The sequence below is a fragment of the Nelusetta ayraudi genome, unplaced genomic scaffold, assembly GCF_046127955.1.
Source record: "Nelusetta ayraudi isolate G7.1 ecotype Tasmania unplaced genomic scaffold, CSIRO-AGI_Nayr_v1 ptg000084l, whole genome shotgun sequence".
In the NCBI taxonomy this organism is placed as follows: Eukaryota; Metazoa; Chordata; class Actinopteri; order Tetraodontiformes; family Monacanthidae; genus Nelusetta; species Nelusetta ayraudi.
Window position 1 is genome coordinate 5,215,001 of NW_027466134.1, and position 127,500 is coordinate 5,342,500.

General features: G+C 45.8%; 5 protein-coding genes and 1 long non-coding RNA gene across 8 annotated transcripts in view; 4 read left to right on the forward strand and 2 right to left on the reverse strand.

Moving 5' to 3' along the window:
* Window positions 1-12,883, forward strand: part of adcyap1r1b (adenylate cyclase activating polypeptide 1b (pituitary) receptor type I) — a 14,401-nt gene extending 1,518 nt beyond the window's left edge. The window contains exons 2-14 of one of the 2 annotated variants that reach the window (XM_076045581.1): window positions 4,634-4,768; window positions 7,144-7,246; window positions 7,878-7,991; window positions 8,789-8,892; window positions 9,000-9,097; window positions 9,552-9,684; window positions 9,843-9,996; window positions 10,219-10,279; window positions 10,371-10,440; window positions 10,562-10,653; window positions 10,922-11,051; window positions 11,927-11,968; window positions 12,506-12,883. In XM_076045581.1, the coding sequence (XP_075901696.1) occupies window positions 4,724-4,768; window positions 7,144-7,246; window positions 7,878-7,991; window positions 8,789-8,892; window positions 9,000-9,097; window positions 9,552-9,684; window positions 9,843-9,996; window positions 10,219-10,279; window positions 10,371-10,440; window positions 10,562-10,653; window positions 10,922-11,051; window positions 11,927-11,968; window positions 12,506-12,883 (1,524 nt within the window). In that variant the 5' untranslated portion in view covers window positions 4,634-4,723. The remainder of the gene's footprint in view (window positions 1-4,633; window positions 4,769-7,143; window positions 7,247-7,877; window positions 7,992-8,788; window positions 8,893-8,999; window positions 9,098-9,551; window positions 9,685-9,842; window positions 9,997-10,218; window positions 10,280-10,370; window positions 10,441-10,561; window positions 10,654-10,921; window positions 11,052-11,926; window positions 11,969-12,505) is intronic. The other variant, XM_076045582.1, reaches the window with a different exon arrangement.
* A 6,342-nt stretch (window positions 12,884-19,225) lies between these two features.
* Window positions 19,226-38,911, reverse strand: ghrhrb (growth hormone releasing hormone receptor b). The gene is made up of 13 exons (XM_076045646.1): window positions 38,811-38,911; window positions 34,162-34,270; window positions 27,524-27,631; window positions 23,791-23,891; window positions 23,111-23,208; window positions 22,805-22,937; window positions 22,366-22,519; window positions 22,177-22,237; window positions 20,990-21,059; window positions 20,564-20,655; window positions 20,296-20,425; window positions 20,147-20,188; window positions 19,226-19,432 (listed from the first exon to the last, which is right to left on the reverse strand). Exons 1-13 carry the CDS (start codon window positions 38,898-38,900, stop codon window positions 19,226-19,228), a joined length of 1,395 nt encoding a protein of 464 aa, XP_075901761.1. The 5' UTR covers window positions 38,901-38,911.
* An 8,475-nt stretch (window positions 38,912-47,386) lies between these two features.
* Window positions 47,387-58,090, reverse strand: cyldl (cylindromatosis (turban tumor syndrome), like). 2 transcript variants are annotated; one of them, XM_076045694.1, is made up of 15 exons: window positions 57,811-58,090; window positions 56,687-57,153; window positions 55,168-55,446; window positions 54,965-55,043; window positions 54,700-54,872; window positions 53,661-53,796; window positions 53,131-53,275; window positions 52,112-52,222; window positions 51,856-51,947; window positions 50,584-50,647; window positions 50,366-50,498; window positions 49,206-49,314; window positions 49,015-49,133; window positions 48,467-48,680; window positions 47,387-48,272 (listed from the first exon to the last, which is right to left on the reverse strand). In XM_076045694.1, exons 2-15 carry the CDS (start codon window positions 57,119-57,121, stop codon window positions 48,088-48,090), a joined length of 2,274 nt encoding a protein of 757 aa, XP_075901809.1. In that variant the 5' UTR covers window positions 57,122-57,153; window positions 57,811-58,090; the 3' UTR covers window positions 47,387-48,087. The 2 variants fall into 2 exon arrangements, with proteins under 2 accessions (XP_075901809.1, XP_075901810.1); XM_076045695.1 differs by lacking the exon at window positions 57,811-58,090 and adding an exon at window positions 57,629-57,783.
* Window positions 58,091-58,855: 765 nt separating this feature from the next.
* zc3h3 (zinc finger CCCH-type containing 3) lies at window positions 58,856-107,690 on the forward strand. The gene is made up of 12 exons (XM_076045693.1): window positions 58,856-59,000; window positions 59,631-60,933; window positions 62,063-62,202; window positions 86,330-86,444; window positions 91,971-92,140; window positions 95,030-95,108; window positions 95,408-95,563; window positions 95,817-95,886; window positions 98,287-98,418; window positions 103,787-103,950; window positions 104,063-104,223; window positions 107,396-107,690. The coding sequence occupies exons 1-12, from the start codon at window positions 58,955-58,957 to the stop codon at window positions 107,425-107,427; spliced, it is 2,568 nt and encodes an 855-aa protein (XP_075901808.1). The 5' UTR covers window positions 58,856-58,954; the 3' UTR covers window positions 107,428-107,690.
* On the forward strand, window positions 98,904-103,377 carry LOC142901030 (uncharacterized). The gene is made up of 2 exons (XR_012928961.1): window positions 98,904-99,696; window positions 99,741-103,377. It is a non-coding gene; the product is annotated as an uncharacterized LOC142901030 (long non-coding RNA).
* Window positions 107,691-116,298: 8,608 nt separating the features above from the next.
* On the forward strand, window positions 116,299-117,426 carry mafaa (MAF bZIP transcription factor Aa). Its single transcript, XM_076045597.1, has one exon. The coding sequence runs from the start codon at window positions 116,348-116,350 to the stop codon at window positions 117,401-117,403; it is 1,056 nt and encodes a 351-aa protein (XP_075901712.1). The 5' UTR covers window positions 116,299-116,347; the 3' UTR covers window positions 117,404-117,426.
* Window positions 117,427-127,500: the final 10,074 nt, after the last annotated feature.

Here is a 127,500-nt window from a genome sequence, read left to right on the forward strand (position 1 = left end):
CAGAACCCACCGCAGGGAGGAGTTCTTGAGGGTGGTGGGAGGCTGAACATCTGTGAACAAAAGAGATTTAAAAAGTAATGAGATTACACAAGGTATGTGTCATAACCTTGCATTAACATTATAGTAACCAAGTCAGTCCGCCTTGGAGGGTTTTCAATATGTGAGCAACTCGATCTAGCGAGACAATGATGTGAAATCTGGGTCCACACCAACCACAGTCGTGTTTGCATTGACTCAGTTCACTGTAGAAAAACATCAGAGCCAAGTTGAAATCGTTGGCAGTCTTTGCCTCTTCAGCTGCAGATTGCTGGTTTGAAGCCTTGCAGTGCAGCGTTCCGCCTCTGAGCTTTGCAAAACGTTTTGTGCAAAACGTCTTCTCTCTGATTCATCTTTCGTGTGAAAACACCGAAGGTTGAACTTGCAAGGCTAGCGCGGTCACAGCGCCGCACCATCACCTGCGTTGACGCGTTTGTGTACAGAAAATCCTTTAATTAGAAATGCAAGCACGACCTGCAGCGTTGACAGAAGCCCAGGCTGTCCACTGCATTGCACTGCACTGCACTGCACTGCACTGTCTGACTGAAACAACACACTGCCTTGTTTACTGCTGGACGTCAAATTGAATTCATCAGATCTGAAACATGGTCACGATGGCCCCCCCGATAAGGTGTTGCAAAGACGTAGACGTAGCTGTCGGAGCCAAAGGCGGAGATGTGCAGCCCATCAGATATCCGTCACGCTGACATTCTAATGGCCCAATTAGCCCGGTGGCATTTTCTGTGTGGAGTGGCAGCGGCGGAGGAAAGTGAGGGAGGAGAGACAGAGGAGGCTCGCCGTGGAGGCGGAGTCTCAGCACTGTGACAGACACCCTAGCAGCTGTCTCCACTGGTCTGGAGCAAAAAGCCCGGGTCGGTCCGGTCCCAGACCCAGTCTAGACTGTACCTTCAGAGTCCGTGTGGTCAAAAATAGAATTTTTTTTTTTTCCTTAGTTTTGTTAATTTTGTTGCGATAAATGCGACCATTTAGATTGCAGTTCTTTTTGCTTCACTGCCTTTTTTTTTACCGCTTTCCTGTGATTTTCTTCATCCTAATTGAATTTTTAGAGGCGTAAACGAGACAAAAGCGACAGGAAGCAGGAAAGCAGGACACTGGAAGTGTAATCAGTGCACCTCCCTCTTCCCTCTTCCTCCCCAAAATAATGATGATGGTTAAGTAACGTCTGAGTATAACAACCCCCCCCCCCCCCCGCCGCCCCCACCCCGCCCCCCCAACATCCCGACTGCTTCATAATTCTTTGAGCTAAATTTAGAGCCTCAGACTTGAGTGACTTACTGTGATATGTGGCGGGAATTAGACGGTCTAGCGCTGGATTAACATGCTGCATGATGATTTTTGAAGTCGAGCTGAGAATATCTCCGCTATTCATCATTAGCTTTTTTTTTTTTTTCCCTCCCCTCCCCTCTGGATAAAAACAGCGTTGCATTAGGAGGAGATTAGAGGCGAGGAGTGGAAGGCAGGAGGTGTGTGTGTGTGTGTGTGTGTGTGTGTGGGGGGGGGGGGGGGTGAGAAGCCTTCAGCCTGCAGCTGTCAGCACCTGACCACCAGATATCCCAGAGGGGTCCCAGCAAAAACACCAAGCACAGGCCTTGTTGTCCACAACCATGCAACCTCACAATGCAGCTGCACCGTCCCAACCTTTGTCTGATGCAACCACTGCAACCACTGCAACCACTGCAACCACTGGCATTAGAAGAGACATCACGAGCATGGACGGACGTAATGAGCATCAAATTAATGTCAGAGAGGTCTCTCTCTCTCTGTCTCTCTGTCTCTCTGTCTCTCTCTCTATCTGTCTGTCTGTCTGTCTCTCTCTGTCTCTCTCTCTCTCACTCTCTCTGTCTCTCTCTCTCTCACTCTCTCTGTCTGTCTCTCTGTCTCTCTCTCTCTCACTCTGTCTGTCTCTCTGTCTCTCTCTATCTGTCTGTCTGTCTGTCTGTCTCTCTCTGTCTCTCTGTCTCTCTCACTCTGTCTGTCTGTCTCTCTCTGTCTCTCTCTCTCTGTCTCTCTCTCTGTCTGTCTGTCTCTCGCTCTGTCTCTCTCTCTCTCTCTCGCTCTGTCTGTCTCTCTCTCACTGTGTCTGTCTCTCTGTCTCTCTCACTCTGTCTGTCTGTCTCTCTCTATCTGTCTGTCTGTCTGTCTGTCTCTCTCTCGCTCTCTGTCGCTCTCTCTCTCTCACTCTCTCTCTCCCTCTCTCTCTGTCTCTCTCTCTCTCTCCCTCTATTCATTTCCTCTTCCCTCTACAGTCACTCTGGAGAAACATAGATTCGGATCCACAAAGCGGCTGTTTTGCGTTTGTGGCAGAAAAGTCGTTGAGATGGTACCAAAAAGGCTCGTTCAGGTGAAAAGCGCTGGAAATTACAATGAGTCGTGAGTAGCAACAGGGCGGCGCCAGACTCATTTCAATATATTTCAGTTGATCGTTTTGCACAAAACGACTTCGCCTTCCATGCAAATATGCCCCATTAGAACCAACGCATGATTCACAAAGACTTTGCGCTGCAGAAAAACAGCCGCTGCTTCTGGCGTCGTCTCCTCAGAGCTCATTGGTTGGGCCTCATATTTCTGACTCAATGGTTTTTCTTTCATTTTCATGACTGAACGACGTCGTTTCCCGCTGTGCTCCACTCTGTGAGGATCTGGCCCAGTTTGTCTTGCTTTCTAAACTTGTGTGCGAGTTGATTTTATTTTGTGTGCGAGTATCCGTCAACAGTTTGTGTCGCACACTAAGAGACGTGCGAAGCTGACACCACTCCAGCTGCTGAGACTGGCTGGTGTGCTGATTGCAGCTCAGGAGACATTCCTGGGCAGACACGAAGCTCTGACATGCTGTGAGTTGAAACGTCTTGTCCACAAAAAGCCAAAGCTGAGGTTTGGAAAAGAAAACATCTGAATGCTGAATGATGAAAAAAAAAAAAGGGGGAAACAACAACAAATGAAACGTTTTGCAGAGGATTGGGTTAGGACAGGTGATATAGTTGGTGCTAGAATATTTAATTTGTATAAGTACTTCAATGCATATATGATGAAATTACGATAACACTGTGTACAGTTGTACAGTGTTTTCCCAACAGATGGCGCTACCCTCAGAAATGTAGCATCACCAGTGTGACTACTGCAAAGCTGCGATGATAGCGTCGCCATCTGATACCTGATTGGACGGAATGCCACTGCCGTCCTATCAGATGCAGGTGCAGTGCTGGCCTCCAGACGACCACACTGCCTCTGATGTGTTTGCACTGGAGCGATCTAAGAGTGCTCTTCACCGCCCGCCTCTTTGTCGGAGCTCACAGTGTGACGCCACCTGCTGCGGCTGTATGAGATACCATCAGAGATTCCAAGGTTGGGGGAGATATGCTTGTTGCAGAATTGAATCACCGGCAGCCTGTGCTGGCTGGAGCATGAAGCATGAAAACTCTCTCTAAGGCCCAGGATCAGCAAGCTGACGTTGCTGTGGTCCAAACAAAGCTGGCCTGACACATTCACCATCTACTGTTGCTTTGTGATGTTTCTGGCAGGTTTACGAGTCCCTCGATTCAAGTCAACTCAAACCCCTGCATTGCTGAGTTCTTGCGCTGAGCTTCTCGTTGGCGTGCGTGGATATTTGTGCTTCGATTTCCCGGTTGGAGTTTTGAAGCAATGGAATACAAAGAGCAGCGAGACCTGAGAAATTCTATTTCCAGTGAAGCAGGAGGTTTGAGGTCCATGTGGTGAGCGTCAGATCCAAACTCAGCAGCTCTCAGCTGTTGCTCTTGACAACGGCAGTAGGTTGAGGCAGTGTGTGTTGCTGGCAGCATTCCGATGGAGCGGGAGCGCCAAGCGCTTCCTGGGGGACGAGGCCGAGCGCTCACTTCTGCCACTTGGCTTCGCTCGTGCCAACGCTTCGGGCCTGCCGGGTCGGTCCGCATCCATGTGGACCCACAGATCCAGCGAGGCAGGCGTGCCGCCGACACCTGGTTTGATATTTGGATTCCGTTGGTGTGTGCCCCGGTATTCAGTGCGCTCGGTCCTGGGGGAGGAAGTCAGTCCATTCCTTCCCCAAACTGCCCCACTTTCAACGCTTGATATTTGCCATTTCCAGCTGCCACTGTGGCCAGACTGGCCGAGGCTGCTGAAGACTCCAAGTCTTTCACATTACATTCAGTTGCAAACCAATTTATTTGCATCTGAGTTATACAGTCGATGTCAATCGCTGTTACCAAGAATCACAATGAAGTCTTCACTGCCGCCTCATTGACATTTAAAGCATTGAATTTCACATCCACCGTTTTGATTTCTTTGATATTGCACTGGAGCTGGTTGCTGTTGCGTCATACAAGCCTCCATGTGGTTTACTGTAGGAGGATGCAAAGAGCAATGCAATTCACTTCCATACAAAAAGGCAGACAGGCAGTTGCACTGATGTTTGACCGACGTTCCTCCAGACTGCAGGAAGTTCAACACAACGTGCCAAACATTTGGATTCCTTGATGTTCTCGACAATGAGGATTTCTTGACAGAGGTTTCTGGAGACACTTGGAGAGAGTTTATATTGGGGTGAAGGTCCAGACTGAGTTGATGTCTTTCCTCCCGTCAGGTCCCGAGGTGAGCTACTGCCCTGCTGCCCTGCTGCTCTGCTGCCTGGATGCTGTGAACGGTTGTGTTGGTAAAAACAGAGACGACCACCATGTCTGTTCCCAACGTCCTCGCCCTCCTCTTCCTCCTGCCCTCGGTAAGATGACTCAAACCGTTGTGTTTTTACATCTAAGCTGTTTCTGAATGTACAACACAATCAAACTCAATCAGCAACAGGCCAAATAAATCAATGAAATCAAACGCTTTCCCAGTGCGTTGCTTAACACCTGTTTGCGGTCACATTGAAAAGCTCATTGTGTGTCTGCGTCAGTTTCAAACGATGAGTGGGTGAAGTGCACAGCAGACTCTTCCTGGGCTCAGGCACCCAGCGCAGCCCCACTGGGAGCAGAAGAAGAAGCCTTGACCTCCGGAGCAGCCGCGGCCGTGGCCTCTGAGACGTGCACAGATGTGAAGTACAGATGTTTGGCCGTCAAAGCCCTCAAGTGCAGTGAGAAAAGCCTGACTCATACATTGATTCAGGCCTATTATGACCCACATAAATGGATCATCTTCAACTGCAACTCTGCAAAATGCTGCCCGAGGGCCGCGGCCAGCAGGTCGCCCTCACTGTGCACTGCTTCCTCACAGTGCTCACTGTTGCTCTGGTCATTATCCAAAGACAAAAAGGAAAGATCGAATCAACCATAAAAGTCATGAGAAATGGAAAATATTGTGTGGCAGAAAAACTGTGAATGGAACTACTGCGTTATCGTAACGGAAAACTCAGTTATTTCAGCAGTGATATCGAAACTAAGGTCACTGGAATTGTTAGTAAGTGGGTTCACGAGTGGCAGCGGCCCTGGACTCAGTGATGCGAAGCCAATCATGTAGAACAAGCTCTGCTTGACCCCATTAGACACGGTGGACGGACTCGCAGCAGATATAATTGACCACAAGATGTCGCCGAGCAGTGGAATAAACAGAGACTACTGTATTCATTAACTTCACCAACACTCAGCTGAAATATAATATAATATATAATATTAGGGAGGTACCGACACCAATATCAGTATTGGGTATCGGGTTGAGTACTTTACCACGACACCAATACCAGGTGTATACGTATGTATGTAAAAAAAAAAAAACAAAACTCTCCAATTTGTGTTTGTACAGCAGCTCCTCATCTCACACTGGCAGTGAGGGAGTCTGGAGCCACAGTCTGCCACAGCGATGTGTTACTCATCGCTCGTTCTGGGAGGTCCCTGGTGTTTGATCGATCACACCCTCCGCCCACGCTAGTTTTCCTGGGAACAGACAGCATGATGTTTTCTTGCAATCACCCAAAACCTCCTGCAATGACTTCCTGTTGTCGAGTCGGAGCTGAAAATGGTTTCGAACAGTGAGAGCGAGATTTTTTTTTGTTTTGTTCTCGATATAGTTCCACATGGACAGAAACATAGAACATAAAAATGTAGACAGATTACATCGCAGTTATTTGTGATGTACTCTCATAGATTTGAACTGTACTGTTATTGGAAAATACAGCATTATATTTGATTAGAGCAAAGCAAAATTCCTGTCAATCGACAAAACATAGGCGTTAGCATTTTAATTGCTTTAATCTATAATGGGGGTATAAAACAATTCATTATTATTACGGTGAGAGTAGAGACAAAGAAGAAAATGTAAAAAACAAATAAAACTGGTTGAAATAGGGGGGAAAAAAATCCTTTAATACTGAAGATATGAATGATATGTCACATGGTACCCATGTTCCCAGCTGAGAAAATCAAATGATTGACGGGCACGTGTCCCCCTCCCCAACACCAGGGGGCGGTATCAGTCTTTCCAGCGTCTTCATTTCCGGTGAACCTCCTTTGTTGCACTGGAGTGCGATATAACACCGGTGTAATGTGCGCACTGGTCTTTCATTTAACGAGTTCCCTCGCCCGACGGCTGCAGATGTGCGTCGCCACCGCTGGGAACACACGTGAGTCACTTGTGCGTCGGCTTGTGTGTCGACAATTACTGCACTAAATCGTCCGTGCGACTCCCAAGTGGGGCGGGGCTGACGTCAGCCGCTCATTTGCTACACCTTGCAAAACTGGGACGCTGCGTCTTAGCCGCTGACCCCCAGAGATGCAAAACCATCCTCCCACCACCATGAATAAGCCCCTCCCCCACCCAGCCACCCAGCCAGCCGCCGGACGCCTTGTTGTTCTCCGGCTCTTTGGCCTCTGTCTGCTGTCAACATCTGTATTAAGAAACATCTGCTCGGTCTGGTGGGACAACCCACCCCAACCCCCCACCCCCCTGGCCTTGTGTTCCAGGGACTGATGGTGGTCGTCTGGGTGAATTCATTGGTCGAGTGTTTAAACAGATCCCTGAAAGCTCTTCCACACTGTGATATGAAGCGCATGCTGAGGCTCATCAGGCAGCCACTTCCTGTCTACTTCTGGGTCATTCCTCTGATCTGTGTGTGTGTGTGTGTGTGTGTGTGTGTGTGTCCAACACTCATGCTCCATTTCCCAGGTGTTGAGTCAACAAGTCCCTTCCAACTGTGTGATCAAGAGGGAGCAGGAGAAATGCATGGAGATGATGGCCTCAGATGATCCTGGAAATGATCCTGAGTTTGGTAGGAGTTCAGTTTGAGCGTCTGTTTGTTCGCCCTCCATGTCTGTTCCTCCAAATAACAATAATAATAATAATAATAATAATAATACATCGATACAAACAAAAATATCTCTACAGCCTGGATATTGCCGATGGCTTCCTGATTCTTTGATACGGCTCTGACTGCGAGCACTTGGTCTGAGGAATGAAGGGCTGTTGAGGTCTTTAGTGACGATGGCACTTGAATGGCTCTGACTCACAAGTGCCTCTTCTGGCTGAGGAGGAAATGACCAGGAGAGAACAGTTTGGCCTCGTTCTCCTCACTCACCTTCTTCTCCTAACCAGTTTGTCAGGACAGCAGAGCAGAAAGGCTCAGAAAGTACTGTCTTCTACTCGTTATGGAACATCTGGAGAAGTTGGTCCCTGAAAGCATTGGCGCTGTCTTTGGCGTATTGTTCAGTAAAAACCACTCAATTGTTTTTAACGTGCTTCTTCATTTTTCTTGAAAATGCACAGAGATGAGTAAGAGGTCATAAAACTGGGTTTTACAAATAATGAAGTAGTGGGGGAAAAAGTGTCAAATGTGTTAATGTTCTAATTTGATCATGCATGAATTTGATATTGGAATGAGATTTGCCATTGTGTGTCCGCAGGCTGTCCATGGATGTGGGACAACCTGACCTGCTGGCAGCCTGCCAGGATTGGAGACGTGGTTGCAGTCAACTGTCCTGAGCTCTTCTCTCAGTTCATGAGTGAAGAAGACTTTGGTCAGTTCATCCTGTTGCTTCACATGTGTCTGATTGTGCCCCGCTGACAGGAGACCAAATTCAAAGTTTTAGCTTTGCATTATTTTATTTTATTTTATTTATGTTGCCAAAATGAGACTCATTCACATACTCCAAATTAGACATTAAGGCAACATGTTCTCGACACACTATGGTACCCATTGTGGTTTTGCCCACAACTGTTCTAGGCGGTTAAGGGGTGGTTTTGGGGTGGTTCTAGGTATACCTGTGGTGGTTCTGAGTTGGTTCTGGGTGGTTCTAGGTATGCCATGGGTGGTGCTGGGTTGGTTCTGGGTGATTCTAGGTATGTCTGGGGTGGTTCTAGGTTGGTTCCAGGTGGTTCTAGGTGTGCCATCTGTGGTTCTGGGTGGTTCTAGGTATGCCAGGGGTGGTTCTGGGTGGTTCTAGGTATGTCTGGTGGTTCTGGGGTAGTTCTAGGTTGGTTCCAGGTGGTTCTAGGTATGCCATGGGTGGTTCTGGGTGGTTCTAGGTATGCCAGGGGTGGTTCTTGGTGGTTCTAGGTGGTGGTTCTAGGCCAGATATGAGCAAACTACAAAACTGCAAGCTATATTTTCTCCTCCTATGAGGTGGCTCACCAAAACACTTCATCCATCTGCTGCTGCTCCGGTGCCTCTGGCACATTTTGCAACCAAGTGTGGATGTGCAGTATATTGTCCCACATATATGCTGTATATCTTGTCACTATTTCCAGGTTTTCATGTCGACCGGCTGTCTCGAACTACTGAACTGACGTGAGGCTCGTGTGTTTTTGTCAACAGAACTGGGCAAAGTGAGCCGCAACTGCACAGAGTTCGGCTGGTCCGAAACCTTCCCGCACTACATCGAAGCCTGTCTGTACGAGGAGGGGAACGGCAGCACTGTGGTGAGAAGACTCTGATGCTGTCAGATGGTTCAGGATTCAGAAGAAGAAAAAACAAACCCTTCTTTCTATGATCTATAAGTATTTGTGCTTTCGGGCTTGTGTTCCAGGACATGTACTACGTGTCGGTCAAGGCTCTCTACACGGTTGGCTACAGCACCTCTCTGGTCTCCCTCACCATGGCCATGGTCATCCTCTGCAGGTTCAGGTGAGACCTCCGAGTCTGACGGTGGACACTGGCAGTGTGGGTCCCAGTGGCTCAGTGCTGCTGTGTGTGATGGAGTCAACGGTTGTCTCAGTCAGTCACTCTGGAGACATCTCTGCCGCTCTGATGCTTTTCCTTGATAGTAGAACATCCTGTCACTGTCCTTTAAGTGTCACTTCAAGTCCTCCACTGTACAACATCTGTCCAGTCATCTGAGAACCGAACACATTGCACAAACTAGATGCTTCAATAAAAGCATACTTGTTCAAAAGTACACTGAGATAAAATCTCAGACTCTTGAGGTCTTGTAAGTCCATGATGTCAGTGGACAGATTTGATTGGTCCATTCAGTGTGGCCTTGACCATACATTATAGTATAGTTATACACTTTAGTGTATCACACGTTCACTTTTTACGTCATTCACACTCTGAGCTGTGTGCTTGTGTTTCTGCGCAGGAAGCTGCACTGCACCAGGAACTTCATCCACATGAATCTCTTTGTCTCCTTCATCCTGAGAGCTATTTCAGTCTTCATCAAAGATGGCGTCCTGTACGCCCAGGAGGACAGCGAGCACTGCTTCATTCACACTGTGAGTGCCGTCAGACGCTGCTGCCTACGCTGCCTTTCCTCCTCCAGCGCTTCTCCCGGCAGCAGCTCACTGCGTCTCCCGGGCCGCTCTCTCTCTGCCTCTCTGTCTCTCTCTCTCTCTCTCTCCCTGCCCCCCCCCCCCCCCTCCCTCTCTCCCAGCTGGAGTGTCGAGCCGTCATGATCTTCTTCCACTACTGTGTCCTCTCCAACTACTTCTGGCTCTTCATCGAGGGACTGTACCTCTTCACCCTGCTGGTGGAGACCTTCTTCCCCGAGAAGAGATACTTCTACTGGTACATCATCATCGGCTGGGGTGAGAGTCCTTAGCGTTGGCGCCCTCTAGTGGTGAATCACTACTGATTCTATCCTCAATCCTGCATAAAAAACAAGTCGTTCTTGTGTTGTTTTTTTAATATCACTTCTTATCACATTTCTTTTATTTTATTAAAACTGCATTTGCCTTCAGTCGCTCAACCCCCATCCTCAATAAAATTATGTTGAAATTGAAATGGACGTTGAATGTGTGCCTCTTCAGGAGCCCCCACCCTGTGTGTGACCGTGTGGGCGGTGCTGAGGCTTCACTTTGATGATATCGGGTAGGTCCGCCACCACCAACCCCCACCTACAGGGTGCTGATGTCATTGAGGTGATTTCTACGCAGGCACTGAGAGCTTCTCGTTGATCCAGGTGTTGGGACATGAATGACAATGCTGCCATCTGGTGGGTTATCAAGGGACCAGTTCTGGCCTCTATTATGGTATGACGTCATTTAAAAAAAAAACAAAAAAAAAAACAAAGTTTGTCTCTGTGATAGTGTGATCTTTTTTCTTTTTTCTTTTTTTGAATACAATTTTGTAATGCAATTTGGTTTTCCATAGGTCAACTTTGTCCTCTTCATCGGCATCATCGTCATACTGGTGCAGAAGTTGCAGTCTCCAGACATCGGAGGAAATGAATCCAGCATTTACCTGTGAGTTCATCGTGTTTGTTCCTTCAACTGGAATATTTGACGTCCGGAATCTTTCAGGTCAATTACATTTTTTTTTTTTTTTTCAAGTCGGGGAGAACAGAAAGCTAAAGAGAGAACTTTAGAGAAAATCTTTCAGACCCTGGGTGTCCAGCGTATAATATTTGGCTTTGATTTATCATTTTTATACTATATTGCTAAAAGTTTCAAAGTTTAACATACACTGCCCATAAATACATGTGATATGTTTGAATGTGTGTGTGTGTTCCAGGAGGCTGGCCCGCTCCACTCTGCTGCTGATCCCCCTGTTTGGGATCCACTACACCGTCTTTGCCTTCTCCCCTGAGAACGTGAGCAAGCGAGAGCGCCTGGTATTTGAGCTGGGCCTGGGATCCTTCCAGGTGACTCCCACCTCCCACTGGCTGCATGATGAGTGGCCCGTTGCCCCTCACCCACCGTTCCTTCACCGCCCACAATATACAGAATTCCGCTGATTGAGACTCCACACTGAAGCCGCTGGTCCATTTTGAGTTTTAATTTAAAATTTGGTGAATAAAGTCGATGTAAACAGGAAACTGGCGACAACGGAAGTACTCCTCTGGGGTTGTGTGCAGAGCCTTTCCACTTTATTCTCAACATTTCGACGTTAATCTTGGAAATTAAATTTTTTTTTACTTTGACTTTAATCAGTAAAATTTTGACTTAATTCTTGAATTTTCCACTTCCACATTATCCTCGAAATTTCAACCTCGGAATTTTCACTTTAATCATTACATTTCTACTTTAATCCCCCCCCAAAAAAAAATTGACTATTTTTTTTGTGAAATTTCGATTCTAATCACAAAATTTCAGCTTTAATCTCAAAATTTCAGCTTTATTCTCGATATTTTGATTTCAATCACAAAATTTCTAATTTATTCGCGAAATGGAAACTTGAAAAAAAATATTTCTTCATATTTTTTTTTCTCTTCTTGTGGCCCTAATTCTCTTTTCTTCTTTTCACATTTTCATTTGTAAATGTGCTTTTCTTTTTTACTCTTCTAATGTTGTGTGGATCTCTAAAAGGAGACAGCAACATTCTATTCTGTTCTGTTACACCAAATATCTTTTTGAGGTGAATCCCTCGAAATCTTCATCTCTCACTAGCTTTTCTCAGTGGATACAAAACAACCACAATATAACACAATACAATACAATATCATGACATTACACACAGGTGCATGTGTGCACAGTGAAGTCATCAGCAGCTCCGTCTAATGACTCTGTGTTCCTGCAGGGCTTCGTGGTGGCCGTCCTCTACTGCTTCCTGAATGGAGAGGTAAGCCTCAAAGCAGCCACTCACACAGCAAACTGCCTCCACTCACACACAACCACACTGACAGTGCTGTCAAATAGAAAGTGGGCCAAAGTCGATGGCTCTTTGTGTCTAAAACTGACAGATTAGCTGAAAATCCAAAAATGCTAAAAACCAGCCAGCGTCAAGAACCTGCCCACAACCCGGTCCAGAACCTCTCAGAACAAAATGTGCTTTGTTGAACTTCGAATACTTGCCTAACAACTTCAAAACACGACCTGCAAAATTGCAATTAATGCAACACTTTTGTGATCTCCCTCTCTATGGAGACGCCTGGAAAACCTCCTGATGGGAGCGTCCAAACCTTTCCGCCATATTTGAGAGGTTCTTCCAGGTTTCGCTGGTTTCCATCACCGGCTCTCAGGGCCACATTGATGTTTCATGCAGCTCTCGGGGTGATGGAAACGGCAGCTCGTGTTGGGCAACAACATCTAGTCAACCTTGCAGCTGAGTGAAGCTTGTCTCTTTTCAGCGAGGTCCATTAATAATGACCTTGTGAAGTATATCCCTAAAGGTGCAATCGGAGATCAAGAGGAAATGGCGCAGCTGGACGGTGAACAGGTATTTTGCTGTGGACCTGAAGCACCGGCATCCTTCGCTGGCGAGCAGTGGGGTGAACGGGGGCACGCAGCTGTCCATCCTCAGCAAGAGCAGCTCGCAGATCCGCATGTCCAGCCTGCAGGCGGAGACCCCGGCGACCTGAACCCGGCGCTGGCCGACCACCACCACGACAAGAACCCACCGGCCGGCGCCCCCGTCCTCGTCCCCATGACCAGCCTCAGCAACCCCTTCAACAACCCCTACCCCAACCCCTACCCTGAGGAGAGCACCCTGGAGACGCAGCTCAGCTCCAGCGACCCGCAGCAGCCTCTCGTCTGAAACCACACTTTGATCGCGGGTCGTCCACCCGACTGGCCCGGCCCGGTTCCTCTCGCCTGTCGCTGGCGTCTGGAGGGACCGGGCGGCAGTGAATCCTTTCAGTCCGTTCAAAGGACCTTTGTCTACAAGGTCTTGTTGTACATAAGCTCTCCACTCTGTTAGATGTTGATCACAGATCCTACAGCTTGTAGCTGAGGGAGCTGCTGGTGCTGCTGCTGGTGCTGCTGCTGGTGCTGCTGCTGGTGCTGCTGCTGGTGGGTGTCTAGTGGTGTAAAATGCACAGTTCTGCCAAATCATCACAGCAAAAATCTTTCCAGAGAATTTTTTGGAATCCCGTCTGTATTTAAAAAAAAAAAAGAAGAGGGCGGTGTTTGTAGTTTTTAAATAGCCGCTAGTACAGAATATGTCAATGAAAATGAGCGTGCGTTGCATCGCGCGTCTCACTTGTTGCATGGAGTTGTATCGCTAGATGTTCTGAGCAGCACATTTTATAGGTTTTTTTTGTGTGTTTTGTTCAGGGGGTGGGAGAGGGAGGGGGGGTTGGGCTCAGGGTGCCAGCAGCAAAATGCTTCATGTGTTCAGCGGCGTTTTAAAGTGGCCGAGGTGAAGGTTCAGGTACCAGTGACACTTCTGGATAACAACTGGCAAATCTTTTTCTGTTTTCAATGCTTTGTAATCAATCCCACAGCTGCCGTCATTTCTTCACATCATCTGTGGAAAAGTTGTCACTTTTTCAACGCTTCAATTTAAAAAAAAAAAAGTCCTCTGGCCATCCCAGAGAGACGCTAAATCTCTTCACTCAACATGTTTCTCACATGTGTGTATTTTGCTTTGCACTGCAATCTGCTTTCAAACTGAAATCCCCCCCCCCCTCTCTGTGGTCATTCTGGACTCTTCTCAATCCAAACATTCAACTCTTTCTTTAATTGTGTCTCCAAAAGTGCCTTGAAGCACAAAACCAGTGAATTCACTTTTGTGAGAATTTGTCTTTTTCATTTGCAAACCAAACTGCAAAGTGCTTCAGCAAAGTGCTTTCAATCCTCCTTCAGACTGAAGCAGTGCTGCAAACTGGCAAACCTTCTAGGCGACGCTAACTCGTCTCTGCTAGACGGTGAGCAGCAAATATGACTATGATGATGAATCCCGCTGTTTTTCCAGTGCAAAACTACAAAAACGCAGCCAAACTGTATTTGAATGCAAACAGCTGCCTCACCCAGGAGTCAACGAGAAAAAAAAAACATCAAGTGTTTTTTTTTACATTTCTATTTCTGACCTCAAGTCAGGAGGTTCTATCTGCTGACAGGCCGTCTACAAGCAACATGTGAATTGTGGGATATTTCCAGATGTGTATTTATTTTGATTTTCTTTTCATTGCTGCAGAGGTCTGTAATCAGCCCAACACCGCCCCCTGGTGGTGGTGGTGGTGGTAGTGCTGGCTCAGTCCCTGCGTGAGGCCTCCTGCAGGCTGTTGTCACTTATTGCTGGTGAGCTCGGTAGGAGAGGTTTCACCTCGCGTCGTGACGTCATCATGAGCAGACTGCTGCTGTGGAATTGAGACTACACACTGAAGTTATTGTAATGAGGGCAGCGCTGAGCGTTCCACTGCACCTGGTTGTAGTTTGGAGTTGCCGACTCTCCCGGACGCCTGCGTTGACGCCCTGCAGCTCATTTCTCTATCAGTGTCGTGTTTATCTTTTCCTTAAAAAAAAACAAAAAACAAAACCCACTGACATTCATTTGATGGTGCGGATGGAATCAGTTGGTTGTTTTTGTTTGAAATGGTGCCGATCACTGGACGTCCATCGTAGTTTGCGTTGGATAAATTGGGAATTCTCTTTTCTCTAAGTGACGTCCCTAGTTTTGCTCATCGTGCATTTTGACCAGCAAATGACCAAAATGATTGGAGACCGACGAAGAAGACCTGACTGGAAACTGCACTGCGGGGTGGTTAATAATCACTGTACAGATCCGCCAGCAGCCACCAGAGGGCGCTGCTGGCGAACGAGGTGCTGGACAATCAGCGTCGCTGCTTTGCTTCAGTTGAATGTTGAGTTTTAGACAAACATGGAGACAATCTCACCACCAGGTCACTTTCTTTTCCTTCTTCCTTGGGGTTTTACTGGGAGTCACTTCCTGTCGTGTTGATGTGGCAGTCGCAGCCTTATATTGCCGGTACTACATTGATGTCAAAACAAAAACAATATGGGAAAAAAATAAATAAATACGTTAATATATAGATAAAAATAAAAATGATGAAAACAAAAATGATTCTTTGAACTCTTGTTGCCATCGCGTCATACAGTAGTTAGCTGCAGTGTTTTAAACGAGCCGACATTGTGACTACATTGAAATGTGTACCTTTGTAAAGTTCTCTGTGGTTCAATTTCGATCGCTGTCGTTTGGGGAAGAAGAAAGACAGAAAAAAAAAATAGACAAAAAAAAATTGTGATTGCTTTCATATGTTTTATTATTCCTGTTTGTTTTTGTTTTTCTGAAATGGTGATCGTGTTTGCAACAAAAGAGAAAAGCTCTAGCGCCTCCTAGGATTGCCTCTGTACTCTCCGTGGGCTGCTTGCATGCGTGTTGAAAACCTTTTTTTTTTTTTTATGTCATTTGAGTAGAAGATGTAACGACCTCAGCGCAGGGCTGCGGGTTTTGGCTTTCAGGAGGGAACCGTCTTTCTCCGGTCTGATGAACGGATGAGGCCGTTTGTCGTTCCCCCCACAAAGTGAATACTGGCTTTCATTTGATCGGCCGAATTTGTAGTTCCAAACATTTTCCTTTGAATGTTACAAACAAACATGAGGAAAAGTGAATGACAGTCAAACAAAACAACAACAAAAAATCCCCTGGTTTCATCTTTTCTTCCCCTCGACTTGACGTCAAAGCATGACATGAACCTCCTGTTACTTTGTGATGCTCTTCGTGGACTCGCGTCATTGTTTGACTCGCAGAGGTGATGGCACTCAGCTGCTTTAGTGCCAATTGATGAATGTAACTCAAAGTGCTTGAGCTCATCTCTTCTCCCTCATCAGACATTTTTCTTCTGGTCGGACCAGGACATTTTGTACATTCCAAAAGTATCCCCAATAAATGTTTTTAACTGGTTGGCTCAGCTGGTTGTCTGTCATGAATCCGGGTGACGAGCCGCCTCCAGCAGGAGTGGGCGGCTCCACAAAAACTTTCCAACACGGCGAAGCCACAAAAGGAAAATCATTTATTTATTCATCATAATAGCAGAAACAGACGCTTGCCCACGATATGATGCATCTCACAACCATTTCCAGTTCCACACGGTGAAGCAGAACATTCAAAAGAAGCACAGCACAATGCTAAATTAACACCAGATTACGATAAATTACAAGAGAACGTGACCAAGTCGACAGTAGAGGATGAGAGGGTGTGACCTGCTGGACCAGACGATGTCAGAAGGCCTCGTCCAGAACACAGCGCTGCTATAGAAGATACGTTATAAGTATTTAGCTTTGGTAAGGATTACGTCCTCCATAGAACATGGAAAACCTTTATGACACACAGCATATTGAGGTCTGGATGGAAAACGTGTGGCTATGCAATTTCCTGTCGCTCACGTTGGCCGGTGTAACGCCAGAGTTCCTAAGCCGAGTTTTCTTTTCTTTTGTATTTATCGTTACTGAAGTAGTAGTGGCTTTTTGTAGTCATCTTACTATTGAAAATCAATGAACACTTTGCTTTCAAAAAAAGAAAAAACCCATAGAGAATAAAGATGGAGAACTTGGATGGAAGCAGGACATTCAGATCAATCTCACGTGCTGCGTGATGCTGCTTAACTCCAAGCTACCACAAAATGATTCACAGACAGCACAAAAAAAAAAAAAAGAGCCAGTGAGTCGTTCAGCTCCAGCAACACACTGTTTATGTTCAGACAACAGTTTGAACAGAAATGGACTGCAGTGGATTCCAGCTGAACTGCAGACAGAGGAGGACAGCCGGGCCAAAGGCACTGTAGTGGTCAGCAGCTGAGCTCCACACGTCCACTGGGAGAAGACACACAGTGCAGTTGCAGCTACGCTAGCGGTCAAGAGTTCTGGATACAGCCTATAGGAATATAATATCTGTTCTTTCATTCTCATGACTGTTGGCGTCAAAGCTACGCATGAACACACAAGGAATTATGGAGGAAACAATCACAAGTGTCAAATGACTCAAAGGCCTTTTATATTGAAATTCTTCCAAATAGCCGCCTCTCATAAAAAGCAGATTACGTCACGTGTTTTTCTTTGCTGCGTAATTACAGACTGCGTAAGCATGACTTTAGAATGTACATGAAAGTATAAGCACAAAAAATACCAAATTTAAGCACAAATACAATGAAAAAAAAATCTCATGTAGGTTTTAGAGATGTGAGGATTTCAGTTCAATATCACCTGAAGGCAGCGCTAGCAAGCAGATCTGCAGCATGATTCAATTTTACACCTTGTGGTTTCCCAGAATGAATCTCAAATATCTCACACAGAGCACTGCAATATACATACCAAACCCAAGCTGTTCCTCCACCTGCGGTTTGTTTTCTTCTTCGAGAGTTGCAATACGATACACATTAACTCTCTTCACGTCTCCACAAGCAACAACAATAATCTGACCAATGGAAAAACAGATGTTTACAGTCGAGTGCTCCAGATGTGCCGACGCAGAGCTGCTGGCACTGACACACTGCATCAAGAAAAACAAAAAAACAAAGACAGAGACAGAAGTCCAAACCAACACACACACACACACACACACACACACACACACACACACACACACACGCACACACACACACTCATGGGCCAAGTGACAAAAAAACCCCCACCTTCCTACAAATATCAAATCAATAACTGTAATCACCTTCTTGAATATATAAATCTCTCCGTCCCCCCACCCCCTCTCTCTGCATATACATATATACACTGCTGGAAAATGAAGTAAGGCATCAGATCTAAATGGGGGAAATAACCTCAGAGGTCTTTGCTGATGATGATGAGCAGGTGTTGTAGTCCTGGAGGTTGGTCCTGGTCTCCAGGCCTCAGAGGCATTTGTACTGGTTCTGGTCTCAGTCTGGGACTGGATGGACTGGACGGACTGGGTTTTTTTTTTAATCAAGACCAGTGGAGACTCATTGTTGCCACTCAAAATGATGCAGTTGTCATTCTAAGATATGCCGATGACACCTTTCAATGAGGAGGACTGACAAACAGGAGCGGCTGGGATTGAGTTGGTTGGTGCTGGTCAAGAACTGTCGTACACTCAACTTGGATTTAAGGAAGAAGACGCCCCCTGCTGGTCAAAGAAGAACCCCTATAGCTGCTATATAGGAGGAACAACACACCAGGTCAGGTCAGGGGAGGGGTTTGTAGAATCATCAACAATGCTAATGCTAATGCTAATGCTGTATTTAGGAGAAGCTCACGCGACACAAGCAGAAAGTACCTGCGAAACATTGTTGTAGCAGCAGTCAGACCGTCAGCTAACACACACACACTGCACAACTACAACACTTTTCTGTACAACTTGAATGTTTCTACCTTTTATTCAGTGTGATTTGGATGGCTGTTATATTTGTGTGTACAGCTGATGTTGACTGATGTCTCTTTCTAACAGAAATAATCCTAAATAAATTACAAATAAATATGACAGCTAAAGATTGACAAGATTTATGTGGTAGACGTGATCAATATCTGCTCTATTCTTCTCGGCGTGTGACAGTGACTGCGAACTTATCACGAACAAAGTGATTTGTGCATGAAATGTGTGGAAATATAGAGTCTGCACTCCACCAGCAGTCACGTGGATCTCGTGTATGAGCTTTTGGAGTTTGGATTGTGGACGAGAGTGCGTAAGCAAGGCAGAACGGTGACAATAATAAAACCTGCTGAAGTTCTCCCATCTGACGCGGCTGCTCTGAAGATTGAAGAAAATCACAGTTTTGTTTAATTTCCGCGACGCAGAAAAAAAATTCCGTCTGGTACTCAGGAGCTCAATCAGACCTGCCGGGGCTCATTTCTGAAAAGAAATCACATCGCCTGTCATCAGCCGAAGCGACGCAAGGAAGTTAACGACGTTGAATTGGAGGGAAAGAGTGCAGCTGTTGACGTGCTCCTGCCTAACAGAGGGAATTAGGGCGGCTGTGAGTCAGATGTGGAGGAGGAGGAGGAGGAGCAGAAACTACGAGGAGCACACCGAGCGGACGTGACCTCTGCTCCTGGCGGTGAGAGAGAGTGACTAACAACACCGCAAGAGGCGGGAACATCGTAAATGCGGTCGAGTTCGGGCCGAGTGGGACTCGTCAGGCGGCCGTGACGCGGTTGGGTTGAATCACGCTCACACGGGAGAGACGCTGCTGCCGGTGCCGGTGCCGGTGCCGGCAGGAGCCTCGCTGGCGGGCAGATCTTTGGGGCTGGACTTGTCCAGGACGGAGATCTGAGTGATGGTGCTGCTCTCCGTGAACAGCGTGCGGCGCCGTTTGTTGTAGCTCAGGTAGCTCTGGGTCTGCCACTTCCAGAAGCGCTTCTTCAGTTCTGCCTGGACCTGAGGGCGAGTGCACACACACACGCACACACACACACGAGAGAGAGAGAGAGAGAGAGAGAGTCAAATTGTCGAATAGTCTTAGATTTAAAAGGTTTGGCGAGGAAGAAGTGCAGCTTGTGAATCAAACACGATATGAAAATTCAATTCAATTCATTCAGACAGATTTTAGAATTTTATTCTTTTTATATTGATGAAAAATTTCACTTCCTGGTGGTTTACATTTCATTTAGCATTGGTCTGTCAGTGCTTGGAAACAAAATGATTCAATGAAACCAGAGATACCTGATAGCAGTATTGGGTATCAGTATTGATGCTTGAACTTAAAAGGTGAATGTGACATATTATATAAAGGAATAATATGCAAATCAATATATTTCAAGTTTTTATTTCTTTGCATTTTGCTGATCAGGTCTTGCAGCTTAAAAAAAAACCCCTCAAATTTTATAATAATTTTCTGAGTTTGTGGCTTTGTGGTTTTAATAAGCTGAAAATCTTAATCAGCAAAGTTACAACAAGGAACTGCTTGAGATGTCAATTTGCGTTGAATGGCTCAATAAAATGTGTTGCTTTCATCTTTTATGTTAAATTGCCAAAATAAAACCACTTTGACTTGATGTATGTAGCCTTTCAAATACTACATATCAGAAGCGGTGAGTATTGGTACTCTGTGGTGTATGAAAGCAGTGTGACGATGCAGTCAGTGTCACACACCTCACCATTCAGGAAGCAGTAGAGCAGAGCCACGACAAAACCCTTGAAAAACAGACACTGCTTAGTCACACTTGACTTCTCTTCCAGGACAGCAACAGGAGAAGCTGACGGCGCACACTGTGTCACACACTGTGTCTGCTGCATCTTACCTGGAAGGAGCCCAGGCCCAGCTCAATGAAGATGCGGACCTCAGCGCCGGTGTGTTCTGGCAGGAAAGCGAACACCATGTAGTGCATCCCAAAGAGCGGGATGAGCAGCAGAGTGGACTTGGCCAGCCGCCTGCACACAAGCACAGCCGTGAGGGACGATGGAGGCGGTGCCCCTGTGTGTGTGTGTGTGTGTGTGTGTGTGTGTGTGTGTGTGTGTGTGAGAGAGAGAGAGAGAGAGAGACGGTGCGGCTCGAACGGCGGCTCTTACTTGAAGTGACTGGTGTCGTTCCCACCGACGCCCGGAGATCTCAACTTCTGGACCAGGATGCGAATGACGTTGATGAAGATGATGAAGTTGACCTGCACGCAGACGAGCAGCAGAGCAGCCGAGCAGCAGAGCCAGCAGGTGTTTCCAGTTGGAGTGAGAGGAGGAAAAATCAGATACATAATTCAAAAGAATTAATGCCCACAAATGCTGATTTTCTTCACCAGTCTGGTTTTATTTTCCAGTTTCAATTTCATACTGAAATCCAAAACAAAGAGTTGCAATCAAAAAGGGTTTATCTACAGTACATCATAGCAAACAAGAGGTTTTCCACTGAGGAACCAGCCGGTGTGTGATGAGAACAGAGGTTTGACTTTTGGAGTGGAGGAAAGAAAAGAAAAACTCCAGTTCTGACTGCTGCCCACTTACCAGCAGTGACACTGTTATTGGAGCTTTTATGATCCACCAGATGAAGGCCATGTCTGTATCATCCCAGCACCTGGGACACACAGCACACAGTAATGAGATAAACAAAAGCTGCCGCAGAAGGATGACAACGCTCGGCTCGTTGAGAAACAAACGACTCCTCGGAGCAGCCGGGGAAAAACAAGAGGAGAGGAGCGAACTGCAGATCCTTCCTTCCATTGACCGCCACGACGGTGGACGTGTTGACTGCATACTGTGTGTCTGCTCCCAATCAGCAGACTGGCCCAGATTATGCAGCCGTCGGAACAAAGGGTGCCGGCCAGTTTCTTATCGACTTCAAACAGGGCGGTTCTATGGAGGCGACTATAGGTTCTGGCTGAGGACACTCTGACCTTGAGCTCGGCAGCAGTCACCGTTTCACTGAGTTCACCAGCTGCATTTCCACTGCAGTTTCAACAAAGCACAACTGTGATTTCCGGGTGTTTCCACTGTATGGTGTGGAGTAGGGCTGGGCGATTCTGGTCAAAAATAAAATCCAGATTTTTTTTCTCTGAAAACTCAATTTTCGATTTTGATTTTTTCTTTTTTTTTGGGGGGGGGGGGTGCGGAGGCGGAAAACTCATTAAATATGCTACAAAAACGGGACAGGTGCGTGTTGTATGCGACTTCAGAAAAATAACTGACCAGGTAGTGGTGAGGGCAGCAAACAGAATCACTTCCTGGTTTGAACAGCTGCTGTGGCTAGCTAGCTAGTGCAGATGCCAGTCAACAGAGCTAGCCAGTTAACAGCATCTCCAGGGTGTGGGGGGAGGAGGACTACAGTACCCAACAGGCGCCAACCTGGAAGCATGAAAGAGGAAAATCCATTTTCCTCTATTTCACATCGTTATGACTAAAAAAATCTGATTTGGATTTAAAATCCCTTAATCGCACAGCCCTAGAAGGAGGTATTAAACACTTTGCCATAAATCTGCATTTCCATGTTGTTTGCTGTCAAGAATGATTGTTGTATTTTTCTCTTTGATTACTTCCCTCGTCTTCATCAGTGTGCTCACGCAAGGAGTGGGGGGGGGTGGGCCAATGACAGCAGTGTGGTTTGCACAGCAGGTGCAGTGGTGGGTGGGCGTACAAATTGGTGCTGGTTGCAATAGAATCATTCAGCAGCAGCAGCAGCAGCAGCAGCAGCTTACCCTCTATTATCAACAAAGTTACGAGTCAGGATCCAAGCGGTGATGATTGTTGTTGGGAGACCTGGGAGTCGCAAAAGAGAGAAAGCGAGTCATCGAGCTGAGTCAACAACAAATTGCCAACAAGAGACTTGGATGAGAAGACGAGAGGAAAACAGAGAGCAGCAGCAGCAACAGCAGCAGAAAACTCACCCCAGCCGATCACTATGTACCACCAGAAGTACTTCTTCTGGAAGGAGAAGGTGAGGGCCAGCAGTGTCTGCAGGTACATCCCCTCCACCAGCAGCCAGAAGTAGTTTGCCAGGATGCTGAACTGGAAGAAGGCCACGGCCGACTTACAGGAGGCCTGCAGGGGAGGAGGAGCAGAGGAGCGAGTGCTTGAGTGACACACCTGGAAAACTGTACCTCAACAAAAACAAAGGTTTCAAGGTATTATTACTGTGTCATGAGTACAACCTGAGGGTAGTAGTATTTCAATAATGATGTTTTTCACCATTGTCCTGCCATACATTGGCAATTATTTTCTTTTCGTCAGTTTCAAGTACAGTCTGTTTTTGTACTTTTGGGATTGCCGGACATGCAAGACTCGGCTTGTTTTATGATCTGAACATCTGCCCTGACTCAAACTCACCGTCGACATGAGGCAGTGGTCCTGATCCTCATCAGAAAACAAGACAGCGTCTTTAATGAAGACTGCACTGGCTCTCAGGATGAAGGAGAAGAAAAGGTTGATGTGGATGTAGTTCCTGGTGCAATGAAACTTCCTGCAGAGCCATGCAAAGAACGACAGCATCGTCACTGAACGGGGGTGTTGGCTCTTTTAAAAGTTTCCAAAGTTGTGACCAGGCAAATTTTTCACTTTATTATCATATTTTTCAAATGCTTCAATATTGGTTTGCTCTTTGGAAGAAGGCAGGAGATCTGTTTCTTTCTTTACCTGAACACAGTGAAGACAAAGATAGCTGATATCAGAGAGATGAGGGAAGTGGCGTAGCCGGCAGTGTACACTTGTTTGAAGTTGGAAAAGTACGTGGGCTGAAATGCAATAAAAGACAGCAAGGCGAGAGTCGTTACCAGCTTTACCCTCTGAGTGGAGTCACAACAGCAAGCAGGAAGTCATGTCAACCAACGGCCACCGTCCAATCGTTTGCAACAGCATGGTATCATCCACATAACAACAGAACCTCATACCACAACCTTGCATTTAATCAGTCTCTCGTATAAAATACGAGGATGGATAGATAGATGGATGGATGGATGGATGGATGGATGGATAGATAGATAGACAGATGGATAGATGGCTGGATAGATGGATGGATGGATGGATGGATGGATGGATGGATAGATAAAGAGATAGATAGATATATAGATGGATAGATGGCTGGATAGATGGATGGAAACAATTTTCTTTTGTAGTTCTTTTTTCCCTCTACTGCGGCGATTAATTAACGTCTACCGGGGGTTTGGGGAGAGCAGACACCAAGTCCAACATATTTGGTCCAGTGATTTCTTCAGGGGTCCATGTTGAAAATGCTTTTGCTCTCCTTACAAGATATAAGACATCTAAAGGAAGGCGTACGTTTGTTTAAAATACGACATCTCCCACAGCTGATTTACCTCCAGTTCAGTCTTCTCGTACTCGATGAACTCGCAGGCGTCTTCGTAGGGGGGGTAGGGCTCGGACCAGCCATCCTTGGAGCAGTTCCTGTAGATGAAACCTGACAAAGACGCACATCTCAACAGAGTCGGTGAAAGCAGCTTAAACACGGGTGAGTACGAGACGCAGAGATGAAATACTGTCCAAGAAAAGAAATGTGAAATTGGGGGGGGGGTGGAGACTTCCTTCTCCTCTTTTCACATTTAAAAATCCTTTTCTTCCCCTTCAGTAGGGGTTTCCTCTCCTGGATTACCGACGGTTTACCATCAGATCAAGCTACTGCACAGGTACAATGTAATGAAGTTGATCCAGTGATGGACTTTGTCAGGCTGTTGACGTCCTCTATATGCTGTGGTCTACAAGGCAGGAACAGTCCCCTGAGCCTTTCACTCTAATCCTCTACGTTGATGATATTGTGGTGAGTGAGTGGAGACATGATGGTCTGTATGTCTCCTCGGCTTTGGCAAGAGCATTGTCTGGTGTTTTTTTATGTTCTTGGTGTGAACACGAGCTGTATTACCCCTAGAATTGACTGGCCAGTGAAAATGCTCCAAAACACGAAATGTTTTGTACCTCCATCCTCCTCCCAGTGGGGTCTCGCGGGACGAGATTGGACCAGAGTTACGGCTTATGTGCTTCACACCATTCAGTGGAAACACCTGCTAATCGCAATTTAACTTTGTCAAAATTTTGGAAATATTACTTTTATTTTGTGCCATGGAAATGCAGCGACAGAAACCACAATAATTCACCATCCACAGTTCAGAAATACTGCGCAATGGCCTGAAAGTATATATATATATATATATATGTATATATATATATATACATATATATGTATATATATATGTATATATATATATATATATATATATATATATATATATATATATATATATATATATATATATACATATATATATATATATATATATATATACATATATATATATATATTTTGTAATTGTGGAAATGAAATTATTCTGCACAGTCTGTTCTATTCATGTCACCTGACATCCTCTTGGTTGTGCTGCTTCCATTGTTGTGTATCACGGGAGAGTTTTTTTTTTTTTATGTAATCCTATTTCAGCTAGCTTGTGTTGTCGGGTTTTATGAAATCTGCCTGAGGCCTTCGGAATCAACACTGCAGCCTCCCGCGCGCTGGCTGTAAGTAACTGGACCCCAGTCTGTTGCGATAGCAAATCAGATCTCGAGTCTGCCAAAACGAGACCAGCAAGCTCGAAGGTCTTACACCAAACCCGACGTGTATGCGCCGTGTGATTGGATAAACACAGAGAGCCTGAAAGACTTGACTAAACTCCACGAAATCCTCGACGATTGACGCCGTTGCGTTTCCTCTCGGATTCACAGCCCTGTTCTCGCTCTCTCTGTACGGAAGCAGACACCATGTTTTCAATTTGTTTACATGAACCCCATTTATATATTTTACGTTTCTAATTGCGTTTGCCTAATCACGTTCGAATGACCAAATTATCATGCATTAAAATTATCAGAACTAAATATATACATGGGCGACACGGTGGCCCAGTGGTTAGCGCTGCCACCTCACAGCAAGAAGGTCGTGGGTTCGATTCCGGGGACCTTTCTGTGTGGAGTTTGCATGTTCTCCCTGTGTCTGCTTGGGTTCTCTCCGGGTTCCAGGGTGTCACCCTGCCTTCACCCTAAGACAGCTGGGAGAGGCTCCAGCAGAGCCCCCTGACCCTGAGCTCGGGACTAAGCGGGTATGGAAAATGAATGAATGAATGACATATATACATATTTTATCAGCAACATGGTATCAACCCATCAACGTTTAATGGTAAAGCGCTGCATCGCAACCAAAGGCGTCTCAAAGTGCTTTTGCACAACTGAGAGAAAACCAAGTGAAACCCTGCAGAGACAGTGTGTGTATAATGTGATCCCTCATTATACAAACTGTCAGAGCACGAGGGACACGCAGATATGAAATGAGGATTAGTTTTCACACAAGGTAACCCTGCAGCAGTCCTGCCAGGTGAATGCATTAGAGATCCATCTAACGATGTTCTTTCTTCCTCACTGGCCTGGAGGTGCAATGATGGACGTGACCTCTCCTCAGCATGACGTGACACTCGCCGTGTACAAAAGGTCACCCGGACTTTTTTTGTGCGAGCTGGTGAAGCAAAGTGTCGACGGAGAGACAACAGATCTGCGTCCGTCTCCTCGCCGCTGCTGGGAGTCTGTGGGTGGTTCGTTCGTGGGTGGTTCTTGCGATGAGCCGCATTAGCCTCAGTGCTCGGCGCTGAGTGGAGACCGGCGGCCTGCGGCAAGCGGCGGCTGGATGGGTGGATGTGAACGACGGAGGGCAGAGTCCAGAGCTTTTCCAGACTTCCCACTACATTTTGTTCTCTGCATGCAGCCTCCTGCTGGGGAGCCGCTTGACTTCAGACAACAGCGTGCGTGTGGAGGAGGAAACCCATGAGCTTCTGTAATCTCTCCGAGCCATGAGGTCAACAAACAGCCCGCGGCGGAGAGAGAACGTCCAAACCACGTCTCTCGTTGCATTTTCGGATCTAATTTTGGTCCAACGTGAGACTGTAAGCAACTTTTCATGGACTCCAGTTTGGACATACATAGACTTCCTAATGAGACCTGATTGAAGTCCATGTCTACACTAGCAGTCAACAGTTTGGACACATACTTCTTTCATTGTCATGACTGTTGACATTGTAGGTTGTCATCAAAACTATGAATGAACACATATGGAATATGTATTCAAAGTAGTCAAGATAAAGAAAGTGTGTCCAAACTGGCAGTGTAGTCCAGTCGTTCACACGTTTTTTCCTGCTTTTTCATTCTTTTCTTTTTCTTTTTTTTTTGTAATATTTACTGCAGTTTAAAGTATTTCACCTTTGGGAATCTGTTTTGCTAATCAGTTTTGATTGAGTGTTGCATTTAGTTGCTTTGGGATTGGACCGTCCCTGTGTTACATTACGCATATTAACAGCGTGTACTTCATATAATGTGTATTTTCTATCCTCTTTTCAATCAAATCTGCACTTCTCCTTTCCTTAACAATGCTCATCCAACAGGATTCAGGATCAGTTTCTGTGTGCCGGTGTAGGTACAGAATTAGTCCGGGTGCAGAATCGTTCCGGGGCGTAATATATGGATAGATCACGGTCAAAAATGTACTTCGCGGGTGATATTTAGATAGATAGATACTGTGTGTTGAATACATACATTCGTAACTGTATTTTGATTTACCTTGTATGTATATCTATACATAGAGAGAGGGAGAGAGAGAGAGAGAGAGAGAGAGAGAGAGAGAGAGAGAGAGAGAATTTCGTGTATACAACATTAATACAAACAAAGTACCGTAAATACACCAGGGATTGACAGAAAAAAAAAGCTTAATCAACCGATGTAGTTTGTCCTAATAGAATTGCGGTATGTGACGTCGTTGGCAGTTGCCCACCGGCTGTCGATGAACAATGAAAAGCAAACGTTTGAGAGCAGCGATGCCACTGCATACTATTTCTTATGAGTGACTGCCCGCTGAGTTTGGATTTACATATTTAAAACAGATAAATGCAGGAGAACACATGACAAAAAGAAAAGAAGATAAAACACAGATTGTGGTTGTGAGCAAACAAACAAACAAACAAACAAACAAACAGCGGGCTATGGTCATCAGTGGGTGGAGTCATTTACCTTGGGTATTGGCAAACAGCTGCGAGACATTTGCGCAGGAGACACTGACGACCTGGCCCACCTCCGCACGGGACCAGCAACAAATGTCGTCCCACGCCGTTGGACAACCTGAGGGCGGCGGCACAAAACATCCCTTCAGCAGGCTGATCAGCCGAGGAGGGCGCGGCGAGCGGTGCACACCCTGTTGAAGAAACATGTCTTCCACATACATGGATGCATTTTGTTTTGTTTATGACCGCAAAAAATGCAAAATTCAGTTTAAACCTTCAACCTTTTCCACAGCTAGAATACACAAGCCCCTCTCAGAATGTATCCATTAATAGGACATGTGTACTCACACTGTATATAAAAAACAAGACTAAGGTTTAAACCAACTATTTTAAATCTGAGGAGACAAAAATATCGCAACAGTGTCATGGAAGAACTTTTTTGGCATTTGCACGTCAGTGGACGTGATGTGCGGGGTCACGTGACCAGTTTCTCTGACCAGTAAAATTGCCGTGTTGTGATTGGACGGTGGAGATAGATGCAATATTTTTTTTTTTTACAAGCAATCACAGAGAAAAATGAGAAGAACCATTCTGGACGGCAAACTCCGTGGAAATGCAGAGCGACACAAGACGTTGTGTGCCTCCTTCCTCCTCACAGGGGCTCCAGCTAATGATCTTCACACCTTTCAATGGAAACTCCTGCAAATCGCCATTGTACTCTGTCCAGACTATAGAGGTACGGCTTTTATTTTTGCCAAACACTGCCATGGAAACGCAGCTTGAGGTGTCGCCGAAGTCACAGGTCACAAGAACAGTTCTAAATTGCGTTGACATTTCGTTTCTCTAACCCGGCAATTTACTGCAACATCTTTTGTTATTTGGGGGTTTCATAAGACTGTGGCATTAATATCTAATCAGACACCTGATTTAAAAAAATAAATAAAAAAAGATAAAAAATGTTCAAAGTTTTAACAAAATGAAGTCACGCTTCTTCTTCACCAAGAAGAAAGTTTTCATTTTTTTAAATCAATTTTTAGACAGGCGACACGGCGACACGGTGGCGCAGTGGTTAGCGCTGCCGCCTCACAGCAAGAAGGTTGTGGGTTCGATTCCGGGCCTGGGACCTTGCTGTGTGGAATTTGCATGTTCTCCCTGTGTCTGCTTGGGTTCTCCCTGTGTCTGCTTGGGTTCTCTCCGGGTTCTCCCTGTGTCTGCGTGGGTTCTCTCCGGGTTCTCCGGCTTCCTCCCACACTCCAAAAAACAGTGTGAATGGTTGTTTGTCTCTATGTGGCCCTGCCTGCGATGAACTGGCGACTTGTCCAGGGTGTCCCCTGCCTTCGCCCTAAGACAGCTGGGAGAGCTCAGGACTAAGCAGGTATGGAAAATGAATTAATTAATTTTGAGACAATAATTCTGTTCAAACTCATCTGCAAAAAAACCTGGGATGACTTGTCATCTTGTCATCTGACTTAACATTAATTAGCTTTGTCTCACATCTTACACACACACACACACCCACATGGGTGTGTGTGGGTGTGTATGTGTGGGACAAGCTGTGGCTGCAGCCTGCCTCTAATGAGGGAGGTGTGAGCAGAGGTGGCAGTGTCAGTCGTAATGAGGACGCAGTCTCTCCAACATCAAAGTTGTTTGGCCTGATATGAATTAAAGCGGCAGTGCCCGGAGACGCTCATTCAAAATAAAAGAGTTTTGGCGACTGCCAAAAGATCCTCCTGCCAGAAGCCGTGACGAGACCAGCGTCTCACTGGAGGAGTGTCACTTCTAGCACGTCGTTCCTCTGCACGTCAGCGGCTTCCTTGTTGTTGGGTTTGCTCAGTCGCTCGTGAACATTTGATGCATCAGTTTGGAACAGCAGGCGCTTGAGGTCCGTTTTGAACATGAAATACTGGCAAATGCTTTCCCGTATCAACAAAGAAAGAAGACATTCCTTCCTTCCTTTCTTCCTTCTTTCCTTCCTTCCTTCCTTCCTTCCTTCCTTCCTTCCTCCCTCCCTCCCTTCTTTCCTTCCTTCCTTCCTTCCTCCCTTCCTTCCTTCCTTCCTTCCTTCCTTCCTCCCTTCCTTCCTTCTTTCCTTCCTTCCTTCCTTCCTTCCTCTTGAAGGAGGATCTCTTGTATTGTATGGACGGCAGGTACTTGATTAGGTGGTAATTGGAGCACAGCACACTGCAGTCACTGCAGCAGTGGACTGCTGCTGCTTCTCATTAGGGAATGAATCTCTTCCATCTCTCCTCAGCGGTGAATATCTGAGTTTGATAGAGTAACAAGCCCGACCCTCTCCAGAGTCCCACTTATCTGCCTCTGTTTTCTGAGTGACAGAGTGTTCCTTAATGGGCTGCAACTGCATACCAATGCTCATTGGTGCGTGAACATTGCATTGACAGCCACATCATGGTGCCGACCCCAAGGCACGTCGCAGCCAAGAAAGCAGAGCCAAAGAAAATGAATAAATAAACTCTGGTTGGAGTTCTCTGCAAATCTGGTTCACGGTGTTTGCTTTTAAGATGCACACGGACGCAGTGTTTCTTCATAACCTGACATTCACACTCTGAAAGCAGCAGTGTTGTTCCATCAGGACCAGCTGGGCCTGCTCTGCTGGCCTCAACACACTTAGAAAAGTACATTTTCCTGTAGCCCCCACACCTCAGGAAGAGGCTGGTATTGAAAATGGATGGATGGATGGATGGATGGATGGATAGAGAGATAGATAGATAGATAGATAGATAAATAGATAGATAGATAGATGGATAGATGGATGGATAGATAGATAGATAGATAGATAGATAGATAGATAGATAGATAGATAGATAGATAGATAGATGGATGGATAGATGGATGGCCTCTCATTGTCATGACTATTTACATTGTAGACTGTCACTCGAGGCATCAAAACCATGAATGGACACATATGGAATATGTATTGAAGAAAAAGTGTGAAATAACTCCGACAAAATAGCATGAAAAAGAATCTGAGACAATACAGCAATAAATCGTGGCTGCCGACTCCAAAACACATCAGTAAGAATCACGATGAAAGGATTTCTCTGTTATTGCGTGCTAGCTGCCATGTATTCCACTTCCAGTGATTGTCTCCAAGCTGAAACCCTGGCTGGTCCAGCAGCAGCAAGACTGAGGTGCGTAAAAAGGATTTAGTACTTTGACATGTGTGCCCCACAATAAACAACAGGTAATTGGCAAATTGGATTGAAGCAAAAAATCCATCTGAAATAACGTCCTGTGTTTCCTCTTGGCCTGCTTGATCCCATCTCAGTCGAGGCTTCTCTCGCACGTCACTGTCCAACCTTTTCATGTGTCAATAAAGCATTTTTCTTGTGTTGCCAATGTGTATTGCTGCCACTGTAATATTGTTAAAAAAATATTGCTGGGGAAAAGGCTCCAGTGGGATATATGCTTTAATATCCCGCCTCCAAAATAAAACAACGCTATGTGATAAGGGAGACGCAGAGGTGTATAGTCAGTCACGGAGGGGAGGCATTCAGAGAGACACAAACCCGTCCCCAAAATTTGGTTTGTTCTTCTTGATGTTTTTGCAGCAAAGCAGAAGATCTTTACGACTGTTTAATGTTTTTTTCCCCCCCGTTTTGTTTTTATGATCAATTTTCTCCAAACACAAAAATCAGATAAACTTCGTTCCGCTGAGATGCCAAATGCTCTTGCTGAACATTAAATGCAATTATTGTCTTGATTGAACACAAATATTTGTAATTTAGTCCTGTATTAAACATTTTGCCAAAGCGTGTTTTTCTGAAATTTTAGAACCATACCACTGCACTGTAAACAACAGAACATACTGTAAAAAAACAAAACAAAACAAAAACGAAAAAGTATTTTTCAGATTAGTTTAGTTTTTGCAGATTAGGGTTGGGCTGAAATTAGGGTTAGGGTTTCGGGCTTCCTCATGGGCTAGAAGCCCCCAATTTGGCGTGGCTGTGTCTGCGGGGATCCCGATGAAGCAGCAAGTGGCCCCATGTCTCTAGGATAAAGTTGACCTTTGACCCTCATAGACCTGCATTGAATTAGGGTTAGTGATAAGGCTGAAACTAGGGTTAGGATTAGGGTTAGCTGAAATTAGGGTTAGGGTTTCGGGATTCCTCATACGCTACAAGCCTCAAATTTGACGTGGGTGTATCTTGGGGGCTCCTGATGAAAAAGCAAGTGGTCCCATTTCTCTAAGACAAAGCTGACCTTTGAGAGTATGTCTCTCTCTCTCTCTCTCCCTCTCTCTCTCTTTCTCTTTCTCTCTCTCTCTCTCTCTCTCTCTCTCTCTCACACACACACACACACAGACTTCATAGCATGATATGTACTTTAGCTGATCACAGCCTGGCATTGTGGTCTGAAGGAACACCCAGATTTAAACGTGTATTTAAAATAATAAAAATAGCAAAATGATAAGAGGCTGACAAGCTACTGCTTTTCTTTTAACTGTTTGCTGTGTACACAATACCAGACTGATTATCACGTGTCAGCAAGGCATGGCAGTAATTCATTCTTACATGACTCCTGTTTTCTCACCTCGTTCCCTTGTGTGCTTTGGTCTATTCAAACAGCAATTTGTCCCTATGTGAAAATATCTCTGTATAGGGTTCGGTGGGAAAGCGATAAGAAAAACCAACTGAACCAACATCACACCGAGCCGCTGGCTGTGTTCTCTGTCTGGCTGTGGATGTTGAGATCACCTCCAGGAACCTCCAGGGTGATTCAGGTGGATTTTGAAAGCTAGGTGGCTAACGCTATCACAAGTGCAAACTGTCATCAGCTAGTGGAGTGGAATAAAGCCAAATGTTTAATGATGATTTGAGTTTTGTTTGTTTTTTTAAGCTGCAAGACCTGATCAGCAAAATCCAAAGAAATAAGAACTTGAAATATATTGATTTGCACATTATTCCTTTATATAATATGTCACATTCACCTTTTAAGTTGAACTGCAGAAAAACAGCAACCTTGTCAGGGTGTTCTCATTTTCTGGGTAGTACCTGTATATCATGGGATATGTAGAAAACACGTTCTAATGTCACTAGAAAAGGAACCAAAGCGCTAGAACACAATATCCCCACTCCTGCCCCGACCCTACCCGACTACCCAAACACACAGTCTGGAATACGCTTTGTTTGCTCACTGCAACGTTTGATTTCTCCCAGCGCCAACAGTGCTTGGTGCCGCTGCACAAAGACAGTCAGTCAAGTGGTAAATGGACTGCACGTACATCTCGCTCTCCAGCACCTCCACGCTTCCCCAAAGCGCTGCACATTGGCCTCTCATTCACTCACACACTCACACACCAGTGGATGGCTGCTGCCTGGACAGTTGGAGCCGGGATTTGAACCGCCAACCCTTCCATCATCACTTTGCAGCCACAGCTGCCCAAAGGTATCTAACAACTTTTCAAGGATATCGTTGATGGATGAAGAGAAACAACAGAAAGGTCTCATTTCAAACCACTCGTTCACACGTCTCATATGTGACTCATCGTCAGGACGTCACGCTGCAGTTTTGTGTGAGCTGACGTCAGGGAAGGAGACAAAAGATGCAATCAATGGTGAATGACAACAGCTGGGCCTGATGGGCCAGACTTGCAGATTCCACCATCTGTGAGCCATTCAGCATCTTCAGGAGCCTTGACCTGTCGTCGAGCCAATTCACATTGTAATCAGGTTTCAGTTGCAGTGACTAACTGTCTTCTTCTGGGCACTGAGGTGGGGATGACCTGTGACCTGATGTGACCTGAGCGCAGTGGTGCAGTCTATTCAAAGTCTCTCATCATTCGTAGCGCATCCTCTTTTATTTTGATAGTTCCACCCCACCACCCCATCTGTTTCCTTTATTTTTATGTCCTGCATTTATTATTTTCCTTCCTTCGGGGACCCTGGCAACTCTGGCGTGTTTTGTCTGCGTCTTGTCATCGCTGCTGCCCCCTCGTGTATTTCAGCTGCTCCTCCTTCCCCTCTGTGCCAGATCATCCTCGTCTGAACCCGCTCAGCGTGCCAGCAACCCTCCCTTCTCTTTCCTTTGCTGACTTTTTGTGCATTGAACCTGATAATTGTCACCTGGCATTGTGATAGCTCTGTCTGTCTGTCTGTCTGTCTGTCCCATCTGCTGAGGCTCAAACAGGGATTGGATCCTATTCGAATTACAGGTACTACCCCAAAAAATGAGAATATCAAGTAAAAGTGGTTTTATTTTGGCAATTTAACATAAAAGATGAAAGCAACACATTTTATTGAGCCATTCAACGCAAATTGACATCTCAAGCAGTTCCTTGTTGTAACTTTGCTGATTAAGATTTTCAGCTTATTAAAACCACAAACCCAAAAACTCAGAAAATTATTATAATTTATTTTTGTTTTAAGCTGCAAGACCTGATCCTAAATCTCTGGGTAGTATCTGTATATGCAGGGTAAACACGTTGCATGGTTTACAATGGTGAGTGATCTCAGTGTAACTTTTCTAAATTCAGCATCTCTGCTACTTTGAAACGTGGCACCGTCGACACCGAGACTGAATCGACGAGCTTTTAAACTCTGCTGCGTGTTTTCTGGACCAGCGGTGTCGTCTACGATGAGCCGGAGACCCTTCGCCGACGCCGCTCCTGTCTCCAGTGAGTTTACACACCTGTTCTGTTGGAGCGGTGGCTCCGCTCCAGTCTCAGGATCTGGTTGCATTCCTCCTGAGCCTTCAGATGCTGGAACACCAGGGCACATTCAGGGTGCATGGCCTCCGTCTGAGAACACAGAACACAGACGACAACGTTATGCACTTACGGACGCTGCGACGGACGACACTGACAACAGACGGACGACCGCTGATGGACAATGATGGAGATGAAGGTGCAGCCGAAGGAATTCCTTCCGGCCGGAGCTGCAAGCCTGAGTTCTGCCCAGCAGCGCTGGCTGCGGTGCCAAGGGTGGACCACAGGCTGTATCATCATTCAACATTACAATAACAAGTGACACTACAACCACCAACTTCACTGCAACAGAGGAATGAAAGAATACACAGTGAGCATGAATGCAACTAAACAGTACTGGAAGAAGGAGGAGCTGCGGTGCCTTGAGGAGAATCCCAGCTCCTGTCACAGCCCTGTCGGCCAATCACAGCCGAAGGCTCATCTCAGTCCCTTCCTCCCCATGTATCAGTCAGTCGTCAATCAGACGTGCCAAATGCAGCTGGCTTCTACAGGTGCTACCCGAACAATTAGCATATCCAGTAAAAGTTGTTTTATTTTGGCTATTTAACATAAAAGATGAAAGCAACACATTTCATTGAGCCATTCCACGCAAATTGACATCTCAAGCAGTTCCTTTTGTAACTTTGCTGATTAAGATTTTCAGCTTATTAAAACCACAAAGCCACAAACTCAGAAAATTATTATAAAATTTGAGTTTTTTTTTTTTTTTTTAAGCTGCAAGACCTGATCAGCAAAATCCAAAGAATTAAAAACTTGAAATATATTGATTTGCATATTATTCCTTTATATAATATGTCACATTCACCTTTTAAGTTGAATTGCAGAAATACTGCAACCTTTTCAGGATATTCTAATGTTCTGGGCAGTGCTGTACTGGCTGACTGTGTACTGGAGAATAGCACACATACGGATGAGTTGCTTTTCCCTGTGATTGTGTAAAATGCTTTGGTACACATCTGAATGTCGTCGAGTGATTTATAAATAAAAGTTGATCAACCGATAATTAATAATAATAATTGATAATTGACTTTATTTTGAGTTTAATAAGAGAATTGAGCATTAAGAGAAAGATTGTGTGCATGTAGAGAGGAGGAAAATAACCAGCTTAACCAGTCTATTATTATTATTATTATGATGATGATGATGATGATGATGATGATGATGATGATGATGATGATGATGATGAAGAGGAAGAAGCAAAGTGCGCAGCGCAGTTGTGTTGTGGAATGTGTGAGGCCTTGCTGAACCCCTGCCAGCTGAGCAGATGGTTGCCCTGCAGGTCGCCGGGACCTCTGACAGCTCGCTGCTCTCGCCAGAGATTCAGTCGCACACATCCTGCTCTGCCACAGCACACTTCACCCGACGACTGTCAGGTTAAAGGTTAAATTAGCTGAACGAAAAGAGAGAGCGAAAGCCGTTCGAACGAATGATCAAAAGTGGTGAAGGAGCAGGAGAGTCGGGTCAGTCTGGCGTGAAGCGGCTGCAGAGCCTGACGTCGCCATCGTGTGCGTGTGCACGACCACGTGAGTGAGTGAGTGAGTGAAGAGCGTGTTGGTCCAACCTGCACTTCAGTGACAGTCACGCATACATCCCAACTAGCGAAGGTTAATGACGTGTCACTGAGATTAAATCCCAGGGTCATTATTGCAGGTCAGCCGTCGCCTGCAACAAAACCCAACCAGACTGCAATGGTTTACAGCTGAAGACTCACCAGCGTCCAGAGAGAAGGCACCAGGCCACCACGGCTCTGCTGGGGCTCCACATTGGAAATGCAGATTCTTTTCCTCGCGTTCTGATTCAAATCGTTCTAAATCCAGATGTTGTGCCAATACTTCATGTGACTTGAGCTGTTCTGATCTGGAGTTTGCCGTTGTTTCACAGCTGTTCTGCTGTTCTGCTGGGAAGACTCCATGTTTGCAAAGTGTGAGTTCCCTCTATTGTTGTCGTCACGATCACAGCAACCCAAACAAGACAGCATCAAGACTAGAGAGCAGCGAGACCAAGACCAGACCAGGGCTGTGTCCCAATTCAGGGTCTGCACCCTTCAAACCGAGTGTCCTCCGTCTGAAGGAAGCGTCCTTCGAGGACCCGGCCTAGAAGGACCGAACCAAACCCGCCTCCTGGGTAATCCCCCGGGACGGTCTAGCCTTCGGCGCATTTCCTGGTTGCGTCACCGCCGTTCCCTCCTGCTGGCCAACCCCGGAAGTGACGTTTTCATAGCATCAAGCTAACCATTGGTTCGCCATTGGATGATCAAACAAGTAAAACCCTACGTTAAAAACTGGATATTTGATGTGAAACTTAAATACTTTAATTTATATGTGGTGTCTTTGCCAGTAGATGGCGCTAATTTCAGCTGACTTCCCAGGATCCCAGGATGCTTTGCAGCAGCACGCAAAGCATCATGGGATACAGAAGGAGGTGAAGGATAGTAGCGGTGCAGCCTTGGATATCGGCTAAAACGAGTGCGCATTCCCAGTACGCATTTGGAGCGTGCTGAGGACTTTTGGGAATTGGGAGGAGCCTTCGCGCAGTGCTGTGACGCAACTTCCTTTCAAAATGCGTACTTCAAGGATGCAGAGCCTGAATTGAGACACAGCACAAGACTAAGAATAAGAATAAAAAATAACAACAAAACAGAAAAAAAAATAGTAGCATCTTTTTTTTTTATTCAAGTTTGCTTATAAATAAAACAGCAACATGTCTTTTCAGCAAGGTATATTTTAATACGTTTCTTTGCTGCCAACTATTTTTAACCATTTAAAAAAAAAAATAAAAAAAAAACTTTGACTCATAAAATTAAAAAATAGATGAACTGGGAATAAGGGGGCAGGGTGCCAAACAAATCAGCAGCTGGATTCTTCTCTGTTATTATTGTGTTATTACAGTGTTGCTCATTACAGTCCGGCCCACCCGATCCGAGACCGAGACCAGACGAGAGACGAGACCGTCATAAAGAGATGAACAGGCTGCTGGTGTGTTGGTCAGTCTCTCTGGCTGACCATCACCACCCAGAATCCATCCAGATTGACTAAAGTCCGACTAAACGGCCGACGTTAGAAAATTAAACCTCTCAGAAGAAAATAAATAGTTTCTCCTGTGCTTTTATTGCTCCAATAAGGCCAAGAGCCAAGGCTGTGCGGAGCCAGTAGGTCCGCTGATGACTTCCTCCTATATGACCTTAAAAAGTGAAACAAGACCCACAGAAATTGCAGAGTCAAAGAGGAAAGAAAAAAAAAGTGCCGGAGCGCAGAAGGAGGAAAAATCCTCGGGTCTAAATATGTAAACTCCGTCTCCCTTGTGGAGGGACTGAGCAGGTCATGGAGCATCATCACTTGTTTAGCAAGCAGGAATGGACTGATGTGTAATGAAAGCAGATTAAATGAGCGTCTTCAATCAGACACTTAGAGGCGCAGCCGTCTCCAGAGGAAGGAAGCCAATAAAGGAAGGGACAGCGAAGGATCAGCCTGCGTGTAATAACAATAAATCCTCCCCGTGGACGCTGAGCTGAGGTGGAGGCCGGGGGAGTCGGCGCTGGCTGCACGGAACACCGGCTTTTTATGCGGCGTTGAACAGATTAAGGTCTGAGATGTATCGATTGAATACCAGGCCCATTACAGCGTCACCGTGTTCTTGTTTATTTAATGACAAAACAAAACAGTCATGAAACTCTCTATACTCTATACTATACTATATATATATATATATACTATAGTGATCGTATAGAAATTCCATTCCATAACATGCACACGCAGCTAAGAATCAAACAGCAAGAAGGAAGGAAAATTATGTTCGGTTAAGTTCTCATCTGAATGGGACTGCGTATGAGGAAGAAAGCCCTTTGTTAATGTGTGTGTGTGTGTGTGTGTGTGTGTGTGTGTGTGTGTGTGTGTGTGTGTGTGTGTGTGTGTGTGTGTGTGTGATGCCAGAGTGACCTGAACACTGAACATCAAAAGCTAGGACATAATAAACAACAACAACAACAACAACAACAACAACAATAATATCTAATAATTAACAACAACAACACTTCCTCTATCACAATGCCTTCACATTAAAGCAACTCCACATTCTGCAGCAGCAGTCTGATAACTCTGCCATCCTCTGTCCTCACACTGCTCCATCTTTTGCAATGCTCATTCACAGGTACGACCCGAAAAATGAGAATATCGAGTAAAAGTTGTTTTATTTTGGCAATTTAACATAAAAGATGAACAGGAACACATTTTATTGAGCCATTCCATGCAAATTGACATCTCAAGCAGTTCCTTGTTGTAACTTTGCTGATTAAGATTTTCAGCTTATTAAAACCACAAAGCCACAAACTCAGAAAATGATTATAAAATTTGAGGGGTTTTTTTGTTGTTTTTTTTAAGCTGCAAGACCTGATCAGCGAAATGCAAAGAAATAAAAACTTGCAATATATTGATTTGCATATTATTTCTTTATATAATATGTCACATTCACCTTTTACGTTAAATTGCAGAAATACTGCAACCTTTTCAGGAGATTCTCATTCTCTGGGTAGCACCTGTACTGGGTTCTCTACCGTCCCTACAGTCTGTGGACCTACCGGTTCGAGCACCGCCTGCTGCAGTAACAGAGCCAACTGAAGTAATGTGGACGTCCGCTTAATCCACGGCGCGATGCCCAGCGTCAACATGTCGAAACCCTCCGAGAGCGACGAGCAAATCAGTCGATCGATGTAAGAAAAGAAAAGAAATGCTCAGTGTCTCCTGTTGGCTTTCAGAGGAGAACTCTCCATTGGCGTGGTGCTAGAGGGGGGGTTCGGCTCCACTCGAGAGGAAAGTCGAGGGCGGACTGAGCCCAAACTGAGCGCGCGAGGGAGGACCTCGCGAGGCAGGACCCGGCGCTGCGGGTCGCATCTGCAGTCGCGGCGCTGCCAATTTACGCGCGCTAATGTTCACAGCTTAACCGCTGAAATCAAGTCGCGAAAACACGTTATTAATTTTTCCCCGTGTCGCCCGCATGGTAGCGAACAATTAGTGATCGTTTAAGAAAAAAGCCCTGCGCTGTTCTTTCTTAATGCGATGAACTCGATTCAGGACAACTGCCTCGTTTGCATTTAAACGGTGCATTTATTTTATTTTATTTTTTCATGACGTAAGGTTTGTGTTCAGCTGCACTTGTTGGACACACGGCGGGAATTTATTTTGTTAAACAACGAAGTTCACCCTGCGTCACCCAACTGCTCTGCTGGAAACACATGAGAAGCGAGAGTGATAGTCACATATCGCAGTGTGTGTGTGTGTGTGTGTGTGTGTGTGTGTGTGTGTAACAAATGATAGCGGTTGCTCCCTACTTCACATAAACAGCTGGAATAAACATAAACAGTGAAGGTTGCGTGTGTGTGTGTGTGTGTGTGTGACAGACGGTGCCTGTGGCTTCTCCATCAGACCACCAACACTGAGCTTTACAGTGGAGACTGAGGCAGCTGTTTGAACTGCACTGGTGAGCCAGACTACATCAAAAAATAAATCAATAAATCATCAGTTCTGTGACATCATGATGCTAAAAACCACACCTGCTTATGCAAACATCTGGATTTTCAATCAACCAACCAACCAATCAATCAATCAATCAATCAATCAATCAATCAATCAATCAACCAACCAATCAATCAATCAATCAATCAACCAACCAACCAACCAACCAACCAATCAATCAATCAATCCATCCATCAGGTTAGAGTTTGTACAATTAGCAGGAAACTCAACTGAACCCCCCAAGGCAGATTTCAGATTGATTTGTAAATAAATGAGCAACAAATTGTTATTTTCTACAACATGCCGTGCTATATATAATTAAAGTAAAACTTGGGGAAATTAATAGAACAAAAAAGACATAAAGGTCAAAAAGGCAAACCTACTATTACCAGAGAGAACACTAATGATAACACTACATTAGTATCATCATTATTACTCATGTCGTTGGCATTGCTAATAATACATAATACAAATAAATGAATGAAAACTAAAATAAAATGAAACAACAGAGTTTGGTGGAGTAGGTTTTGAGTCTGGATTTAAATACAGGACCAGAGTGCTGCTGTGGAGCAGCGTGGCTGAAAGCTTTGCTCCCCACAGTGCAACACAACAACCACCAAGAAAATAGAACGATGTGAACTAAACACAGGGACAATTGTATTTCTTAGCGTTGGAATTTTTGTGCTTGTGTTATCACTTTTCACCCCCGCAGCAATCACCTGGATCTTGCCTTTGTCCGCAGGGCTAGTGGTCGTGCTGCTGCTGCTGCTGCTGCTGCTGCTGCTGCTGCTCTTTTCAAGAACATGAGCATAATGGCTTTCTGGGTTTTAGCCCCGAGGTATAAAACCGACTGTGTTTCGCCCTCGCATTTGCTGGTGAAGGGATGAGGTGTCACCACCAGGACGAACAGCAGGCCAGCACATTGCCAGGAGCTCCCAGTGCGTCGAGACCGACTGTGCTTCTCTTTCAGCCCACAGGAGTGGGGCAGGGTTGGAGGTGAAGACTCGGCTTGAAGGTCACAAGTGGACAGTGGTGGTGTCTCTGTCAGAGTGCAGCGCAGCAGCAGAGGCTCCAGCAGTCCACCAGAGTCCTGCTCCTTCATCCTTTCAGCCTGAAGCGGTTCTCCTGTGAGGAGGGTGGAGGTTGTCCACGGTCGTCTCTTCCTGTCCCACCATGAGAGAAGTTTTGATATTTAAAGGTCCAGTGTTTGTTTGTTGGTTTGTTTAAACAAGAATCAACAAAATTACTGGCCTGCGGAATGATGTCAAATGTTTTGGGACACCCTGTGTGTATGTGTGTGATGTGATGCTCTACACCAGGTGATTCAGCTCCCCTAGAACCTCACAGGAAATTAGTTTATCACCTTTACTTCTGTTGATGTCTGAAACAGCAGCACATCAACTGTGATTCATCATAGAAAATGGACATTTCTGAGCGTGGAGTTTGATCTGTGCTGCTGACCTCCTGCCTGTTGGTCCAGATCAGCCCCTTTGTTGGTTGGCGGGGCTTTAAAATAATAAAAATAATAATTAAAAGGCTCATCTCTGGACAGCTGGGGTGTGTGTGTGTTGTCATTGCTGACCACCTGCTGTTTGCAGCTGCAGTCCCCACTCAGCACCAAGGGACGCCGCCAACTAATGTATACTCAAACAAACGTGTCACAACTAAAGTCATCACATGATCACTGTTGCACTCACCCCGTCTCCAGCTGAGGACCATGGCCTCAGATGTGGAGGTGCTAATCCGATTCCCAGCTGCTTCACACTCAGTCGCAAAGCACTCCAGCGAGCTGCAGGTCTGTGTATGATGAGGCCACACAGATCATCACATCGTCTGCAAACAGCGGAGACAGGATCTTGTTTATCCGAGGTTCATCAGCTGAACAGAGCCTCCGCTCCAGCACCCTGGAGGAGACTTTACTGGGCCGACTGAGGAGTGAGACCCCTCAATAGCTGGAACACGCCCTCTGGTCTCCCTTCCTTAAGATGGGAACCACCACCCCCAGCAGAACCGCCCCCAATGTCCACGCAATGGTGCAGAGATGTGCCAACAAGGACAGTCCTCCACTCAGAGCTTTGAGGTCACTTGGATGGAATTCCTCCACCGCCCCGAGCTGTCGAACTGCCTCAGTGATTCCTCCCCCAGAGACTGGATGTCCTCCACCTCGGCACACCAGGTCTGCTTCCTGCTCTAAAATTTTAGAAATAAATGTATTATATTAAATGATTTTAAAATAATAACTATGCTGTATCAATACTCGTGTATTTTGGTCTGGAAGAGGCCTCCTGTGTATGCATTTCTAACAAACTTCATCAGTATTATATTACAAAACATTCCGCATCATTAGCACTGAATGTGGCATATTTATCCATTGTGTACCCTGCCCACGCCCCAAGGAAGCTGTGCTTGGGCCCCTCCCACCTGCTGGTATTGATCTGTTGTTTTGACTTGTTTGGGGGATTGGCTAATTAGCACCTGACCAGCTATTCTGCTCATTGTCCAGAATACAAAGTATGGAGACAGCAGCGGGGAGAAGGTCCTGCGTGTTGCATTGACTGAGTCAGAGACTATCGGGGCAAAACCAGACCTGTCATTACTAAAGGCCATGTCATGGTTGCTTGAGAACCTATCAGGAGGAGATTCTGTCTGCAATCCACAGAAGCAGGGTGACCAGAGACAAACTACACACTGCGGAGGTGCAGTCCGAACCTCAACCCAGTTTCAAACCTGTGGGCTTTGCTCGGGTGTGTTGCATGTGCTAGAGAGACCGACCCACCATGTGGGCTGACCTGGGGCAGATCTGATCAAGGTATAGGAGGACATCCCGCAGCCATCGCCATAAGCACCGTCAGTTACCGCTGCTCTCCATTCTATGTGGATTTGGCCCCAGTGTCAGATAATGACATTGTCTTTATTGTGAATATTGTTAGTTGTGTTATTCCCCTCTCTGCTGTCACAGCACAGTGCATTGTGCAGCTTCACTTTGCTCTGACTGCTCACCAGGGCCTAATGAGGATATCATGTTTGAGACAGAGACTGGTGGCCTCGTTTAAAGCCTCGACTCTGGTGTCTCTCAGAGGAGCTCATTGATCTCCCCTGTTTACACGTTGCCCAACACACACTCAGGCTGTCTTTGTGGTCACAGTTGCCACGGTGTCTAAAGGGCCTCACTTTAATCAGATGATGAGCCAAATGTGCATTTCCTCCCTTTGTGATGATGCACCATAATTGAGCCCTCGGCGCCCTGCATAAATCACCATCAGCTCCAACCACTGGCAACCTTCTCTCCACAGGGGTCTCCATCGAGATGGTTAGTCTCTGAAGATGCAGCCTCAGACTGACATTGTGTAGTATGTTGATATGTGTTGTCTAGCTTATGACAACGCTTGCCTTCCAATGGTAGAGCGGCTTAAGTACCCTTGGTTTCCCTCACTGCAGAGCAGAACCCCATTAGTATGCAGTGTAAACCAGCTTTCCTGACAACCAGAAAGAGACTAAAGTGTTTTATTGTATGCCACAGCTACAGTCAAGTAGAGGGACTGACTGGACGTGAATGAGTTCCAAAACATGACCACCAATTTCCAATGTAGGTTGTCCAGTCAGTAAGAGAGAGTGAAGGAAATAACATTGAGAATGCTGAGGTTGGAGTCTGGTGAGGTCTCACTGGTGTTGGTGGAGCAACTGCAGTTTATCCTTCAACTGTAAAAGATGGATAAAAACAGGACTGCTCAAAATATAAGACTAAGTAAGTAATAATAATAATATCATAACAAAATAATCAATAGCAAGTCAGTCCAGTCAGTTTACTCGCTGTGGAGCTCAAGCTGCCTCCTGTCTTGCTTGGAGTAGAAAGAACATGGAACATAACCTTTCACTGCAATGCAAATGACACAATCCTCTGCAGAACCATCACACACACACACACACACACACACACACACACACACTGAATACCTCTGCCAAACCGGGGGCTTCTGTGCTCATCATGTGGATGTTTGTTGGCTCCCTTAGGTGCTGATGACTTCATGTCAAACATTCACATCCACAGTGTGGTGAGTTAACATTTCGCTCATGAGACATCAAGCACATGAAGCACAATAAGGCCAGCACCACATATGCTTAATGACTCATTATGAACACTAATCCCAATACGCATATGGATATGAAAACTATAATTCTCACGGCTCGGGGACTGAAGGCTAATACAATCCCACGTTCTCCCGAGGAAAAGGACAATAAAACTCACTGAACAGATTGGATATGCAGCGTTAATACACCTGACCTTTGGGTTTACACCGTCAGACAAAACGAGAAGATGAGGACAGAAAAAAAACAAGAGCAGGAAAAAAAAAACCCTGCTTTATCCTCATTGCCACCTTCGCACTTCTCCCATTTTAAAACATAGCTTGTGTTTCTTCTAACATCCCAGTGTAATCAGCCAACTGTCTAAAGCAACACACATGGATCTTCAAAGAGTCATGAGGGCTGCACAGGAGAGCGGTCTTCACACGGGTCTGATTGTTGACAGCTGCCCTCCCCCACGCAGGTTGTACATGCAGCTAATTGGACTGATCAAAAACATGGCAGCGGCTCAATGCAGAAGCATTACAGCTAACTGGCTGCTTAGTGCACTTTCATAATGACACGGATAAAAACACCACAAACACAACCAGGACCAGACAAACCGTCTCGCTGCCTATTTGAATTGTGCCATAAATTGTACGGAAGCACGTTGCTGCCATCCTAGGAGGAGAAACAGGGCTGAGAATCACGTTGCAACGTGAAACTATCAGGTTATCTCCTGAAAATTTCACGTTATTTTGTGAAGGTTTCACATCTTACCGTGAAAATGATCACGTAAAAACGTAAAAAATATCACGTTATTTCTTCAAGCCATCAAAGAGAAAAATACAACAACCATTCTTGACCGCAAACAAACAAACAAACTAAACGAAATTACGTCATTAAAATGACGGCTTACGCGCTTCACACCATTCAATGGAAACACCTGCAAATCGCAATGGTACTTTTATCAAGATTGGAGAAATATTGCTGTTAGACACATGGAAATGCAGCTATAGTGCCTCTTCAGTTTCAATGTGCCCATTAACCTTAAGACCGGACATGGACATGGACATGGACATGGACATGACATGGACGTGGACATGGACATGGACACGGACATGGACATGGACGTGGACATGGACATGGACACGGACATGGACAGGCTATTTCTAGATGAAGACCATTTACAATCCAGTAACAGTGGCCTATCACTCTGTTATAAACACACACTGTTGATGTGACACAAAAATTACATATATGTTTATATAAACTGTCATATGTATAAACTGCATGGACTTCGAAAGGGAGCCAATGCAAAAATAGACAAAATGATTTATTTTTTGGAGTCTATGATGAGATACTGAGTGTGTATGTTTGAACAGCTGTTCAGAGTCACTCTGGTAAACGATTCTTCTCCTGAAGTCCAAGCACTGGAATCTTCTTGTCAACTGTGATGAGAAAAACGACCTGCTGCATTTTATAATGCAGGCATGATCTTCTTTCAAGCAGCCAGGCGTGGCCCAACCGCTGCTCACACCAGCCCAACTCTTCATTTTATGTAAACACAGACATGGAAGGTGTGTATTGTTTTCGTTTTTTTCTTGTTTGCATAATAAATGTGAACATGCTGAGCGTGTCAGATGATGAAGCTGGTTTATTGGGTTGCAGTGCCAGCTACTCGTCAGCTCCATAAGAGCCCTGCATGCTCCTGATGGAGAGCAGCACGGTGCAGCAGTCCTTGCTCTGCAGCGTTAGAGGTCAAGCACACAGCTGATGGCAGCAGAATGGCTGGAGCCACGGTGGACAGTCAGATCAAACACATTCACAATGAAGACAAATATTGGCCGAGACACCGTTTAAAAAAGAGATGAGACGAGAGGAGGGAGGGTCAAGGAAACGCCGGCGGTTTAAATTTTATTTATTTATTTTTTTCAAAACCAAAACCTTGTTAGGTATTCAGATCAGGTGGAATTGTGGAGTGGAACCGAATGGGAAGGGGCTGACGTGACACCGAGGCTCACTTCAAAGCTGACAAAGCAGCAATCTGTCGTACTGTTAGGAGCATTTCTGATCCCAGCGTCGGCGCTAATCTCACTGTATGCCTTTGAAGAGGACGCAGCGGCTTCCTTTCATGCTGCTTCTCCAGACACATCAACGTCAGTGATGGAATGTTTTTCCTACCGCAGCTGGAGAGAGACGATCCTGAACTGTGTTCATATCAAGCAAAAAATTATCCTTTGTAGTTGTATGCATGCGTGTGTATATGTATGCATGTACTATGAGGGCTATAACCATGCTACTACCAAAGGTCAGATGGAGGAAAGCTTGATATGAGCGTGTTGTCCAATTTCTCCATAAAGAGCAGTGCTGGCCAAGCTGGCAGTGAAGAGTCGGATCACACCAGCCTGCTGCACTCCTGGTTTACTGTAGGCCTACAATACGTATAGGTGCTACCCAGAACATTAGAATACCCTGAAAAGGTTGTAGTATTTCTGCAATTCAACTTAAAAGGTGAATGTGACATATTATATAAAGGAATAATATGCAAATCAATATATTTCAAGTTTTTATTTTTTTGCATTTTGCTGATCAGGTCTTGCAGCTTAAAAAAAACAAACTCTAATTTTATAATAATTTTCTGAGTTTGTGGCTTTGTGGTTTTAATAAGCTGAAAATCTTAATCAGCAAAGTTACAATAAGGAACTGCTTGAGATGTCAATTTGCGTTGAATGGCTCAATAAAATGTGTTGCTTTCATCTTTTATGTTAAATTGCCAAAATAAAACAACTTTTATTCGATATTCTAATGTTCCGGGTCATGCCTGTAGTTCCCTGGCTCTGTTTATCCATCTCCAAAGTGCAGGATTCTAAAAACTGCTCTAAAAGCTTCGGAGAATCATCTGTGACCAGCGTGGCAAGGTTTAACTCTTGTAACTCATAAAGTATAAAGTGGAGATTTCTGTTGCACTCGAATGCAGGACAGTTTCACTGAAGCAAGTTCACAAGTGAAAATATCACATTCTGTTGTTATCAGGAAGAATACCGCTATAATGGAGAGGTGGAGGCTGGCGGCGCAATAGATGGATGGATGTATGATAGATAGGTAGAGAGATAGATACTGTAGATAGATGGATGGATGGATGATAGATAGGTAGGTAGAGAGATAGATACTGTAGATAGAGATAGATGGATGGGTAGATAGAGATTGATGGATAGATAGATGGATGATGGATGGATAGATGGATAGATTGAGGGATGATAGATGGAGCTGGATGGATGGATGGATAGATGATAGATGGAGCTGGATGGATGGATGGATAGATGGATGATGGATGAATAGATGGATGGATGGTTTGGGATTGTGATTGCATGTATTTGGTGTTGATGTTCTGATGTTTGTTTTATTGTCCTCTGCGGCTCCACGCCCACAAATTCTCCCTCGAGGGACAAATAAAGTTCATTCTTGTCCACTGCGTGGTCGTTATCTATTTTCATATTTCCGTTACAATGTCACCTACCTGTGAACCACTTTCCGTTTTCTTTACGTCGGCTGTTTAGAAGACACAACAGGTCAAACACAAATTTCCTCGATTTATTTGTTTTGCGAAGCGTACACAAATCACCACGACATTGGATGAGAGGCGGCGGAGGAGCGCAGCTCTCCGAGTACAACTGAGGGAGGTGCACTTGAAGAAGTCACACCGACATCGTGCACATTCTGAAAGCCCCAAGATATTGACAAACTCAGAGGGTTCATCGTGAAAAGAAGAAGAAAGCTCCTCCCAGCAGTGGCAGGTGAGTGAGGACTGTCTCTACATTTCAAAAGAAACGTGACTGGATTTAGAAACATATATATATCTCATACATAATCTCAATATATTCATTAAGATATGACTGACATCATTAAAATAGAAAATGCTAAAACAGCTGCTGCTTTAGCATGTAGCTGCTCGGACAATCAGACAATGTTTATTTTAGCGACATGGTGAAGAATATCTTGCTGGAGCTCAAACTGAGCATCAGAGTTTGGGAAGAGAGAAGATTGAAGTGAGTCGTGACATTGCTGTGAGTGCAGCCAATGATTGTGTGGCACAAACACCAGTCTGGTCCATCTCCTAATAAAATGGCCAGTAAGTGCAACATCAACTGGGGAATCATTAATAATATCTATCATATCACTGCGCCAGGTCAATGATTGTCACCTTCATCCCGGTGGTCCGGCAGCACGATTGAGCGCCCTGAGCGATAGACAGCATTACATCAACCAAACCGCCGCCACTCAGCGGTACAGGCATATGTTGGTGCTCTGGTAAAGGTACATGTAGGCGTCGCAGAAGAGGCGCTTGGCCACGCCCCTCATGTCCCTGGGCACCTGAGCCGCCAGCTCAGTGGGAGACATCTCGAGGTAGGTGCTGACCTCAGGGCAGGCGTGGACCGCTGGGATGTTGTAGCCATCGCCCTCTCCTGAACACACACACACACACACACACACACACACACACACACACACACACACACACACACACACACACACACACACACACACACACACACACACACATGGTCTTCATGAGGCCCAGAGGTCCCTGCCAGAAGAACAGTGCAGAGGAGGAGAGAGACAGAGAGAGAGAGAGAGAGAGAGAGAGCTGTGGTCTCACCTGATCGGTCGGCCATGCTGTCGAAGAAGATCCAGTCTTGGCTTCTTGGTCCGTACTTGACAAAGGACACGTAGTGGCTGGTCTCGATGCAGAGCACGGCAAACAGCTCCAGCTTGTCCCTGGTCACTGGGTGGGACGTCTTGTGTCCCAGGTAGCCTTGAGGGACGCTGACAGGAGCTCTGTGATGAGCCCGGCGCTGACTGTGGTCATGGACCTGAGGAAAACCAAGGGGAGAAAAATGAAAATATAAGTTGATTGTGAAAGCATTGCGCACGTGCACGCACCCACATATGCGCGCGCGCACGCACACACACACACACACACACACAAATATGTGTATGTATGTATATATATATATCTTCACTATTATATCCATCACTATAAGAAACTACATATACAGTATATATATCTAATAGTGATGGATAAAAAGTGAAGTTGAGGTACTTGGTCCATCTGAACTCTTCATCTGAATCCCCTCAACACCAACCACTTCCAATCAATATAGCTTTGAAGGTACTAAGTGGGCAGCCACCCAAAGGGAGAAGCACCTGAGCCGAGCACGTCTTGCAGAAGAATTTGAAACCGGCGGAGCTGAAAACAGGCTCTGTGAAACAGTCGGTGCACTCTTCCTCTGCCAGCTTTCCACACAGGATGCACTCCTGAGGTCCTGGAACGCCAGACACCAACGTCACTTCACGCCTCTGCTCTTATCGTTCCCGTTGCAGGATGTGAAGCCTACCTTCAGACAGAAGGTCTGTGATGTCGAGCTCCAGAGAGGGAACGATCTTCTCAAACATCTTGAACTTCTTGCCAAAGCGGGGCATCTGGAGGATGAGGCACGACGGCACCTGCAACAAGCAGAGCACAATGTGTTGGGCAGCGGCGCCAACATCACCTGCAGGAAGATCATCTCCCAAGCTTGGTGATTTACGATTGTCACCGGTTCAGTCACAATCAATGACTGATTAATGCATTCACTGGAGATCTTCTCCTAGGAATAATAAAGTGGTTGTTGATTCAAAGCAGATATGCTCAATGTGTTCTGAACCATCTGGATGTATTGTTTTATTGACTTGGTTGACTGTTTAAGAACAATTGAATCCCTTCGCTACTGTTATGACTCTGAAGGGGGTGTGAGCGGGTACATTTCCTTTCATTATCTGTGCCTGACTTGGGGTGCCAGCTGCTCAGCGAACCCAGTGGAGGTGAACAGTGCAGGTCTGCCTCCCTCAAAAGCCAGCAAATACCCAGTGCAACAACTCCATCATGCTCCATCATACAATTTTGACTTTATTCTCGAAATTTCACTTTCATACTAGGAATTTCGACGTTAACCACAAAATTTCGACTTGGATCTCGAAATTTCGATGTTAATCACAAAATTTCAACTTGAATCTTGAAATTTCTACATTATTCTTGAAATTTCGATTTGATTCACGAAAATTTCGATCTTACAAAATTTCAACTTTATTCTCGAAATTTCAACTTCATACTTGGAATTTCGACATTAATGACAAAATTTCGACATTAATCACAAAATTTCGACTTGAATCTCGAAATTTCGACATTATTCTTGAAATTTCGATTTGATTCACGAAAATTTCGATCTTACAAAATTTCAACTTTATTCTCGAAATTTCAACTTCAATCATGATATTTTTTAAAAAAAATTTTAAATGTAAACTTTATTCTCTGAATTTCAACCTTAATCACCAAATTTCGACTTCATTCTAGAAATGAAAACTTGGAAAAAAAAAGTCAAATCATGATTAATTTTCTCTTCTCGTGGCCCTGATTCTCTTCTGTACAAGTCCAGTGCCCTCACCGCGCACACACTTGAAAGAGATTAAAGCCATTTGACGCCGTCTGCACACAGAGTGTCAGAGAAGCGACGCTCACCTCAGCCAGTTTGAGTCCCGCATGGTAAAACGAGTGCTCCAGCAGCTGCTGCACAGTCGGCAGCAGCAGGTTGTTGTTCTGCTCCAGGAAGATCTGATAGCAGTAGCTCTCCTGCACCTTCCCAGCCGCTGATCTGATCAAAACAACAAGCTTTCACTCAAGTGTTTGAAATTAGGAGTGTAATGTTTAGGACTGTGGCTGCGGTGCTCTAACTGTACAGTTTGAGGAGAGGCTCCAAAGCAAGGATGTGTTGCATGATGACAGTGAGGAACTCCTCCGGATCTGAAATGACACGTTCACATTGCCGTTAACGTGACATCAGGTGCTGTCATGAAACTTTTCTGTCATTTGAGTAAATAAGTTGTTTGCTAGAAAAAAAGGTGAATCGTGATTAAAAGAAGGGATCAAGGTATCAGAATGGTAAATGCTTGTGATAATGCAAAGAGAGATCTGGGGTGGCGGGTGGGGGGGATGAAGGCAATCTTACTTGTATTAGTGTTGATAGCTTGAACATTATTGTTTAAAGTATAATATAGTGTTGATTGGATTTATTTGATTTATTTATTTATTTTGAACATGAAGGAAAATGAGAAAATAAAAGGGATGCAAAACCAAAACATACGAAAACATTTTTTTTTAAAATAGGATAAGTAAGCAAACACTAGTGAAATATAAATTAAAATAATGTTATTCATGTCCGAAAAGGGGTAGGAGGAAGTATAAACTTATGTGTACCTACCACTAAACTCAAATAAATATACAAACTTATGAACTAAATTAAGCTTATACAACTCCAGTCATAATACAGTGCAGGAATTCAACTGTAAGAACACTGGAGAAGATTTGTAAGTCTATATATATATATATATATATATATATATATATATATATATATATATATATATATATATATACATACATATATGTATATATATATATATATATGTATATATATTAATATAGATATAGATATTCATGTATGTCATGTATGACATCATGAATAGAATGATTGTAATAATAATTATAAATAGTATAAATAATAAAACAACAACAACAAAAATAATAACAACAATAATAATAATAATAATTATAATAATAATAATAATTTATTTTTAACTTTACTTAAAGCATAAGTGTGTAATATTAGGAGATTTTTGAAGAAGAATCACAATTTAGATTGCAGCATCTTTCAGTCTCTCCCCCTCCTGAGCTTGCCGGTGAGCTACGGTGGATACCTTGTCCACCTTCTTCTTCGCTGGTTTATTTGAAGACGTGCAGTCACCCTAATTGTGAAACATGCTGTCAGGCAGCTGGATTGTCCACACTAGGCTTCCTTAGGAATCTGGCGGGAGCGAGAGCCTCGATCAACTCTGTCTTTTATTCATGTATTTACGGGCGGTATATGCAGCTTTTACACAAACAAAGATGACACACCAAGGCAAATATCACCCAGTGGACCTTTAACATGAACTGCTGCACTTCATACAGACCTTTCTCATCTGTGGTGAACGAGTTGCTGTAGCCGTTTTTCTGCAGTTGCTGTCTGAGATTCATGATGTGCTGCCCGCGGACGAAGCCCTCACTGCAAGTGCAAGTGGACAGTGGGTGTGATGTAAACATCATGAACATGATCCCTCACAAAACGCATGCCTTGTAGAGAGAGAGAGAGAGAGAGAGAGAGAGAGAGAGAGAGAGAGAGAGAGAGAGAGAGAGAGAGAGTGAGAGAGAGAGAGTGCATGCACGCACCTGCGGAGGGGGTTGACAATTTGATGGAGCAGCGTCCTCTGGATGGGGATGTCCTGAGGTTCAGTTGACTTGAAGAGCATGGAGTCCAGCACAGAGGTGCAGGAGAACAAGCTGAGTGAGAGAGAACACAGGCGAGGATCTCACTGAGTTTACTCCAAGTCAAGACCCGGGGTTTTATTTGGATTGCAGCATTCTCATGTGAATTGCAATAGAAACTATTTAGCAGAGCATGTAGCACATGTACATTCACATAACGTTTAATATGTAAATATCTCGCTTTTTTTTCTGTACATACTTACAAATATTTTATTTTTGTCTACAGGTACTACCCAGAACATTAGAATATCCTGAAAAGGTTGTTGTATTTCTGCAATTCAACGTAAAAGGTGAATGTGACATATTATATAAAGGAATAATATGCAAATCAATATATTTCAAGTTTTTATTTCTTTGCAGCTTAGAAAAAAAATCAACTCAAATTTTATAATAATTTTCTGAGTTTGTGGCTTTGTGGTTTTAATAAGCTGAAAATCTTAATCAGCAAAGTTACAACAAGTATGTTAAATTGCCAAAATAAAACAACTTTTACTTGATATTCTCATTTTTCTGGTAGTACCTGTATATCTTCAGTTAATATAATTCTTGAACTTTTGCACTGTAGCCAATTTCTTTTTTCTTTTTTGTTGTTACTGTAATTATGCAAATGTTCCCATCGTGGGATCAATAAAGCTATATACTGGTTTGCAAGCTGTTGGCTAGTAGGTATTTTTTCATCAACTCAATCAAGCTTAAGGAAAATTGACTCATGATGATGATAAATTATCATTAGTTATTTGGTTTTCAACAATTAAAACAACCTTTTTAAAAATGCACGCAGACACGCACACACACACACACACACACACACACACACACACACACACACACACACACACACACACACACACACACACACACACAAGCGGTCAACAGCTTGGTGTGTCCAGTGTTTTGACTGCTAGCGTGTGTATCTTTCCTACCTGAAAAGCGCAGCATCCATGTAGCAGGAGTTGCAGTGGCCTTGGATTCCTCGCATCCGTCCAATCAGAACCTGATCAACCTGCTCTGCGCTGACGGGAGGAACCGTTTCTAGCCTTCCTGCGGCGCTCAACTCCATTTCAAACTCTAAGACAACAAGGCATAGTCAGCGCTGTCGCTCAGTCCATCCACGCTACTACCTGGCTACAAATGTAGCACTGCCCTCTGCTGGTCACACACTTGAAACACTACAAATGAAGTGTTTCATTCCGCTTGAGTTGAAACCGCCTCATCATATGTGCCTGCTCAACATAAGCTGACCTGCTGAGGGACAAGCAACTGACTTGTCCATCCAAGTAGTGGAAATAATGACAAATGGGAAATGCATAGAAACTAAAACTCAAGTGAAAAGTCAAACACATGCAGTTAAAATGACAAACGCCTTCACAAAGAGCCAACAGGTCCAAACTGAAAAGTGCGGTGGAGAATCCGACTAGCCAATCCGAGTCCTGGCGTTTTCTCATCCTCTTACCGTGATTGGCTGGCGTGCTCCTAAACCGTGAGTCGGGACGGCAAGCACTGAGCTTGACGAACATGGCTCTCCTTGGCAAACAGTCAAAGTATTGAACTCCTTTGAAACGACCGTCAATCACTCCCTTCTCTTCTTCCTGGTGACAGTTGCAAAACATCAGTGGGGTCAATTCCAAAACGCTTCAATGAGCACAGGCTCACCTGTTTCTATTGTTGTATAAACAGCATGAGAGAAACAGCTCTTACAACCCAAATAAAACAAAGTACAAATATAAATCTGTTTACGAAAAGGTACAAAAACTATTTCTAGACAAGTATATGGTTAGTGTTGGTTGGTAGTATTGGATAGTTATGTAGTATTTATGTGTATATATTATGTATTCATATGGATATCTGCGTAGTGTATGAATATGTCATACTATATTTTGCAATATTGTGTTATATTATGTTTATATTTATAAGGATATGTATGTTTTTATAATTACATGTTTATATAGATATTTATGTAGTGTCTAGTTGCTATACATTTATATGTGTGTGTTTATATATTATGTATTTATATGGATATCTGTGTCGCAATATTTGGCCATATTTTGCCCCAAACTGAAGAATAGTTAAAAGGGGGCAGAAAATTTAAAAAATATGTTTTTTTTTGTTTTTTTTACTTCTTCCTCCTCCTTTTTCCAACTGTGTGCGTTGTTTTGTCTTTTTTTTTTTGCATGTAATGTTTGTCGTACATGTTCGAAATAAATGTATTCAGTTAGTCAGAGTTGGAACAATATTTAAACCTGCCAAGTCTTCCTACTCAGTAACATGGATTTGCATGTGATGGTTTGGTGATGTACATATACTGTATAAAGTACAGGGTGATATCAACTTTGATGTTTATTAACATCAATCGAGACCTAATTTTTGTAAATGCTGACCTTTGACCCCCAACAAACAGGAAGTGAGCTATTTTCACTTGTTGTTATTATTATCATTATTATTATTATTATTATTTCTAGTAATAAATAAATGAATAAATGAATGTATTTTACCAGCTCTAGTCCTGCCATGGTTTCCGGTATCCCCGGCAAGTTTCCAATCCAGCGGACAGTGCCGTATAACTTCTTTGCATCCCAAGTCAACTCAACCAAAGTGCCCAAACTTATATCGGTGTACAAATCCTCTTCCTGTTCCATCGGCGGGGAGTCCACCTCGCTCTCTTGCTCTGCAACGAAAGGTTTATTCGGACTCAGTCGTGTCACTCGTGGGATAAATGCTCTAAACGTAGCAACAGTGTTGGGTTAGAAGTGCTCAAACCTGAAGGCACCTCCCCTTTAGCGAGCTGGTTCAGTGGAACTTCCATCTCACCCCCCCTCATTCCGTTGTCATCCGTGTCCTGCGAACAGTCGCGACAAACAAGCGAGACGCAACGTCACGGTCGGAGCCTGGCACTGACGGCGACAGAGCTTCCATTTCCGCTTTGCTCTTTTCTTTGCATTATTACTTGGAAATGAACTCACAGTGGAGATCCGGACCATCGTCTGTCCGTCTTTCTCTTGTATGTCCATCACCATTCCATGCCGCAGTTTATTAGTCGTGAAGTAGGTAACCCTGTCCCCGACAAACAGTTCTTCGGTGTTGGGGTGTGCGTAGGCTTCGGCAGTGGGAGGAGGGGAGGAGCTCTGGGCCACTGGTATGATTTGGGAGAATGGCACAAAAATGCCACAATGTTGCTGGCAGGAAAAGAACTTTTTGTAATGGTGGCTTCCATCCGAGCTCCCCTTGCCTATGTCTTTGCCCTGTGAAATCAAGTCAACAATGAAGTCATAATGCGGTGGTTTTTCAGCCTTTCCACTTCATAAGCACTCAGTCTCACCTGGACCCTTGTTCTAATAAAACGTAAGAAAAAGAACCGCTGAAATCAAATGGTCACTTGAGCAGAAAGAAGCAGGAAGTCAAGCTTTCAATGTGGATGAAAACTCTAGCAGTCTTTTGACCAAACTCATTTGCAGAAGTCAGACGTCACTGTTGCAGTGCATCCAAAGCAACAGCAAAGGCTGAGGATTGGTTGAATGTTGAGCAGAGGTGTGGACTCCTGATGCACACAGGACAAGAAGGTGCAGGCCAGGCAGGCCCGTCCACTCCTTCACAGTGCGGCCTCAAGCCAGGGAACGACAAACACTCAATGGCTCTTTGTCCATGCTATTAGACGACTAATTAATCTAGGAGACTAATTAATCTAGAGAATCTTGAAATCTTTCAAACGAGTCATTATTATGACTGAGAAGTTGTAGTCGAGACGGCGACCGAGACCTTGTCAAGACCACAGAGCATTGAGATCCAGACCAGACCAAGACTTTATATATCAGAGAAAAATAACAATAAAACGGAAGAAAATGACCCGTATCTTTTGTAAATTCAACTTTGCTTCTGAATTGAACAGCAACATCTCTTTTCAGCAAGGAATCTTTTAACCATTTTCTGCTTTGCCAACTATTTTGAACCATTTTCAGAAAAACTTTTCTTCGTAAAATTAAACGAAATAAGGCGGCAGGGTGTCACTCTGGATGTCACCAACAGAGCATAAAACTCTTTCAACTTATCTTATTACCATTGTATATATCACATCATTCTCATCATTATCATTGCAGTGTTGGCTGAGTCTCGACTGGTCTGGATCAAAAATCCCCAGAGTCCCCAGAGTCCGAGACCCTCAACAAGTGGTCTTGAGGAGGGATCAATAAAGTTTCATTGAATTGAGACCAAGACCAATCTCCAGTACTACAACACTATGATCGACTCAGGAGCATAGCAAATTTTAAAGGATGGTATCAGCAGTAAGAAACTATTTGACTGAATATAAATCAGGTTGTAGAAAAACTGTTTAAATTGTACAATTTCACTTCTACAAACCCCAACTGAATTCACTGCTTGTGAATCACTGTAACAGAGAACTATTTTCACAGTAAATCAGGTGATAAAAAAAAGAACTTTTAAACAAAATCAAGATCTTCAGGGAGAAAAACACGTGAATCCTACCTGCAGTTCAATGCCGAAGAACCTCCCTGACAGGGGAGAGGAGAACGTTGGCTCCGTCAGACTCCCAATGAAGCGAATGATGCCTTGGACCTTCTCTCCATCACTGTACACAGTGACTGCAGTGTCCACAGCGAGCTGCTGTGCTGCCTGGAGAGCATGTCGATCTGTCAACCACTTCAGCCTCTCTGCATTACCGTCCACGGCGTTCAGCAGCTCGGCCTCGTCCACACTCAGCTCCCGCAGCAGGTCAACCTCCAGGTCATAGGACAACGCCGACAAAGCATCCGCGACGAATACAGACACTTTCTTTGGCTGCCTTCTACGTGTGGTTAGAGCTGTGTACGTGTTAGAGTAGCATATGCTGCCAGGTTTGATGTGCGCTGGGTACTGAGGTTGCTTGATGATGATGAAGTACTGGTGAGGTCTTGCTGCCATTGCTTCACTGGGTCAGAGGATGATGCACCTTCCTACACACACAAAGTGGGATAAGCACAGGCTGGTTTTTCTTTCATTTTCACGACTATTGACATTGTAGATTGTCATCACTCAAGGCATCGAAACTGAATGAACACATCCACTGGAATATGGATTCAACAAACAAAAAATTGTGAAATCACTCAAACAAGTTTTATATTTTAGATGATCAAGAATAGCCACCCTTCATATAAAATATATACAACATCACATATTTAGGATTTTTTTTTTCTTTCGTCACATTAATCCACATATCCTGCTCATATATTTCATGTGTTCAGTGTGCATCTGCAGTGTAGAAAGCAGTCAAGATAAAGAAGAAACAGATGTGTCAACACTGTTGACTGCTAGTGTATACATATAAAGTACACGGTGGCATCAACTTTGCACTTTCCTTCTCGCACACACACACACACACACACACACACACACACACACACACACACACACACACACACACACACACACACACAACGACGCTGACTGACCACAGAGAGTGAATGTGAAACTGATAATTAGCTAGCTAATAATGCGATCCCCTGATAATATTTTCTGCCTTGAATTGTTACATTCAAGGCAAATTAACGCCACACTTGTTCACCTGTTAGCTTTAGATTTCACCTAACTTGCTTCCTTTCTTTCTTACTTACTACTGTCGTCGTTCGTGTCCCCCGCTGCGTTTTACTTTCACTTCCCTTTTCTCGTCATTTCGCAGTCGGTGTCTGTGACTTTCCAAAGCTTCACAACTCCAATTAGAGACAAACACAAGCGGCGTCGGCACACGGTCGACTACCGGCCTAAATTCTGCACAGTATTAGCTTTATTTTAATCTGATCAAGCAGCAGACGCATAACAGGTTGTGTAAAGTTGATAAGCGTTGACGACCAATAACAACTACGTGGTGTTTGTTGTTGTTGTTCCACAGCGTTGTCTTGCAGGCACATCAGCGACACCGTCCGTCTGTGTGCGTCACACAGTGACTCTTCTTGAAGTTGTAAATCCAGCGGTTTCGGAGAAAAAACAAACACGATTGTTATTTGAACGATAACTTTTATTTTGAAATTAAAAATTAAATTGCATTCATTTACGTTTTGGTAATCAGTTGGTTTTGTCTCCGATTGTGCAAAGCGCGCCGATGATGTGAGCCAGCGTTTTATAAACTAAAGTTGATTGATTGATATCACCATCGATAGTGAGGACAACTTAAACACACGATACAGACATTAGTACAAATTGATTTAAATGTTTACAGGCTGCATTAACATACCCCCCCCCCCTCCCCCCCCATTGTTGATTGACGTTTAGGTCCTTCTAAACCAACATAGTCGATCTTTACGCAGTGAACATAAAGGTTTAAGTCTTTGTTGGATTTCCAGGCGTTTGATGCAACCATGAACAAAGTTGATTCACGCTTTGTCACTTTGATCTTTTGGCATCAAGGTGTAAACAGAAGAAATGATCGAATTAAGCCGGGATGCTGATCAAATATCAAAAATAATACATCTGGGTCCCGAGAAGATATACTTTAGACAACAAATAATTTTAATCAATTAAAATCTATTTATACATACATATAGTTTTAAAATTAATTAATTTATTTTAATTTATTTTATTTTTTTTTAAATAGTCTTCAAATTAAGGCAAGTTTACTTCGATGAAATGGTCGCCTGTAAGTCAATCCTCCGGAAAACACTTCTCAGTGTCCTGTGTTCTGATTGGGCTGTTTGACATACGTCAACCGTATGCGCAAATAGGTTCGTCGCAGTGTGATGACGACAGAATCGAGTCGTAAACATGGACGAGAGAGAAGCGTTGAAGAGGCAAATCGAACTTCTACAAAGTAAACCTGCCTTTGTCTTTTATGTCAAACGACCTTTTCAAACTGAAGTGTGTCGGAACAGTCTTGGCATTTGGTCGCTACTGAGTTCAGCCCTGTTTAAAATGTGTATTTGTAAAACTGTACCTCCCCAAAGTGGGAAATATCTACTATCCGGCGATATTAACGGACGATATAAACTGGTGCGCGTGTGGATTCTATATTCAACGTTAGAGCCAAATTAATTGTCCACCAACTTAATGGTAACCCGGGTAACTACCATGTTATGTCACGTTACTGTGAGTCATGATTACATGTACGAACAAGGCTCGAGTCCCAACAAGTAGCGGATATAGATAGCGGTTATAAAGGAGCGAGTCGCGCGTGTCAGAAAACATCGACGCCAAGACAGCTGCTGAGAACAGCGGATGAAATTAAAATAGCTTGTCTGCTAATGTATGTATATATTAAATCTACAAATTGTTTTGAGAAACACTATCTTGTTGTTTACAACTGTAAAACACAGCTGTAACTGTACTGCACTCCACTATGTTTTTGTTTTTATTTTACATTTGCAAGTAATATTCTAACTCATTCTCTATTGTTCCCCCTTCTTTTCTTCTTCTTCTTCTTCTTTTTTTTTTTTTTTTAAAGATCTCATTGATAATCATAAGAGCATCCATGGTGACGCTCCCACTGGAAGAGTTCAGCAGAGGATGGTTGAGGCGTCCACGTCGACGAGAGCTCACGGCTCCTCTTCAGTCCATCCAGCCTCCTCCAGGATGGGACCGGATGCTCCTCAGAGCTGCGCCAGTTGGAGGAAAACCTACTCGCTGAAAAATAAGAACCCCCAGCCCTCGGTTAGACCTCCGTCCGTCGTCTCGACCTCCGCTTGTTCGGCTGTGTCCGGGGACGTTGGGAGGAAGGAGGAGGCAAAGAGTGTTGCAAGCGTCAGGGAGGTGAACACCGGGAGACGGAACACAGACGCTTTGGCTAAATCTAAAACAGACACGGCTCTAATGGAACATGCACATCAAAAAGGAGCGATTGTTTCATCGGCCGCAAGTTCTCAACACCAAGTGCTTCTCAGAGGGACTCAAAAACGTTCCCCTGGGGAGAAAGAGAAACAGAAGAAGGTTCCTGGAGCAGCTCCTACGTCAATGAGCTCCCAGCAGCTGCAGGCCAAAGCTTTGCTCATCAGTAAAACCGCCGGCGAGACTGAAAAAGCTGTCAATCCATCAACGTCAGCCAGCGTTGCAACACCGCCCGCCGCTCCGGTGGCCAAATCATCGAAGCCGCCCCCCTGCAAACCCGCATGTCGCAGCAGCCGCGACCACGTTGGCGCAGCTTTTTTAAGGAAGTCCCAGTTCACCTGGGTGAAGAAGAGGCCGGATGTGGGAGGAGCGGGGGAGAAACAAGCGAGCCGTCTGTCGCCTTCGCCAGTCAAAGCCGCGACTGCGTCGACATCGTCAGCCCAGGCCAGCGGTGGAAGCGTCCCCGTGGCCGCGGTGGGCAAGAAAACCCCTGGCAGGAAGTCCCTCCGCAGGCGAAGCCCCGGCGCCGCCGCCCCAAAGACCTCCAAGTACAGGTGGGTCTCCTCCTCCGCCGGAGCTCAGGCCAGAAGCTCCCGCAAATGGGCGTCGCCTAAACCCGCGACTCCTCCAGCGGTCAAGGCCGAGCCCCTCAGAAAAGCCAGAGCGGCCTCCAGAACGCCACCCTCTGTCAGCAGCCGGTACCGCTGGAAGGCTGCGTGTCAGAGCGCCACGCTGGCAGCAGAGGGCGCCGCAGCGTCCCGACGGAGATCCAGCGTCTGGCTCCGAGGAGGCCTTGCTGCTTCCTCATCTTCAGCCCAGAGAACCTCACACCTGCCCTCCTCTTACTCCTCCTCCTCCTCCTCCTCCCCCGGGGCGTTCAAGCTACGCAGCAAGATGAAAATCATCCGCAGGTCCGCCAGCAGGTGAGTGCAGGAGTCTCACCAACCCACACCAGCAAGCTTTGATTCCGCTCTTCCTTTGTTTCTCATTTTTATGGGGTCGGTTATTGTCAATTCTTTGCAATCAGCTTGTAAAAACAAACAAACAAAAACCCTTACCAACAAATTTGCACAATATGTACTCTCACATATATACACACATATATATATATATATATATATACATATATATATATATATGTATATATATATATATGTATATATATATATATATATATATATATATATATATATACATATATACATATTTTTATATATATATGTATATATATATAAAAAGGTACTTCCCAGAACATTAGAATATCCTGAAAAGGTTGTTGTATTTCTGCAATTAAACTTAAAAGGTGAGTTTGACATGTTATAGGACTAAAGGAATAATATGCAAATCAGTATATTTCAAGTTTTTACTTCTTTGCATTTTGCTGATCAGGTCTTGCAGCTTAAAAAAAAACCCTCAAATGTTATAATAATTTTCTGAGTTTGTGGGTTTGTGGTTTTAATAAGCTGAAAATCTTCATCAGCAAAGTTACAACAAGGAACTGCTTGAGATGTCAATTTGTGTGGAATGGCTCAATGAAATGTGTTGCTTTCATCTTTTATGTTAAATTGCCAAAATAAAACAACTTTTACTTGATATTGTAATTTTTACGGGTAGTACCTGTGTATACACATAATATCTCTCGGAATATTTGAAATACAAGGACTATAAAAGAACTAAAAAAAAAACCCCCACAACTAAACAATATTTGCTTTAAATTATTCTTCCCAATTATCATTATTCATTAATCAACCATGTATCCCTGTAATCACGAAATATTAACGCCTTCAATATTTTTAATGTACACTTTTCCAAATCAACTGGCGACTTGTCCAGGGTGTCACCCTGCCTTCGCCCTAAGACAGCTGGGATAGGCTCTAGCAGACCCCCGTTACCCTGAATAGGAATAAGCGGGTATAGAAGAAGATGATGATGATGATGATGATGATGATGATGATGACTTTTCAAATCATCCCTGAGCCTCATTAACTTTAACTTTATGGATTTACATGGCACTTTTCAGTCAAAAAGTTGCGTCTTGTTCTCCGCCCACAGCGGCTGCAGCCCCTCAGCAGCGAAGCTTCCACAGCGAAGCCGAGCTCACACCTCGCCGCTGAGGAGGACGCCCTCCAGGGAACTGGTGGCGTTCGGTCGACACAAGCTGAGGCGGCTCAACACGGCCCTCCCAAAGACACGTGAGTCTGTAGTGGTCATCATGTGCGTCCTTTCATTTTCTACAAACACACACTGCCAGTCAAAGGTTTGGACTCATCCTTCTTCTTGAAAGGCTTTTCTTTGATTTCCTTCCTTTCTTTGGTCGTCATGGAGTGATATGCAGTGTTAACTGCATCCACACTGCATTGGACTATAACACAGTGTCACACAGACACCTGGGTAACAACACAGAGCTCAATCATAGCACTGTCAGTCTGTCAACATGGGCTGTGTCTCAGTTCAGGGTCTGCATCCTTGGAAGGAAGCGTCCTCTGTCTGAAGGAAGCGTCCTCTGTCTGAAGGATGCGTCCTTCCAAGGACCCGGCCCAGAAGGACCGACCCAACCCCGCCTCCCCGATAACCACACGGGACGGTCTAGCCTTTGGCGTATTTCCTGGTTGCATCACCGCCGTTCCCTCCTGCTGGCCAACCCCGGAAGTGCATTTTCATAGCATCAAGCAAACCATTCGTTCGCCATCTAACAATGGCGTTGAATGTTCAAATCAGTAAAAATCCTACGTTAAAAACTGAATATTTGATGTGAAATTTCAATACTTTAATATATACGTGGTGTCTTTGCCAGTAGATGGCGCTAATTTCAGCCGACTTCCCAGGATCCCAGGATGCTTTGCAGCAGCACGCAGAGCATCGTGGGATACAGAAGGAGGTGAAGGATAGTAGCGGTGCAGCCTTGGTGCTAACAGTAGGGGGCATTTGGAGCGTCCTTCTGACTTTTGGGAATTGGGAGGAGCCTTTGCGCAGTGCTATGACTCAACTTCCTTTCAAATGCAGCCTTGGAAGGATGCAGAACCTGAACTGAGACACAGCCACGGTCACTCACCCCTGTTTTACACCAGAAGCGTCTGCAGAGCGTCAGCCGAGTGACCGCGTTGATGCTCTGCTCACGCTCCAGCAGCCTCCCACACAGGACGCGTTTTACGAGCAGAGCGTCTCGCGAAGCGGCTCGATCGGTTCACGCGAGGATTGCAAGATCGCGCGACAACCCAGGTAGTTTTCGTGTGTTTTTAAAGAAAACAACAATGAAACAAAACATCGATACTTCGAGACACTGTCCCAACAGTGTCTCGAAGTATCGATGTGTGTAAAAACGAAAAATAATAATAAACCGAACTGCTGGCATCATACAAAATGCAGGTATTTAAAGTATAGATGCATTTTGTTCATCATAGTTTGAGATTCAAAGTGAAATCTGTTTTTGTTTGACGGCTGACCTGAACAGCGTTGAAGCCGATGCGTCACGTTGATGTTTCACAGTAAAGTACAGCACATATAAATACAAAATCCAGTACATTGTGTGTTATGATGAAAATCAACCGGATCCACCGTGTTTTTACACCATTGACTTCCTGTCTGAACGATCCCACCTGCTGCGATTGACGCAGGAGGGACGCGGCAAGCGTCAAAGAATAAATTCTGGCGTTCTTTTCCAGCGGCTCGCGCTTTACTGCTTCTGGGACGCTTCTGAAACGCGGCCGCTCTGCGCCTGGTGTAAACCTGCTCATTGACTTTAGTGGCCGCGTTTCACTGCGTCGACGCGGACGCTCTGCTGACGCTCTGCAGACGCTTCTGGTGTAAAACAGGGGTCAGACTCGTGGCGATGGCGCTCGACGGCGGCGCTTTGCCCACAAGCTGCCTCGGATCAAAGAGCTCTCCGGCCTCGTGACTGTGCTACCGGCGACGTGCAGCAGAGGGCAGCAGCTCACACCTCATTGTGCCGCTGCCAGGAAGACTCTCCCCGGGGGAAGCCAGGCGAGGTGGAGAGGGGAGGAGGGGGGGGAGGGGAAGGGGAAGGGGAGGGGGGGAGCTAATTGATTGCCCAATTCAGCCATGATGGCAAACAAGTGCAGATAGGCAGTAATTTGCAGGGCTGCAGGCAGCCAGTGGCGCTGCTATCAAGCCTGGGCACCCCCCCCTCCCAGTAGATAAAAAAAAGGAGCTAATGCATAATTATCCTTTTGCAAATTGGATTGTTTTAACGAACTGTAGCATATAGGCCCAACCTGATGGAAAGCAATCATTGTTTTTACTGTCTCCCCCCCACCCATCCCCCCACCCCACACCCCCCTGCAGTCATGCTGCAAGTACCCGGGCGCTACTCACGCCCATCATGGTGTAATCTGCTGCACTCAATGGAGTCAGAAGACATTAGAGAAGCCATCACTATTAACATTAGGCTTTATTCACGCCGCTGGCCCTGCCAGCATCACTCTTGCACTGATTCCAGAGAACTCCAATCAGAAAAACACCACCACCACCACCTCCTCCTCCGTTACTCACTCTTTATCAGCACCTGTCAGGTGTCACGCCAAACACAGTGTCCTGAAGGCCCCTCTGACACTGGACACCACCGGCCTCGCTCATCAAACACCGGACACCCACGACGCACAGAGGGGGAAGAAGTTGTTGGAGAGCGAGAGGGAGAGCGAGGGAGTGAGCGAGCGAGCGAGGGCCGTCTGCGTCTGCGATAAGAGGCGCTAATAAAGAGCAAATTGAATTACTAATGACGGGAAGCCGAGTCCCTATAGAGGAGCCCGTTAGAAGGCAACCTTATGACCACTTGCACACGCGTGATAATACCCCTCGCAAACACAATGCGTCTTAATTTCCTCGCCGGATGGTCAGCTACGCCCCCCCCCCCCCGACCACCCTGCAAGCCCCCCCGAGCCTGATGCTTCTCCCGCCCCCACGCACTTATCTGTGCTTTAATTTAAAGAGGGCATAAACTCCCGGAAAGACGCTTTTTTTTTTGCAGCGGCGGCGGTGGCGGCGATAAAGAATTGAGAGAACGTGCGTGCCTATGTGCACGTGTGTGTGTGTGTGTGTGTGTGTGTGTGTGTGTGTGTGTGTGTGTGTGTGTGTGTGTGTGTGTGTGTGTGTGTGTGTGTGTGTGTGTGCGTGCGTGCGTGCGTGCGTGCGTGCCAGGAGACGGCCCGTGCTGCCCAAATAATCTAATAAAGCAGATAGACGTCAGAAACGGTCCTGAAGGCAGAGAGGGAGAGAGTGCTGAGTTGCAGCACCGTGCGCCTGGGCCGCCTCCTGGAGGGTCTCCATCCCTCCGTCCTCATCCCTCCATCCCTCCGCCTCATCCCTCCATCCCTCCATCCCTCCACCTCATCCCTCCCTCCTTCCCTCCCTCTCTCCCTGCTCGCTACGGCTGCTCATCCTCCCGCCGTGACTTTTTAACGCCCGGTGAGTTGACGCTCACTTTTTCCTCTTTGGAAATCACTTTCTCTTTTGACTGAGTCACTCTCAGTAGATTTAGGTGTCAGTTATTTCCCCTCACAAAAACAAAAGAAAAAAACAAAATTTCCGCAAGATTTCGGGTTGATTTTACGAGATTTGATAAGAATTTGTCAAAATTTTAGAAATTTGACTTTATTTTGCAAAAGACTGCCATCTCTCTCTCCCTCTCTCTCGCTCGCTCTCTCTCTCTCTCTCCCTCTCTCTCTCCCTCTCTCTCTCTCTCGCTCTCGCTCTCGCTCTCTCTCTCCCTCTCTCTCCCTCTCTCTCCCTCTCTCCCTGGTGGTAGCTCGCCCGCCACCTTTGCCCTCCCGGCCCGGCGTCAGCTTACCAACACCCTCCGCCTTCCTCCCCTCCACCAGCGAGTCATTACAACAGGAGGCCCCGCCCCCCGGGCTGTTGTTACCATTGCCCGCAGTGATCCCATTTATTTCACTCATAAATCATAGCAGCTCCTCTGCTCCGGGGGGGCCGCGCCCTCGCCGACATTTCACTTTCCTCTCTACTTTTTTTCCGGGACCGTGCGGACGCATGCCGTGGGGTGGGGGTGGGGTGCTGGGTGGCGGGGGGCGCTGCGCTCGCAGGGCACCGCTGCATCATAATGCTCTGTTTTGTAAATGGAGATCAGCCGAATGAATTTTCCGCACGTTGCTTCGAGCAAATGGAATCACGAGTACGCAATCTGTTTCTGCGCAGAGGTGACGACTGCTTTGTGTTGGTGCCCGTGTGGTTTGAAGTGTTTGCTGGGGTTGCTCCATGAAATGTCATGGCCACGCAGCGACACCTACGTATGTGCTTAAATGCTAACCGCTAACTATGCTCTGAAGATGTGCGACGCGACGCCAATGCATCACCGGCTGTGTTTCCATGACAGTTTTTGGCAAAATAAAAGCCACATTTCTTAAATTTTCCATAAAGTGCAGTTGTCATCATCAGAATCAGAGCACTTTGTCTGTTCGTGCTCCATTCAAGACTCTACATAGTGCAAATAAAATAGAAGCATGCAAAAAAAAAAATTAAAATAACAAGCAAAAAAAAAAAAGGGCGTTGTGAACGGCTGTAAACATTGTGCAAATGCAGCAGTGTGAAAAATAATCTTCCTCTGTGAAGACTTCTTGCACACCGGCAGCGAATTTCACCGGAGCAAAAACGCAGCTGTTTATTTTTTCCCCTCTTTTGTGTGAAATTTTGCGGCGGTGAAAAAGGCGAAGGGCAGTCACAATGATGTTGGCGCGTCGATGACGTCACATCGCAACTTCAGCAATGTTCTCTCCCTCTGCAAACGTGGAGCCGGTTCTGTATCAGTTGCATCAATAACAACGAGCTGGGACAGAAGCAAAGGAAACAGATGTGCTCAATCTAAACAGACGCCGTCACTGAGCTAACGTGGTTTCAATGTGTGTGTGTGTGTGTGTGTGTGTGTGTGTGTGTGTGTGTGTGTGTGTGTGTGTGTGTGTGTGTGTGTGTTGCCGTTTCTCAGAACTTTTCTATCGGCCAAATGATTTTATTTAGATGGTGCGTGCGTGTGTGTGTGTGTGTGTGTGTGTGTGTGTGTGTGTGTGTGTGTGTGTGTGTGTGTGTGTGTGTGTGTGTGTGTGATTGTCCCATCAGTTGCTTTTCCTCATACCGTTCTTTGAATGCCATTCCTGAGCGCTGTCACAGTATCGTCATCACAAACACACACACACACACACACACACACACACACACACACACACACACACACACACACACTTGCCCTTACGACACAGTCACACAGGGCCGTGCTGCTCATTCCTGGCCACTTTCTCAGGCTCTCTGTGTCCAACAGGTGTCTGTCTGCCTGACTGTCTGTCTGCCTCTCTGTCTGTCTGTCCCTGCTGCCTTTCTGCTGATTTGCAGATTTTCTTTCTTTCTCGTTCTTTTTATATCCGCCACCATTTGTCTCGCGCACAAACAGATGTGTGTGGGCCAAAGCAAACAAACAATGAGTATTTTTTATTTTTTTTTTGTATTTAACAAAAAACAAATGATTGCGTTGCCACAGCTATGAAGCTTATTTACCTTCAAAAAGAGACTATATACATACATATACATGAATTTAGATTCTTTTTTCTTTTTCTAAAAAAAACCAAAAAGTGGTATTTAGATGATATGAAGTGAAACTCACTGACTAAATGGGGAACCATGGTGACGCTGATCCAGTCCGTCAAGGTCTGTTTGGAGCCCAGAACCTCTTTTTTTTTTTTTTGCAGCCTTGCAAACTTATTAAAGGTACATCTTTTGATACAATGTTACATTTTAGATTGCATTGAGGGCAGACAAGAAAGTTGGTATTAGTGGTAAATAATAAGTTTTGTTAGAAATATTTTTTAATTAGTTAACATTTTCTCTCTCTCTGTCTCTCTGCCACCCTGGGTGGGTGTGTCTTTGCCCAGTGAGTGAGTCCAATGACCATCAAGTGTTGAAATGTGTTGTGCGCCCAGACACTGTAGCCTGAGATGACAGCCACTGGCTCCCCGTTAAGGAGGCAAACGTGTTGCGGCCGGGTGTCCTGATTAGAGGCCATGTGCCATGTGGGCTGTCGGAATAAATCAGAAACCTAATAGGCGGAGCCTCCTCATTATTTGAGAACTCACTGAAGGAGAAGCTCTGATTGGTCAAAGGTGTGTCAGAGGGGATTTGAGTTGCGTTGTCCTAAATTACAGGCATGTGATTCATAAAGGTCATGTGACTTAATAATAATGGATTGGTTTTAATACGGCGCTTTACATTGAGCCCATCATCCATTCACACCACATTCACAGTGGACGGAGTGGGTTTTGAACCACCAACCTTTGGGTTACTGGACAACCCGCCACACCTCCTGAGCCACAGTCGCCTTCTCTTGGCAGATGATGGCCTGACAGGAGGCATTTGTTATCTGACAAAGGGACGAATGCATTTTGTTTCATGAAGAACGGTGATTAAAGGACCTGCTGGTTTTTGTTTTTTTTTAAATTATAAAACAAAGCAATTTTGGCCATTATATTCATTATGAAGTCGTGTTTCCAGAGTCATTTCAATAAAGAGCTAAACACCCTGGTGGTCCAGGCGTGGTTCTGGGTGGTTCTAGGAGGTTCTAAGAGCTAAACACCCTGGTGGTCCAGGCGTGGTTCTGGATGGTTCTGGGTGGTTCTAAGAGATAAACACGTGGTTTTAGATGGTTCTGGGTGGTTCTAAGAGCTAAACACCCTGGTGGTCCAGGGGTGGTTCTGGATGGTTCTAGATGGTTCTAAGAGCTAAACACCCTGGTGGGGCTTCAAAGACACTCATTTGATTGCAACTTTGCTGTGCTTCATTTTCCATTGACATTACAGCAACATGTTTTCTCCATGATATCCCAGGATAGATTGTTTCCTCACCACAACCCTGCATCCATCTGCTGCTGCTCCGCTACCCCCCCCCCCCCCGGCTCACTGTAGAAGCCACTGTAGTCCACCAGTCAAAATGTTTGCGTTTGTCCCCCCCGGCCTATAATAATAATAATAATAATAATGATGATAACAATAATAATAATAATAATAATAATAATAATAATAATAATAATCATAATAATACGTGTTTAGAACGGAGTGCAGACACGGAAATCAAGCAGCGCTCGCCAAACAGAGGCGAAGTCGACAACGTACCAAATAAGATTCACCCGTCGAAGCCGAAGTGACGTTTTCAAATGGAAGCGTTACCCTCGGCGCTGTTTGTCAGCGTGTCTCCCGTTGTTTTTGTCAAGGCGCGAGTGTAAAAGTGGAGTCTTGTGTTACTCAAAGTGTGTGCACTCCGCTCGGGTGCGGGCCGGGAGAGAAGTCACCGAGCCGTCAGGAGCCACGCCGTAAATCTGCCGCTTTTGTCAGCTGGGGAGCAGACTGGCGTAGCTGTCCATTCCTCTCAGCCGGCTCTGACCCCCCCCCCCCGACCCTCTGGCAGTAACTCTATCTCCCGCCAGCGCTCCTCCATATGTCTGCACACACTGATGTGTTGCCATAATAATCATTTAGAGTTTGCCGTTTACGTGGGAAGACGAGCGCCGCCTGAGGAGCGCCCGGCATGTTAATCATGTAGTGCAGTGACATGGGCCTGGACACATGGGGAGGCCGGAGGTGTGACTGATGGCAGGTTCAGACTGGGGGGGAGGGGGTTTGGCGCTGGTTGCTGGTTGCTGTGGCCACAGTTTGGGCCTTGGCATAGTGGGGCTGGTCAGTGCTACACCACTTTCTGAACGAGTTCTATTCTTTTCATTTGACTTTGTGGTTTGTTTCAAACATCTTAAGGGTCGTGTGGATGGAGGCCCTGGACCGAATTACAAAAAATAAATAAATTAGTCAATGAATACGTTCATTAAAAAATGTACACCAGCAGCCACAAATTTGGACACCCACTATGAGTGTAATGTCTCATGACTGTTGACGTTGCAGTTTCTCACTGAAGGCATCAAAACTACGTGTGAACACACATGGAATTATGGAGGAAACAATAAAGGTTCCAAATAACTCATTTTGTATTGAAATTCTTCAAAATAGCCGCCTTCCATAAAAAGAATATTCACAGTTATTGAAGGTGTTTTTCTTTGCTGCATAATGACGTACAGCACTAACTGAAAAATTTGAATATGAAGTAAAAGTTGTTTTATTTTGGCAATTTAACATAGAAGATGAAAGCAACACATTTTATTGAGCCATTCCACGCAAATTGACATCTCAAGCAGTTCCTTGTTGTAACTTTGCTGATTAAGATTTTCAGCTTATTAAAACCACAAACCCACAAACTCAGAAAATGAGAATACTGTGAAAAGCTTCAGTTTTGTAGCTTCAAAGAGTCCAAAGAATCCAAAACCCCTGCAAAAGGCTCCTGAGCCTTTTAACAAGTCTGTGTTGGGTTGTTGGCTCAGAAGAGTTCACACATGGGCAAATACAACAACCTTCACAGGAGATCCTAATGTTCTGGCTAGTACTGTATATCTTGCTCATATAGTTGATGTCTTCAGTATCTTTCTGCAGTGGAGAAAGTTGTAAAGATAAAAAAAAAAAGACAAATTTAATGGGAAGTTGTGTCCAAACTTTTGACTGGTGGTGTAAACAGTGATCAAAATCAAAAACTTAGATGTGTAAAATTTACCATTTTAAATATGTGCCCGTCTTCTCACCACAGATCGTCTGAGGCGAGAAGGTTGCCATTTGATTTTGAACTGCTTGTAGTGACAAATTGATCTGCGTTTCTGAGACACAAGCCTCTAATATCTCACAAACTGGCGTCACCTTCTCCTGAGGGAGGAGGAAGTGATTAGTTAGCAGGACCCATCTGGCCCTTCCATCATCCACTCCACACCTGTCCAGCAGAACCCTCCCCACATTTGCTTCGAACACCAACAACATTATTCCTAATGGTTAAATCTGGGCAGCACCTGTACTGAAACCATAATAGGTTGAAGAACACTACCCTCCTGCAAGCAGGGAGGTCAAGGATGTAAGGAGAAGTCAAGGCTCTAAGCCGGGAGGCTTTGCATGCCGGTCGTGGCTGGGGGCAGTCTTAATACCCGTGGGGGTAGCGAGAGTGACAAAAGTTAACTTTCCCCGTGGGAGGCACATGGACATGAGAGGGGAGAGGGACGGCCATGAGTGATGGCAGAGAAGAACCGGAGCTCTCAGACAGCAGCACATGTGAGCAGCAGGGTGGACGGAGATAACTCAACAAGACCAGATTAGACTCGAGCTGGCCAACTTTGCCTGCATTTTTGCATGCAATACTTTGCTTCTTTTTTTTTTTTTAATTTGAAGCCAATAAATTGAATAGACAACCACAGCACAGTATCAGCGCTTTCACAGTAGTCTGTTCTAAAATGTACTGTTGTTGGCTGTGAGCTGTAGGGCTGAACCATACATCGCATTTGTGATATCACGATAGGACAAAACCAGATTTTCTTTTCTTTTGCTTTTATCGTAACATTAGCCTAGCCTACAAAAAAAGAACGATTTGTGTATAATAAATCTGACACGTTTATTATAATACATAAAATTGTTTGTTTGTTTGTGGAAATATACCGGAGAAAAAATCCATTTAAAAAAACAAATTAAATCGCAATCGCAATATTGAGGGAAAAAAAAAAAAAAATCCCAATTAGATTATTTTCCATAATCGTTCACCCCAAGTGAGCAGTCACTGAAAGGAAATTGTGAAATTTCTTGGCTTAAAGGTGAAAGAAGCTGAAAAGTATTTGCGTTTTCATGACAGTTTTTTTTTGCAAAATAAAAGTGATATTTCAAAAAATTAAGTACAATTGCGATTTGCAGGTTTTTCCACTGAACGGTGCGAAGCGCACAAGCCGGAATCCTCGTCAAATCGCGTCCTGTGGGATTTACCAGAATTACATTTGATTTTGTTTGTTTTACGTTTGTTTTGCTGTTAAGAATGCTTGTGTGTATGTAAAAAAAATATTCTGTCTCTTCCTCCGTCCAATCATAACGCGCCATTTTCACCGGTCAGTGAACTGGTCACGTGACCCCGTACGTCACGTCGGCTGATGTGTCAATGTGAAAAGTGTTTCCATGACACTTTTGCGATATATCTCTGTGTGGATCCGTGTGAAAAACCTCCTCGTGAGAGCATACAAACCTTTCAGCCGTGTTTGAGAGGTTTTTACATGTTGAGCTTGTCGAGTTTTTTTTTTTATCGCGATATTTAGGTTTGGCGCAATTCTAGGTGTGATGGAAACGCACCTCGTGTCTTCCACAACACACAGTCCTTTAATTTACCGCATCAGCATCTTCACCTTCTTTTATCTCTTCACTAGGCAGCAAAAGAGCTGCTCGAGTCACAGCTTCCAAATCAGTCAACCTAACCCATGCAGTTTCAATTTAATGATTCTCGTATTTTATTTCATTTCATTTTGTATGAAGTTAACACATCTCTATTTTGTCAGTAATTAATGTAGCGTTAGTGTCGAACAGTGTGTTTATTATTTTATAATTATTATTTTGGAAATTAAATCAACGTGAAGAATAAAAGGAGCTTCTTAAAAATGGGCTGACATCCATTTTTTCCCCCCGGTAATGTTACTAAATGAATGTGCAAATACACACCAGTTGTGTGTCCCTTCTTTTCGTTCCACTGCCTTTTCCTTTTTTTTTTTCTTTTTTACTTTTAACAATGAATAATTGTTTGTGGGTGTGTTGAGTGGTCGAGTGAAAGGACTCGAAGATAACTGCTAATTCCAGCAGCGCTGTATCGATTGGTTCCACTGGATTGTGGATTGTTTCATAGCCCAAGCGTGTATCGCTGCCTCCTCTCCCACTTCACCAGTCCTCTCTCCTCCTCTCTCTCTCAAGACAAATTAATAGTGAGCCAAACAACCCATTTAATTAGTGAGCTTTTCTCTGAAAAGGAGCGGAGTGATCCAGTCCCCACGTCGATGTTCCCCGAGAGCGCGTTTTGCTCTCAGGGATTTGCGTGTTTTATCTTTTCCCGTGCAGTGATTGCAGTGTATCCTTGCTTACCCTCTCACCACAGCCCTCCGGAAATATTATTTCATAGCGTATCACTGGGTCAGAGTTGGCAGCGTTTGGCAGGTTTGTAACTCCCCCGGGGCTGGCACCGGTTGTTGTGGTAGTGGCTGCTCCGGCCTGGCGTTGGAACCAGTGGCTGTTTCCAGCAGCTGTTGTGCCGGCGTGGAGGGTTGGCACGGGTGACGGAGGAGTTAGCAGCAGTGGCTGGAGAGCTCAGTTTATTAGCCCTGGTTGCGATATTAATAACTAGTGCACCGGCTCAAACCGACAGATGGAAACATCCCAAGTTTTGTTTTGTAATTGGGTCTCTTTGCGTACTGGACCAAAAAGTTCACACTGGATGTTACTGCACGCACGCTTACGGCTTGGCTCTGATATGAATCTGGTGTAAAACCTCAGCAAAATTTTGCTGTTTGATAGGACTGGCGGGTTTTGTACAAAAGTAAAATCTAAAAAACTCGATTTTCGATTTTGATTTTTTTTTTTGGTTAAACTACAAAAGGCAATGGAAGAAATTATTTTGTCTTTATTTAATTTATTTAAAGAAAAATAGCAAAACAAATTTCCCTATTGGGAATGAAGTGCAACTGAAAGATACTGTAAATCCTCCTTGGGTTTAGTGAAGCATTTCGTCCCGCGAGATTTTACGAGAATTGCGTTCTGCAAGAATTCTCAAAATTCTTGCGGGACGACATTTGATTTATGCGCTTCACACCATTCAGTGAAAACCCCTGCAAAACGCAATCGTCAAAATTTTAGAAATACCGCTTTTATTTTGCGAAAAACTTTCATGGATACGCAGCTAATGACACAGGCAAATATTTCACTTGCACAATAACTTCTTACTTTATTTTTTTAAAACAAATGAGAAAAAAAAAGTAGTTCAGGAGGGTAATTAAAAAAAGAAGAAAAAAAAGCAACACTTAAATAATAAATAAAAAACAGAATCCCCAAACAAACTGGAGAGCTGGACCAAAATGAACAAAATTGAGATTTTTAAATTGATGTAAGCAAAATTAGCGCTTTTGCTCATCTCAACTTAAACTCAAAGGCTTCTATAGAGTTCCTACAAGGGGGCTCCGTTGGCTGTGAGTCTGGGGGGAAGAGCAGAATGTGAGAGAGAGAGAGAGAGAGAGAGAGAGAGAGAGAGAGAGAGAGAGAGAGAGAGAGAGAGAGAGAGAACACAGTCGAGTATTGATTTGGGGGAGTTTATTTTCTGCTGTCCCTGGTGAGTTGTTCTGGGGGAAATGGCTAGTTTGTCTCCTGTCATCGTAGCTTCAGAGTTAAAGAGAGAAAAAGAGAGAGCGAGAGAGAGAGAGAGAGAGAGAGGTGGAGAAAGGGGTTGGCTGGTTAAAGCGGGGGCGGTGTTGTACAACTGCTTGTCAAACCACATCAACAGCGTCTCTAGTGGCTCAGTCAAGCACAGACATCGCTGTCTTTTACTCCCCCTCCCCCTCCTTAGCTTGCCAGTGAACTACAGTGGCCTGCGCACCCAAACTTGGATTCAGATACAGATTCAGATTCCTTAATTTGCCATTTGTGTAAACACATTGGAATTTGTTTCGGTAGTTCCAAACGCACATTCATCAGAGCACACCACACGGAACCACCACAGCAGCCACGGACGGCGCCATCTTGCCATCCACCTTCTTCTTTATTGGTTTATTTGAGGACGCGAGCAGTCACTCTAATTGCGATACGCACTGTCAGGCAGCTGGGTTGTCCACACCGGGCTTCCTTACTAATATGGTGGTGCAAGATGGCAGCTAACTTGCTATATGTATGTTTTTATATATACATAAGGACCATTGTTTGGGCAGGAAAACCAAATTATTTTTGTTGTACTGCGAGTATACATTATTATTGATGTATTCATGGGCAGCATGCTCAGCTATTACCAATATAAAAATGATAGATCAAGCCAAATATTACACACTGAAGTTGGATTCATTTGTTTACCAGTTTGATTTGATGTTAGCTGTTGGATCTCTCTCATGTTACGAGACTTTCGGTTTCCACTTTTTGTGGTTGCCGACGTCAGCGTCTCCTCAGACGTTTTGATCATTTCAGTCATTTCACGTAGCAAATCAAACTTGTCTTTGGTGAGTCCACTGCACCGTCTATGACTTTGAAGGACCTTAATTATTTCAAATGCCTCTGTGCGCGGCTGTGTGAGTGTGTGCGTTGTGACGCAAGTGGTTGCGAGCTCCGAGCAGATGCCTGCTCCTCCTGGTTGCAATCAGCGTTTTAGTGGTCTGTTGCCAGCTCCTACCACAGCCCAAAGGGACCAATTAGATCCTGGCAACCAATTAAGTCCTGGCAGCTGCACCTCAGAACGCCACCGGTGAATGAAGGGTCGCGGCCGGATGAGGAAAATGAAAGGCATGCACGGACACTAGCAGTCAAACGTTTGGACACATCTTCTGAACTGAATGTCTTTTCTTTCATTCTCGTGACTGTGGACGTTGCACTTTCTCACTGAAGGCATCAAAACTACGGATTAACACATATGGAATTATGTAGGAAACAATAAAAGTGTCAAATAACTCAAACAAAGTTTAATTCTTCAGAATAGCCACATTTCATACAATATTTAGAGTTGCATAGATAAAGAAAAAAGCATTGCATGAAAAGGTGTGTCCGAACTTTTGACCCATGTTCAGTGAAAGAAGTGTCCAAGTGTTGGGACACTGGTGGGATGGCTGAGGCTGGTTTGTTTATTTGGATCCTGCTGTCTCCAGTTCACTTGCTGCTCCTCTGAAGGATCCGAGAGGTTGGGGTGGAGGCCCCTTGGCCCTCTGCCCTCACCAAATTAGCACCCAAGCCGACAAGCGACTTGACTTTCCCTCATCACGCCATCGCCGTCCTTTCTTGGTCCTGACCTTTAGCCCCTGCACTCTCACCTTTTACCCCCGTGGATGCAACGAGCCTCTCCAGGAGCGTTGTCCCCCTCTGATTGAGCGGACCCGAGGCCTGGCGCCAAGGGGAACCTTTATGCACCGGTTCTTTAGTTATTCTAGCAAGCATTCTTAATGACGTCCAGCCCTAAAGGTCAAATATCAGCGTCACTGCCAAGGGTTCATCTGGAAATCCACACTGACTATTTATACATATATCTCTCTCACGGAACACTCAAACCTTCATACTTCGTCAAGGAGGCAACTTTCCAATCCAAAGGCTCATGTCAGTGCAGTAACTGAATACACCAGACTCTCAGACAAGTAAACAGTGACACACGCATCCTCATAGGACCTCCTGTGCTGTGAACAATGGCTCTTTAAGTAGTTTTATAAAGGAAGCAGCAATTCATTAGTTGTGACTTTGCATTATGTTTTGAATCTCGATTCTAATCCTTGTTTTTCTCAATCTTGATCCTACATTATTTCTTTTTAAGTATAGTTTTAAGTTCTGCAAACTCAAAAAGATAATGAGCAGCCCATATATGTGTAAGTGCAAGTCTCTCTCTCTCTCTCTCTCTGTTACTTGTAAATGTGTTGATGTTTTGACACATTGTTCAGTAGTTTACTGCTGCTATCGCCAGTCTGCTTCAAAGTGTGAAGATTGTATCACAAAAGGAAAAATCTGTGATTTTTAAAATGGCCTTTATCACTTGTTTGGAATTTAACACAAATAGATATAGTAAATAGTAACAAATAAAAGATCTCGAAATTTAAAGATATTTATAAAACTTCGAATGACTAAAATTAAATAATCCATCAATTTAATCTGAAAACTAAAAACAATTTTCAATTGTATTCATTTTTTATTCAGTGTCAACAGCAAAAAGACTAGATGATCATCGGCTTACATTTTATTTTGTTCAACTCTTTCGCAAACTTCGTTCTTTTTCACGCTACAAAGGGTCTTGATGTGCATTGTTGAAGACAGAGATCTACGTCCCTTGAGAAATCACAGCTTCCTCTTGGGGGATGCACTCACTTAACCTTCATGTGCCCCCAGTCACAAGATCCTCAAGTCTTCTCTGATCATCTTAGTTCTCTACTGACAGATAATATGTGAAATAAGCGCAGTCCTTAAGTGAACAGAGCCCCGGGCCTTCACTTCTAATGTCTCTGAAGGGATTGGTTGATTGACAGCCACAGTCATGCCTCTGACCAAAGCCAACACAGTCTCCATGTATGACATATGTGCATGTGACATATGGGACTTGGATATGAGGAAGTGGTGGACACAACCTGACCGACTGCGGCTCTCCGTGTGCTTTCAAGGTCGGGGTCGGGGTCAATGCAGAGTTCACAGGAGATGCGTGCTGTTGTGAAGTTGTTGATACACTTTATGGCGACCAGGAAGGCACCTCTGGAGAAGCACGCACGGCTACGATCAGCATTAAATAATTGATCAAGGTTGCTGTCAAGGTGCCTGCACGTCACTCAAGGATGATGGTATTTTTATTCATCAACAATATTGTCATTTTATAAAAGTTTGCTTCATGTGTTTGTTAAACAACAATGGATTGTGGCCGAGACAATAGACCCAGATCAGATCAGATCAAATCAGATTAGATCAGATTAGATCAAATCAGATTAGATTAGATCAGATCAGATCAGATCAGATTAGATCAGATCAGATCAGATCAGATCAAACAATCTTTTATTCCGTCTGCAACAGGCAAATTAGCATTTACAGCTAATTAAGGTATAACAAGGGTAAAGTATCAAAGGAGCTATTTGAAAAATTGTGATTTTAAGACTAAAGCAAAAGGATGCCACCTTTTGACAGAATGAGTATAGTACGAGCAATCAAATACTCACCGACACCGAGCACTGAGTAAGACAAAACATATTATTCCTTTGATTTTTATTAACTTTTGCACAGATGTTCTGTTACTTGGACATTCATCAACATATTTTTTCTGGAATATGGGGCGACTGTCACAAGTTTTACTGCAGTGCAAACACAAATTTAACAGAAATCGTTAAATACATTGATATGCAACTGGTATGTGTGTCCTTGGTATTGGCACGTATTTTACGAGTACAAGGAGAGTCGTCACGTTAACACATGCAGCCAGACCTCATCGTCTGATCTCCCAATTCTGCAAATCAACACCGCTCAATGATAGCAGGAACGTAAGCTGCGTTTCCATCAGCCCTTGACTTGCGCAAAACCTAAATATCGAAATAAAAAACTGGTCGTGGAAAACCTCTTCGAAAAACCTCTCAGATATGGCTAAAAGGTTTTGAGGAGACGGAATGTTTTATACAACTGCTTGTAATAATCAAAGAGAAAAATACAGCAACCATTCTGGACAGCAAACAAACTTAAACAAACAAAAGCAAAATGCAATTCTCGATAAATTTTCACGGGACGAGGTTTGACGAGAATTACAGCTTCTGCGCTTCATTCACTGGAATCACCTGCAAATCGTAATTGTACTCTTTTGTACTATTTTAGAAATATATACTGTTATGGAAACGCAGCGACAGCCTGCTAACGTCACGGATTTACACAAACACAAAATACAGAAGAAAAACCACGCAACACTCCACAGTAAATTGCTAATGGTCTCTGCAGGTCTGATGTCCATGGTGGCCCAGTGGGGACATCTACTCGTGGAGTACTGCTTACAGCTCCTTGTTTTCTTCTATATAAGTGCATGACAGTGTTTCAGATTGACTCCACTTGTCCTTGTTTGACGTTTTGAAAAAGAAAAGACATCCTAGTTTCCAGTAACCGTAAAAGCGATACTGCAAAATACTGTGACTGCAGTAAATGTATTCAGTTCCAACAAGTGACCCCCACCCAGCTCCCCCTACCCACTCCCACTGCCGATGAGCCCAAAGGTTTCCCGGGGTCAGCTGGTGTAGGTTACAGCTGATGGCTCTGCTGTGATGATGGACGAAGCCACAAGCCAAGACCCCCACGGCCCCCCCATAACCCCCTCAACAACCCCCAAACATCACAGAAAACCCCCCCTCTTCCTACCCAAAACACTTCCCGCACACCCCCCACCCCTCCCCCATCTGTGGTGACATCACTGTAGTGCCTGACAGCTGATGGTGAGGACCCCACCCCCACCCCCCACCCCTCACAGCAACTGTGGGCCTGTCAACTTGTCGCTCACATACACACTCTAATGGAGCCCCCTTTAAGGGCGCGCGGGCCTACAGAAATACTTTTCTCCAAAATAAAGACTGTTTATTCTCTGGCGTTCAGCTTTCAGGCAAGTGTTAATTTGGTGATGTCACGGGGCGAGCGAAGAGCAACTGATTAATGCGCAGCCATCTGTCTGTCGTCGCTCTTGAGAGTAACGGCGCTTCTCTGAAGGCAGCGCTGTTTTTAGACCGCAGGAATGGATCGAGGCCGTGTACCGTATTACTTAAAGGAATTAAAAAGGACACGGACTGCGACTCCAACCGTCATGCTTAAAAATAAATACATACATACATACAAACATACATACATACATACATAAATATATGTTAATCACTTTAATTTAAGATGGAGCTACGCTACCAGTCAGAAGTTTGGACACACCTTCTCATGCAATGTTCTTTTTCATTTAGTGTCTTCAATATGTATGTATTTACAATACATATTGAAGACCCTAAATATATGAGCAACATATATGAAATTATGTAGCGAAGAAAACATTGTCAAATAACTTTAAATGTTTGATGTGGCGGCCGGCTATTTTGAAGGAATTCAAATCGGAAACTTTTGATTACCACATGACACCAAACATGTTTCCTTCATTCATTGTTTTGATCCCTTCAGTGAGAATCTATGGTAATAATGGTCATTACAATGAAAGAAAAACCACTGCATGAGAAGGCGTGTCCAAACTTCTGACTAGCAGTGTACAATAAAGTCAATAACAAATTTTATTTATTTTTATTTATTTTTTATCTTTTTGTCTCCCGTGTTTGAAGCTCTCGCAGCCCCTTTTACATTTTCAGTCCTCGTAGTATTAATCTTCCCAACTGCCGTTTGATCATTGTTGAACATAATGTGAACGTCATAATCCATTTCATTTTACAATATTGGGTTCTTCTGTCCAACTTTGACGCTGTGAGCAAACCCGTTGTGATGGCTGTGCACCAAATGTCATTTGTTTGGCCCTTGCAACATCAATATCTGGCTCATTCATTACGGTCTTCTCACAGCAGGAGGGGGTTTTGGTGATGGGAGACAGTTGTCCCACTGGTGCTGATGTAGGCTTCCACTGATCATTTTTAATGTTAATTGTTCAGGTTTTGTCACAGCTGAAACAGGTACTGGTGGCCATAATGGGCTGTGTCAGTGGAATCGAACCCCAGTGGATTGGAAATGGTGATTTGTACATTGGTGGAGATACAAATATGGATTTGTGATTTCTTTTTTTTTTTGTATGAAATTTCATTAGTTGCTAAGCATGGATGGAGCCAGGGCACACTGAGCCCAATACAGATTTTAACAGTTTTGTTGTTGCTGCTCTATCGACAGAGAAGTCAACCAAGCTTTCGATCTGGACGATTCACTCTCACTGCATTGCTGTGAGGTGGACAAACACAATCTGGTACAGAAACAACCACCTTTTTGTGTTGTCAACTTTCATCTCAGTCCACCTCAGTTCATCATAACCCTCTTTTTTTCTTGGACTGATTCCACTCGACTGCTACAGAGAAAGACATTCAAAAGAGGGCCAGCTTGTGCCTGCTCGCACCTCGAATTTGTTTGCTACCGAACAAGTAGACTTGTACAGGCATTCAGTATCTGCGTAGCACTAACGGCAATCCTATGCACTCCATATTGACGCGACCTGGCTCGACTGCCGCGCCAAAGAGGTGAAAGGACAAAGAAATATTCAATTTATTACCAAAGTCCCAAACTAAACTGAATGTGCGACAAAACAACAACTGTGCCACCTCCAAGATGCGCTGCTGTCCCCAGCATGCTAGAGAGAGAACTGGCAAGGAGGCGGGGCTTTTTAACACCACACAGAACACTGGCCAGGTGTTGTGCGTTGCGCCACTCAGAGCCCTTTGCTCCAATCAGCTCAGGATCTGAGGAGAAAGAGAGGGAGGGAGACACAGGCAGGCCCAGCACAGGCCCTAACACTGAAGGGGCTGCAGCAATATTAATACCATTTCCACAGTAGCACTGTGCTAATCCTCAGTGCCATGGCCTTCAGCCTTAAAACCATTATAACAGTGTAAAAAAGTGCTATATTGTACGCTGTATTGAAAACCTTCAACCATAGAAGGTATATCAGATTTATTGACTATCGCCACTCTAATAATAATAACAATAATAATAATAATAATAATAATAATAATAATAATAATAATAATAATAATGATAAAATACATTTTATTTGAAGGCGCCTTTCTGGCACTCAAGGACATCGTACGGACATCACAAATAATAATCATAAAAACACAATAGAATAGAGTTTTACATCACCTGTACCAACCAAGCACTGCAGACCTTTCACACTATGCCACCTCCTTCCTCTGCTTCAACCTGTAAACTCACCAACCCACACCAAGACTTTTTATAGCAAAGAAAAATAACAACAAAACAGAAAAAAAATCACCAGTATCTTTTCTTTTTCTTTTTTTTTTTTCTTTTTTAGCAGCAGCATCTCTTTTCAGCAAGGTGTCTTTTGATCATTTTCTTGACCATTTTGCTGCTTTACCAACTACAGGTACTGCCCGAAAAATGAGAATATCAAGTAAAAGTTGTTTTATTTTGGCAATTTAATACAAAAGATGAAAGCAACACATTTTATTGAGCCATTCCACGCAAATTGACATCTCAAGCAGTTCCTTGTTGTAACTTTGCTGATTTTCAGCTTATTAAAACCACAAACCCACAAACTCAGAAAATTATTATAAAAAGCTGCAAGACCTGATCAGCAAAATCCAAAGAAATAAAACACTTGAAATATATTGATTTGCATATTATTCCTTTATATAATATGTCACATTCACCTTTTAAGTTGAATTGCAGAAATACAGCAACCTTTTCAGGAGATTCTAATGTTCTGTGTAGTACCTGTATTTTGAACCATTTTCAAAACATGGGCTCCCTGTGCGGAGAATCAAACTCCTGGAAACTCTGTCGCCACCTCTGGCTCGTCCGTCACAAAGTTCCACACGCAGGCTGTCAGACAAGGAGCGCTCACATTATCATAATCACAGCCGTCTCACAGTAGGTTATTAAATTGCGGTTACTCCCTTGTTAAATCCGATGTTAGCACGGCGCCTGTGTCTCGCTCGGAGCAGTGGAGCGGTGGGAGTCGGGGGGGATGAGCCCCAGGGGACGGGAGCGCAGGATGGCAGCGGAAACAGGCCCTGTCAATAATAAGATTTATTATTCATTGGGCTGTCCCAGGAAGGGGGCAGGCGGCGGGGGAGGGGCAGGGCTGCTCGGTGGAATTAGCCGTCAGGTATCAATGGGGGGAATCCCTAAGATGATGGAGGAGGGGGCGCGCGCTGCAGCTCGCTGTCAGTAGCCGCAGTCAGAGGGCGAGCGAGAGAGCGAGATAGCGGCAGACAACTTTTCGCCAAAGTTTGGTCTCATGCGAGGCTCCGTCGTCTTAGGGACGCGATTCGGTTTTAACTCCCCTGGAAGCAGCCGACGCAGTCGAGCGTCGGCGGCTTGGTTTTGATGACCTCGCAGCTCCGCGCGAAAATATTTGTCAAACGTTCTGAGACGATTCTGGAAATAACTGCAGAGGATCAAAAGTCCTGAGGAGGAAAAAAAAACGTGAGAAGAAGTTGGATTTTATCGTACTTTATTTTTGCTGCAAGGCTCTCATTATAGAGATTGACAGAACACTTTTTCCCAGTTAGCTGCCAATTTGCACCGCCATATTTCTAAGGATGCCCGGCTTGGACAATCCGTCTCGTAGTTAGGGTGGACGCTCACATCCTCAAATTAAAACCAACAAAGAAGAAGGTGGACCAGCTATCCAGGTGGTTTGCGTGTGCAGGCCACCGTAGTTCACTGGCAAGCTCAGGAGGGGGGAGGTTGAGCGGCAACCACTTGATGTCACCGTTTCTCCTCAAAATCTCCAAATATTGCACACTTCATCTTTAAATGCAGATAAAGAAATTCCGAGCTTCACCGAAAAACTTTGCTTTGAATCAAAATAGTCAAATACTGCGTATTGCAGTGGATCCTTATAGATACATATTTGAACTGTTCTATGTGTAGGAAAACAAAACAAAATTACTTGTATTGTACAAGTATTCACTTTAATAATGTGTTTATGTGCAGTATATTACACTTTTACCAGTATAGATCAAGCCAAATATTACACACTGGACCATTAAGTTACTTTTTTCCCACAGTCATGAATTCAATGACAACACAGCCATCGCAGCTTTTTATTGGCTTTAACTAGTAACCCACTGAGGGGAGGGGGGGGGGGGGGGGATCTTGAACCAATCCTGAAGTCCTGGAGGGCAAGTCAGTAGCAGGCGGACTAGCGTGCTAAGTGACTATTGTGACAAGGTGGATTCTCAGTGGATTGATGGCAGTGAGAGATGGATGTGCTAGCCAGCGAGCTGCATGCGTCTGCAACTGGCAACTGGTGTCGTCGCCACCCTGGGCCCGGCGCTGCTCGCTTCCCCCACCTGGCGCCCTGCGAGGCAGCCTTCTGTCAAAGGTCTATTACTGGAAGATTGAGACCCCACTCCGTGTGTGTGTGTGTGTGTGTGTGTGTGTGTGTGTGTGTGTGTGTGTGTGTGTGTGTGTGTGTGTGTGTGTGTGTGTGTGTGTGTGTGTGTGTGTGTTGCGGTCGTGTTTGTTCCCGTGTTCACAAACTCATTGGTCATGGTCCTGTAATGGAAGATTGAGACCCCATTGCTCCCAGGGCCACTCAAGCAACACAACCTGCGGTGGTTTACAATCGGAGCAGCGCCATCCATCCATCGTCATTGACTCGCACACACACACACACACACACACGCACACACACTCGCACACACTGAGAGATACTTGCAAACAGTGTGGCTCAGTGCTGCAGCAGAGGAGCGGAGGTTGGAAGAGCCTGGTGACAGCGGCACGGACGCAGCCAGAGTCATCATGTTGGAGTGAGGGCTTGAGAGGCGAGATTAAGGTGCTGGCTGGAGGGCTGAGTAGGGAGGCTGCGTGTGTGTGTGTGTGTGTGTGTGTGTGTGTGTGTGGCAGCACTTTTGACAAGCGCTATTTGTCATCTGCCATGATTCTCAAATAGCTCCGATTGCAGTACATGTGGACTGTGGGAAGAAAAAAAAAATATATAACTACACAGCCAGCAAGTAATCCAGTAGCAGCCCTCTGTTCACCTCCAACCAGAGAGGGGTCCAGGCCCGTTGGACACATTGATGTTGTCACAAACTCTGCTCCACAAGCATTGACAGACAGCACAGCATTAAAAAATAAATAAATAAATAAATAAATATATATATGTATATATGTATATATATATATATATATATATATATATATACCTTGAATAAAAACAATATAGACACATATATTTACATAGATATACAGTATGTACACACACACATTTGTGGTGTTTTTCCATGGGACTTTGGCTCAGACTTATTAAAGCAGCCTGCTGCCACTTCATGAGTGAGTGTGAAAGGCAGAGACGTAATACAACCTGCAATAGGCAGCTTGTGCTTATTTTGAAGGGCTTTGGTGACTTATTACTGCTCATTACGCAACTTAATCCACTCTACCAAATACCGATCACACAAGGTACTGGTCAGTGGCAGTACTTTGTCTTTCTAATGAGCAAAGAAAAGACAGTTATGAGTTGTGTGTGTGTGTGTGTGTGTGTGTGTGTGTGTTTGTGTGTGTGTGTGTGTGTGTGTGTGTGTGTGTGTGTGAGAGAGAGTGTGAGATTATTTCTTAGCCCTTATCATTCCTGCCACCTCTTACACTGCCTTTAATTGGCAATTGTCTAAATTGTCACTCCTTTAATTAGCATACAGTAATAAGCCGTGACAATGAGGGTCAAGGTGACAAAGGAACCCCCCCCCCAAAAAAAAACCCAACACCAACCATTTGATTTTGCCTCCTCCGTGTTCTCCATCTCTGGCTCTCCTCCCACCGCCTCGCCTCCTGTCCCCAGGCGCTGGTCTCATTGTCAGGATGCAGCCCTGGATCAACTGGAGAATTCATTACACACAAACACTGACTGCTGGGGGCTCCAGTGTGTTTAGGGCACTGCAGAGAAACACACACTGGCTTCTAACGTGGGTGTCGGCATTGTTGGTTTCCCTCCGACGGCAGCGCATTGCTGCCACCCTGGAAAACAGACAGGGCTCAGTATCACAATATCTCTCCCAATATATCAACAATTATCTATAATAATAATAATAATAATAATAACAAAAGTTTATTTATATAGCACTGTTCATACAAAAGAGATGCAACCCACAGTGCTCAACAACAACAACAACAACAACAAATAAAAAATATATATATTTAATAATAATAATAATAATGATAACAACAACATCTTTCACTCTCATGACTATTGACATTGCAGTTTCTCCCTGAAGGCATTAAAACTACATATGGAAACACATGTAATTATGGAGGAAACAAAAGAGTATAAAAACTTGTTTTATATTTCAATTCTTCAAAGTAGCCTCCTTTCATAAAAAGCATATTTAGAGTTATTGAAAGTGTTTTTCTTTGCTGCATCCTTACATATATCTTGCTTATATATTTGATGTCTTCAGTATCTATCTGCAGTGGAGAAAGTTGTAAAGATAAAAAAAAAAAACTCAACACATTGACTTAGAAGGCGTGTCCAAACCTTTGACTGGTTTGTGTACTTTGATGCTATTTGTGTCTCAAAGGACTCGCAGTGCAATTTTTTGCCCATTGTGTCATTTCAAAAACAAGCACAATAGAACAACACACTGAATACAGAGTCAGAGTCAATACAGTCTAGATAGATAGATAGATAGATGGATAGATGGATAGAACACTGTCTTGCACTGCGTTGTCGTCGCTCTCTTGTGCGATGGATCATCGCAGTTGTAATGAATGACACTCAGAGTGAGGCGGAGGGAGGGGAGCGTGCAGGAGGGATGAGGGCAGCAAGGGAGGAGACAGAGGATATGATTTATTATGCTCATAAAAATTCTGCTTTTGTTACCCCCCTGCCCCCACCCCACCCCATTTTAATATGTGAAGCTGATTAAAGACCACACCTGCCAGAAGTCACACAAACACAGGTTGTGCGACGGTGTGTGTGTGTGTGTGTGTGTGTGTGTGTGTGTAAGCGTTCGCACAGAGCGACACACCTGTGTGATGATGTGAACTGCCAACAAATTCCAAATTCCAACGTGTTTGTCGGTGTCTCCACTGTTCCCAGGCGCTGCTGCCTCCGCCTCCTCTGGCTCCGCCCACCACCACAGGACTCACCTGGCGCACGCTCACTTCTACAACCCGGCGCTCACCTGGAGGGCCAAGAGAATCCAGTCGGCCAGGTAAAAAAAAGCACCCTTTGTGTGCGTGCACGTGCAGGGGCGGGCGTGCACGAGGCTTCATTTGTGTAAAACAGATTTGGTGGGACGGCGGCGCTGGTGACTTATTACTATTCATTTAGCTGCAGCAGTAAATATTGATTCATCAAGGGATTTTCAATTCGAGCCATGTGACAGGTTGTGAAATATGAGCGAGCGGCGCGGCGGCGAGCAGACAGATAGGGAGACGGGGCTCCTCCCCCACCCCCCGGGGGAGGGCGGACCTCCCTCCGACCAGCCCGCTTATCTGTGTGTGTAACTCAGAGGCTCCTATCTGCTCCACACCTTAGAGTCGGGCTACGAGCTCCTGTTGTTATCAGACGCCTCGCTGATCCTCTCCTCACTCCTGGTGATGCCTTCAGGAACAGCCTCTGTTCCAGGTCGAGTCAGGTGGCAGCAGCGCGTTCCCACTCCCACTTTGAAGAGATGCAATGTCATATGGTTTTGAGCGTAGGTCTTTACGCGTGTACAGGTACTACCGGAAAAACTAGAATATCAAGTAAGAGTTGTTTCATTTTGGCAATTTAACATAAAAGATGAAAGCAACAAATGTTATTGAGCCATTCCATGCAGATTGACATCTCAAGTAGTTCCTTGTTGTAACTTTGCTGATTAAGATTTTCAGCTTATTAAAACCACAAACCCACAAATTAGAATACTGGGAAAAGCTTCAGTTTTGTAGCTTCAAAGAGTCCAAAGAATCCAAAACACCTGCAAAAGGCTCCTGAGCCTTAAGAAAGTCTGTCTTGGGTTGTTGGCTCAGAAGAGTTCACACATGGGCAAACACAACAAGCTTCTCAGGAGAGCCTAATGTTCTGGCTAGTACCTGTACATTGCATCCACTGGAGGCTATACGGAGGAGAAGAATGCATCCCCTCCGCCCAGCCGGCGCGCTGCGGCCTCCCTCCGTCGACCCGCCTGCCCGCCCGCCCGGGCCGCAGTGATTTAGTGCTAAGCGGCAGTTTGAAGGGGGTGGACGAATGGGCGGCCGTATTTCAACCCCGGCGACCAGAAAATAGATATAATCTCAACATTAACTCCATTAATAGTAGCAGGAGTTGAATTAAGAAAGCCGTAAAGCACGCACACAGGGGGATAAATTACGGCCTGCCCTCCCTCCATCCCTCACACCCCCTCCCTATTTCTCTCCCTGCTGTCCACTCTTTAATTTTATACCTCCGTGCATTTTCTCCGACGTGCTTCTTTTGTGCGTCTCTCATTTTGTCCTCTGCGCTCCGTCTGTCAGACTGGACGTCAACTCCCACACGGCCTTTTTTTCCCTTCTTTTCCTGATATTTTCCTTATTAACCCAAACGTATGCAGATAAGAGTATTATTTCTGAAGTATGCCGTGTCCACACACACACACACGCACGCACACACACACACGGAGCCCTCGGCCTCAACGCTCATCCCCTTTAGTGCTTCGGTATCGATCAGTCCAGGATGTAAGAGACCGGCCAATAAAGTGGACGAGTGCTCTCTCTTTCTCTCTCTCTCTCTTTCGTATCTATTCATCGCTTTTTATTTTCCAATTCATTCATTTACTCCTCACTTATTATGTTAGTCGTCCACCTGCCGACACGCGCTAGAGTGGTGCCAAGCCCTGCACTGCGTGCAAGCGCGCACTTATTTATTTGCCAGGGAGAAATTGCGGGACGTCGTCCCAAAGTGAATTTTTGAACCGCGGAAGAACAGGAGCTGCTGTACGTCCGCTCGGGCCGTGCGATTAATCCATTTTGGAAATTTGGAAATTTGGAAATTTGGAAATTTTGGAAATCCATTTTTGGAAAATCGATTCCCGGATTCCGTAGTCCTCCTTCCCACCTGGAGAAGCTGTTAAGTGGCTACCTATGTGTACTGGCATCTGCGCTAGCTAGCCACAGCAGCTGTTAAAACCAGCAAACCAAAAAAAAGATTGAAATCGAAAATCGAGTTTTCAGGGAAAAAAAAATCTGGATTTTATTTTTGACCAAAATCGCCCAACCCTGATGTCTGCATGCGCACAATCCCATCCCAACCTTGGTTGATCGGAAATTCCAAATCCGCTCTTCACATGGACACTAAATAAAATGATCCGATCATGAGGTGTGTGTACACGCACCAAGCGTTGGACGCCATTCAGAATAATGATCAGCAATGACCACCTTCTCTCTTGGCAATGAAATTTCTTTCCAAATGGACCGAATCGGATCAGAATCTTCCGACTGACATGTTTACACGGAGCATTTTCAATCAGATTGGGCCACACAGTGGTGCTGCTGTGGTTTCTGCTCAGCTCTTCTTGAAGAGCAGCAGCTCCATTGGAATGAGCCAGTTGACTGTTTTTGTTTTTTTTCTGTGTGTGTGTGTGTTTTTGCTGCGCTCTGTACCAAGGGTAACTGTTTCCCAATATGGGCCGCGCTAATGCTTGGGTTGCAGGCAAATTGACGAGAGCAGCATTATTCGGAGCAGCGGCGCGACCCTCCAAATTCTTCCCTGCCACTAAAACAAAAGTCAGATCGTTCATCAACGGCGCTGCTAGTGCTGAATCGTGCTCTCCTTCATCTGTGCGTCGCATGGTTGGAGTAGTGCTTGTACATGCACCTGCACACACACACACACACACACACACATGCATGCATGCATGTGTCTGTACCTTTGCAGAAGAAGCTCAGGGGAGTTCCATCCTCTTCCCTCACTGCTGCTTCCCCCTGGCAAACTTCTGTTATTCCTTTCGATTCCAAGGCTTCTATGGTTATAACCTCCTGTCACACCTTATGAATCCAACAATATCCAAAAGGGGCCCGGGCTAGTGTTGTAGTACCGGAGGCTGGTCTTGGTCTCCAGTCCACTTTTGAAAGGTCTCGGTCTGGTCTAGGACTGGACCTACTGGGGATCTTTTCATCAAAACCAGTCAAAACTCAGCCAACACTGTCTAACCCTAATGACAGGATAAGACCCAGCTGCTGGTCTGGTCTGGGTCGGTGCCGCCTGGACTACAGCACTAACCCGGGCACAGGGCCGAGCGTGCCTGCTGACCCTGCAGTTCAGTTCACTGGAGGACCATAAACACAACCTTCCGTGGCCCCTGGCACCAGCCATCCACTGGCAGACTTGAGTGCAGTTCATGCCCTGGTTCATGCCCATGTTTCATAACATCGTCATGACACAACTGTTTATAAGATATTTGTAGCCAAGCACGGCTCCACCAGTGGAGAACCACTGATCTGCGTGATCCACCAAGACCCTCCTCCCAGCGTCCATCAGCCCTCCAACACGGTCCAGTCTGTCCTCTGCCTTCATCATTATCAGCAGGGACACAAGGAAAGAAGGCCTGACAGTGGCCTCACTAGCTTCCTCTGCTGCTCTCTATGGTTCTGGTCCACCCCCCCACCCCCTCCCCCCCCACCTCCTCCAGCTGTAGATCACACACCAGGATTTCTGGCCCAGCTGTGCTAACCCACTGATTTCAGTGGGAAAGTGGGGGGCTCGTGCTTTGCCCGTCCCCCTGCCCCTCCCCCCAGCTGTGGCCCCTGTGTGGGGGTTAACTGCCGTCTGTGTTAACTGTCCATGTCATATCCCCATTAACCTCCATTGTGGCTCCCCAGACCACACGGTCCTTGTTTAAACCCTCCCCCGTCGGCAGTCCGTCGGCGCTCCGACATTAGCCTCCATTACGGCTCCCCCGGCTGCAGTTGCCCCCCGCGCCGGCCAGCCGCTGATTCCCTCGCAGGGGGAACCCCGACGTCTGCGCAGCTGAGTTATGGCCTGTGGTCAGGTAGGCCGTGGAGCGCAGCTGATGGCTCGCGCTTTTTATTCCCTCTCTCCCCCTCTCGCTCTCTCTCTCCTTCACTGGCTGCATTTCCATTATCCTTAGAATTGCGCAAAACCTGAATATGGCAATAAAAAAAACTGCAATATTTAGGAAAACCTCTGAAATATGGCTAAAAGATTGGATTTGAGATTTGACCAGAATTACGGCAGGTGCACTTCACACCATTCAATGGAAACACCTGCAAATCTCAAGTGTACTTTTTTTTTTTTCATTTTAGAAATATCGCTTCTATTTTACGAATAACTGGAATGTAAATGCAGCTACTCTGGGGCCGTTTACACGGAGACAGATTTTTTTGAAAATCGCACATTTTCGAAAATGCTCTCTCTCGAAAAAAAAACGTGTTTACAAGAAGCCGTATTCAAGAAAATTCCCAGGTTACACGGATATGCTGGAAACGACTGAAAACAATGTAGTACCTATGCCGGGCCTGGTGTGGCGCAGTGAGTTTACTCCCTGAAGGCGGAGGAAGAAGAAGAACACCTGAAGCACGCCGTGTTTGAGGAAGCAGCAGCTCGCTAACAACATCAGCACCACTGAGAACAGAGGGAAGGACGGTGTGGAGTTGAACTGCTGCTTCCAGCTGTGACATCAGCGCTTCCTTAAAGATCGCTTTCAGCGGTCACACAAATCCGGGCAAGGCGGCGTTTCTCAAACCGATCCACCCTGAGGACCGTTTTCGTAAAAAGTGCGTCTTCGGTCCGTGCGGTTTCAGTCAAACCGGCCGCTTGGTGTAAGCAGGGCCTATCTCTCTCTCTCACGGCGCCCTCCCCCCCCCCACCGAACCCCCTCTTACACAACCGGTTGGCGCGTGTTAAAGCATGCGTGTCAGTTGTTTTGTGCGCGGGGATGCATTCAGGGTAACCCTCTCACTGCTCTCTGTAATGGGAGGCGTGAACTCTGGCTCCCAACCCATTTCCAGCCCATCTGAAACACAGCAGCAAATTACCTCCAGCGCCAGCCCCCTGCACACCAGCCCCAATTCAGCCCAAATAGAAGTGACAGGACAGTGCAATTTATCGCCATAACCCCCTGCACCACCACGACCACCAGCCCGCCAGCCAGCCAGCCAGCCAGCCAGCGGCTCTGCTGCACTACACAAGCTGGGGCTGCCCCACACCTGCACGCGGAGTGAAGGGTGAAGCCTCCGCAGTCTGCAGAGGCCGTTTTATGGCTTGCGTGCGCGCCGTACATACTGTTGCATTGTGATTCCGTACGTGCGTGCACGTGCGTAGACGTGCGCGTGGTCTATAAGCTCTCCGGTGTAGGGGCCAACCCCGCCGCCCTGGCCCCCTGCCCTGCCTATTATCTCATTGATTTCCTCCTCTCCTCTTTTCAATTCTCTCCATTTCCACACTGCCGTCCTTTCCATTAGAGGGGCAATTTAACAGAGTGCTGTGACATAGGAGGGTGCGAGGGTGGGCGGGAGACCTCAAGGATGGGAAACATAAAGTGAGGAGGGGAGATAAAGTGAGCGCTGAAGGAGCCCAGGGAGCAGCGAGCGGATGATAATCTCGCAGCTCCAAAAAAAATGGCTGTAATTTTGCCGTCTTTGTATTTAACGGTCGAGCAAAACGGCGAATCAAAGTGAAATTGAAATGACTTCCGGCTCGCGGTGGGTTTCATTCGGAGGTGTCACGTGTCCTCTTCGCTGTGTCTGTCCCGTCCCCTCAGGTCTTTCCTCCAGAATCGCCAGAGTCTTCGAACGCACCACTACAAGCAGCCGTCGCCCTCGCAGCGCTGGAGGGGGAGCAGCATGTGCTGGATCCGCGGCTCCCTGTATCGCGTGTCGGCCAATAAGCTGTCTCGCACCGTGGGCTCCAGCATGTCGATCAACAGGACAGGTACCGCAGTGTCGAGCCACTGATAAGACAAACAAGCAATGAATGGTATGCGTATGAATAACGTGCAATGAACGGAGTCTTGAAAGGTCCTGTGCTCCGCTGGTGGTCTACTGCTTCACCTTTTCAGCAGCCGTCATTCGCTGCGTTTCCACGACCCCTATAGAATCGCGCAAAACCTAAACATGGCAAAAAAAAAATGTTTAGCCAGAAATTGGAATCTCTTCCAAATATCGCGATAAAAAACACCTGGGAAAAACCTCGCAAATACGGCTCAAAGGTTTCATGAGGTGGTTTTTCACACGTATCCACATTGAGGGATATCGCAAAAGTCTCATGGAAACACTTCACACTGACCTGTCAGCGGACGTGACGTTTGTCCAAGTGTAGCCGTTTCCATCAGCAGCTTTTTTATCGCGATATTTCGGTTTTGTGCAATTCCACCGGTGATGGAAACGCAGCCGGCGTTGCGCACAGCCGATAAGGAAGTAGTTATTCATGTTTGTGGCTGCAGTTCCATCCACATGTGCTCTAATGGACTTACAGGAGCCGGCTGGATTTGCCATCTGAAATAATAAAGTTGTCATCCGTCAGGGCAGTGAGGGGGAGGGTCCAGAGAGCCGGACGGTGCAGATTAAAGCCAGATCTGCCTCCCGGCTCCTTTTACACATTCTCTAGCCGCCTCACCTACAGAGGAAATTGAAGAGGTCCATTTTGTTAAAACTCGTGACTGGCATCCAAAAGCACATGTTCCCACCTCCTGCCAGAGCGCCGGCTCAGGTGTCCCCCCAGTTATGGACTGTTCTTGCGGTCTCATATCCTCCACCCGGCCAGCTTCACATTTGTTCCTGGTGCGATGCCACCGTCCTGCCAGCGCAGCGGCCCGGCCAAAAAGTTCCAAAATTAGAGCTTTGAATGAACTGTGATCCGTAACCTCAGCCTGCTTGTCCTCTTCTCCTCTCCCGTGCATGCCAGCTCCCGGCACACACACACACACACACACACACACACACATATCTGCATTTGCCTTTAAATTTATGGAGTGCAGGGGGTGCACGGTGTTTATGATGCTCTCTGTCAGGGTTGGACGTCACGTTTGGCTTTGGCAGCAGCAATGTGTCAAAGTTGCTCTGTATAAATAACCAGGCGCATTTCAAGTTGGCGTTGCATCTGACCACGCGTGCACACACACACACACACACACACACACGCACACACACCTTAGCCGTGTGATGTGCATTTTCTATACAAAGAATTGTCAGAACTTGCTCTCTGCGAGGTTAAAAAAAAACAATGACACTGAAGATAGAAAAGCAAAAAAAAAAGCAAAAGAAATATAAAAAGATATTGGCTCCTTTTTCCATTCTGAACTTCAGTGTTTAATGTCTATTTGGAAATTTGCTGTTGGAAATATAAGATCAAAAATCTTAAAATTTGAAAACTTGAATTTTTCCTTCTTTTTTTTACAGCACCACACAAAAAACACAAAACTATAATTAGAAAATAAAAGCAGTTATCTATTAAAAAATGCAATATCTAAATATATAGATACAAAATGTATAAAAAATATCTTCTAAAATAAGAACAATGAAATGGAGAGAAAGAACAGAAGGAGAAGGGGGAGAGAAGGAAAGGAAAGGGAGTTGGGGGCGGGGCTCCTTCAGTCAGCAGGAGTTGAGAGCGTCAGAGAAGCTGAGGACAGAACCTCACTTCTGTTGGAAAGTTTCCAGATGAGCTCAGACAGAACACCCGATTCTTCCCAATCTCCAAAAGGTCACATCTCACTGAGGCCCGCAGGTGGTGGACTTCCATAGTAATAGCAGGTGGTGTGTAAGAACTGAAAACCATTCAGTCCCAGTGCTGGAGGTGAATCATGAGTCTTCAGGGACACTGGAGAAACAGCACCAGGGGATGAAGAGTATTTCTTAATTTGAGTGAAAGCAGCGATTTCCAGGAGAATAAAACCTGCGGGTTAAATTACAGGCTGAATGATGACATTCATCACAGCTGCATACAACATCAGGACACATTAGTGACAGTCAACCTTGGGATGAGTCAATTCTAAACAGCTCTGACGTGAACTTTGTATACATAAGTGTGGAAACGCACCTGTTGAGCCTGAGTGAGAAGTTCTGAGGGCAACGTCTCTCTGAAATAATGTATATTTCAGAGAGGTTACTGCAAAACAGGAGCACCAGCCCACATATTGCAGTAGTTTTAGACATCAAATCGTCACTTTGCACAAGGCAGTGAACCAGAGTCATACAACAAGAACGGACCTCAACTGAACAAAAGCATTAAGTCATGAAAATGTAGTTTTAGGGCTGTGAAAACTGAGAGAAAATTTGTGCAAGTAAAAAAAAACAACAACACAACACAACAAGGTTTTAAATATGTATGAGCCTTCTCTTCATATTCGGGTCAGTGGAGCACAACAAAAGAAAACACAAGTTAATGGATTTCACCCGCTTTGGAACCAAAAAACAGAAATGAGTGAGTTGATGTTTGAAGCAGCTGAAGTGTGTTGGACCTACTAAGTGCTGCAGAACTTATGTACACATGTACTGACATACTGTCCACACACACAGCCTCGCAATGTAGGGATGTCACGTCGTTTTGAGACTCGGTGACAGACTCAGTCGTCCCGCCACTCTCTCGGTGAGCCAAACTACCTTCGCCATCGACGAGTAGATGGCATAATTTATGACTTGCCTCACTCAGTGGCCCGGCTGTGTCCCGCGGGCCGTGCTTTGCCCAGGTCTGTCCTGGGGAGTCCCGTTGCTACAAACCCGCTTTGATCGAACGTCCGTTGTATTTTTGAATTGACCTGTAAACCAAAGTGAGCAGAAGCTCCTGTGTCGCTGACGTCTCTCCGTTCTCCTGCTCTTTCAGGGAGGCCCTCCAGCAGCGGCCACTCGTGGGCCGCCAGCCCCGTCTTGAACCGGCCCTCCGCCACTCGTCATCTGGCCTGGTCAGATTCTTGCACCATCACCCTGTCTCACTGCTTCTATTTTTTCCCCGAGTGCCCTCATCGAAGCGCATTTCGTGAAATCAAACCCAGCCAAGCTCCCCCCCGCACCCGATCCTTCCCTCCACTTTAGCTCCCCTTTCATCACCGTCAGCCGGCGGCCACTGCCGAATCCCCGTCAATTACAACAGCACATGTCGAGCGACAGGAGTCCAAGCTGTTGAATCTTTCACGGGGAATGTGTGAACTTAGCCAGTAAACCACGCCGCCAGGTTGACTTGCACTGTGTTTCTCTGAACCAGCCGCGCGGTCCAGCGCAGCCTGGCCATCATCAGGCAGGCCCAGCAGAAGAAGCAGCCCAAGCAGTACTGCATGTACTACAACCGCTTTGGCAAGTGCAACCGTGGCACCAGCTGCCCCTATATCCATGATCCAGACAAGGTGGCTGTCTGCACCAGGTAATTTAACACACGTCCCAGCTTTGATGAGCAAGGGCCACTTTGCTGGTTTCAGTTCTGGGCTGGGATTAACTGGGCTTTAAGGGGCTTTAGCTCCAGAGCTTTCTCAGGTGGATGCCATGGGCTAGTGTTGTCGTCCTCCACATTGGTCTCGGTCCCAGGACCACTTCTTAAGGGCTCACCTCTCCTCACTCACTCACTGGCCTCAATCATACATCATACAAAGTCTTATTTCTTTCATTTGTCTATTCAGGTTCTTGAGGGGCACTTGCAAGCAAGCAGATGGAACCTGCCCGTTTTCACACAAGGTGGCCAAGGAGAAGGTAACTGGACAGCAAGCGCAGCCGACATCCCGGACAAGCGTGACCATTGATGGGTTTTCGACGACAACCTGATCTGAAAAAAATACCAGAAACATGGAAGACACTCGCCAAAGCTCCAACGTGTCACTGAAGCTGCGTTTCCATCGCCCCTAGAGTTGCTCATAACCGAAAGTCCTAAAAGTCGCCAAATGACGTCATCATCTAATTTACATAATTGACCATTTGCTCTTGATTGCAATGTAATGACACCAGGAAAAGTCGCCAGATTTGTCGCTAGTCGCTTTTGACAAAAAAACCCCCGACTTTTTTGGGGGGAGAAAGTCGCCAAGATCAGCTTTGTCTGTTTCAACAGAGACATTTTGGGGCAATGAGGGCAGCCAATAGGAGACGTTCTGAGGCAATGAGGGCAGCCTAGGATAGGAGACCTGAGTTGCTGTACTTGTGCCGATTTGCTCAGCCCCAGTATTGAGTTTGTTTGCGAAGCAGAAACGATATTGCGACACCAAGTGGACACATTTAGAACAGCACTTTCTTCCATTGAAAAATTGCAGTTTTTATATTTTGCAAAATCATCTTGCAGGCCAGAAAAAAAAAACAGTTTGCGGGCCCGATCCGGCACGCGGGCCGTATGTTTGGCACCCCCGATATAGGGGAATATTGCAAAAGTGTCATTGAACAACTGGCGACACGCAGCCCGCGTCTGCTGTCTCTGTGGGAGAAAGTGACGCTCTGAGTAAACAGCTTCTTTTTTAGTCTCCCTGAGACAAACAATCCACGACAGGTGCTTCACTTTCTCTCACACACACACACTGACACAATGTCGTGCACCTGTGTCGGATGTCACCCTTTGACTTCAGTGCTGAGAGCCCAGCTGTCTGTCTGCAATGGCGCCCACTCCCCCCCCCCACCCCGCCAACCACTGGCCCATCCTTCCACTCCACATTCCTGCTCCTGCTTCATGGAGCCCTCCTGCACAATGAGGCTCAGGGAGGGGAGGGAGGGGTTTTTAGGGGCGGTGGTGGGAGGGACCCGGGGGTACCAGAGCCATACACCCATCAGCCCCACAAACCTGATCCGGGCGCAAGAACTGATAGTCCTGCAGACCCCCCCCACCCCCCCGCCCATCACTAGCACGCTGCCACGCATAGCTGGAAACCAGACACCCACTGGCACTCCACTCCCCTGGCATTATACTTCCTTGTATAACCCCTGGAACACTACCCCATGACCTGCACCCCCCCTCCACCACCACCACCACCACCAGCACCACCCACACTGGGAGCACATAAACACATCATGGGAGCTGCTGGACGACTGGAGCCGTGGCCTGGATAAATATTTCCATAACAGTTAATTAGGTAGGAGTGATCCCATCCCAACAAGGAGGAGCCCCTCACACTGTGCCCCCCCCCCAACCCCCACCCCACCCACCACCACCACCACCTCCAGGCTGGCCCTGGTGCTCCCCACCCTGCCACCCTGGTGGGTATATTTAGACCAGGCGACCTCCAGCACCGCCAAGGCTGCTGGCCCACGCACACAAACTGAGCAGTCATGGTAACCCCCCCCCCACCCCAACCACACACACACACACACACACACACACACACTCTGCTGTCAACTGCAATTAAGGTCATTTAGCCGCTCAGTGAGATGGATGGCTGGACCCTGCCAGCAGGTCTGAAGAGGAGCGGATCGCTGCAAACACGTCTGGGTTACACATGCGTGTAAAGTGACGCAATCTGGCGCCGCGGTCGCCGGGTCGGGCGGTCAATTCCACCGAGTAGTTTCTGATGACGTGGCTGGATTAACATCCAGACAAGAGTGTAGATGACCGTCCTCGTTCCTCTCGCCGTCACCGTGTGTTGGACACCAGCTGCGCTTCCAGGACTCCCAGAATTGCGCAAAGGCAGAAATATGGCGATTTAAAAACCCGGTGATGGAAACAAAGCACTCAACACCGACAACTTCCATCCCGTCTTTCACATCTTCCTGTGGTTGCAGTAGAAGTTCAGACCGTGGCTGTGGTCGCATGAGCTCATGAACTGAAATCATGTTCAGATATTATTTCTACCTCAACGTTTATATTGTCAACTATGTTAAAGATGTAGTTTTGGGCACCCTTGAAAATGTGCAGTCTGCATTGATAATATTTTGACAATGGGAATATTACATTAATATTGCAAGTACAAATATCCATGTGCAGTCTTCAAAAATAACTTTGAATTTACGGATTGTAGTAAAAACAAAAAAAAAAACAGAAGCTCAGGTCGAAACATGTTAATATATCGAACAGTTTAGCGTCCCAGGCGTTGATGGCGCCCTCGTCACCTGGACTCTGAGCGCTTCTCCAGGAGGTTGTCTCAGGCCGCTCCTCTCTGCCTCTCTGCCTCTCTGCAGATGCCCGTGTGCTCCTACTTCCTGAGGGGAATCTGCAACAACAACGACTGCCCCTACAGCCACGTCTACGTGTCGCACAAGGCCAAAGTGTGCGACGACTTTGTCAAAGGCTACTGTCCCGAGGGCGAGAAGGTACCGCTCGCCTTTGCACTGACGACAGACCCGATTCAGTCACGTTGGGTTCGGATGCGTTTGTCTTCTTTCTGTCGTTCTGCTGCCGTTTTTCATTTTTATATCGAGTCCACACTATTAAACATTAGTGAAGCATTAGTAAATACTGAATGCATCTTTTATAGAGCATGTTTCTGACATGAAGACTCATTAGTATGTAGTTTATAAACACAGTTGTAAAAATCTATTGGAAAATAAAGGTGAGGGTTTTTATAAAAAATCTACGAAACACGATTTATAAATGTATTTTTTTTTTAATCCTCAACTAATGCTTAATAGTGTGTAATTATTATAAAGTGTTTCCCATATGAAGTCATAACAAAGCAGGTAAGCTGTAAACAGGGAACACATGTTTAAAAACCTTACAGGATGACTTTTTTCCACTTATTTCCAAGGATTTCCTCTCGAACCGCTCTGGCCATTCACTGGCCGGTGCTCAGTGCAGGTTGGGGGGTGGTGGTGGTGGGCGGGGTTATCGGCCTATCAGTCGGCTGGAGCTGGCGGAGCTGCGCTGTCATCAGCGCTGGTCCAACTGCAAAGGCCGGCTGCTGCGACGCACTGGATGGTTTCTGCAGTGCGTTGACGCCATCGTCTGATCGATGTCCTCCCAACGTATAATTATATTGTACAGCATGCACGTGCTGCCGCTGCCGTTAAAGTGAGGCTTAGAAAAACAAGTGCGTTGGTAACCAATCTGCCCACCAGACACACACACACACACACACACACACACACACACAGGCAGGAACAGCTGCAGGGGGCAGTGGTCCATAATGGCATAGCTGTAGTGTTTGAGTGGCACATTTCAGGCCTGATGAGTATCAGAGAGCCACACATGACTTAAAACACCCCGGTCAACACACACACACACACACACACACACACACACAGCCTTCCTCTGCATTCTTCTCCGTCACTCTGCAGGGCTAGCTGCACGGCTAGCTGCACGGCTAGCTGCAGGGCTAGCTGCAACGGCTAGCTGCACGGCTGGTGTTTTTATCTCTCTTTGTCTCCCCCTTTCGTCCTCGCCTCTCCCTGCTTTCATTTCAGTGTCAAGTGTGAAACAAATGCTTTTTCACACTGTCAGACCTCATTTAAATGTCACGCGGGGAAATGAGGATATAGAGAACAAAGGGGATATTAATATTTATTCTATTAGCTGAAGTGCTTAGGTCTGTGATTTTCGCTTTTCTGTGCACGTGTGTGTGTGTGTGTGTGTGTGTGTGTGTGTGTGTGTGTGTGTGTGTGTGTGTGTGTGTGTATGTTTGTGTGTGTTTGTGGAGTTGTGGACTGCGAGGCTCTGGTGGCTCTATGATGGATAGCAGGCAGTAATTATGGATGGGGAAAAGTGCTGAGGATGGCACTTCAGGCCAGGCAGGCAGACACTCCAGCGGCTCAGGGGTTAAGTCTGCTCCTTGCTTTCATCCACCTCCTCCTCCTCCACCTTGCCACCCCTCCTCCTCCTCCCCACCTCCTCCTTGCAGACCCGCCACCAGCCTGCATCTTCATGCTTTTGTCTTACACTCAAGTGCTTCTTTGTCTTTTAGCATTTCTTTTTTCCCCTCCTCATTGCTTTGATTGTTCCCTTGGTGCAGCTGCCGAATCTCCCTCCCAGCACCTTCCAACAGGAAGTTGAACACCGCTGCTTGCTGCTGCGTTTGACGATGCATTGTTTTGTCTTGATGTAAAAAGGCCCTTCTGCAGAAAGAGAGATGCCTCCAGAGATCCTTGTTGGAATTTGTGCGTCTGAGTAAATATTTTTGGCCTGCAGGTATTAAAGCATCTTACATAACCAACAACTTTTTTTTTTTTTTTTTTTTTTTTTTTCTTAAAGCCCTCAGTGTTCAGTCATTATTTTTCAAAAGTGCAGATAAAATTGCTAACAGATCCAGAATTTGTTTTTGTTTTTTTTTAAATATTTCCTCCTGCATGAATTATGTGGCCCTGCGATGAACTGGTGACTTGTCCAGGGTGCCACCCTGCCTTCGCCCTAAGACAGCTGGGAGAGGCTCCAGCAGAGCCCCGAGACCCTGAATAGGAATAAGCGGGTGTAGAAGATGAATGAATGAATGAATGAATGAATGAATGAATGAATGAATTGTGTGGCGTACCAATGCTGTTGGGTTAAACGTCTCCTCCAGTAGAAGTTGCTGCACGTCAGCTGCAGTGACGGTACAAAGTGCAGTGAGTCTCTGTACTGCTGGCACCGGTGTCGGTGTGTTCTGATCTCTGGACGCTGCTCCTGACAAGTGGCAGTTTCAATATGTTTTAAGTCAGAGATGTGAGTGTATATGTTTGTATTCTATCCTCCCTCCTCCTGTCTTTTTCCCGTGCCTCTGTTGCTCATTCTCTCAGTCTGTGGGTGAATGTGCTGACTCCTCTTGGTTTTGGCCCAGCACAGAGCTCTTTAATGGGCCAAAGAGACATCCAAGCATTCCTTTAATCAAGAGGAGGATTGTTAACTTTGTGTTTGATGATGGCACTTTGTCTACTCCCCACCCCCCTTCTGTCATTTTCTTTCTTGCTTCATTTTCATCAATCTATTTATGACAATGAAGAAAAATGGAACCCTCGACTGTCAGTTTCTCCTCCACAATCTGTTTTGCCACACTTACAGGACAGCTTTGGTAATGGGTTACTCATAAAATTGTAGAAATTTCTTGGCACATCACCATTGTTGTTTGCAGTATTAAATAATGGTAACACAAACGACCTCCGGGTTTCTCCATCATTGCACACAAGAACGTTGAAGTTTCCCCGGAGAGCTTTGGGTTCCCCGGACAGCAGCCCCAGGGATGGAGACACCCAGAAGCTCCCAGCATGGCAGGCTAATCTGCACTGCAGTTGGTTTTGCCACAGACAGAAACTTGAAGTCCGATGGAGGCAACCCTCCAGCTCAGCCAGTGCTGCTAACCTGAGGAGACTCCAGGAAGGTCCAACCCTGTCCAGGAGCCAGGAGTCTAGATCCAGGGCCAGAACAAAGGTCTGCCCAACTCTTATCTAGTTGGTGCTGCTCCACCTCCTGCACCAGCTCTGACTCCTCAGCTGGAGAGGTACTGCACCGTGAACCTAGAACCAGTCTAGACCACTAGGGTCTAGCAGTCCCAGGACTTCCAAGGCTCGTCCCAATTCCCAAAAGTCCTTAGGACGCTCAAAATGCACCCTCGTTTTAGCCGATCTGCAAGGCTGCACCGCTACTATCCTTTGCGTACTTGGGTATCCCATGATGCTTTGCGTGCTGCTGCAAAGCATCCTGGGATCCTGGGAAGTCAGCTGAAATTAGCGCCATCTACTGGCAAAGACACTTCGTATAAATTTAAGTATTGAAATTTCACATCAAATATTCAGTTTTTAACATCAGTTTTTATTTATTTGATCATCCAACGCCATCGTTAGCTGGAGAACCAATGGTTAGCTTGATGCTATGAAAACGTTACTTCCGGGGTTGGCCAGCAGGAGGGAACGGCGGTGACGCAACGAGGAAATACGCCGAAGGCTAGACCGTCCCGTGTGGTTACCGGGGCGGTGGGTTTGGTCCGTCCTGCTAGGCCGGGTCCTGGGAGAACGCTTCCTTCAGACGGAGGACACTCGGTTTGAAGGGTGCAGACCCTGAATTGAGACTCAGCACCAGTGTCACCTGCACTCAGTCTGTCTTTGATATCCTCCCCCTGCAAGCTGTGGGTCCACTAGAAAATTGTGCATGTCTAATTTCAAATGATTATTTTTAATATCACACAAAATAGTTTCAAACATATTTTTTCAATTTTTTGGGGAGTTCACTGCTGCTTTTAATCCAAATCTGATTTCATCAGATGGCACCGAGTAGCTTTCGGTATCCCAGAAGGTTTTATAACCGAAAACCAGATGAAACATTGACACCGGCAAACAAGCAAACGCTGTTGCAGATCAGGACCTCGTTCAACTCCTTACCTCACCAACAGTGGTCCGGACCTGTGGAGTACAATGTGCCGGCCAGCTGACCCCCCCCCACCCTGGCACCCAAGGGTGCATGAGCATGGGTGTTAGGGCAAGGGAGTGTATCTCATGCTCCCAAGGAAATTGATCTTAAGGTCCCCCCCGCCCCCACCCACTCAACCCCCCACCTTCTCACACACATCCCCCGATACTCACTCTATTTCTGGAACAAATCTGCTTTCCAGCCCTGCACTCACCCTGCAAAACACACACACGCTGCCTGCAGCCTGCACCCTTGTGCGAATATAATTAGCTTTTTCTGACAGGTGGGCCAGATCGGATCTCGTGGAGAATGAAGCCACCTATTTACACCCTTAAAACACTGTCATGCATACTCTGTTGAAAACATGCATGTGAAAGCCTACTCTGCCGTGCACAATGCTCTCCAGAGTGGCACTAACAGTGACCCACTTGCATGTGAAGAGAGATGGTTTTTAAAAGCTAGGCTAGGCTCGGCTAGGCTAGGCTAGGCTAGGCTACTTGCTATTGGAGCAATTGTTGCTCAGCATGCCATGCAGTTGTGTTTGCCATGAGTTCGGTTGTAAGGATGCATGGTCCCACACACACAGGAGAACTTGAACTTCTGGGGAGAAGAAAGTTTATGATTAAGTATATATGTTAAATGTTGTGGGTCTACATGGCTCCAACCCTTTCTAGATACACTAGCAGTCAACAGGTTGGACTCCACCCTATGAATGGGATGTCTTGTCTTTCACTCTCATGACTGTTGACGTTGCAGTTTCTCACCGAAGGCATCAGAACTCCGTGTGAACACGCATGGAATTATGGAGTCAAACAACTCAAACACGTTTTATATTGAAATTCTTCCAAACAGCCTCCTTTCATAAAAAGCATATTTAGAGTTATTGAAGGTGTTTTTCTTTGCTACGTAATGACGTATCTCGCTCATATAGTTGATGTCTTCAGTTTCTATCTGCAGTGATGAAAGTTGTAAAGATTAAAAAAAAAAAAAAAAAAAAAAAAAAAAAAATTGCATGAGAAGGTGTGTCCAAACTTTTGACTGGTAGTGTGCATATATACAGTATATTATCTGTGTTGTATTTCATACACTGGCCAATGTGTATTGTATTGTATTGTATTGTATTGTCCTGCTTGAAGTAAAAGTCCTCTCTTTTCATCAATTAAACTCAACGTTTGTGTTTTATGAGGATTCTTAATGCATTTTTTTGTTTGTTTTGAGGTATTTAGTGTGAGTAGCAGCCAAAATGAAGAACTAAAGAAAATATATATACATATATATATATATATATATATATATATTGTGTCCATGTTGTGCATTTGTGATTTCTACCCTGAAGACAGAGGTGCTAATCTTGGTCTCTCCTACCACCAGTGTAAGAAGAAGCACACTCTGGAGTGCCCGGACTTCTTGAAGACCGGTTCCTGCCCACGACGAGCCCACTGCAAACTGCAACACCACCGCGGACCCAAAAGACACGGCGGCCTGTCCTCCTCCACGCCGGCCAAGAGAGCCAGAACCAAGGATCCTTGCAGGAGGTCAGGGCAGCCTGTCGCCATCCAAAAACCACTCGACACCTTCAAAATCATTCAATGTGTCCTGTTCCACCACCCCCCCGCTCCCTCCACCCCCCCCCCACCCCCTCCCCAGGCCCCACTTGTCTGTTGTCGTGCTGCAAGGTTCTCAGGCAACACCAGAGACCCCCACCACCAAAGGACCACTGGAGCTTCCATCATTCATCTCGCTGTCCAGCTCCCCGGAGGAGGCCGACGCTCCAGATGCACCAGGGGGCGACTCTCCAAAAGTCAAAGGTATAAAAATATTCATATACTCCACAGGCGTTGCAGACGTCACCGTGTCTCCATGGACAGAAAATATTCCTGAATAAAAATTAAAATGCATCTGTTTATCTACTGAGCTCTAAACTACGGAAGAGGATGAGGGCCACAAGAAGAGAAAAAATTGAGGACAGAATTGCAGCATTTAGATAGAGTTCCTAGCTGTCAATGGTCTTGAGAATGAAAGAAAATACATTATCTATATTTATTATACAGTTGTACACTGTTTGACTGCTCTTGTATTTTAAAAAGTGACAACATTTAAATCATTTTCGATATTTCACATTAAAACGACCCAAAAATTGATTTCAGTTTTCTTCTCTACTTAGAATTGTAGAAGGGTTTGGAAAAATCCTTTGTTTTTATTGAATCTATACAATTACATACACACCTGAAGATCGGTCAGTCGGTTTCCTTGCTTTTTATGAATATAATTCAGCCTAAGAACCTCCGGCCCCTCCTCTAATTGCCCCAGATTGACTGTGATTCTCCGTCGAGGTGCGAAGATCATTTCATTGACGGAAGCTTTTGCCAGCGGCTCAGTTCCTGGGAGGAGTGGGCGGGGCTCTCGGGTGCTTGTGGAGCTGGAGACAGATAATGATGATGAGGACCGTGCGGTGGGCTCTCGGGGGGAGGGGCAACAGTGCGGCCATAATGTTGAGGTTGTGGGGTGGCGGCGGCACAGCTGAGCCCTGCGTTGACAGACTTGACGGATGGAGGATTTGAGAAGGAACTGCTGGGCACCCCCTCCCCCGCTGTCCTGGACCCTTCCCACCCAGGTTTGATCCAGCGCCTGACCACCCCCCCCCCCACCCTGCACACCTGCTGGCTGATACCGGAACCACCATCTAGAAACCCTAGATGATGGTTCCAGTATCATCCTTACCTCTGACCCTGGCGGGATACCTTCAGTTATTGCTCAACCTTAAATAATATATTCTGGGTCTGTTCAATGGGACATTAAATGGAATAAAGCAGCATTTCAGATTGAACAAATCTAATTAGAAAGAATTACAAATAAAGAGATTGATTTGCATTTGCACTTTTTACATATTCGTAAATTCTCATTCTCGTAGTTTGATCCCATTCTGTTTTCCAGAACCCAACACCCAACTGACCACTTCAGCCCCGTCTTTCAAATCTCCCTGTAGTTCAGACCATGGCTGGTGGTCTCGGTCTCAGACTGGACGGTTTTCGATCCAGACCAGTGGAGACTCAGCCAACACTGTAATAACACAATAATAAGAGAATATAATCCAGCTGCCACCTGCCCTCTTATTCCTACTTCATTTATTTTTTAATTTTATGAATCAACAATGTTTTTTTGAAAATGGTTCTAAATAGTTGGCAAAGCAGCAACATGTTGAAGAAACTGATGAATAGACTCCTTGCTGAGAAGAAGTGTTGCTGTTCCGTTTAGAAGCAAACTGGAATTTAAAAACGGTGCTGGTCAATTTCTTCTGGTTTGTTGTTATTTTTCTTTGTCTTGGTCTGGTCTCCATCTCGATGCTCTCTGGTCTTGATAAGGTCTTGGTCTGGTCTCAGTCTCGATGTTCTCTGGTCTTGATAAGGTCTTGGTCTGGTCTCAGTCTCGATGCTCTCTGGTCTTGATAAGGTCTTGGTCTCGATGTTGTCCGGTCTTGATAAGGTCTTGGTCTCGAGGCTCTCTGGTCTTGATAAGGTCTTGGTCTGGTCTCAGTCTCGATGCTCTCTGGTCTTGATACGGTCTTGGTCTGGTCTCAGTCTCGATGCTCGCTGGTCTTGATAAGGTCTTGGTCTCGATGCTGTCCGGTCTTGATAAGGTCTTGGTCTCGATGCTCTCTGGTCTCGATAAGGTCTTGGTCTGGTCTCAGTCTCGATGCTCTCTGGTCTCGATAAGGTCTTGGTCTGGTCTCAGTCTCGATGCTCTCTGGTCTTGATAAGGTCTTGGTCTGGTCTCAGTCTTGATGCTCTCTGGTCTTGATAAGGTCTTGATAAGGTCTTGATCTCAATGCTGTCCGGTCTTGATAAGGTCTTGGTCTGAGTTGGTGTGTCTGGACTACGCCGCCAGCGCTAACAACTCCATCCTTCAGAAGTGGTGGGCGTGTGTGTATAGCCGGGTGTTGGTGGCGAAGCCACAAATCAGTCAGTCCGAGCTCTCCATTCAGTCTGACCTCTTAATTTAACTTTCAACTCTCAATCAGACGGACAACAGCTGGCTGTGTCCCTGCGCGTCCTGTCGGCTTCTTTTAGGCGTTCTTGCTATATGAGTATTGTATGCCCCACCCCCCACCCCCCACACACATAGCACATTTCATAGTACATGTCCAGAAAGGAAGACTTCAGCGCAGCTGACCAACCTGCCTGGGATGTTGTTGTCACTCTTCCTCTTCCCTTCTTCTCTTTCAACCGTTCATATTTAGCTCCCTCTGCATGGAAACAAGCATGACCTTTGACCTGACCCCGGGTCATCTTGACCTCTTCCCCTTTGCCAACACACCAACGGCACCACTATATATCATAATATTGTTTCAGGAGATGTTGCCCTGGGTGTTCTGCTTGGATTTTCTGTCGTTTGTTTGTTTGTTTGTTTGTCTCAACGACTTTGTGTGCACAGAGTTCACCAGTGATTCTTCACTCACTCCTGCGTTTAGCAGTTATGACCGCTGCCACTGCCAGCGGCAACTGAACCAGTCTACAAATGACAGAGGAAGACCACACTGCACTTGACAGGATGAAGTTGGTGTACTGACACTGACTGGGATGGATGGATGGATGGATGGATGGATGGATGGATGGATGGATGGATAGATAGATAGATAGATAGATAGATAGATAGATAGATAGATAGATAGATAGATAGATAGATAGATAGATAGATAGATAGGGAAACTAAACTGTTGCTGCACCAAAAAAAACAGTAGAAAACTGAAGCTATACAATGTAATAAAGCAAACTGCAAGGAGACCCCGGATGTTCAACACTGCTTCTGAAAATGAACGTGCAAAGTCGCTGGTCAACAAGATGCTAATAGTACAATGCGGCCAAAGGTTGCAGGGTGACTTGAGTTGTGAGACTTCTTCCTTCCTGACTAAAAACTCACGGCTCCGTATCTCATGCTTCTATTCACACTTTTCCTTCACCTTTGCTGCTTTGTCCCTGACAGAGAAGAAGCTGCAGATCAAACCTCGGCTGTGACACCACCACCAGGAACCTCTGCACCGAGGTGCTGGTTCCTCATCAGTGCTTAGGCTCCACCCATTGTGCAGGTAAAGGAGGACTGACGTGCTGACGAATGTCTCTGCTGCTTCTCTCCCTCCGTGACGTCACTCAGGGCCACAAGTTTTATTTTGAGATGTTCGAACGCATCAGTTGCTTTTTTTTTTCTTTTTTTTTTGTATGTTTGCAGATTTTCCTACCTGGTTGTGTATTTTTTAGAAATAAACTATTCCTCAAGTTGACTTTTGCTCCACAGACTGTTTTTCCAAACACACTTGAAGTCAGTAAACTGAGAGCCAGGAAGCTGCGTTTCCATGACAAGTTTATCGCAAAACAAAAGCCATATTTCTCAACAATTACGATTTGCAATTCAGATCAATATTTCAATTTTCTTTTAGTAAAAGTGCCAGCGAGACGAGGAACGGAGAGAAACCATCCGTCGACAACAGATTAGGTCAATATACCTCTACATGGATACCTGTGGAAAATCTCCTCATCAGAGTGTCAAAACCTTTCGGCCGTATTTGCGAGGTTTTCCCAGGGTTTTTATCGCGATATTCTGGTTTTGCGCAATTCTAAGAGCAACGAAATTGCAGCTACAGTCCACCTTCTCTTCTGTCTCTGACTCTACGTCGATGATGGGATGATTTCCCTCCTTTCGTCTCGCAGGCACTTTTCCTAAAAAAAAATATATATATATTGATCTTAATTAGTGTTTTCAATATCTGGCTACACTTCCTCTCTCAGCTGTTTCCATCCACAGTTTTTCTCGCCATATTTACCGTAATTTCCGGACTATAAAGCGCACCTGAATATAAGCCGCAGCGGCTAAATTTAGGGGAAAAAACAAATGTGTTCATATACAAGCCGCAGGTGTTTCGTCAGGAAACGGGTCAGCGGAGCGGATCGGTTCGGCGGCTGCGAGCCTGCGATTCTGGACTCGCACCGCGGATCCTGTTTGCGGGGTCCCACTGGTCACCTCGGTTAATTGGTATGGAGTCGGACCAGAACTCGACAACAAGAGCAAGACAAGAGAACATACAGACGAGAGCGCGAGCGATCTCGCCAGATCGACTGCCTTGAACTTAACAGCTGCATCATATGCAATTCTTCCTTTGTTTTCCACAATGAGGGTTTGTGCATGAAAACTTCCTTTTGTACAAACCGTCTTGCTCTCGTTATGTATTTGCTTCCACTTTTGCTTTCGTTGTTCGCGCGAACTGCCTGTCTCACTCTTTCACGAGCCCACCCAAAAATCCATAAATTGAGAAGGTCCGCTAGTGGCCGTTAGCTGTAAAGAAAAACAAAAAAAACAACATAGATTAGCCACAGGGTTTCAAAGCATGGGGGAAAAGTAGCGGCTTATAGTCCGGAAATTACGGTATGTTTTTTTTGCATAATTCCAGTCCTAACGGAATGGCCGCTGGTGTTTGTGGGGAGCGGCGGTGTCGTCGCACCGCCTCAGCTTGCGTGTTCGGAAGCGTTTTCATGTGGAAGGTGGCGACAGAAGCTCGCAGTTCAGCCTTGGCCGTGGAGCTGGAGGCAGGACACATGAGCGGACGGTGACCTCATCCACACTAAGCCCTGGGACGCTGCGTGTAACCCGAGGAAGACAAATGCACTGGCTTACGCAAAGTTGAAGTGGTTTTCACAGAGTGGAGGAGGGGGGAGAGAGGGAGTCTTGGCGCTGGGGTTGGAGGGTGTGTTCAAGTCTGGACACCACAGGTGCGTTGTGTTGCGTGTTCCTGGGGTGGTGCTGTTGGGTGACCGTCAGTCAGAGCTCACTAGGACCAGGGTGCTGCAGCCAATCCCAGCTGTCTGCAGGGGAGGCGGGGCTACACCCTGGACAAACAAGCATGTGCACACACACACACACACACACACACACAAACACACACACCTATGGCCAATTTGGAGTTCCCAGTCAGCCAATGGGGAGGAAGCTGTGCTACAGAGAGAAGCTACTGGGTTGTTGCTTCTCACTATGATGTTGGAAGGCCTGGACCTGCTGGACCTGCTGGACCTGCTGGACTGGACAGCTGCCCTCTGGTAGAGACCTCAGTGCAGCCACCAACATTCACCCACACGCTGCACTGCACTGCACTGCACTGTACTGCACTGCACTGCTCCTTCCTTCCCTCAGAACTGAGAGTTTGAGCAGGATGACGTCCCTTAAGCACATCAAGAGACAAGAAGAAGAATTTAGTTTTCTTAATTTGTCCCAATTTATTTTACATTTTGCTAAATAAAAATAGACGAATAATTGATTTCCGTGTATTTGTCTGCCTCTGATGGAACACAAACCATTCATCTGGCCAAAATTTAATGACGATTGACAGTTGAGATTGAGCAAAGAAATTCAGCCCCTGTTATAACCACACTACACTACACTATAACCCTAACACTACACTACACTACACTATAACCACACTACACTATAACCCTAACACTGCACTATCACTACACTACATCTATAAACCACGCTGGCTGTAGTTGGTAACTTGTGTGGTGACAAGGAAACCTCACAAACTTTACAAGTAAACTATATATATATGGATGGAAATATATATATTTCCATCCATGTATATCCATATATATATATATATACACATATATATACAGCCCTTTTCTGAATTCCAAATGAACAATTATTCACAAACGTGTCAACAGTTTAAGTAGCTGCAGTTTGAAGCCAGTCCCACAGTGAGACGCTGGATGCAGCTTTCTGCAGTGTGTGTGCGTGTAGTGGTGGTGGGGGGGGGGCTCCTCCACACCTCGATTTTCTCTCACATCTATTGAGAGTGGAGGGTGAAGATGGAGAGCTCAACATGTTTCAGAGAAAAGGCCGACGACAGGGAGCCATCACTCTTCTGCCACTGCCTTATTCCCCCCCTCCGCCACACCCCCACCCACCCACGTTGCTCATCTCCGGCGCTCAAGACGTAAGTGCCTTAGACAGATGTCTGCTGCCACTTGTCTCAAGCCCACAACGTGAGCTGCTGAGCTCTGCAAACTCTAATTAAGATCAATATTTCAATTTTTTAGTAAAAGTGCCAGTGAGACGAGGAGACGAGGAACGGAGAGAAATCATCCGTCGACAAAAGACTGGGGGAGACAAAAGAGGAGGTCAAGTGTGATTCTTCATCCCGCTCGTGAACAACTTTCTTCTTCTGAGCCTCACGTGTGCATTTGGTTTATTATATACGAATGCAAAAGAACATAATGCAACCAGTAACCTGGGAGGAAGCCCCTCACCACCACTGAAAGGGGAAAAGGTCATTGACCCCAGGTTGATGCCAAGCTCATGTTTTGGGAGCAGAATTGATTATTTGATTATTAAAAAAATATTTATAACAATTTTAATCTATAGACTGGACGGGGGGGCGCTGACTAGTGGGGTCACAGTGGGGTCTAACGTGTCAGAGGGGGGGTAGCGGAGCAGCAGCAGATGGATGCTGTGTTTTGGTGCTCATAGGAAGGAGGAAACAATCTATCCTGGGATATTATGGAGAAAACAAAACATACTCAATTTGTAAGGGGAATTTCTTAACTGCAAAACACTGACATCCTTTCGTACTTTTTCAGCACTGTTCCACTCTTTCGTTCTCTGCATGCTGTGTCCTCACACCGTGGGCCGCCGAGTAGTAACGTGCATCATCTGCATATGTGTTCACACACCGGCAGTCAACAGTTTGGACACAGCTGTTTCTTCTTGATCTTGACTACTTTCTACACTGCAGACACACACAGCGAAGACAGCAAATATATCAGCAAGATATGTGGAAACATTTAAATACCTAAATATGTACTGTTGTATATATTTTATATGAAGGGTGGCTATTCTACATCATCTAGAATATAAAACTTGTTTCAGTTATTTCACTTTTCTTTTTTTTTTCAATACATATTCCATTTGTGTTCATTCGTAGTTTGGATGCCTTGAGTGACAATCTACACTGTCAGTAGTCGCGACAATGAAAAAAAACAAAAAACATTCAATCAGAAGAATGTGTCCAAACCTTTGACTGGTAGCGTATATACACATATGGTAGTATTGTCAATAAAGCTACCGTGAACCGTTCCTGTTTGTGATTGGCCAGTGGTCTGAAACAAACCTCAGTCCCCCGGCAGCCGACGACTGCGGGACCTTTCAAAGGTCAAAGGTCAGGCTGTGGAAACCCCTCCAGCCTGAGCTTCACTGTTATCCAACAAACTGTTTTGGCCGTGGGGGGGGGGGGGGGGGATAATAATCCTGCCACCAGTCCAGTGTTTGTGTGTTTCAGAGGAAAAAGTCAGCGTCGACACTCCTGGCTGAATAGACGCGGTGGTCCGTCCCCCTGACTGAAGCCTCTCAGTGCTCTCAACTCTAAGCTCCGCCGTTCGCTCGTCCTCACAGGCGTCTCCCGCGTCTCTGCACAATTCAAGCTGATCCCCCCCCCCCCAAAAGCAGCATTATGGCTTAGCAGTGACACCCCCACTCCTCTCTCCGGGCCTCAGATAACCCTGAGCCCCACCCCCCCTACCCCTCCAGCGGCAGCTCCTCCTCCGCCACCCCCCCCCGGACGTCTTGTCTCGAAGCACCGTGGATCCGCCACCTTGCTGATGTCCACTTTTCGCTTAAATCACTCTGAGGCCCGCTATGCAAAAGGGACAATGAAAAGCCTGACTTCAATAAAAATTTGATGTCTCAAGCCCCTCCCCTCCCCTCCCGCCCCGGCCACGGACACTACCCCCCTCGCAACTCCCCCCCCCCCGGTCTCTGACAATGAACGGACTTCAGCGGATCTTCTTAACGCCGGCTCCATTTCAATGCAGACTGCTTCGCTGGCCGTTTGCCGCTGGCCGCTGACTGACGCCATAATGACTTAGTCAACTTTGAAATACCTCGATATGATTTCCTGCCCTCTTCATCGCTTACTCTATTTTTCAGATTTTCAATCGAGCCAGCAGATTTTGGGGTTGGGTGGCGGGGGGGGGGGGGGGGGGGGGCTGGGTTTGTGTCCCCGTACGTGGCTCGGCTGATGCGGCAGGGCTTCTGTGCTCATATCTGGTCGTCCAAACTTTAATCCGTAGATTGAAATTGTTCATTTATGTTTAAACAACCCGTTTTGGCTCCTGACCCATGGCCTTGCCATGGCAACATTCAGGTTTATCACAATTGCAGGGGTCGCGGTCAAGCAGCTACAGTCCACCTCCTCTTCTGTCTCTGAGTCTCTGTGTCGATGATGGGATGATTTCTCTCCTTTCGTCTCGCTGGCACTTCTACTAAAAAAAAAAAAAATTGAACTATTGATCTTAATTAGAGTTTCCATATCTGGCTAAACTTCCTCTCTCTCCTCTTCACCTCCTCAGACAGCCAATACGTTCCACACATACATCACTCGCACACTGGAGGGGCATGGTGCACAATGATAGACACCCCTCCCCCTCCCTCCCTCCCTCCTCCCCTCCCCGACCCCCCCCGGTATCCCCGGCTTTGCCGTCCTGCTCCGATCATCGTATCGACATCCCGCTCAACCTCCTCCGGGAGGGAAAAAAAAAAGACAAATGTGTCCTGAGCTGCGCACTTAACCGTCCGTCGATCCTGGGAGATGAGACGGGATGCAATTTGTGGTTAATTGTGAAGGAAAGACCCCTGTAGAGCAGCGGCGGACGGCGGGGCTGCGCTCCAATCAATCACTATTGATAGATTTGGGGTAATTTGTGATGTCAGAAAGGTGGGGGGGGGGGGGGGTGGAGGGTTGGGGGCTTCCCTTTGAGTGAAGGCGGGACAATAAGTTGTTTTTAATAAAGCTAATGAGACGCAGTGTTGTTTTTTTTCTTTCTCCGTGTCGGGACTTAGCTTCTCTGGTATGATTCACTCATTCATTCATTGGTCTTCCATACCCGCTCCTTCCTGAGCTCAGGGCCCCCCGGGGGGGGGGGGGGGGGGGGTCTGCTGGAGCCTCTCCCAGCTGGTCACTGGGTGAAGGCAGGGTGACACCCTGGACAAGTCACCAGAGAACCTGGAGAGAAGCCAGCAGACACAGGGAGAACATGCAAACTCCACGCAGAAAGGTCCCAGGCCCGCAATCGAACCGACGACCGTCTTGTTGTGAGGCAGCAGCGCTGACGAATGAAGTGTCTAGAATAATTTTCTTTACCATTTTGCTGCTTTGCCAACTATTTTGAACCATTAAAAAAAACAACTTTGCTTCATAAAATTAAAAGATAAATGAACTGGGAATAACGGGGCAGGGTGTCACTCTGGGTGTCACCAACAGAGCCTAAAACGGCAGCAGCTGGATTCTTTTCTGTTATTATCGTGTTATTACAGTGTTATTGGCTGAGCCTCCACTGGTCTGGATCAAAAAAAATCCCGATACCCTTAAAGAGTGTTCTGAGACCAGGACCGACCTCCAGTACTGCACTGCTAGTTTTAGAATACTGCAGAAATGATGAAAGGCAGTGGGAGGCACGCAGTCAATGTTCAATTTAAAAATAAACAAAATGTTGAAATTTGCGACACATTCAGCTCATCCGACAATTATCTGGCGTCGTGGCTCAATATCAATGAATATCATGATAATAAAGAAAAAAAATTGGGAAAAAGTCTTTCATGTCTTTTTAGAACGTTTGTCTTTCAACAGCACCTAACAAGGTGAGCAGATCTACCACAGGCTGTCCACCTGATTGGATTTTTTTTTAAATTGCTTTCAGTGACCTGGAGAGCAAAACACCACTAATCCACGTCACCGTCTGCGCAACTCTCTTCTAATGAATTAATTACAGAGATTAGTGCGAGCAGGCAGGCAGGCAGGCAGGCAGGCAGGGGGGTCCCTGGTCCCACTGAGCAGTGCTGGAGATCTTCTGGAGGAAGCCATCCAGCAAAGGATGAGAGGATGAGATGATTGAGGAAGAGGGTGCAGACGCAGTGCCCTGCACTGGGTTTTCTATGCATTCTATTTATTCTACTCATAATAAATAAAATGAATTTTCCACTGCAACCTTGAAACTCGACGCGCGACTCGTTGCACAACCGAAGCAGCAGCAGGAAGCTGAACTTTCAACACGGTTCCAAGTAAACTGAGTTTTTCTGCTCCTCGCGACACAAGAGCCTCTCGCCTTACCCCTGCCGTGCCGTGCCGTGCCGGGCCGTGCAGTAGCACCTGCTCGGACGCTAGAGGGGGGGATCCGCCGCCTGCACCTGTTCCCCTCCCCTCCCCCACCGCCAGAGAGCCCGGCTCCCTTCGGCTCCCTTCGGCTCCGCTCGGCTCCGCTCGGCCTCGGCGGTCGGGTCTCCTCCCATTGGCCCGTCGCACCTCGGCTGTGGGAGGGTCGGGGAGGAGGGGGAGGGGAGGAGGGGGGGAGGAGGAGGAGGGCAAAGCTGGCGTGACTATAAGAGGCCGCAGCCTCCCAGCAGCTCAGTGACACAGCGTGGTCTGGCAGTGGAGGAGCAGCAGGAGGTGCAGCAGCAGCAGCAGTAGCAGGCAGCAGGAGGAAGAGGAGGAGGAGGAGGTGCACCAAGAGGGAAGACACAAGCAGGCAGGTGGAGTTTATGAGTTTAGCACCGCCCGCCTCAACCAGCGTCAAGCCAAGCCGGAGTCAGGCAGCAGCAGCTCGGACCAGGTGGAGAGAGAGGGAGAGCAGCAGTGGACCAAGCAAACACCTCCTGCCTGCCCAGTCAGCAGGAGCTCCGAACCGAACCGAACCGAATCATCTGCGTGAGAACTTGAGAACCAAAAAACTTTTTTTTTTTCTTTTTTTTTCACGTACCATTCCAGCGTGGATTCCTGAAGACTTTTTTTTTTTTTTTTTTTTTAATCAGTAGCAGTATTATTGCTATTACTGCCATCATCATCCTCTTCTTCATCACCGCTACTCCAACTACTGCAGTTATTGGCGCAGGCTTTGCACACGCGCTGCGACAACTTTGACCAACTCGGGGCCATGCTGCAGACTTTGTGAAGAAGAGGAGGAGGAGGAGGAGGAGGAGGAAGAGGACACGAGGAGCAGGATGCCGGGACGAGCTGCTCACTGACGCTCCATCCATCCATCCATCCATCCATCTTTTTATCTATCCATCCGTCTCTCCGGGACAGGCACGCGCACCCGCACGCGCGCACGGGCAGAGTCCCCCCTGAGAGGTGAGACGAGGACAGCAGCAGGAGCTCCAAATTCACCGGCGCTCCGGTTTCAGCAGCCGCTGCTGCCTCCCCCCCCTCCCTCCCCTCCCTCTGCCCCCACCTACACCCCCCACCCCCCACCAGCGGGGGGCTCCTCCTGGTATTAAAGCCGTGCCGTTCTGACCTGGGATAAGTTGTCAACAACGAGGCGCGCGCGGAGAAGAGGCGAGCTGGCAGGTGGCGCAACTTCATTTACGCGCGTCTCGAGCTGCGCGTGTATATATAGACAGTCGCGTTGAGGGGGGGTGAGAAGAGAGTGAAAGTTTCTGCAAGCCGCCCCCCCCACACACACACACACGCACACACACCGTGTGTGCGCGCGTGCGCGTCCATCTCTCTCTCTTTTTTTTTTTAAATCTCTTCATATTTACTGATTCGCATCTTTGCGCATTTTTTTTAAGCGCTTGTGCGGCCATAGAAGCTTTTCTAGCGGTCACACAGCTGCGTCTACTCCACACACACACACACACACACACACACACTGGCACACACACCTTGTGACAGTTAGTATTTTTTTTTTTTTTTGTCTTATAATTTTAATGTGAACAAACAAGGACGCGCAGGTGGAAACAAAAATGCGGCAATAGACGCCAACAGAAGAGTTTTAATAATCCAGCTGAATTAATTCATCACACACACACGTGTGTGTATCCGCGGAGGAGGAGGAGGAGGGGGGGGTCCCGCCCGCCGTCGGTTTGGCTGTGAGGGCGCCAGTCGTCGCATGGACTGCTGACATGGCCTCGGAGTTGGCCATGAGCGCCGAGCTGCCCAGCAGCCCGCTGGCCCTCGACTACGTCAACGACTTCGACCTGATGAAGTTCGAGGTGAAGAAGGAGCCGCCGGAGGCCGAGCGCTACTGCCACCGCCTGCCGTCCGGCTCGCTCTCCTCCACGCCCATCAGCACGCCCTGCTCCTCAGTGCCCTCCTCGCCCAGCTTCTGCGCCCCCAGCCCGGGCGCTCAGCCCGGCCAGGGTCTGGGAGGAGTCGGCGGAGGCGGAGGAGGAGGAGGCGGAGGCGGAGGAGGAGGAGGCGTGGGAGGAGGCAACAACAACAGCAGCAGCAGCAGCAGCGGCAGCGGCGGCGGCGGAGGCGGCGGCGGCAACCACATGGGCAAAGGGCAGCTGGAGGAGCTGTACTGGATCCCCAGCTACCAGCACCACCTCAACCCCGAGGCCCTCAACCTGACGCCAGAGGACGCGGTGGAGGCCCTGATCGGCAACGCCCACCACCACCACCACCACCACCAGGCCTACGAGAACTTCCGCGGCGGGCAGCAGTACATGGGCGAGGACTTGAGCGCCGCCTCGGCCAACCACCACCACAACCACCACCACCACCACCAGGCCCACCACCACCACCACCACCACCTGCACGGCCGGCTGGAGGAGCGCTTCTCCGACGAGCAGCTGGTGAGCATGACGGTGCGCGAGCTCAACCGCCAGCTGCGCGGCTTCAGCAAGGAGGAGGTCATCCGCCTCAAGCAGAAGCGCCGCACGCTCAAGAACCGCGGCTACGCGCAGTCCTGCCGCTTCAAGCGCGTGCAGCAGCGGCACATGCTGGAGACGGAGAAGTGCACGCTGCAGAGCCAGGTGGAGCAGCTCAAGCAGGACGTGGTGCGCCTGGCCAAGGAGCGGGACCTCTACAAGGAGAAGTACGAGAAGCTGGCCAGCCGCACGTACAGCGCGGCGGCGGCGGCGGCCAGGGATCTGGGCGGGAAGCAGCAGCAGCAGCAGCAGCAGCAGCAGCAGCAGGGTGGAGGAGGAGGTGGAGGAGGAGACTTCTTCCTGTGAGAGACTGGGAGCTGCAGCAGCAGCAGCAGAGAATTCCTCTTCAGCTGGTGGTTCTGTTTACTGGGTTCTGTTTCCTTTTGACTGACTGTAAACACAGGTGCAGCAGAGACTGTAGGCTGACCGTAAGTGTGTGTGTGTGTGTGTGTGTGTGTGTGTGTGTGTGTGTGTGTGTGTGTGTGTGTGTGTGTGCGTGTGTGTGTGTGAGAGTGAGAATGGTTTTTGGTCTCTAGTAGTTCTAATAAACTGGATGGATGGATGATGGATGGATGATGGATGGATGGATGGATGGATGATGGATGGATGATGGATGGATGATGGATGGATGATGGATGGATGGACTTTTTAACACCACAACAACAATCATCAGTTTGCAGCATTTTGAGTCTTAAAACTATTTTTTTGACGGCTGAGAGGAGAAAAAAAAAACTCTTTGTCCGACCGGTTCCGTTGGATCGGATCGGAACCACTTGGCCCGGGTCCTGAAACTGGACTGGACTGGACTGGACTGGACTTAATCCCGACACTTTGTCTTAACTGTAGGCGGAGGAGGTTTTCACCCTTGAGGACAGAGGAGAGAAAGCAGGAGGAGTGAGAGGAGAGGAGGCGACTCCCCCCCCCCCCCCCCCCCCCCTCTCCACCAGTTGCAAGTATATAGTTTCCCCTCTTCTTCATCATCCTCTTCATCAACCCTGCATGCAGGACATGTATGGTAACTCTCCTGCCATCTTCCTCCCACCTGTATGGACAGCATGGTTCTCCTCCTCCTCCTCCTCGTCCTCCTCCTCCTCCTCCAATCAGCTGCAACAATCCTGCTGCTCCGCAGAAAGATCGAAATACAACCCCGGAATGCATCGACACATTTTCAATCACTTCCGGTTTTGTTTTGTTTTGTTTTTTGTATGATTTTAGTAAAAGGACAGAAAAGAGGAGGAGGAGGAGGAGGAGGAGGAGTGGAGAAAAACCACGCGAGGACAGAAACTCGAGAGATTAACTGAGCCAGACTTTAGACCCTATTTATTTCACTCTGTACATAACGTGTCGCGGTAACAAGAGAAGGAGCGGCAAACTCTCTCCCGCTTTCACTCTTTTATCTTTTTAAAAACGCGTTCGGTTGCTCGGATTATATTCGAAACGTCTTAATACAAAATGTTTGTATGTGACAGCATGCAAAGACTCGTCTATATATGCTAATAGCCTCCTCTTTTCCTGCTGACCTTCTAGTGTATAATATCAAAGAGCCTCTGCAACATGCAAACTGAAGAGAGGCTCAACCCCGGGCCGGCGACCCCAATCAAGGACCTCTTATTTTTATTTTTATTTTTGTTTGTTTGTTTGTTGTTGCGTTCAAATGTAAAAAAAAAAAAAAAAAGAAAAAAAAAAAAAAAGAAAGAAAGTGATGAGCTTCAGTCATTTGATGGACAAGGACTGCATCCGCCCGCTGCTAGAAACTCTATGCACCAAACCGACGACGAGTCAAAAGAAAATTCACTGTTTTCATTTCAGTTTTACAGTTTTTATTTTTATTTTTATAACATCATTGTGTTGGTGGAAAAAAAAACATCCTCCGTGGCCATTCGGGTTCTCTCTCTCTCTCTCTCTCTCTCTCTCGCTCTCTCTCTCTCTCTCTCTGCAGTTCGGTGTCTTTAAAAAGTGAAGATGAGGGAAAGAGAAGAAGGGCGTGCGTGTTTTTCTCAGCCTGCTTTCTGCTTTCTGGACCTCGCCGCTCTTCAGGTCCGCTGTGTGTCGAGACATCTGTGCAGTATTGCGCAGCGGTGTCCGAGGCTGAGGCCCCACCTGTTGGACGGCGGCCAGCCTGCAGATACACTGACGTCAAAAAGAGGGGGAGAAAGAAAGAAAGAAAGAAAATGTGAATTTCTTTTAAATTCTTCAATAATTCCCCCCAAATTTTCTTCCCTCTTGCAAAAAGAAAGAAACTGCAAATTTACTGCAGTCAAAATGTCACCGACGAGTTCTTCTTAATTGTTTTATTTTCTAAAAACTTTTGTGGTTTTCATTTTTTTTTTTTTTTTTTAAATCATCTCTCGTGCAGCAGCAGGTCGAGCCTGTCAGTCAAGAATTGGGTTTTTTAAATTGGACAAAAAAATAATGGATTTTTTAAAATTATTATAATTATGATTTACAAACGACGGACTTCTGCACAGCGCTGTTATTGTACATGTGTACATATGATTTCTTTATTTATTCGATGAACGTGTCCTAACGTGTCAACCAGTGAAAAAAGTGGAACCTTGTTCAATCTTTGTTTTCATAATGTTTAATAAAAAGCTTCTGTCCCAGATGGAAAGACTTTTATTTTCTTCTTCTTCTTCATCTTTAAAAAAAAAAAAAATGAAATATGGTAGAAAAACATAAAGCCTGCGCAAAGACCCGACTTCCTCTCTGAATTATTCAAGGCTTCATGCGGGCCTGCAAGGCTTCAGACATTCTGAAGGCACAACGCTGCTTATTTTTAGTCCGAGCTGATTTCGTCCCGCAGCGGCAAAAAAGCGAAGCGACGGCAAGGAAAAGGCCTCAAACAGCAGAAGCTGTTCACTGCAAAAAAAAAAAAAAAAAAAAAAATTACAGCAAAGGGCTTCAAATCTTTAAAGCCGCAATTCAATTTAAAAAATAAAAAATACCAGTAAAGTGTTAAAATAATGGCATTTTGCGCAGGAACAAAAATATTTAAATTTCAGGGACTTTAAACCTAAATTAACTGGAGATAATGGTGCTGCAAACACGGTCGACAAATCCTTTCAATTAGGGATGTTGCTCTTCATAATAATAATAATAATAATAATAATAATAATAATAATAATAATAATAATAATAATGATAATAATAATTGTTATTATTCTTATTCTTATTATTCTTATTCTTATTATTCTTATTCTTATTCTTATTAGAAATATTAACGAAATGTTAAACTATTTGCTTTTAAAGAATGTGTGAAATATTCTATCACCATACAACAGCTCCGAAAAGTGTAACGCTAATAATAATAATTATTATCATTATTCTAATTATACATTATTATTTGAAATATTAACGAAATTTTCAACTAATCATTTTATTGACGCTTACATTATTCCCCCCCCAACTCGCACCTTCGTCTCTTTCATTACTGATCCGACCAACATTTTGCACGATGCGTTTGTGAAGACAACACCGAGTGATTTTCATTCACTCATCCACTCATCCATTCACTGTCGCGGTCATCGGGCCTCTGCGACTCTCAGCGCCTGATGTGACAGTGAGTGAGGAGACTGCAGGAGAACCTGGAGAGCAGCTTTCACTCTTCATCCTCCTCCTCCTTCACCTCCTCCTCGCTGCTGCTGGGGGCTCACTTCAAACACATAGAACGCATTGGAACCCTCGGAGCGTGTGTGTGTGTGTGTGTGTGTGTGTGTGTGTGTGTGTGTGTGTGTGTGTGTGTGTGTGTTTGGGGGACTCGCGGCTCATTAAAGTTGTATAAAATCACAGTGATTTTTGTGATCTTGCTGCATATTTCAAAGCTGAGCTGCGGTGTGAGTGAGGACGCGCCGCTGCGATGATGAGTTCAAGGGCATCCAGTAGTTTTGTTTTTTTGTAAACTCAGAAAGCTGCGCGTGTCGACGTCTACTTTTAAAATAATAGGAACAACAAGTGAGGTCACGTGACCAGTTGACTGACCAGTGAAAATGGCGCGTTATGATTGGACGGAGGAGGAGACGGAATATTTATTTTATTTTCTTTTCTTTTCTTTTTTTTTTTTTTTTTTTTTTACGAGTAATCAAATAGAAAAAAAATTGTCGAATTTTCATTCAAAATTTCACTTCAGATGTTGAAACTCTTCTCTCATTTTGCCTGGCGATGTTTCATTTCTCCTCTGACTGAGTCACACTGAAAATATGTAGGTGTCATTTATTTTTCCCCACAAAAACAAACAACCCCCCCCCCCAAAAAAAAAATCTGCAAATCTCAATTGTCGAAATTTGAGAAATATCGCTTTCATTTTGCAAAAAAAAAAAAAAAGAGAGGCAGCTCCTCTCCTCTGATCTCTCCATCACGCTCCCCTTCTCCTCCTTCCTGGTTTCCGCTGACTCAGTGGAGGAAACACTGCTGGCAGTGATGTGAAGGAGCCGGGCCGGGCCGGGCCGAGCCGGACCGAGCCTGGGACAGAGGGACCAGCACCACCACCAGCACCACACTGGCGGCGGATCGCTGTATAAAGCAGAGTCCATCCACAGGAGAGAGAGACTGGAGTGAGTGAGTGAGTGAGTGAGTGAGGAGGTGAAAGGATGGAGGGATGGAGGAGGAGGAGTGGAGGGAGGGAGAGGAAGAAAGAGAGGCTGTGGCGTCTGGAGCTGCTGCTGAGATTCAACACAGTCAGCGTCTCTTCGGCTCAGCTTACCTACAGTAGAGCCTCTCTCTCTCTCTCTCTCTCTCTCTCTCTCTCTCTCTCTCTCTCTCTCTCTCTCTCTCTCACACATACACACACTGCGCAGTACAGCGGTCCACCTCCTCCATGAACTGACTCCACCTCCACCTGTTGTTTCCCTGCTTGGAAGAAAAATAAGAAGAAAACAGACAAACTGAAATCTTTTTTTTTTTTTTTAAAGGAATTTTCTTTATGACCCTTTTGAGACCTGCTCTCCTGATCTGGCATCCCTTTACTTTTTCATTGCCTTATTTCTCTTAATAAATATCCACCAGCAGTCAACAGTTTGAATGCTTTTTCTTTCATTTTCACGACTATTGACACTGCAGGTTGTCACTCAAAGCATCCAAACTATGAATGAACACATCTGGAAAATTTATGAAACAAAAAAAGTGTGAAATCATTCAAACCAGTTTTATATTTTAGATGATCTAGAACAGCCACCCTCCATAGAAAATATATAGAACATCACATATTTAGTTTTTTTTTTTCTTTCGCCACTTTAATCCACAGATCTTGCAGATGCATTTGATTTATTCAGTGTGGATCTGCAGTGTGGATCTGCAGTGTGGAAAGCAGTCAAGATCAAGAAGAAGCAGGTGAGTCCACACGAGTGAAGGGAGACGCAGCCTCTTGAAGCCACATGGAGGCGATGGAAGCAGGTGAGCACCATCAGTAATCAGGTCAGACACACAGGTGACACACGAGGAGGCCAGGTGGTGTGAAGCAGAGCAGAGCAACATCCCCGACAGCAACACAACACTGATGCACATTCACACCTGGAAGTAGACAGGAAGTGAGGGAGAAGAGCCTGGACCAGATTAGACCAGAGTGACGGCCGATGGTCTTCACACCGTGCAATGGAAGCACCTGCAAATCACAATGATACTTTGTGGAAATATTTAGAAATATGGCTTTTATTTTGAAAAAAAAAAAAAAAAACACTGCCATGGGAAGGAAGGACAGGTGTGGGAAAACCTCCTGATGAGGGCGTCAACACCTCTCAGTCGTATTTGAGAGGTTTTTCCAGGCTGAGCTGCTTCCATCAGCAGGTCGTATGGCCGTGTTAAGGTTCTGTTCAGTTCAGAGAGCTCAATGGAAACACAGCCAGCGAGAACAGCCCATAATATTCCCATCACTGTTAACCATGCCAGCCACTTCAACCATGCACCTCGATGCTCTCCATGCCTTGCAGGCTGGATGAGATTCTTCACTCTGGAAAACCTGAAAAGATCAAAGCGTCTCCCAGCATGCAACTCTGCCTCTGATACTGGAACGCAAAGCTCACGTTGAGCTCTGTCGTTCCAGTTGCTCAAGGTAAAAAAAAAAAAAAAAAAAAATTAAATATGTGAAAAACTCTCCCCTGAGAAATCCAGCGTCAAAAAATCTGTCACGCTGTGCAAAATCTCATCGACACTTTTGATAAATCACCCGCACGCTTTTAGCGCTCACAGGGTCTTAATAATTATTAAACCTGATGTGGTGATGGAGTCACTGACCCACGAGCCCCCCCCAACCCCCTCACTACCCCCCCACTACCCCTGCTGGGTGTGTATGTGTGTGTGTGTGTGTGTGTGTGTGTGTTACACCACACGTTTGTCTCCTACCTGATGCCACCTGGAAAGCAATTTGGTAGCGGTGGCGCACACACACACACACACACACAGATTGACTTACACGCACACACAGATGCACACAGACGCACGCTCGCTTTACATGCACGCAAAGACACACACACACACACACACACACACACACACACGCGCTTTACATGGACACATGCTTGCATACACACACACGCACACACGCACACACACTCACACACCTTACACACACACACGCTCGCTTTACATGCACGCAAAGACACAGATACACACACACACACACACATGCTTTACCTGGACGCATGCTTGCACACACACGCATACACTCACACACTTTACACGCAAGCACAGATGCACACAGACACACGCTCGCTTTACATGCACGCACGCACACACACATACACACAGACACACACACACACACACACTCTGACACGCAGCTTGCTGAGTGGACATATTCCAACATGCTATCACAGGAGAAATTGTGCCCCAGCAGCAGATCTGCGCTGCTGCTGAGCTGCTGTGCAGGAAGTGGCACCGACTACTCAACAAAGCTCAACAGCAAAACAAATAAATGAGAACACCGTGAGGATGCTGATCTCTTAACCAAGAGACAGAGAGAGAGAGTGTGTGTGTGTGTGTGTGTGTGTGTGTGTACAGTGAATTACAGTGATTGAGCCGTATATTGTGGAAATGACTTTAAACGGCTGCAATTCAGTGTTGTTCTTGTTTTTTCACCTCTTGCTTCCAAACTGTCAGCGCAGCTGCGTTTCCATGACAGTGTTTCACAAAATAAAAGGCATATTTATAAAATTTCAACAAAGCACAAATGCAATTTGCAGGAGTTTCCACTGAATGGTGTGAAGCGCACAAGCCGTAATTCTGGCCAAATCTCGAGACGCCACCTTGAGGAGGATGGAGGTAGAAAACATTGAGCCATAAATCTGCATTTCCATGTTGTTTGCTGTCCAGAATGCTTGTTAAATTTTTTCTCTTTGATGACTCGTAAAAAATATTCAGCCGCTTGTGTTGTAGCTCATCTGCAGTTCTATCTGATGTGTGAATCAGATATCTTTCATATCAAACAACAAAAAACAACACAACCTCCTCCATTCACTTTTCACCTCCCCAGTTCATTATCTGTGCGTCTGCATGAATCGGCATCTTGTCCTAATAAACACTTCCAGTGATGTGAAGTACAAGCATTTCACTGCGGTTATAATTATCGCTTTGTGGATTCAATTTGTAGACGGAGAGCAGACACACACACATACACACACACACACACACGCACTGACACACATAGAGACCAGATGAGTTTGTGTTTCCGTAATGTAGTAAATAGGACTGCACTGGCAGGGAAGGAAGGGGGGGGGAGGTGGTGGAGGAGGAGGGGGAGGAGGGGGAGGAGGAGGAGGAGGAGGAGGAGGAGGTGGAGGGCCGATCGACAATCAATTATTCCACTCAGCCTGGCCGTGAGCCAGAGCGCTCAGCCTCTTCCTGCCTGGTGCATCACACACACACACACACACACACACACACACACACACTGCAGTTCACTGCATGTCTTCTTCTAAATTTACTCTAAAGTCAATGTGCAAAATTTTGATTGGATGTTGTTGGAACAAACATGTTTCAGTTCATTTGTTTTCAGTTGAGTCCCACTGAACAGATTCAGGTGTCAATTATTTCCCCCCCACAAAAACAAATAAACAAACAGAAAACTTGAACCCCAAAATCTGCAGATTTAAATCTGAAGTCAGTCAGAAATAAATTATAATATTCTGTCAATAACGATTCATTTATTTTTAAATGAACAATGTTTCCTCTTTCTAGTTCTAATATTGAACTACTTTATGTCACAGTAATTGTCTCACTGTCCTATTCAATTCTTTTTGTGACACGACACCGAGTTCAGATCCAAAATGATTTCAATTCTGCTGCATAATTCCAGTTATGGCAATAAATCACTGGTGTTCTCACCTGCTCCCTTTGTCCTATCAGCAGGACTGTGAGCTCAGCACAACACATGGAGTCCAACCACACTCTGAACTCACTGCTCGGCTTTCTTTGACAGACTCCCCCTGCAGGCCTGGGGGTGAAAGTCTGTTTTACGGTTTGCCAAGCACACTTTGACAAAAGAGGAGGCGGCGCAGTTTGCTATAAGTCGCTCTGCGTCACCCTGCCAGCCCGCCAAGTGCCACGCAGACACACTAGCGGGCCGGCAGGGATGATGGTGCAGACACACTAGCGGCACGGCAGGGATGATGGTGCAGCCGCTGAGCGGAGGAGACTGAGACGTCACCGAGCCTGACACACACAAACACACAGCGAGGACCTGCAGCCCGAGGCAGATACACTCTGTCCACACCGATGCACATCTGAAAGGCTGGTCTCACTCTGGAGTGAGAGAGTGAGGCAGCGAGAGTGTCTCCAACATGTCACATGACCTGGGCTTTGTGCGACACTTGTAGACAAAGCGACAAAAGCTTTGTAGGGATTCAGGCCTCACCTCCATTTATCAACACTACACAGAGACCAACACTGACTGTCAACTCTTTACACTTGGGTTTACTATAATGCATGTTGGGTGACACAGTGCTGCCGCCTCACAGAAAGGAGGTTGTGGGTTCAATTCCTTGGCCCTGTGACAGCTGGGAGAGGCTCCATCAGAACCCCGTGACCCAGAGCTCAGGAAGAAGCAGGGATTGAAGATGGATGGATGGATGGATGGATGGATGGATGGATGGATGGATTGGAGCCCTACACAGCAGCGACCTGGTCTGGAAACCCTACCCCTCTCTATCACTTTCTATCTGAAAGCAGCCTGATTCAGCAGGTTAAACAAAGTGAAGGTGCTTCATTGGTGAAATCTAATATCTGCTTGTGACGCAGTGTATTATTACCAGAGCGCCCACTCTGAATGACCCACCCAGCACCCAGAAGATACCAACCAATCATCAGTGAAGGTTTGCTCTGAATAGTTTGACTCTGACGTCATGAGTTCCCCTGCAGCTCCTTCAGCCCACTGAGGCTCGATTGAAGTCTTCAATTCTCCTTTTTTTTTGGGGGGGGGGAAGCTCTGAAATTTGAAAAAGAGATCTACTGTGAAAATGCTGACGTTGTCAGATTTGCATTAGAGCAAGCAATGCATCTGCGTTTGTTGCGTGTTTTTGCTCTTTGTTAAAAGCGTTGAAACGCTGCTCAGCAGCTGCTGGGAAATCTGGACCTCCACACACATCTGACTCTGCTCTTTGAACATCTGCTCTGCTGCCCATTCAGTATCGTCAATCTGGAGGTTTGTCTCCGGTCCTTCGTCTACTGGTGTGGTGGACTGGTACATTCTACCGTGCCAAAAACACCACTCAATAAACACTATCAAGCTGTGAAGATTTAGTTCAAGCATTATTGTATACTTTGTCCAATGAGGCACTGAGAACCAACCAGGAAGCACACTTGCAACTTTAACATGGAATTTCTTTTTAATACATAGTAAAAGGTTCATTGCATCCCACCAGTCACTGGTTAAAGGTCCACTGTGGAATATTTGGCTCGTATGATTTCTATTTTGCTAAAAGCTAAACATGCTGCCCATAAATACATGAATAAAAGTGTATTATTGCAGCTCATTAAAGTCATTGTGGTTTCCTACCCTTGGAATGCTTCTTATTTATAAGAATATACAAATAGCAAAGGTTCTGCTGCCAGGTTAGCTGCCATCTTGCATTTCTAAGGAAGCCTGGTGTGGACAATCCAGCAGCCTGACAGAGAGTTTCGTAATTAGCTTGACTGCAAGCGTCTTTACATAAAGCAACAAAGAAGAAGGTGATCAAGGTATCCAGGCCACCGTAGTTCACTGGCAGCTCAGGAGGGGGGAGTGAACGACGCTAAAGACAAATCTAAGATGCAACCACTTGGTGGCGCTGAATATTACACATTTAACCTTTAAAACTAATTCTGACCATTAGTTGCTTTCAAAGCCTCGCTGTGATAAAGTTTTATTTCCTCTCAGTTGAAAGAAGTTGGATTTGTTGCCTCTTAAAGTTTTCCTGAAGATTTGGGAAGAAAAAAAA

Coding starts and splice junctions, on each gene's coding strand:
- ghrhrb (XM_076045646.1), bottom strand. CDS start 38,900: ATGTTGACGCTGGGCATCGCGCCGTGGATTAAGCGGACGTCCACATTA. Junction 27,632..34,161: donor CCACCGCTCCAACAGAACAG/GTGTGTAAACTC, acceptor CGCCGCCCTCAG/GTTGTCCAACGGCGTGGGAC. Junction 19,433..20,146: donor ACTGCTTCCTGAATGGTGAG/GTGTGTGACACT, acceptor ACTCGCCCTCAG/GTCCAGGCAGAACTGAAGAA.
- cyldl (XM_076045694.1), bottom strand. CDS start 57,121: ATGGCAGCAAGACCTCACCAGTACTTCATCATCATCAAGCAACCTCAG. Junction 51,948..52,111: donor ATTGTCAACCCCCTCCGCAG/GTGCGTGCATGC, acceptor TTGCACTTGCAG/TGAGGGCTTCGTCCGCGGGC. Junction 49,315..50,365: donor CGGGACTCAAACTGGCTGAG/GTGAGCGTCGCT, acceptor TGCTTGTTGCAG/GTGCCGTCGTGCCTCATCCT.
- zc3h3 (XM_076045693.1), top strand. CDS start 58,955: ATGGACGAGAGAGAAGCGTTGAAGAGGCAAATCGAACTTCTACAAA. Junction 59,001..59,630: donor GCAAATCGAACTTCTACAAA/GTAAACCTGCCT, acceptor TTTTTTTTAAAG/ATCTCATTGATAATCATAAG. Junction 86,445..91,970: donor AAGAGAATCCAGTCGGCCAG/GTAAAAAAAAGC, acceptor CCGTCCCCTCAG/GTCTTTCCTCCAGAATCGCC.
- mafaa (XM_076045597.1), top strand. CDS start 116,348: ATGGCCTCGGAGTTGGCCATGAGCGCCGAGCTGCCCAGCAGCCCGCTG.